The 144,179-nt window shown below is 40.0% G+C and overlaps 2 protein-coding genes across 2 annotated transcripts; one reads left to right on the top strand and one right to left on the bottom strand.

Annotated features, from left to right (window-relative positions):
• Window positions 1–55,697: 55,697 nt before the first annotated feature.
• On the bottom strand, window positions 55,698–68,638 carry PDCD10 (programmed cell death 10). The gene is made up of 8 exons (XM_084267285.1): window positions 68,526–68,638; window positions 61,989–62,204; window positions 61,301–61,354; window positions 59,870–59,987; window positions 59,189–59,315; window positions 58,746–58,824; window positions 58,338–58,420; window positions 55,698–56,746 (listed from the first exon to the last, which is right to left on the bottom strand). Exons 2-8 carry the CDS (start codon window positions 62,082–62,084, stop codon window positions 56,665–56,667), a joined length of 639 nt encoding a protein of 212 aa, XP_084123411.1. The 5' UTR covers window positions 62,085–62,204; window positions 68,526–68,638; the 3' UTR covers window positions 55,698–56,664.
• Window positions 68,639–68,851: 213 nt separating this feature from the next.
• LOC311194088 (neuroserpin) lies at window positions 68,852–117,598 on the top strand. Its single transcript, XM_084267105.1, has 9 exons — window positions 68,852–68,942; window positions 93,709–93,976; window positions 95,710–95,940; window positions 98,634–98,828; window positions 99,637–99,841; window positions 107,475–107,572; window positions 112,973–113,059; window positions 114,311–114,400; window positions 116,076–117,598. The coding sequence occupies exons 2-9, from the start codon at window positions 93,727–93,729 to the stop codon at window positions 116,150–116,152; spliced, it is 1,233 nt and encodes a 410-aa protein (XP_084123231.1). The 5' UTR covers window positions 68,852–68,942; window positions 93,709–93,726; the 3' UTR covers window positions 116,153–117,598.
• Window positions 117,599–144,179: the final 26,581 nt, after the last annotated feature.

Below are 144,179 nucleotides of genomic sequence, written 5' to 3'. Positions count from 1 at the left end.
ACCCATTTGCTGATTGCCATCATATGGTGCTGTAATAAAGTCCCAAAAATCCTGCCTTTTAGTAGTAAAATAAAGAAATGAAACTTGATTACTATTCCCTGGTTCCACAGTGCCAAATGCTACTAAGGGACTTGAACTGTTGCTGGATGAAGAGCAAGAAAAGCTGGGATGAGGGATGAGGGATGAGGAATGAGGATCCCTTCTGAAAAATATTCTAATACAAGTCCTTCTTTGAATTAATACTTAATTTTATTCAGAGACAGTGAAAAAATCTTAGAAGGACTGCTGTGAGAAGGAAAAGCAGCTAAAGATCAGTTAAATCTGATATAATAAAGAAAACACCGTAACAGACTTCCACTGTAATCTAATACTGGAGCTTATCATTTGTTCTCCTGTAAGAATAAGACACGTCTCCACTGAACAATCATTTTTAAATGAACTACCCAGGATACATCTGTGGGTCATGAAGCTCAAGGTCCATTTCTCCCATCCCAGCTGGAAGTACGGTCAAGAGTCAGAATCTGCCACTGCGGGCCCCTGTCCCATCCCTGTTGGTGTGTGGTTGATTTGCAGCAGATGAGTGACACAGAAAAGTAAAATACCTCATTAAATCACAAGTTAAAGACAACCAAAGGATTACAAGGAAGAAAATATGCCTTGGTCTTTATATGCTATGTAATCTGCATTTTCCTTAAGGACCTAGCACGAATGATCATTGATAGTAATTGGCTTGAAACAGAGGGTGGTTTTAACTTCTCCCACTGAAGACATGGCATTTAATTTCAAAACTTAGGCACAGGGCATATTGTAACTATATTCTGGTTTAGCTGTACTTATTACTTCCCCTGCAGGCATTTGGCAGACAGAAGACCTAAAATGGCCCATTTAAGTGACTACAGATATGCTCAAGACCAGTGGTTTACAACTGAAAATGTATTGGTTAAGAACTAAAATTTGACACTGGCGAACTCCATCACAAAAATAAAGGCAAGTTATCTCCAATCCCCTATTACCAGCCCTGCTAGATGTAGTAAATCACTTTTTCTGTGTTAAAACAAGTTCATGAGCAGCTTAAGGACCAGAAAACTAGAGCAGTAATTAACTTGAAGGCAAAATTAACATTCTCGAGGTGTAACACAAAAGCAGTGCCAGCTCTCAGGGCTTGGCAGCCCAGGGTTTACTGGTGCTGTGCAGCAGGGGAACTCTGCACATGCTTTGCTCCCAGCCTGCTGCATTCACAAGTCAAGCAAGTAGGGTTCTGTGTATGCACAGAGCAGGGGCTCTCCTCTTTGCTAGGGTTGAGGAAGAACTTACCAAAACCAATGGAAAAATTCCTATTAAATTACGAGAAGCAAGATGAGAGATTGATAACATGAATGCCTTCATGATTTCTAATAAGCCTTCAATTTTTACATTACAAAAAACAGCAGCAGAAGTACAAACCCAATAATATGTTACTTAACCAAGCACTTATTTCTGCCTCTTCTTCCTGAATCGTGCTAAGCCAGTCTCAAAGCAGCTGAGCCATAATACCTTTCTTCTACCGCTTCTGCAGCTACACGTTATGCAGAACTGTTAGGAGTAAGCTGGACTCCTCCTCTTCTGGGGCTGTTGCAAAATATGACAGTCCTCATGACTGTCAGAAAAATAGCTAGAAAAAAGGGCAAAAGTAATGTTTATTGATTGCTAAGTGATTAAGGCAATAAATATTTGATATACACAGAGAATGCTGCTTGTATTAAAACACCAGTTCAGGCTTTAAAACCCTTTATAATCAAAATTTCCCTGCTAAGAATCAAGTTTCAGGTTGCAGTAATGGCCAGGTTTGGCTTTAGAAGCCATTGACAAGATGGGAATGTTTGCTTGCTGAGTGCTCAACACCACAGCTCCTTAAGCTTTAGGAAACAGCATTCTGTGTAACAGAATTAAGAAACACTTCTGATGACTGGAAGTCTGAAGACGAGCCTGATGGCTTCAGAGCAGCTTAGCAGGTTTCCTGTCCTTTACAGATTATGTTCATGTGCACAGGCTGTGCTGGTGCTGACTTACAACTGCACTGAGCAAAGTCTTGAATCTGTCACGGATCACAAATTCATTGTAAAACAAACATTTAGGACATAGGGGAAACTGGAGAATAAACGCAAAAAATGATTCTGAAAGAGCTGTGGAGAATTTACCATCTGTTTTGTTTTCTATCCAGGTACTTCTGGGCTCTGAACAAGCTTTTGTGTCTTGGAAATTCACCAGTTTTATAGCCGTCTGAAAAAAATTCCTCGTTGCTATGGCAATACCATTCTTTCACGATGAATCCTTCTTGAAGGTAGAGGACATTGGCAAGATTAAATGTAAATCTCTTCTCTCTCTCTCTCTCTCTCTCTCTTTTTTTTCTTGGATGGTGTGACAGACAGAAGTGGCTGGAGCAGGGAGAATTCCTCACCCCCAAACCAAGCATTACTCCTAGCACCTTCATGTGAACAACACAAAGCAGCTGTGCAATAGGGTTGTTTGCCAGCCACAAAACACATCCATAATCCCCTGAAACTCGTGGCACCATGGCACTGACACTGCTTTGTGAATGAGTTGCAACGTTCTGAATGTTGCCTTTATGCCCGGAGGTTTGTTTTAATGAAAGGGAAATTTGAGAGAGATCAATAACGATATCCCTCTCCAAACAGCCCATTAGTGCGAGCTTTCATCGCCATAGGTAAGGAAATTAGTTGTCTGTGAAAACTGGCAGCATCCTAGTCAGGTTCACACAAAAGAAGATGCCTTCTCATCTGATGGCCCACCACAGCAGGTGGAAGCTACCTGCAGGTACAGGCAAAGTAATAAAGGCTGAAGAGTGTGTGAAAAGAATGTGATAGCAAACACACTTTTTTTTCTCTCCCCTCTTTCCTCCTCCTTTTTTTCTTTCCAGGCGCTCTGCCTGCATACCAACACACCTCCCACTAGAAGTACCCCAGATACAGCCCTCAACAGACAGACAGACATGGTAACACTTCATATGCAGCCCTCCCACCCCCCTGAGCCCTCCCATAAATACAATCCGATGGCTACTGAAGCCACTATCAACCCTGCTTGGATAAAGTGGGAAATAAAACTAAGCCACCCCTTCAGCATTAAGACCTAATCTATCCTGCTGCAACTCAGACACGTGCAGTGATTTACGACCAAATTCATCCCGCCCCTAAAATGCACTTAACATCACAAACAGGCTCAGGGGCTACTCAAAAAAATTAAAGCCCAGCTCAGCAAGAGCATGGCAAATCTCCCTGTTAACCTTATGGGCTTCTTCAAAGGGTAACACTGAATAAAATTAATTTCAAAACCAAAACATGAAAAAAAGCAATTTAAACATAGTGTACCAATGAGATCCTCTGGTTCTCCAATTAACTGATGCCAGGAGATGAAAACATCATCAAGTGTCTGACTGATTGCTTTTCAGTGTGGGCAGCATGCTAGACACATGGGTGATTTTTTTAAGTCACTTCTGTGCTTTAACTCCTGTCACTGGGAGCACTTGCATTTTGAAATCTTTGACTTACTGGCTACGTATTTGATTCTAATTTTTCCTTTTGAAGCCTGAATCAACTGCAGTTCCAGAGCATCTCTACTGATGTCACTAGCACTACAGCTAAACAGCTTCATGCCAGTCAATCAGCAGCTCGGTTTATTCCAGCCTGTATCCTCCTCTCCAAACTTTCATACTCACCTTACTCTATCCCTCTGATGTTGCCATTTCTACAACCTTTGCAGGGTAGGAATTCCATTTAGCGCTGTGGCCACCTACTGTCAGCGCCCCGCTCGTGCGGGTTGGCAGCCTGACAGGAGAGCTTTCTGCTGGTGACCGGCTGCAGGACGCTTGGCACCAGTCAGAGAGATGGTGTTTAATGCCACTTCCCTCTTCAAGTATGGGGAAAACAAATTGTAATAGCTGGTAATCACCCGGAAGGAATAGGCTGGTATCACAGACCTTTTCAGTCTATAAAGGAGGGGCCCTGGAAGGAAGCAGTGGGTCACAGCAGCAGCAAATATGCTGCAGAGTTGTTACTCTAAGTGCAAATCAGTGACTGTGCTTGCTACAATCCTATTGGAATGATCAAAAGTAATTAAAATGGACTCACAGCCTGCCTAAGTTTTGAGATGCAAATACTCCTGCTTTTGAAAACATGGATTTATCTTTTCCATACAGGTTGCACACATGTAAGAAGCATTACCAGAATCTGTAGAATTGCCTCTTGAAGTGCTTGTGTAATCTTTCAGTGTCGGTCTTACCTTCCCGGAACAAGACAGTTGAAAATACTCTTTAGGGAAGGTCAAGGAGAGAATGGAGCTACACCCAGTTTCTGACAAAGGACCAGAATTTGCCACCAGAAATCTCTTGCCATAGTAATGAATGTTTCATTCCCCCAGTATTTTTATCTAGGAACTTGCAGGTAAAGTTTGTACCCACAGCAGTGCTGGGTGTCAGGTCATACCCCTACCTTTGTCACACAGCAGATCAGGAGATACACACCATCAGTGTTTGCTCAGCATTGCAAAGCTTGGTTTAAATGCCTGTCCCTCTAAACCCCACTGCCCCACTTTGAGAACCAGAGTGGCACCAAGAACTGCAAAGAGCCTGACAGATCCAGCACAGCTGCAGTCAGAGGGATGGAGCCAGTCACCAAGCCAGGGACATGCAGTGACACTGAAAGCAGAGCTTTGCTGTTAAGCCCCTGCTGTTCTAGCATGGCTTATTGCACTTTTCCCCCTCCAAATGACTCAAACAAATTCAATTACTGAAAGCAGGAAAAAGACTTCTCTTCAAAGTACTGTGCTTGTCTGAGAAAATTAGACAAAGTTTTTCTGATGTTTTATTGTTCCATGTCTTAGCTTTTATGTAAGGAACTTGCCTACATCTTTTGGGAGCGTTGTCTCTGACCTGTAGCAGGACTTTGTGTACATCAGCCCCTTAAAGTAAATGTCTGCATCTGAACAGATGTCAGAACTAATCATGCAAGAATCCATGTAAGGGAAAGCTGCAGCTCATGTTCATGAGTTTTAAAATATCTGCTGGCTTAAGGTAATGTATTTCTTTACACACCCCACTCACCAACACAATAAAAACTGTTTCATGACCTAGAAGAGAGGGTTTCTTCCCCCCTGAGAGATAAATTCCAATATTGATTTGTATGCCTGACTCAAGCAGCACATATTATATACAGAAATGTTGTATCACTCTTACACACAGTGCCAAGCCCATACATCATTTTCATGATTGTGAAATGCTCTGTTGCGAGCAGAGTGGCAGGCTCTCCTGGGAAATATGAACTTGGATTTCCAGCTGCGTAATGCCTCCACCCAGGATTAAGTCAACTACAGGTACTAGTATATATTTGACTCAGAAGTAACATTTAAAGACTAAAAATTCTTTCACTGAGGCTTGGAAGCCCAAGTCAAACCTTCCTTCAGAAATGCACATTTCAGACACTGACTCAGAAGTACACTTCAAAAGGACCATCGACACCCACACACCCTTCTCCTCCATTCAAAGCACCACCACAGCATATTTATTTTCTTTTATGGGAATCTTATTTATCACTGGACAACCACTACACAAAGAAGTAGGATCCCTCTAATGTGTTAACCTAGAGTATAAACCTCAGTCACATTAAGAAGCTCAAGGCAGGGGTTTTAAAAGCATCTCGCTTCAGCTCTTTTGAGAATCCTGCACCAAACCCATAACTCCGTTTATCACCTGCGCTGTCCTAAAGGCATCATCTGAAAAAGGATAAAACCAGTGGGACTCTTCCCATTTACTTTAATGAGCTTTGGATCGGTGCCCAAACATGTTAAGTTTCAGAGATAAATACATATTTAATTCAGCAAAGTCTTCCAAAGTAGCTGCTGTTGAGATCAATAGCTGACTTGCCAGTCTTCTGGGAAGAGAGATGATACCTGTGCTCAAAAGCTGAAAGCTTAAGCCAGGGTAACCTGGATTTAGGCAGTGGTAATACCAAACACAATATAAAGTACTTAGTTTGCTTGTGTTAATAGCTGTCGCTAACTACTGTTGCAATGCTGCCTCGTGTGAGTAACCCTCGCTAATACATTAACTGCTCCCAAAAGCCATTTAAAGGATTAACGTGTACAACTGCCTGGAAAACAGCATCACACCTCCCCACCGCTTGGGTTTAAAGTAGGTTTGGCTTAAAAAATAAAGACTAAAACAAGGACATGGCTGAGCTTATTATGAAAAACAATTTGATTGATACACCAAGGCCCACGACAGGCGTGCGCTGGTTGTGCCCCGAAAGGCTGCTGTCCAGAACTGAGATCTGCCCTCAGTGAGAGCTTGGCAGAGGGAATAATGTTTTGGTTTAATGGGATGACAACACTTTAAGAAACAGTAGCTTCTTTCCCAGTTTTTGTTTGCCATGCAGCATCTTTAGAAACAGATACCGGAGCTCTGCATTTGAAAACAATAAATCACAGAGTTCGTGATGATCCCGTTCCATGTGGCCCCATGAGGAATCGCTCTGTCCTATGCCCCTTCCCCTTCCTTCCCATAGCAGAGGACATCAGGAGCAATCCTGTGATCCCCCTTATCCTGCACGGGGGCTGCGGTTCAGCCCAGCCTTCACCCAGGGCACTCTGCAAACACAAAGTAATTCCTCACTCTTATCACTGGCGGAACAGGAGTACACAGACAAAACAGCATCAGCCTAAAAGCAATCTACTCTAAACCAGAGAAATACCGTGACATTAAAAGCACGGGAAATATATGTTAGAGCATCTAGAAAGCTTTTAATCTGGATGAGTTTGAGATAAGGCTATTGTCGCTTATGGGAGTCATCACAAGCGCGTTTCACCTGAGTAATGTATTACCCGGCCTGCGCACGCTGTAGCTGCACCAACGATGTTATTTGTGGCCCTTTTACAAACATCCATTGTCACTCTGTGTTTTTTTATGTTCAGGCTTGCTCTGACTTTAAAAGAAGATGTCATAAGTAATGTCACAGAAACTTCTGAGATTGACCAAAAAAGCTTTGCTGTAGACAAAGGTGATGCTGGTTTGAAGTCCAATAGATTGCCATGTCCTAGGACTAAGTGCAGGTGTTGTGGGAGGGCAGGAATCTCCTTTGTTCAAGACTACAGAGATTTAATTTAATTTCAAGCCCCGAGGACAGAAATAATTAAGCTTAAGTCGCTGGCAGAGCAAAGCTGTTGCCCATTTGCACCTCAGACCTGCAGAGCTCTGATCTGGGGCAGATGTGCAACAATTGCTTTCCATTTCTGGGAGGCAAGAAAGGGCATCGCTACAGCAGATCAATTTGTAAAAATTGGCCTCGGCTTGAAACTCCTCAGGTTTGAAATTAAGTTTAACTGATAGGAAGAAGAAAACGTTTTGTGTGAGCATCAGGCAGTCAAAAGGGAAAGTTCCCTCTGCTCCTGCTGTGCTGGCAGATACATCTTTCTGTCACCATTCATAATAACCATCTCCCTGCCTTTTCACAACCCCTACTGTGGTCAGCCAATGCCTTAGTGCCTCCACCCTGCCGTTAAGACCCTCCTGTTGATCTTTGCCATACCAGTTACAAACCCACCCAACAAACCTCATCTGTAAAAGCTGCTTGTTTCGTTTCATTGTGCCATTTGATTATTTTAATTATCTAACTTAGAATTAAGAGTTTTTCAGAGCAAGGATAATTTTTCACTGCTTAGAAAGCATCAAGCATCTAGTATTGCGTGTAATTGAGGTCCTGAAGTCATTAAGGCAATGATACAGGAGAGCTGTAAAAAATTATCAGAGAAAACACAGAGAGAAGATATGAGATACATTTCTGGGAAAAAAAATAGAAATTAAAAATTTGAAGTTCTGTTCACCACGTTTTTGGCTTAATTACTTAACTTTCCTCAGCTTGCCTTACTTCACAAAGTTGTCCACTGATTCATGTTCGTGCCACTAGCTGCTACAATCACAGAACTTCAGATTGGTTTGGGTGGGAAAGAACCTCAGACCCCACCAGTGCCACCCCTGCCATTGGCAGGGACACCCCCTACCAGCCCAGGGTACCCAAAGTCCCATCCAGCCTGACCTTGAGCCCTGCCAGGGATTCAGGGGCAGCCACAGCTCCTCTGGGCAACCTGTGCCAGGGCCTCCCCCCTTCCCTGGAAGGGAATATAAATACCTAATATTTATATAAATATATAAATAAATACACAAATATAAATACCTAATATTTATATCCACCTTCTTTCAGTTTAAGCACATTCCCCTCATCCTGTCCCTCCCTGCCCTCAGCACCAGCCCTCTCCAGCTTTCCTGGAGCCCCTTTAAGTGACCCTGAATTAATGAACACACATTTGATATTACCCATTATCACGTTACTCTCCTAGCACGTTCCTGTATGAGGGGAGTTTATGTACTGTAAAATTTACCTGATTCAGAAAAAAGCCAAACTTTGACCTCATAAACAACGATGCACTTGAGATTTATTTCTTTAAAAGCAATATGTAAACCTGAATAGTCTTACTGAATCCAATGTGACTAACATCTCAAATCTTTGCTGGATCTGGTCTGAAAAATTACTCATGCAAATTCTTCCACAACAGGATATTTTGCAGATTGACTTTAAATTTGAGGATGAGCCAATATACTAACAGTATTCTGGTAAGATATGTAAATTGGTTTGAATAAAGTCCATTTTCTAGTGAGAAAATATTTTCCAGTAGAGATGATAAGACAAACACTCAGCCATATACTGCAGAGAGCAGTATTTCCTGAGCAGAAGCTGCATCTGAGGTGGGAAACCAGCTTGTTTTCTTCCTATATTCTGCCCTTGCTCCTTAATGAATAGCAAAGCTCCCAGTGGAGAAGGAATTAGGGCTTGAGTTTTTAGAAAAAGTACTTCTTAAAACATTTCTGTCAGCTTAGCAAGCACTTGAGTAGTCAATTACTTTCCCCAAATTTATCCAGAACAGGTACAAAGCTGGAAAATGTAGGAAATTAGGTAGTCTACAGAGATTTCTTGCCCTTCAGATTCAAAAAGGAGATTAGAGTAAAACAATCACAGAATCACAGAACATTAGGAGTTGGAAGGGACCTCAAAAGATCATCTAGTCCAACCCCCCTGCCAGAGCAGGATCACCCAGACTAAATCACACAGCAATGCATCCAGAGGGGTTTCAATGTCTTCAGAGAAGGAGACTCTCCAACCTCTCTGGGCAGCCTGTCCCAGTGCTCTGTCATCCTCACAGGAGAAAAAGTTCCTTCTTATATTCCCATGGAACTTCCTCTGCTTCAACTTGCACCCACTGCCCCTTGTCCTATTGCTGCCATCCCTGAGAAAATCCTGGCTCCATCCTCCTGACTCTCGCCCTTTACATATTTATAGACATTAATAAGGTCACCCACAACAATGTCACAGTACTGGAAGGGGGGTTTCAAAGAAACAAAATATTTTTAAAACCAGTTTTAGTCCAAGGGGAAGAGCCACCATGGTGAATGTTTTGACACCGTCAAATCTAATCAAGCATCCAACTCAGCTGCTAATTGTCATTTGCATATGGCTTCACAGATGCAAAGGGATGTCTGGCAGAAGCGTGAGATCACGTTTGGGGTCAGCACTTTAATCTGAATTAATGAATACCAAACCTTGGGGATAGTATAAATTTTGGGAGGAAATCTCTGCAAACATCAGATTCTTCTCTGGCCTCACACTCACATTTGTCTTTTTAGGGTTAGAACAGGAAACTCTTACAGGAAACCTTACATTTGGACAAGGGAAAGAACTGACAACTTCACTGGACCCAAAATATTTGGTGTAAATCAGATCTGGATTTGATCACTCTCAGTTTTAAAACGCTCTGAGAACATCCAAATTCCTAGAAACTTCAGCTGAACTCCAGACAGAAAAATTATTCCAAACTGACCCATAAAAAGCCCGTAAATAACCTCACTGTTTTCAGTTTGACAAAAGCCACGGTACAAGTGAGAGAGATGGGATCCTAGTTATGACCTAAGAGCTGTGTAAGGATGAAAAATCCCAAGTAAGGGCTGAAAACGTTGCCCACAAGAAGGGAGCACGCTGTGAAAATGAATGGCATGTAGCAAAGGCAGTCTCAGGGTGTATACAGCATTCTTTATACACACCTTCCTTTGCAAGAGGAGATTTGTTCTCCTTCCAGCTTCACTTGGTTCTTACTTCGTTTTGTCTTCCCCGCACACTCACTCACGGGGTTGCCTCATTTTCTGTTCGTGATCATTAACTCCATTTGGGAACAGGCTTTTCTCATCCCATACAGCTTTCAGGGCTAAAAACAGGAGTGAATTCTGCATCAAAATCAGTTATGCATTTGGTGGGGTACACTGTGAAAATCAGGCTGCCTGCCGAGGGAAAACCAGAGAGTGACTGAGCGCAAGCACTGTACCTCACAGGGAACAATGCTGAATATCCCACTTCCTGAGTGGCTGATGAGTGTAGCTTTTCGGCAATTTTTCTCCCAGTTAGGGAACCAAGGCTCACCCAGTCCTCAGGACCACACCATCCCCGTCTCTCCCTCGCACACTTTACACTCGCTGGCCAGGTCTGACCTGTCTGATGGAAGTGTGAAGATCCCCAAGAAATTAATTCCTACAACACAGGAAAACAGATGGACTGGGTAAGAGCCATCCCTCAGAGAGTGCCTGTAACAGAAGGGGGTGGACAGCCCTTCTTTGGGGATGCCCCTGTCCCTGGAAAGCCCTCAGCCCCAGCACAGTGTTGGGCGCTGAACTCCCACCCCACCAATCTCAAGGGAGAAATCCCCAGGGATGGGTCTTCACTGGTGCTCTGGCAATTGCTTATTATATTTTATTTCTTCTCCGCTTAAATCTCTGCATTGAAAATAAGCTATGGATCCTGAAAGGACCGAAGGGAGAGGCCTCCCTCCCTGTACGTGCTGCCAATACCAAACCCTCCCAGCAGCCAGCAGAACTTGGCTTTTTACTTTTCAGAGAGGCAGTTAATCCCTCACTCTGCTCAAGGAGACTAGGCTGGCTTTTTTTTTTTTTTCTCCTCCCCTTCCTTCTTCAAATCTCTATTTAATTTATTCTAACTTCTATCCTGCCATTAAGTACTCAAAAAAAACCCCATCAAATGATGCTCTATTGCAAGGGGAGCATTAGAACTGCTTGCTGAACGCCTGCGTGACTGAGCAGGTTTACCCTGCAGCCATTTATTTACATACATACAGCAGGCTGATCTTCAGGGACTCCTCCAGTCCCAGATTAAGGACAAAATTCTTTCTTCTTCACTTATATTCCTCCCACTAAAGTCAGATAATTCATAGCTAAGAATTAGATACTCACTGAGACAACAACACCTGAGAGTATCCAGCAGTGGAGGCTGGGAGTCTATACTACTTTCTTTGGGAAAGAAGCCTGAGGAATTAAGAATTCCACACTTGGGTATGTTGTTAACAAGATGATGAGCCTTAGCTCATCGTGGATGAGCTGCAGAGATTGCAGCATCCACTTAAGCTGAAAGTTCACTCGCCTTTAACAAGCTCTAAATCCAGCTCGGGAAGACTGTATTGTATTCCCAAGGGATTGTCAGCACTGGAGGGACCGTTAGTTAGAGACCATTAAAAAACAAAATCAAAGGCACAGGATACCTGTGGAGCCCTGCTTGTTACTGCTTAGGCAGGAAGCGGTACCCTTCACACAGGGTAGGAAGCTGAGCAGGAAAACATTCAAGGCAAGTTTCTGTCCAAACCATGGGATCTCACCTTACAGCTATAATTAAAGGTATTTAGCTCTTGGGAACGCTACGGGAGTTTATCTATTGATTTCACTAAGCTTAGGATGAAACTTGCAATGATTTAAAGGATTAGAATTTGAGAGATGTAAGCTGCATTGCTGGCTTCAGTTAATTAAAAGGTGCATTACAGTTAAAAAAAAAGTTAATTAATACGTTACCAAGGCTTAATACTTACCAGGAGTATTTCAGACACGGGAAAGCAATTTAAACAGGCGCTTAAACACAAACAGTTCTGACTAGGGATTGGGTTTAAAGTTTGCTGCAGAGCAAATCTGACACTAACTTACTGATGCCCTGATGCCAGAGGTGGCAAAGCACCGCTCTCAGCTTTAATGAGGGATGGTTAAAAGCCTCAAAGAACAAGACAGTTTACAGTGCCTCAGCCTGCAGCACGGCCAGGGCAGGAAAAACCTCAGCGGTCGTGGACAAACCTCAGTAATCACAGACAGAGCCCACAACACATTCAAACTGCTCAGCAGCACAAACTGGACCAACGTGACAGCGAGACACATCCACAATCCAGCTGTTTCCTTGACACACTGGTCACAGAGAAGCCCAGTCCACTTGGAAATAAAATAGGTTTACTAACAGCTGTGCTTATTTAGTTTGATAATGGGGATATTCACATGAGGTAATTACACTCCATTCAAGGTCTGTGTTTAAAACTGCTCTGCCCACACGTCTTTCCTGGATCTCTATCATTTATCTCTCATCTGGAGCAACATACACCAATATGAAAGTGAAGGACAGTCTTGTGGGTGACAAGGATGAGCTTCAGGTAGTTAAAGCTGAACTAGTGGGAAAGTTCTGAAATGCTGGAATAGCCGCCACGGGATGTGTTTTACACCTTGCCTTTCAAGGGAAGAGCGGAGAAGGGGAAGGAGAGATGGGGAGGGTGAGAGACACTGCTAATGAAATCCTTCCTGAGAAGTAACACCCCTCGGTCAGATGAGAACAGGCACCTGATTAAAAGAACTACAGCTCATCTGACAATTAACCCAGCTTCAAAGTGTTTAATTTGAAGATTGCGTGGCTGGCCTCGCTGAGTCAGCCCCAGAGTGTCTGACACAATCGGGTTCTTTCACCTCATTCCTTGCCAATAGCTCAGCTACCGACCTTTGCCATCCATCCCACTGAAGGCTGGTAGCATCTCACTGGAGAGCACCAAATACTGACCTTTGAGTAGTGGGTACGTGGGTCCACAAACCATCAGCAGATGAATCTCGTGATGTGCATGGCTATAGGTACCACACGTCCTTCATACCGTAGGCAGATTGTCAGCGCTCAGGTTCTGAGAGGAGGCTTTCTAAAGAGCAGGGAGAAACTGCAGAGCAAACTGCACAGCCATCAGAAAGCCTCATCAAGGATGCAAAGGCACTAATGAATGCACAAGTCAGCTTCTTTAATGAATCAAATTAAGCCGTTATGCAAACCTTGCCAAGAGCCAGCTTGACTCTGACCAGTCTCTGACCCAAGACAACTCCTAGACAGCAAGTGTCTGTGTTGGGTGGACAGGTACTGCTGACATTTCAGTGGGACTTTGCTTGTTTTGTAGGACCACGTAGAGCAGAACATGTGTCTGAAGGTGCTTGGTACAGAAGCAGAGTACAGAAGCAATTAGTTTTCTCCTGCCTCCTGTTTAGCACTGTGTTTACTTCCAAAACATTTCAGACTTTGTTCCCTTTCAGCAAAACTTCCTTTTTAGTGAGCAATTAAGCCACCACCAGGCACTTCCCCATTCAGGGAAATGAGGAGCCCTCTGATGCTGCTGGGTTTTGACTGCAGACTGAGGAGAAAACTATTTCTCAAGTTTGCTGAAGCAGCCCCTTGCCCAGCTTTCATTCCCTCATCTGTGGGTGTTTGGCAGTTGAATGAAGTTTATGGACCGAGGGAAGTCTCTCTTCCTATTAAACATCATACCTGGGCAGAGATCCTCTAGCAGACATCCTCTGGCACGATATCCAAGTACCGTTTTCCTCTCTTGCTCTTGGAAGTATTTTTTTTAAATCTCTCCATGAATTAAAATCTTTCTTCTTCAGTCAGATTCAGGAGTCAGTATCTCTGACTCATTTTTTCAATTAATCTGGAAAGCCTGATCCAGTGCCTGATGAAAGGAGGTCTGATATTTCCAATCAAATTCAGTGGGTTATGGAACATGCCCTCACAAAGGAAGAAGTTGTTGAGATAGGATTATATGTCTTACTACTAACTCGAAGGCTCAGATCAGCTGCTAAGCAATAAATCTTGGAGTTCTCTATTACCTTCATCTCATTTTAGCACAGATGGTAAAAGCTAGTGACCTTTATTTTTTGCCTTTCTGTGCTGAGAGCTGGAGTAATGAGAATATAATGAAGGTCTACTTATTTTCCAACAGGCTAGGAAGACTCAGATTTTTCAGAGCACCACTTCTCTCTCCGTTCCCTGAAGTATTTCTCAGGGAGAAGAACAAAGTCAGACTCCTTCGTGCCATCAATCTTCTCAAGGGCTCCAAGATTCAATGACCTAAATGCACCTTAAAAATCCAGGTTTACTGAGAAACCAAATTCAGTTGCAATTTTATAAGTTAATGTTTCTCACTTAATCTTCATAGTATCACTCTACCAAGCAGACAACATAGCTACAGGTGAAAAACATGCAAGACCTCTAAAGAGATGCTCAGAATGAAAAGATGATGATGTTCTGCTCCTTAAGACAAGATCAATTCTGTACTACCTTTTAGGGGAAATGAAAAGGTACCTTTGTTTTCTAAAACCACCTTCTGCAGGGGGTTGGAACTCTATGATCCTTGGGGTCCCTTCCAACTCAGACCTTTCTAGGATTCAGGTATAAAACCAAACCTCTGCCTGCTCGAAGTGTGGTGATTCCTAGATGAGATGAATGCAGCTAGTACTGGGAATCTGGGCCAGCCTCTGGGAGAGAGCTGGTAGCATTAATTACCACATTGTTTTGTGGAAACAAGCCTGTACTGAGAAAAATTCAGGTTCCACACCTGATTTGTCACTGGCATATTTAGATGCCGTTTGAAACAACGATATAAAGAGAGTCAGTTGTTGATCTTTGGGTGACTATCAAAAGCAGAAATGTCTGATATCAGTGAAGATGCCAGCTGAAGTAAAGCTGTACCTGCCCATGAGTTCCACTGCTCACGGACTCCCCCAACACTGCAAACTGAATGCAAGCATCTCCCTCAAGGTCAGGCTCACGGGAGGAATCTGTACGTATTGATCCAGGGAGCAGTCCCCCACCCTTTGCTTGCCAGTGTCTACATAGAGGTGTTGCCATGCTCTCACCTTCAATCTTCTCCTTAGATTCAAAACAGGGAGGTCCGTCCCGAGTCGATGAGCAGTTGGGAAGGAGTATTTTTTTTTTATATACAGACATTCTCTGTATTTAAGTTTATAGTTATGTGTGTGTACATGCATGCCAACAGGGCACGAAGCAAACCATTAGGGAGGAATGCAGAATAAAATCTTTATTGCCTGCCAGCTAAGCAGTAAGTGTTCTGGGGGCTACTTAAAGCTTAAGCAGCACTCTGCTTTTAGATAGGTACCTTTTAAAACATGCCTGAATAAAGAGGCTTGGAACTATAACCACCCCTCAGTAGGAAGGCTCATATTCTCCTATCCATTCTGGAAAGAAAAATTAACACACAACCCCAGAATATTTTGTGCTTAATTATGCATCTAAGGAGGGGGATTATCACAGAATCGTAGGGGTTGGAAGGGACCTCCAGAGATCATTGAGTCCAACCCCCCTGCCAAAGCAGGTTCCCTAGGACAGGTCTCACAGGGAGGCATCCAGATGGGTCTTGAATATCTCCAGAGAGATATTATGTCCGAATAGCTGTTTACCACTTCACTGGTTCATGTTGGTTTGGCATTTAAAAGTTTCTTTGTGAATTTTTCCCAGAAAAAAAAAAAAACCATGAAACACTCTTTGGCAAAAGTATAAAGAGAAAATCCAGAAGGCAGCATGTTCTCCGTCCTCACCCTGAGGTGTCTGTCCCCCTTGCCCCCATTCACCAATAACCACTGTTTCTACAATAGGATGAAGGGACGGGATACACAAATGTCCTGTCAAGTCTGTGCAGCTTCTGTTTTGGTGAACACGAGCAACACAATTAATTGTAGCAATTTCTGGTCAGATCCAAAGCCCTTGAAACCCAAGAGGAAGTTTCTTTATGCTTTTGAAGGTCTCCAGATCAGGTAGACATCTATTTGCAAATCACACATGAAACAATCCACTCGTCATGAAAATACAAGCTAGATGTTAAGCAAGTGAGCCAGAAATTCAACTTACATAATGAGGCTCCTAATCAATTTTTTAATGAAGTTTTAATTACATAAAAATTAGTAAGTGATCTAGAGGTTTATACATTACCATAAATGTCTCCAAAAAAGAACATGCTCTTGAAAATGCCTCAGATCACTGCAGGATTGGAAACTAGGACATGTTGATGTGATCCCAAAGCAATTCCCACTAAAAGCACTGTTTCTGAGGAATCTGCCTCTAACAAAAGACAGAATCCCTCATGAGGCCACTTGCTAGTGAAATATTTACAAGAACACCCAAAAGCCAGTTTCTTTTTCATGTGCTTGTAAAAAAATGTACCAAAAGCGGAACAACTTCATCTATTTATCTCTAGGCCCTTCTAAAACTCAGAGATAAAAAACACCCTCTGCCATCCCCTCCTAAAGCGGTTCTCCCCCAAGGCACCCGTTGAGATGGAAGGTGGGAGAAGGGGCTGGCACTTCTCTGTGTTGGTTACCAGGGTTGGAAAGCAGCAAAAAAATTGGCAATGCCTTGAAAAACCTCACAAAACAATGCTTATTTAGCTATTTTCCTATCAGGATATTAAAAATGACTATGTTAGACCCAGCTCAGGTCTGATTTCTAACAGCTTCATGGAGCGAAATCTAAGGGGAATGGCTCTGAAATTAGCCAGGATTTAAAGTGTACCCAAAATGTTTTTCATTTCTTATCAGTCTTATTTATTATTCAGTCTTTAACAAATACTCTATCCCAAAGAGAAATGACCCCACATGTATATAAAAAAAATTACCTTCAATTTTAATTCATTGTGACAATTCAGCTGGCAGGGCTAAGATTAAATTTGTGAATGTTATCTAAAAAGTATTTTAATACTCTAAGTGTCTCAAGACTGTTCAGAAAATTTAATGCAAGGACGCATTTTAGTCCAATTACATTTCACTCTGCTTGTATTTTGTACAGTCCCTGCTACAAAAGGCTGTTGAAGAATGAACTGCTTAAAAGCATACCAAAGAGATAAAGATTAATACATCATATTGTCAGCAGGACTAAATATTATCTTTCTTAATAGCGTCTAACAAACCACACATCATTATGGAGAAAATAGGGCCCCATAAATGCAGTAATAAAGCCACGTACACTATGGCAGCAGATGGGCACCACACTACACCGTTCCCTTTCCATTTCAAGGAGACGCTTTCTAGCACACAGACAAGATGTACTCAGCATCTAACATCTAGGAGATGCTGGAAAACTCTATTTGCTCTTCACACATCACATGAATCCATGTTCCTAACTGGAGGATGGGGAAAGCAAAGCAGGAAGAACTTGAGAAAACACATGAATTTACTTAAAATCTAAGTTGTTATGAACAAACAGATGGTTCAAATTGGAGAAAATTTCAATGTTTTATTTTCACATCAAAACTTGAAGTCTTCCATCATTCTCAAAAAAAAAAATGGCTCTTAAGTACCCCATGTTTTTTGGCTTTTTATCCCATTTTAGACATAATAGGTCAAAGCATACCACTGCATAAACCCACCTTTGATGAGTCAGTTACAATTAAAACTACTTTTTATCACCCATACTGAAATTAGGAGATTCCTCTTCAGGAAAAGGAGTTCCTTTTCTTTGTGTCTTCTTCCTCATCAGCCTTTTCTCTTGTACTTGTTTTTGGCAACATCCATCCTGCAAAAGGCAAGAAGATTTTCAATTTGCTGATTTTCTTCCCAAAAGCACAGAGCAAAGAGCTGCTTGAAGCTTGAATAATTTCTTGGGAGTCTTCAAATAAAATAGTCAGACTCTCCTATATATAAACACATCAGTTGTCATCCTTTTCCCAAAAGGAAAAGAGACAAAGAAAAAGCCAGCACGTATCTCCCTTGAGACATCTGCGGAGCTACAGTATTATTTCTGCCATGGCAGCTCTTGAAAGTGTTTGTTTTTAAAAGTCAGAATAACTACTGCACCACAGCTGCTTTTTATTTGTATTGCACATTTCTACCCAAGTACTGTCTAAAAAGAGAGAAAAGTTGTTCCTAAGATATCCCAGCCTTTCACAGAAAGCATCCTGGGTACCTTCCCCCAGGATGCAGCCAGCAGTTCTGGTCTAAAACTTCAGGTAGCTGAATACAGGCAGGAAGAACCTGAAACCTTCCCAAGGACCATGGCTGACTCCTTGAAATCCTGGCCCTGAAGGATTGGTAAGGCAAAATCTCCTGTTAATCCTTTTCTGTGCTGGGTGGGAGAGGGAAAGTTTTTCTTTAGCTGCCTGGTTGAACACTCAGTTAAAGAGCCGGTTAAAGGGCTGCCATGGACTTTGTTCAGTAGCTTAGACCTGAAGTTGAGGGAACTGGGGTTGCTTAGTCTGGAGAAGAGGCCTAATCGCTCTTTAGAACTACCTGAAAGGATGTTGTGGAGAGGCAGGTGAAAAGTGATAGGACAAAAGGAAACGGCTTTGAATTGCACCAAGGGAGGTTTAGGTTGGATCTTAGGAGTGACTTCTACACAGAGAGGGTTGTCAGGCATTGGAAGGGGCTGCCCAGGGAAGCGGTGGAGTCTCCATCCCTGGAGGGATATAAAAGACAGATGGATGCGGTGCTGAGGGACATGGGTTACTGGCGTTTGGCGGGTCAGGGTGATGGTTAGGCTTGAGGATCTAAAGTTTCCCTTCACACCCAGACAATTCTGTGATTCTATGATTCCATACTCTCACCTGTCAGAAGACACCGACTCACCTCAGTGGTAGCCATGAGGATGGATCCAGCTCCAGCAGGACCATTCCACCCCACCATCAGCTGCCTCCCCTGGGTACTGCAAGGCATCCACAGGAAACCAACTGCTCCTCCTAAAACACAAGTAGGGCCAAATGAGCAGTTCTACATAGAAGCAGTCACTCTTGCACAGGAGCTCCTTGTTCCAGCCGCTTCTTAACTATCAAACAGGATAAACCCACAAATAAATTTTACCCACAAGAAATACGTATTGCAGGCTGGTTGCTAGAAGCAGTCACTTCCCAGAGCAATGCAGAATGCAAGAGAGTTATGGCACAAAAAAATTTAACCTTTATTTCCTATTCATGAATACTGGGATCCAAAGTCAATCTCTGTGTAAACAGTTTTCTTTGTGGGAGTGAAGGTAACAGGTATAGAGATGCAGGGGAAAAAAATAACAGCCCTGTGGGCAGATTCCTTCAAGCACAGTAAATAAATCTGCAGCTTTTCAAATTGTTTTGGAGACAGGTGATGCAGATTCAAAGAATTCCCAGTAAAAACCAACAAAGAATGTGTTTTACATTCTCAAGACAGAAAATAGCTGACGATAGCAGTACAGGACCAAAACCTGCCATGATGTATCCCCTGTGCAGCCACACTGACTTCAGAGCAGTTCTGTGGGCTGTAAAGCTGTACGTATTACGATTCTATGCTGGTTGCCAGCCTGGGTTTAGACTATTTAAATTCCCCATCAGTATCAGTTATGGTCAAATCATTTCACATTAAAAAAATGAAATGGCTCCATAATGAGACTTAATGCTCTGTTGTTTGAAAAAACCATTCCAACATGCAATTAAAAACTCTGAGATCTCTAATTGAACTGGGTTATTTTATTTTTTTTTTTAGGAAGAGAAGATTAAAGATTGTTACATAATAAATCAAGGCCATTAATAACTCTCCTTTTCACTAAATTTCATTTTATTCGTTATAGAGAAATTGAGTCAAGCCAGCATACAGAAAACACTTGAAAGCACCTGTCCATGAAACATTCCTTCCACCATCTAGAAAGAAAAGCCTCCTAATAGCTTGCTGAAATCACTGTCAGTCATTAAAATCGCCTGCAGGCATCGTGTGCCTTCTAGAAGTCCTTCTTCAGGCACAACTGCATTGCTGCTTTAGTCACTGCCTATCTACAAGAGATATTCCCAGCTTTTATCAAGGAGCTTGTGTTTGTAAATAGGCATTACAAAACCTCACAGCTAATTTTCCCATTTTTGTGCTTAACTGCTTTATGAATCCCCATCTCTTTTGAGGAGAATTTGCATATCTGTACAGTTTTATTCTAACGAGCTAAATTCTGCCATCCTTCATCATGATAAAGAGAATCATCTTCCGGAGATTAATCACTGAATTTCAGTTGAACCATTCATTGACTGATGATCAAACTCAACAAACAAGGCGGCAGATGGTGGCCATATGAGATTTCTAGTGCCTTCTTTAATGAGCACAAAACACAGTCTCTACCTCATTTGCACATCCAGCCACTACATCAATGAGTTGTCTACACATGAGCAGCTGTCTGAACAGGAAAACTGTTGCCTAATTACAGGGCCAGATCCTCAGCTAACGTAAACTGGCCTTGCTCCTTCATCTCCTTCTCTCCATCAGCAGAGATGGAGAGTTTATATCACCTAATTATTGGGTTCATGACTTCTGGAGTGGGTCTGCAGGACCTTTTCCAGGGAGCCCCTGCACTGCACACACCAGCTTCCCGGCAGTGCAGGCAACAACTCAGCACCAGCTTGCTTAGGATACGAGCAGCAGGCTGAAGAATAGACCCTTAAAAGCTCAATAAGTTTATTATCCCTTTGACATATCAGTGACATGCACAGCATTGTAAGCTTCCCCTCATCTAAAATATTTAGCTCCTCGGAAGCACTGACACTGATACACATCCTAGCTGGCACATACAGGCAGTAGATCACTAATTTCTTGCTTACAGCCCTCCTGGGTGCTGTATGTGCTGAGACAACTGCATTCCTAGAAATGGACATAAATATCTGTATTTATTTTCCCATCAGAGTGACTGGGGAGTTGGTGAGAGGGAGCCAGAATAAGAATCATATCGAGAAAATGGCTTGACAAACACTCTCAGCACACTTCCTTCAGCGCAGCACTCGACATTATTTCTCGTCTACTGTGCTAGAGTTTAGAGTGGGCCATAATTACGGGTTTCCAACTGGCATGATGATTATTATATATTAGATGTTAGTCTGAAAAGACTGTCAAACCAATGAAATCTTCAGGTTTTGAGTAGCCTCCGGGGTAGGGCTCTGCAAGACTCGGCTTCACGAGCAGTTAGTGTTATTTATAGTCTAGAACTAAACAAGGCAGAAATTAAGGGAATGCTCCTCGCTGAAGGTAACGATGTGAGAGTGCTGGTGTGGGTCTGTGACAGCAGAGAGAAGCAACAGCCTTGAGAATGTATTGCAAGTGCAGAGGTAAACAGAGCGAGCATCACCGCAAGGCTGCTTTTGTCACCCTGGCACAGCAAAGTCATAAACAATCCCCCCCATCCCGGTCTGTACTCAATTATGGGTAATTTAGTAGCACTCAGGATATTATAGGCATAGGAAAATATAGTGTGTCACCTCTGGTTCTCAACACCACCACTCGGATGAGATGCTTTTTCACCTGATTTGGATTGGGGAGGCTTTGGAGGATTGAGGAGCAGCTCAAGGGAGGCATTCTCCATACTGCTGTTCCAAACATCCCTTCCACCACAGCTCCCTGGGCTCAACAACCCTCATTTTGAATGAGTTGGATGATACTGAGCTAAACTTCCAGCAAAACCCCCACAACTCTCACCAAACCTAACATCCACATGCTGTAAGAAAGTTCGCCTTAAAAAGGCTAACAGAGCTGCAGTCCTGTATGGGTGTAATTATTATTGCTGGGAAAAAGTAGGAAAAAAAGTGCTTTTATAAAGATCAGACAATTTAAATGTCGATAAAGTTTTCTAAGGTCCTAAGACCTTTTGTGTCCTGTGCATCACTAATGATTCCCATTCCCCACTGCTTAACCCCTGTCCTTGGATGGAAAGGGGTTTCACTTCAGGTTCTTCTCTGGGAACTAAACTGTAAGTAAGATCTAAGTGCAGTGCAGGGTTGTGGTGTGAACATGAAGCTCATATTATGTGGGTTACCTTTGCGAACACCTCAGAAACATCAAGTGCTGCCTGCAGACTTTGAACAAGTTTTCTGCCCGGATTGATTTCTTCAGTCTTTGATATGGGAGGAACAGATAAACAGGAGTGAAGCCTCTCTCACCACCCTTATTGGGCCAGCAATAAGGTACCATACCTTCTGAAGGGCTGGCAGTCCTGCCTTCCTCAAGCCGAGACACGAGCTTTGGCTTGGGTCTACTTTCAGTGCCTGTGCAATTGCCAATCCTATTTGCAAAAATTGAACTTGCAATCCTCAGTATCAAAAAGCATCTAAATTAAAGGCTGAAACGACTCACCTGCTACCTGTGCTGCTGCAAGCTGCTAAGGAACACGTGCCAGCTAAGCCAGTGATTTATTTAAATGGCTAAAAACATACTGATTCAAAAACGAAATCAATGTGGAGTACATCATCGAGAATCACTGAACTGTAGGAGTTGAAAGGGACCTCCAGAGATCATAGAGTCCAACCCCCCTGCCAAAGCAGGGTCCCTAGGACAGGTCGCACAGGTCAGTGTCCAAACAGGGCTTGAATATCTCCAGAGAAGGAGACTCCACACCCCCCTGGGCAACCAGTCCCAGGGCTCTGTCACCCTCACTGAAAAAGTTCTTCCCCAGATTGGTGTGGAACTCCCTGTGCTCCAACCTGAGGCCATTACCCCTTGTCCTGTTCCCACAGACCCCTGAAGAGAGGCTGACCATTTCCCCGTGTCCCACACTTCACATATTGATAAACATTAATAAGGTTACACACAGAACCACTTCTGAAGCCTTTGTAAAGGTTTTTGGTGTGCACACACACTGTACTTTCATGCATGATGTGCTGCCACAGAGGAAAACATTACTTTGCAGCCCGTGAGATGATGTGCAGCAACTGGCCCTCTGGTCCTGCTGCTGTAAATCACACTCATCCCTAACACACCTCAGGGCGGGCGGGGGGGGGGGGGGACACACGGGACGGGACGACCACAAAACAACATAAAAATCCCTACTGGTTATATCTGAAAAAAAAGTCTCCACGTACGTTTGTCCTTGACTATGGAAATGATCTGATTTGGCCACGTCTGGTAAGTAATAGAGCTTGGGCACCAGCCAGCACCGAGGACTGAGGTGACAGAGCTCAGGTGATAACGATGGCACATTCCCAGCTGATCTACGAGGCAATAAGCATTCTGCTATCTGTAAGGAGAGTACAGGGCAGCAAAACGCAGCACTGAGGGTACGGTGCTGATAGCCACCTCCCCTTCCCCTTCTTCAGCTCCCACAGAAAATTGCTTCAGGTTATTCAGGTGGAAGCCTGTAATTAGCCTCATAAAAGATGCACAAATAAACCAGCCACAAACAAATTAATCTAGTCACACCTTACTACTGGAGGGAAGTGTTTGATCAGCAGTGTCTTAAACATGATTATTGTTTCTAATAGGTTGAACTGAATTTTGAACTGAGCTGCCATGAAAATGCTGTCAGCAGCGACTGACACAAGTACTACTTCTCTATCAACACTGCAGCCAGCTTGCAGCAGGACCAGCCTTGTGGGATATATGTTCTTATCTGCAGACTTATCAATGATATTACTAATATCATGGCTAGAGTGACTCAGATAGACATATAATCAGATGGGTTATGATACCCATCTGATACTGTGTTCAGCTTTGGAGCCCTCAACACAACAAGGACATGGACCTGTTTGAGTGTGTCTACATGTTGTCTACATCTACAGTTGGAAAGAAACCCAACTTATTGAAAGGATACCACAGAAAAACAAAGCAAACTCTAATTGATGCCTTAGTTGCTTATGTGAGGACACAGATGAGTTGTTCTCAAGCAGAAGTCACAGAGGACGTTGGCCTTGTATTGCACCATGAAGCCCAGGAAGACCGACAGGCTCAGTACCCCAAGGAGTCCAGAAAATGGGCTGATAATGATTCATTTCATCTTGTGGGCAGTCACCTGTATTTTGACTGTATCTACACCAGTTTCCTAATGTCCTGCTACGGTCAATGGCACTTGAGAGCAGTTCCTCACACCCACGTAAGCAAGCTAAGCACATAGTCATCCTATGCTGGCTGAAGACAAAACCTACAATTGGTGGAGACAAAAGCAACTCCAAAAAAAAAAAAAAAAAAAAAATCACAAAACACCCCCTCCCCCACCCAACTAGATACATTTTCAGATGACTGAATTTGGGTGAGGTGAAATTCTGACCCAAGTGTGAATTGAAAGCAATGTAATAATGAATATTATCCTCAGTTCATTGCAAATTTATGGATTTGGAGGTTCAAAGGGAGTTTTAGCTGCTTATGAGCCACGATTGCTGTGCAAGCATGTGCAAACAGCATGTTCCCACCTTGCAGCTGGGGATTACTACATAAAACCCTTAAGTGCTAGAAACCCTGCAAAACAGAGAGGGGCAGCACGCACCCTTGGTACTAACAGGGTGCCTCCAGCATCCTTTTAGCCATAACCAGGTATTCTCCTTGCTGAATTTACATCCTGAAAGGCACAGAAGGACATTCGGTTTGAAAGTTTCCAAGGAGACAAAGACACAAAGGCATCTCACAGCGACCAACCAACTGCTGCCTAAGCCATCTCTCCAGATAAAGCAGCACCTTTATTCTCTGAAATTCAGAGTTTACCAATGACATGTTTGCAAGTTCTCTCTCAGTGTTTTTCATAGTAAAGGCATAAAAATTTAGGAGAAAAGTGGTTTTTATCATTTCAGTTCTGTGAGGATCTGAAACAATTTTAAAGTATGTTTTCTCCTCTGCCATAAAGCAGAGAGAACAAAGCCTCAGCAGGTCAATATCATGGCAACCCTGAGAGAAGCCTGAGCATGGACAGACCCATGGCATGAAGCAGGATTTGTTGTGCAGAGCTGATGCTGGAGTTTGTAGGAGGCATAGTGAGGCATTTCTTATCTGCACCGTAGTTTTTAAAGCAATATCCAGTGATGTGCAGCCAGACCTACATCTTCTTCCTGCACCCAGTTGCCAACCACTCAGCGTGTTACTAAGCTTTGAGAAAAATTAGACTTTGAGAGACACTGATCTTTAGAAAAAATGAAGCAAACAATGCTTTTCAACAATACATCTTCTGCTTTTTCACATACATGTGCAGTACCTGTTCTAACAAGTAATCATTTTGAGCCTCTTTATTACTAGGATCTAAGAGATGTCAACTGCTCTGTCCTTTCCAACACTAAGTTTATGAAACCAAGCTCCTAATAATTTTAAAAAATAAACAAACCAAACCAAAACCATAGCTTTGTATAGGCAAAGCAGAAAGATGCTGCAGTATTTTCAGAGTCAACAAAGCATTATTCCTAAAAATCCTTATTAGGAATAAAGCAAAACCAAATATGGCATCTGCAAAGAAAGTAGATGACAAGAATTACTAATTCACATACTACAGTGACTAAGTCAACTCCTGTTACAGATTTTTCCCTAGAAAGACATAGAAAAGGCACACTGACAGCATCCATCCCCCAGTTTAGGGGCAGAGGAAGCAGGCAATAACTAAATTACATGTTGAAGGCCATGAAATAAGACAGTAAGAGAACAGCGTGAACCGAGATATGATAGAGGATGTGAATTTTACCCAGATCGCAGAATCTTTCCAGGAGATCCCTGTCTTTTTTATACTGGGGAGCCCAGAACTGGACACCAGGGGCCTGACCAGGGCAGAGCAGAGGGGGAGGATCACCTCCTTTAACCTGCTGGCCATACTCATTTTAACACACCCCAGGATCCCATTGGCCACCTTGGCCACCAGGGCACACCGCTGGCTCATGGCTGTTTGCGTAGTTCCGTGCTTTGAGGGAAACCCCTCTCATGTTCAGGAAGCCCTACACATGCTCAGCAATACTGACATCCCAGGAATACAGCTGACCTACTGCTCTAATGCAGAAGCATCTATTATATGTGCAGTAAAGCTAACATACCAGGACACAGGATGCTCAGGATGCGTTATATGGATTGCTCGCAGTCTGGGATTGTGGGATAACATCAGCTTGATTTGCAGGTTAAAATGCTAACCAGTGGTGTAGTGATCTGAATCTGCTACATAAGCAGCAGCACTGAGAGGTACATGTGGCCTCTATTTCCTTTGGGGAGAATATAGGCACCCCTCTAACCCAGCACTTTCTCACTCACTGCTCACAGGGCTTCAGAGATACCTACACTCCATGGAGTAGGAAAGCACTGAGGGAAAAGTCAGGTTGCTGCTATGCCCCCTCTTTGATCAACACTCATCCATGCTTGAACATGTTCACATCGTATGCAGTGATTTATTTTACACCCACATCTCCCCAACTGATCCCAACTATCACACTAAAACCCGATAAATTATGGTCTGTACGTTGCCACTCACTACCACGTGTTTTTCCTAGGCTGATAGTCATTCATTTGCAGCCTGGCTTCTACAGATTAAAATAGCTTCTCAAAAGATGCAGTTCAGGGAAATATTGGTACTACATCTCATTTTAAATGTAATATAATTCACACAGCGATAATTTGTATTGACAGTAATTTCATGTAAGATGTATTTGCCATTACAGCTGGAATGCTTTTTACCTATCAGTGCTCCAGCTACGTATATTTCATGGCAGGAGTCTATTTCAAAGGTGTTGCACACATTTGTTTTATGTAAGTGACATTCAGGAAGGCTTCATCTTCAAGTTTTATTTATATGAAATAAGGAATTCCCTTCCTATATTATCCCTGCTGGAAATACTTGACCTCAGCTTCAGGACAGACATTTAAAATATTGACTGTTCTTAAAATCCAGTGTTACCCTAACTTATACTTTCACAAGCACCCCCACTGCACTTCCTTTTTCCTTATTATAACCATCGAAATAAGGCTGTGGTTTTGCAATGCTACTGTTTCAAAGTCGAAATGGGAAACAGGAATTACAGACTCACTCCACATTAGGTCCCTTCCAACTCCTTGAAAGCTCATCTAGTCCAACCCCCCCTGCCAGAGCATGATCACCCAGACTAAATCACACAGGAACGTATCCAGGGGTCTTTGAATGTCTCCAGAAAAGGAGACTCCACAGCCTCTGTGGCAGCCTGTCCCAGGGCTCCATCACCCTCACAGTGAAAAAGTTCCTCCTTATATTGACATGGAACTTCCTCTGCTCCAGCTTGCACCCGCTGCCCCTTGTCCTGTCGCTGCCATCCCTGAGAAGAGCCTGGCTCCATCCTCCTGACTCTCACCCTTTACATATTTGCAGACATTCATAAGGTCACCCCTCAGTCTCCTCTTCTCCAAACTATAAAGGCCCAGCTCCCTCAGCCTGTCCTCCTAGGGAAGGTGTTCCACTTCATCTTGGTGGCCCTGTGCTGGGCTCTTTCAAGGAGTTCTTTGTCCTTCTTATACACGAAAGACCTTACAGACCTAATGTGGGCTGAGAACCTTTGTATTTAGACAAGTCCTGATGTAGTCTTAAGAGAAGCCACTTTTCCAGGAACCGCCTATTATTATTGCTACTATTTATTAGGGTTTCCCACTTCTCTGCAGTAACCTCCTCATTAGACAGAGCCAAGAGTTTAATTCACACTAACCTCTGCGTCAGCAGCCTGGATCATGGGGAAAGGTGTCAGGGTGTAAGTTTGACCTCTGTGACAAGACTGAGATCAAGGCAGCAAGAATGAAATGTTTCAGAGTTTGCCATTATATAAAGATGTTTCTGCCTGTGAGATACCAGAAATACAGAGTCTAAATCAAATGTACCAGTTCAGAGCAGTTCTTACAGCTACACTGCATTCACCCCACTTTCAGCGAGTTTGTGGCAGACTTAAGTGGGTCCTTTTGTCCAATCCCCAGAATAAACCAGCTATACACCATGTCTGGAACCAAATCTAGTGACTTCCTAATGCATCACCAGAAAAGTTAAGCAACAGCACGGTCTAGTGAGCAAGCATCATGCTGGGAACCACGGGACTGATTCCTTGGCCAGCCCAGTGGCTGAATTTGTGCATTGTTTTTATGAAGCTCGCTCTCTTTCCACTGCCCCCCTTTGCTCTGCAGCACCATGAGCTCTCTGCATATGGATTTTCTGCTAGCATTCACTGGTATAGATGATGTGTTTTATTATAGAGCTAGTAAATGAAATTGGATGTGTCAGAGCTGGCCCCTTCTGAACATGTCAGTTTGGTCAGCAAGTCAGAAAGAGTTTAGTGTGCATTCAGGCTAAAAATTAACAGCACTGTACACTGGCCAGCTCTTTGTGAAGCTGCTATTTTCACCTGGAGCACCTATACCAAGGTCCAAGACAAAAGTCTCCTTAGCTCACGTGGTGCTCTGCAACATACCCAAGTGTTTGAGAACATTACAAACCTGTTTAATTGTTATTGCCCTTTTATCACACCAACATCTGAATACGCCCTGCCAGGAGAGAAACTAGCTGGGATGATCTTTACTGACACAGCTCCTGATTCAGTACCTTGATCTCACAGTGACAAAAGTGTTAACCAGTTAACAACAAATCTTTCTAACTGATGAGTACTCCAACTAAACCTCCCAATTTGGTTTTCAAGAGTCCCATACTACACAGGGCACGTTACAGGGACTGCTAGAAAGCTGCACTAAAAGGCAGCAAAGCTGTTGGGGTCAGATCCCTGTGTGATTTGATACAGCCTCTCTCATTTAGCTGACTGGAAATAATTGAGTAAGAAAAGCGGGATTTCTACCATATGTTGCAGAGTCCCCAAAGCAGGGATTCCATGTCATGGATTATGTGTACATCTAGGGTTTTAGATGAGCAATGAAATCAAACTCTGTTTTTCCAATGGCATTATGGCATCAGCATCTTAACAAGGCAGTGGAAAGCAAGACACTGTTGCTTTAACATTTTGCATTTAGGTAAATCTACAAGAAAAGCCGATACCTTGAAAGGCTGAAGGGGGAAGGATGGGCTTTCCTGCACCTTTACAGTCCCACTTGTGCTCCCTGTTAAAAGCCTCATCTCACTCACATCCCCATGACAACCAGTAAATGGTTTGATTTTCTGCCCACCGTCAGTCAGCAAGAAGATAGTGGTAGATCCTGTGTCTGAGCTGATTACCTAGGGGAAAGCAGAAACGGTGATGAAATAGAAAGTCTTCCTATACACATCTTCATTACAATGATCTCATACATACACGATCTGAACTTAGAAAAATACTGAAGTCTGAAATGCAAATCACAGAGCAGTTGGCATTGATTTTAATCCCCCTCCTTCCCCTGCTCAATTCATTACAAAGATTTCTGATCCCAGGCTTTTAAAGATCCCAGAAAGACAGCAAACTCACTCCTAGGGAGGCATCAGCAGGGGTGAGTCAGGCCATCGACACAGAGACAGACACAAGCCAATTACAGGTTGGGAAACACATCCAACAGAGGCTGCTCAGTGGTTAGGCAGATCTTCCCTATTTCTAACGGATAAATGACACCTGGAGTAATAAATCACCAGCCCCTGGAACGTGAAACTTAAGGAGATGGAGTGGATGGCAGCCATACTTTCAAATTCAGCAGTAAGTTCAGATTTACAAGTCAGAAGTTCCACTTAAAATCCACCATGATTGTTTCCTCTCTGCCTTTTGGCCAGAGGACACGAACTCATTGAAAGACAACAAATTCCGACTGTCATTTGCTCCATCAGGGAGTCATGTCTGATTGCTGCTTCAGTCCAAAGTCAGGAAACCATCTCCCAGCGCATCAGAAAGGGTCATTTCTATTACAGCCTGACTTTTATAAAACAAACCCATCAGGCAGCTGATACTTACGAGACATCGTAGCCAGTCCTCTGTATGTCAGCTCATGACTGAGCCATGTGTGTGCTGCCTACTCACCGTTGTGTCATTCCACCAGTAAGACACACACCACACTGCCCATTACAAAAATAGCTCAGGAAGCTTTTTCCTTGGAGGCAAATGCGTAACACCTTCCAAGTTCCTCTCACAAGTGTTTCTCACTACTTCACAGATCTAAAAAAACCCAAACAAACCAACCCCCCCCCCCCCCCAAAAAGAAACCAAACCAAAATCCCAAACTTTAAAAGTTTTATTTCTTTGTAACATAGTTCAAACCTAAGAAAAACGCCCTCGGTTCTGTAGTCAACGTGTACAGCTGAACCGGAGAAGATTTATATCATAAGATGATGTCTGAATTTAACACTTAAGGACACAAATAAAATACTAACCTGTTGTAGCAGCAACTCAAAGCTGTCAGATATATTTTCCTGTAAACACACAAAATTTCATTGAAGTGAGGGAGTATGAGGCCACCCTTTAGAAGGTCTTATTTAATTAGCTAAACCTCTTGGAAAAGAAATATGCTTCCTACTTACTAAATTACACAGACAGCTTCCGCACTTGAAAACATCCCAAGAGCAGCACAAACTAATCTCCAACTATAAGCCACCTTCCCTAACACAAACGTTGGTATTTTCTTAGGTACTTTGAGCTCTCCACCGATTACCAAGAGGGGATGGGTTGCTCAGAAAGGAACAGGAAAAAGATGACTAAGAAATTGTGCATGTTCTCCAAAATAAGTTTAAAAAAATACATTAAAGGGAGAAAGACCACAGGAGTAATCAGGACTCACCAAGGATCACTAGCTTTAGAAAGTTTCATACATACCTGCATATATATATTTATATCAAGAATCACAGAACTGTAGGGGTTGGAAAGGACCTCCAGAGATCAGTGGGTCCAACCCCCCTGCCAAAGCAGGCTCCCTAGGACAGGTTGCACAGAGTGGCATCCAGACTGGTCTGGAATATCTCCAGAAATGGAGACTCCACACCCCCACTAGCAGCCTGTCCCAGGGCTCCCTCACCCTCACCAGGAAGAAGTTCTTCCCCTGATTGGTACAGAGCTTTCTGTGCTCCAACTTGAGGCCATCACCCCTTCTCCTTTCCCCACAGGCTACTGAGCTGGCCATTTCCCCCTGTGTCCCACACTTCAGATATTGATAAACATTGATCAGATCCCCTCTCAGGCTTCTTTTCTCAAGGCTGAACAGCCCCAGCTCACTCAGCCTTTCCTCACAGTTGAGATACTCCAGTCCTTTAATCACCTTCATAGCCCTGTGCTGGACTGTCTTCAGGAGATCCCTGTCTTTTTTATACCAGGGAGCCCAGAACTGCAAACAGTACTCCAGATGGAGCCTGACCAGGGCAGAGTAGAGAGGGAAATACATATATAGTGCTTTGAGAGCAATCAACAGATTCAGGAGCACCAAACAGTTCAATCACACAAAAATTAAAATACAAAAGTGTTTAAAAATCTTAGAAAAAGAAATGTAAAAAAATGCAAGACATACTACAGAGAGGAGCACCTTGTCAGAGTTAAATAAAACAAGAAATCGTTCTGTAAGTACATTAGGAGCAAGAGCAAAACCAGAGGAAAATCATTGGTTCATTAGAGAGAAAGATTTTGGTCATGTCAAGAAAACCAAAGTGCTCAATGCATTATTTAATTAGTCTTATTAAAGATGTAAAGCATATCTCATCGCCTTTCACTCAACATAAAGAAAGCAGCAGTTAATTTCATATAACCTGGCTTTAGGCAGACATTCTCCTACCTAGTCGCTGAGAGGAAGCTACTATAGGATAGAGGTGGAGCAGGTGGGGAGCTGTTGGGGTTTACAACCGAAGCGGGAGGGCACACCAGGTCACTGCGTGCCAGCAAGCGGGCAGAGGTCTGTCTCCCTTCGGTGACTTCATTTACTGTCTGAATGATGGAAAGGTTCTGGTGACACGGGTCTGTCTGGGAAGTGCTACTTGCCAGTGGACACAGAATTAGAAATCAAGGTAATTTTAGCTGTTATCCTCTTACAAATCCCAGCAATTAACAGTATATTTAAGTGTCCGCAAGATTTGTGATACATTCGGACTTAGAGTCACACAATCACAGACTGTGTTTGGTTGGCAGGGACCTTTAGAGGCCATTTAGTCCAGCCCTCCTGCAGTGAGCAGGGACACCTTTAACTAAATCAGATCACTCAGAGCCTCATCAAGCCTGACCTTGAGTGTTTCCAGGGATGGGGCCTCCACTATGTCTCTGGACAACCTGTTCCAGTGATCCACCACCCTCATAGTAAAGAATTATCTAAACCTGCCCTGCTTTAAAACCAATCACCCCTCGTCCTAGCACTCCATGCCCTTACAAACAGTCCCTCCCCAGCTTTCCTGCAGGTCCCTTCAGGTACTGGAATGGGCTCTGAGGTCTCCCCAGAGCTTTCTCTTCTCCAGGCTGAACCACAACTCTCTCAACCTGTCTCTGTAGAAGAGGTGCTCCAGCCCTCCAATCATCCTCATGGCCTTCTCTGGACACGCTCCAGGAGGTCCACATCCTTCTCATGCCTTGGAGACAGTACTGCAGGTAGGGTCTCACCAGAGCAGAGCTTCTCTCAGGCTGCTGGCCACATTTCTTTTGATGTAAGGAGGCATAGGTAAGGGAATATTTTGGCATAGAGGGGACTGGGGAAAGCCATCTCATAGTACTTGAAGCCTGCTGCACCATGAGAAGGGAATCATCCGCATTCTGTGACCATGGGAGGACAGGCAAGCATCAGGGACCTCAAATTGCAGGAAAGGAAAATCTAGTTAGACATGAGAAAAACCTTTTCAAAAGCTTTTTTTTTTTTTTAGCAGAACATAGGTCTAGGATAAATTGAGGAATTAATGGAAGTTTCATTACCAGAAGTTTTTAATATGTTGGAACAAATTAATGGCACAGGGCTCCCTCCTGGTACCCCGCTTCTCCTCTGTGGCCAGTGTCTGGCAGGCAGAGGCTTATGATCAATCATCCAAGGTGATTTAAACAGGGATAAAGAGAGAGAAGTTCATGTCTAGTGATAAAGAAATGCAAAAGAAAGGGAAAGAAAGAGAAATTAATTTAAAAAAAAAGATTAAAACTGACACCAAGAAACGTGAGCTCTGTTGCTGACTGTGCCAAGATTATCAGATGAAAGATACTCAAGACCCAGCCAGCGTGGTTCTAACCCAGTACAAGAGGAAGTCAGAAGGGTGGGGAACTTGCTTTCGGACAAGGCAGTTCTGGTTACACCTCCAGGCAACGTTGAGAAACTAAAGTTTCATTATTGTTCTTGCAAGATTTGATTATCAGAGCAGGAAAAAATAATAAAAATCAAGATTTACTTGACCTAGCAAGCATTTCATATCAAAGTCAGAAGACTGGTTACTGCTGTGAAGGCTTATCTCTTCAAGGTTACCCGTGGCAAGCATGGGAGCAGATCAGGATACGGTCCCTTAGGATTGTGAAGGCAGCATTGGATTTTGCATTAAATTCTACACCTTGCTTCCTAGCTTTTGCAAAGAGCAGCTTTCTGGATACGAGGTTATAAGATGTTCCCCCTCCTCCCTTTTAATTAATTTCTAATAGGTATTTTTATTAGTACATTTACTGATAATTGCAAACAACTTTCAGTACGCAGCTGCAAAGTTAAATCTCATTTTTTAAGGCAGGCATCCTAAAAAGCCAGTGGCAAACTCTGTAGATGTACTTACTGGAAAACAGACACTGTTCAGTTCAAGAAAAATCAGCATTTAAAAATCAAATGTGTGGGAGGTATTTGGAAGCTGCTTTGGCAGGGGGGTTGGACTCAGTGATCTCTTGGGGTCCCTTCTAACCCCTACAATTCTGTGATGACTACATAGCAGAGGGGAAATAAAACACGGGGAAGGGAATATCACAGGGCCAAACACCACCAGTATAAGACAAGAAACATTTACAGCCCAGAAAGCATATGTTTCACAAGTACCTGCCCTATATGTACTTGTAGTCTTCACATCCAATCACAGCTCCAGAAACTAAAAAGAGAAAAAAGCTTCACTAATAAAAAACACAAGCCACACAGCAAGAAATTAGGTTTAAATAGGTTTAAATCTAGACACTAACTGCCCTAAATATCTGAGGGAAATAAATTTGTAGTCTAGATCACATCCACTTATAGATGTGAGACAAATATACTCTGTGGAAGAGGCTGATTCATTTAAATAGAATACCAGACTTGTATTTTAAGCTTTTCTGAGATGACTCTGTTCTCCTTCACATGGGTGTTATTTTATTATGTCTTTTCTTGAAGAAATTTTCATGTCAGGAAAAAAAAAAAAAAAAAAGAACTATAAATGCAACATTTCATGTCAAATCCATGATGCTCACTGTAGCCAGAATTGGTTGTGGTATTGAAGCATCTACTCCTAAACCACCATGCAGCAACATCTTATCTTGCTCCTCCGAGCCTCTCGAGCAGGCATGTGAAATGCTGTGTGCAGAAACAAGAGAGATGGATAAGTGGTAAACAGCAAGCCAAAAGGTTTCTAACAACAAATAACCATCATTTTTTCCCCCCACACCAAATTCCATTAAAGGATTTTTCAAATCAGGCTTCATTTCACAAGGGAATACTCCAGTTAGAAGGCTTGTATGATTTGAGCAGTGGGCGCTTTTATTCGACCAGGGCAAGATGATTTCCCATGACTGTTGGGTGCAGCAACATTGTAGAATCCTGAAGGAAAAAGTACCCTTTTCTCCCATTCACAGATATCAACTTCTCTGTTACTCCTGTTTTAAGCTAATACACCATAAGAGGGCCAAAGCAGCACACTAGTAAAGCAGATGGAGATCCACCACTCAGCCCAGCACTGGCACAGTGCTGCTGCCTTGGTATCACCTTCTCAGCAGCATTTGGGATCACAAATTGCTGCCTGTGCCTTGGGTATTTAATTTTTTTTTAGTGTTACTTCAGATTAAATTCATTATCCAAATTCAGTCATACCTCTAACTTCTGAATACCACTACCAAAAAAGGCTCTAGGGATGGTTTTGTCCCCAAAATAATGATGTCTTAGGGGAATTAGTCATCCTTTCCTTTGGCTTCTGATTTTGTGGCTGATTTTGAGCTTTCCATTTTAACAGCTAAACTGAAAACATAGATACCTTCAACAATGTTCCTCTTGCTAAACAATGCTTTATTAACAGCAAAATTAATTTTATACTTAATAGTCCAAAGCCCTTTTAAATCTTAAATGGGAAACACAGTCCACTGCCCAGGGAACTTCTGCTGGTGCCACGATAAATGGATACGCATGTAATATAGCATTAGGGCAGTAAAGGAAGAATGCTTAGTCAATTATAAAGGAAAGAGGACTCGTATTGCCAAAATACGAGAGTCATAACTGAAAATCAGGCAGCTAGTCTCAGCTTTTCCTATAACTTCTCCAGCCACTGCATGGAGATGCAGTAGCCTATCCTTTGACAGCCCCTTTATCCCAACACAAAGTCCTTATCTACTCCAACACTGACCTAGCCCACACATGCATTCCTACAAGAACTCACAGAAGGTTCCTATTACCTCTTCCAGCTCCAAGCCTGCACCAGTTTTTCTGTTATTGCATGATGCACCTATGCCAAGCTACAGACAAACAGCTCTCCATTACATGCTGGGGAGTGACATTTTGATTCAGCTTCCTGAGGCAGGGAAAAGACTCCCAAATACCAATCTCTCCTTTCGAGCCTGATCCAAATACAAACTAGGCTTGATGATAGATTTCAAGCACACCAAAAGCTATTTAGGCAAAACAATTCAGCCTACAATCTACCAGCATAAGCTCCAATGATTCTAAAAGCTGTTTTAGCACTGAGTGGTGGCTGACAAAAAAACCTGTAAAGGGATAATTGCTAAGCATACAATGAGATGGCACTAGCGTCCCCATTAATGAAACAACAAAGAAACTTCTTGTAAACAGAGTTTTAAATAACCTGAACTTCTCTTAAAGCTCTAGGAGACATATTTAAGAAACTTCTGTTTCTTCAACCTGAACACACTGTGTCCAGAGGGGGAGGATTCTGAATTGTGCTTTCAGACCAGTGGGCACAGATAGATGTCTTGGACAGCAAACTAGATCACTGTCTGCTTTTCTTTGTTTCCCTTTTTTAAATCAGATTGCAGCAGTGCTATAAACATTCATTTGTGCCAAACAAAGCGATGGGGGGGGAAAGAGTCACGATAGCCCGTATCAGAACACGATGTGCAATGAGGTTTGCATCTCAAGTGGTAGATAAAAGATGCTGTTTGGGCTGAGCTCTAGGAAAAAAACGTTATCAGAGGCGTTCCCCTGTACAGCAACCGTGGCTCTTCATTGAGATGCAGGTAGCGCTTCGATACCAAAGACTGCAGTGCATCATTAAAGTACTGTGAAGACAAACAACACTCATGCTGCATACCAAGTGGTGCTACGTTTAGCCGGATCATTTCGGTACGAACGCACCCAGGTCCGTCACTTGTGTAAAACGTGCTGGCAGAAATGGATCTGCACTAATTACATTGCATGCATATTTCACAATTAACCTCAGGGATACGGAAAGGTGGCAATAAAGAGGAATTTTATAACCAAGTTCATTTGCAATTGGCAGCCACGTGGCGACTAGCATTCCTCGCATTAGGAGTGGTAGTTCTATTACAGTTGTTTCACTGAAGCAAAGGACACTTGAAGATGTTGTATCTCTTTGAAACACCAAACCTTCATCAGAAAACTAAACCCCTTTCAAAAACGAAAGGTTGGAGGGCTTCAACTAGCATGCCAGTTCTACTGAAACTCAGGAGAAGCAGACTACCCCCATTTCTCTTCGGGGACTGCCACAAAACATACCAATTAGACTCCATCATGATGAGAATTTCCTATCCAAAGTAAAGGGCTGTTTCTTTTCATCTGTTTGAACTTTCTGAAGTGTCTTCCAAGGACACACTTTCACACTTGTTAGGGGTGTTTTTGTAAGGGAAATGCAGAAAGGTCAGTTTGCCTTTTTCCTTTACCTGCTTCAAGACCAAACCGCGCAGTACACAGCTAGCAGCCTCCTCGCTGCCTCTGACCCTTCTATAAGCTTCCTGCTCCCTTTCCAGTAACATCAGTTCATTATTAAGTGAGATAAGGAAGCATCTCTGAGCTTCATTAAAATAGAGAGAAGAATGGGGTTTCAGGCCTCTGGGAACAAGCCAGTAATCTTCTAGATGCGCAGCTGATGCCAGACACCCCAGATCCTCAACACCTGAGAACATAATGGTGAAATCACCAATTATCCCCAGTTTTTGCTTCAGAATTGGATCCGGAAATGAATAGCTCGCACTGCAGAAGGTCTGCCTTGCTTATTATTTTCCTCATTTACCACTAAACACATTTTGGTTTGCTTTATAAAGAGCTGTCAACCACTATTTTCCATTACTATTTGTTTTGTATCAATAGCCAGGGCCCTGCTGTACTATTATTCACGGCATGAATACACAATATATATCCAGCAATATCCTGCTCCAGCACATTATGTTGTGTGGCTTTCACATTCCTTTACAGAAGATTTTATGTTTGTTGCAGAGAGGTGTGTGACTTGGGATACACCCAGCTGTGAGACGAGGGTGCTGGGAACACCCTGACACAGAACACCTCTCGGTGATCCCCGTTGGCCCTTTTAGTCACCTATTCTTAAGGCTGTCTAGTCAAAAACTTGTCTTGTGTACCACGTGTTCAAAGGGTGGGGAAGAAGCAAGCAACCAGGTGATTTATCCAGGGTAGATAAAGGGTAAGGTTGGCAATCAGTCCTGTTTCCGATCTCAAGATCATGTCTCAGGTGATGATTCACACTCATTTTCTTTTCCACAGTTCATGCCTTTCCCATCTGATGTGCCTGCATCAAAATGTATTTCTTTTATAATCAGGTAAACGAGATAAAACAAAGCCATTACATCTAAAACCTCTTCCTTGTTGCATGCAGAAAGAAATTGGAGTTATCACAGAAAAGGTGAAGCATCAGCATAGCAGACCTACACTTTGCAAGGGTCTCCAAAGACCTGGAGACATTATACATGAGCTCTGCAGCCAATAAGGCCAGTTAGAAGCGATACAATAAAAGCCTCCTGATGTGAGAGACCAGCAGCTTAGACAGGAATATCATGGTCCATTGTGCACATAAATGAGCAGGCAATTTCTAAACCAATATTTACTTGGTATGTTGTACAGGCCTTTTTTAATAAGTCTGTGGCAGCAGCTGCTACAGATCACAGGAAATTGCCTGTTCTGCAGGGATGGTGGGGTGTCTGTGCTTTGCAGCATTCCCCAAACATCAGCTGTAAGGTATCGATAACTAAATGCAGATGAGCATTTTCCCTACATCCCTTTCTGCCATCCAGAAGAGGTAGAGATTTTACTTAACGAACTATCCCATTTCTCAAAAGATGAATGGATGACATCCTTGATGTATTATCTTAAAATCTAAACATTTATTAGATTTAGATTTATTAGATTGATTCAAGAGTAGTAATCATATATAATGGTTTTTCTTTTAATGCCATCTTCAATTACCTGAAATTTCACCACACTTATTTACCAAACAGAATCTTTTCTTTTTGCAAGCTGATTTGTCTTTTGAAATCCCAGCCACCATTTAACTGATGCAATAATTCACTCTGATGGGTAATAAAAGAAATATTGGTACAATACACAATCATAGCCAACATAATAAATCACAGTAAATTAGTATATATAGAAAGAATTAATATGAAAATGCTTAACATAACAGTTCAGATGACTTGAGAGGAAAGGAAGAGCACAAACTCCTTGGGCAATACTGAAACACCCTCAGCCTCTCTCCACACCAGCACTAATAACACTGCTTGCACTTGAAATAAAGACATTTAATGAAGAAATATATGGAACTACAAAAAAATAAAAATCAAGCAATTGATCCATATAGAACTAAGCATGTAATTAAGAAAAATATTAAAAACTTCACCTGTAGGCTGATACCAGGACTGCTCAAGAAGTTCCTGACATTGCAATGAACTGCATCTAGCTTGAGGAAGTCCCAGAGATGCTGGATGCTGCACAGTCCCTTAAGCTCATGCTTCAATCAAAGACTGCCAGTGTGCTGAAGGGTGTTTGCAAAGATTGCCAGTGTTCCTAGCACGTGTGAGATAGGACTCTATGGAGAGCAAGGACATGATCATTACAACATGCTGGATAAACTGTATTTAATCCTGCAAGGTATTTGGTGGCATCAACCCTTTATGGGCTCAAAGCTGTAGGAGATCCACTGTTTTACCCAGGGCCAGGAGAGGAACCCACTGTGGTGAAACACACTGCACTGCTGCATCATACAGATGGCTTATACTGTTCAGATCCACACAGAAAAAGATAATACTGGCAGCCAACCTGAACCACTGCTTCTAAACCACTGCTGTCTCTTGCTAAACACAGTTCTGAAGGGCTTTCTCGTAAGTGACCTCAATTTTGTCCATGCTATTAGCCCAGCAACTCCTCACTCAGCAAAGCCAAACCAGTACCTAATGTTTACAATGCCCACTAATTATTCTTCCACAAACACACGGTTATGCCACAGTATGATGACAATGGGATTAAAATGCCTAAGTACCTGAGAAATCCCCACGTTATTTGTTCTAGTTAAAACCCATCTGCATTTGTAATTCTTCCTCAGCAGCCTGTATGGACAGACAAATGAGGAAGCTTAAAAGCCCGGCTGTTGCTCGAGGACTCGAATCTGCAAGGTTGTAAGTGGCATTTATAAGAAGTTGTGTTTCATGAGCTTGGTAATTTGCAGTTTGTTACAAAGACATAAACTCGTTTCTGACTAAATTGTGTTGTAAGTCACGCTCCTCAGAGAATGGCTGACTAAAAGGTGATGTTAAAGTAATTTCCATAACATCAAACTATGTGACAAATTAAAAACTTCATAGAGGAGAAAACTGGGGAAAAGGAGCAGGCTGAGATGGAACAAATTTCTTTATAGCAGAAAGGGAAAACCCAAGTATGTCTCAGAAAACCACTATGCTAAATCTGTTTTTAAGACCACAGCATTTGATTTTCAGCTGCGACAGTGACTGTTTTCACTCTCAGCAATAATTTTTCAGCAACCTCCAGGTACTCGGCAAAACCTTCTCCAAAGAGTGGACCCCTGGCAGGTGCACACCAACACAGCCGCCTTGGTTTGGGAGTTTCATTGCACAGGGATCTGGACCCCAGAGTTGTTTTATATTAATAAGATGGAAACAATTCTCACATCCTAAGGAAAGGATTGAATTTGCACATACTCTGGCAATAACAACTGCTCGCTGCAGCAACATGATGTCCTGAGGGGAAAGATCATCTTGCAGCCTTCACTTAAGAAGGGCTAGATGACCATTTGAACAAAGAAACTAGAGCAGTGGAGAGAATAACTCAAACCTGCCAAAGAAAGACCTAGCTTAGAGGAGGTGGGGGGAACAGAAAAGGTTTTGTCAACCTTGAAATCTCAAACCAGGACATTTATCAAGGTAGCTGCACCAACCGCAGCATGGAGATCCTGTCTTATTAACAATCCCTGCCTGGCAGGTCTTTACTTTTTAGTATCACTGCTGTGGCTGTTCTCCTTAATGAGACAGAAGGGGATTATTCTTATGAGAGACTGAAAGACCTAAGTGTGTACAGCTTGGGTATGTGACAAATAAGGGGGTGACAAAGTGTGAGAGTCATTGAAGGCAGCCAACGTAAATAGAAACAAACCCTCTGTTTAGTGCAGTACAATGATTATGAATGTGAGGAACAGTATGCAGCAAGGACGAGGGTAATTTATCCTGAATATTAGAAAAAGCTGTAAGAGTGAGACTGAATTCATGTTCTGTGCTGTCAAGGGAATGGACTAAATGACACGAGTGGAGTTTTTTTTTCCTCCTGTAATTTCCATCATCTTATGATTCAGCGATGTATTTCCTTCCTACCTCTGCATTTCACTCAGGTCATGCACAGGTACAGTACTAGAACAAACAGCCTTAACCAGTGGGTTGAAACCTCTGATGCTGTGAGCAATAGGTTATCAAGTCAGAAATTTCATGATCTCTCACTTAAATGCACTAACGTCAGCTGGATGTTTCACAGAATCACTAAACGCTTTGGGTTGGAAGGGACCTCAAAGTTCACCTAGTTCCAACCCTCTGCCATGGGCAGGGACACCTTCACTAGACCAGGTTGCCCAAAGCCCCATCCAACCCGTCCTTGAACACCTCCAGGGATGGGGCTTGCTGTTTCCTTGTTGTTCAGTATTTTGCATTTTCTTCCTACAGTTCCCACTGTACAAAAAATATCTGCTATAAGGATAAGTGCACACCTAAATCATTCGAGGCTAATTTATACATGCCCTCATGCCAGTACTGTACTTCCACCTGACTCTCCTTTTCCCCACCTTGTATTGCCCTAAAATACATACAACTGCCGTCACAACCTCCCTCAGTCTAGCAAGGCTTCCCAAAAACCCCAGGCTTGCAAAAACCCCAGACACTTCTGCAAAACATTATGAGGAGAATGAGGAGCCTGGCTTCCTGTTTACTCAATGAGATTCTCTTCATTTTAAGACTAAAGGCTATCATAGAATTTTCATCAAAATATATTTATGACATTATGTTTCAAGTGTCCAAACATTAGTATCTCCAAATGTTAGAATGGCTTCATGCTGATTGTAAGCTTGATATTGAAGCTCATACATAGCAGTGCTCCTGAACAAGCGCTCCAGTTCAATCCGTACCAAGAAGAGTTATGCTGGAATTCAGGTTACAGAAAGCAAATCATTTTCCTTGGAAAAAAAAAAAACAAACCAACAGCCCTAGAAAAGCCACCAAAAAACAAAACAATGTGTTCATAAATTAAATATCCCTCTAGCAAAATGGATTATAGAGGAACTTCTATGAATTGGTTACTGGTTATTGCTATTACCAACTGGTAGAAGTGTGTCTGCTCTAATCATAGAATCACAGAATCATAGGGGTTGGAAGGGACCTCGAGAGCTCATCGGGCCAACCCCCTGTCAAAGCAGGGTCCCTGGGACAGGTCACACAGGTGGGTGTCTAGATGGGTCTTGAATACCTCCAGAGGGGGAGACTGCACACCCCTCTGAGCAGCCTGTACCAGGGCTCCCTCAATGGGAAGAAGTTCTTCCCCAGATTGGCGTGGAACTCCCTGTGCTCCAACTTGAGGCCATCGCCTCTTATCCTGTCTCCACAGACAATCTCTCCTCAGTTGAGACCTTTCACCCTGGAGACTCTAAAAGGGCAAGAAAATAACTACAGAATGTCTTCTGTTGCTTACAAATCTGAAATTGTATTTACTGAGGAGTTAAGCCATCCTTATTGGGAGATGTCTCCATGCCACTAGTTCTAAAAGATCCCCAGATATCTTGTTATCATATTTAAGAGAACCCATCTGTAGCTTTTAGTTATCAGTCATTTTTGTCAGCCTTGCCTTTAAATACATAGAGTGAGTTCTGAAGTTGACCCCAAAGTGTTCAGACTCAGAAAACCAGTCCTGATCTCACCATAAATACTGAAAGGCTGAAATAATGCTGCTCTAAGAACAGGATTTGGGAAAGAAAAAATAAACTAACAAAGAAAGAAGCACACATACATTTTGAACTTGAGGTACAACTGACAGTTCTGGAGACTTCCTGAACATTCAGGGATGAAGTCTGTATGGCACCACTTCCTATAATCTACAGCTGTAACAAGAGTGAATTTCATACATTTTGTTTAGCTCAGAAGAAGGTAATTCCAATATTTTTCAATTATCTCAGGAATCTACAGTGTTATTTCCTTATCTGTGGGACAGTCACTCTGCTCAAGCTCCGAAAGGTGTAAATGAATTCCAGCTCTAATGAGAGGGGGGTGGTTTTCTGAGCTCTGGGCACCTGAGACCACAAACTTATTTGAGATGATCTATTGAATAGCTGTCGGATGGTAACGATTTTTGGTTGCAGGGCTCAACCTGAGCTGGTGAAATTGGCTGGAAGCTTCTGTATCTTATTAATCTCCCGAGCAATTATCCTACAGCAGACATTTTAACTTGACTAGGAAGAAGTATGTCCTTACTTTGGGTAGGGGTTAACGGGAGGGTGGTGGACAGTGAAGTTAGAGGAATATGATCCTTTCTCTTCATGACAAATTCCCACCTAAACCAGTAAAAGCTGATTTTTTTTACTTTTATGTTAAAACAAAATATGACAAATAAAGTGAAATTCAGCTTCATAAAACCTGTGTAGAAAAGAAAATCACAACTAATTCTTGTATCAATTCCATTAATATTTACTTATTGCTGTTTCTGCTAGACTATATTTTACACTATCATCATAGTCTAGACTGCAAATGATGTATTTGAATAACTTATTTCACTCATGAGAATGAGGATCTCTGCTTTATGAAATGTAAATACACCCTGATTTTCTGAAGTGCTAAGCAATCCACACTGAATGCTTTGCCAGCAGAATAGTAAGAGCAGAGACAGAACAACCCACGTTGTGCCTTGGTGGCTGAAATATGAATTCAAAAGGAAATAAAAAATATTTTTTCTCACCATGATCTATAAAACATCTTCAAGGCTGATGATAAGTTTTCTTTTTAATTTAAACTTTAAAAACCTGATAAATTAATGCCTAAAAATTAATTTTCTAAATGTAGCATATGTCTAAAAAGGCTGAAACCTCCTTTTGCAAGTGCTGAGTAACTTTATTTTTAAATAACGTTCCCTCCATGTAGACACTTCTCTTTTGCTAGTTAAGTACAAACTTTGAAGCTAGCTGCAAAAATGGATCAATCAGTCCAAAGTGGTACTTTTGATATCAAAAGAATTTTGTGGTTTAAGAAGCTCACTTTGCTTTACAGGAGAATGGGGCTTCAGTACATCTATTCAATGTATCATCACATGCTCCAGGTCCCAACCCCTTTCCAAGCAATTTACAGTGCACAGAATAACAGAGGGAATTGCCTTTGTCTTGCACCCATCATACACACACACACACACAGTGAGTTTACACTACCCATGTGCTTGAGCATTTATGCCAACAGGACCACCAGCGTTGTCTCTAGCTGGCTGCAGCCAAATTAATCCATTAAAAAGTAAGAAGAGCCCAAACATCCTCTTGCCATACACACACACTCCAGAAATTTTAAAGAAGAAACAACTATAGTATTCAAGGCAGGGGAGAAGTTAATTCCTGGCCCCATGCAGTGACCTGCAAAAGCATGTGATGGGTACAGTGCAAATATTTGTGTAGAAAGCAGTCACTTAATAGCCTTTAACCCTCTGCCCTTATGTATAGATAAGCCTCAGGTATTTATAGACTTTAATTTCCTGTCCCCAGAAACTCTCCTGCTCAGTTACACAACATCTTCCAAGAACTCAAATTCCACTTAAGGCCATTTAGGTTCTTTTTCCTCATCAAGTGCTTGGAGGAACATACAACTTCTTCCTCAGATAAGCAGGAACCCCCACTTTTAGTGGCTAACAGCTGTAGACATCATGCATTCATAATAATTCAATCATGCAACCATATCAGCTTTTAGCCTAGGCAATTATTTTTTATCTATCTCAAATATTTAAGTAGAGATTCATAATCTCTCTTCTGACCTTGATTAGATTTTGAGCAAGCCAAACCCTTAATCTCTCTTCACAAAGACACTGATCAGTTCCCCTGATCTTCTTAACTGCACTACACTGGTGCCCTTTCCCTTCCAGGCAATCTCTCCAAACACAGGTACCCAGAACCATACATGTACTTTTCCAAGTCATCTTGCCATTGTCCATTACAATTTTAGAATACTTCCCTGACTCAACCTATTAGATATGCTTCATCTACTCCATGTCAGGAGAACAATCAATGCTTTTCTCATGGCTCTCATGCTGGTGATCATTATCACCAAAACACCCCTAAGATATTCTGCATGTCACCAATCTGCCTAGACTCATTGCGATATGAGAAGAAACCCAAACCAAACCCCAAACCACCTTTTATCCAGCAAAGGACTCTCAAAGGTGTCATCTTCAGATCCACAGGTAGCCAGGCTGCTTCAAAGTGGTACCTGTAGTAAGAGAAAAAATGGCCACTGTTAGAACAGCCATTGTCAAGGGGCCTTGATTTCCCAAGATATGCACCACTGTCTCATTTTTTATTTCCAATAAACACAGCATTTAAGCCTTAATTGGACAAAACCAAAGAACTTGGTATACTATAAGTATATATGTAGCCACAAAGACAGTATGTACCAAAACATCTTCAGAACTGTGTCCCTAAGTCTCACCTACAAGGGTGCTTAAAAAGATTTTCTTGTACCCCTTTCGACACCACCATCTCCTCACTTTCCTCTTTTGCCATTTCATATTTCTTTGGTCAACTTGTCTCAATGACAAAATGAAATTTTTAAATTAAATTGTAGAGCAGAGTTGCTGCCACCTCCTGTGAACAGCCTCTGAAATGTAAGATCAGATATGCTGTTCTTACATGCCCTGCCCTCCATGGTTTCCCCCCTGTAACACTAACCAGGGGTTAAGAAGAGGTAGAGTGTATGACTGCACTACATCTTGAACTCAAAGGTCAGCCTGCTCCCCACCACCACCACCTTACATCAAGGAATTTAAATTTATATTTATTAAATGTGATACTGCAGGTTTTATTACTTCCACATGATTTCCCTGTGACAGTCTGTCCTAACAGTCTTTGTCACTGAAATCAAACACCAGGACGCCTTCCCCTTGCAGAGGCAGGTTGGTCTGTACAGAAGTGACATAATTCAGCACTTGGGAGAAAAGTTTCTACTTCCATTATGACAGGGATCTTCAGCAAAACTCTTTGCTTTCCTACTCTGTGTCATGCTGTTCTGAACTCCAAGCTCTTCTACCTCTAATTTGTCTCGTTTCCCTGCACAAAATGAAGCGTAACCAATCCCAGCTCTGAACCAACAACGTTCTGTATTGCAATACATTTAGTAGTGCTGTATTTCTCCAATATGTTTTAAATAGAGATGACCTAGGACTACTTTTTCATGAAGATTAAGATGTCCTACTGGACTCTTAAAATACAAATGATGCTAAGGAAGACATTTTGTTCAAGCTCTCAAATGTTTAGAAGAAAGATGAAGCTTAGAAATTCTAGTTTATGACAAAAATACAACTTATTTAAGTGTATAGAGAGGATGGGTAAGACACCTTTTTTGGTTCTCATTGTTCTCTTAGGCAGAAGGGAGTTAGCACATCTGCAATAAAGCAGCTAGCCAGCATGTCCTCTGGGGGAGTGCATGTTCAGGCACTTACTGATGTCACTTCTTGAAGCCAGGAGAAGAAGGGCATGTGGGAAACAGCAACAGGGGGCTGCAAGATGTCCAAGTAATGTCACAGCCCACAGAGAAGCACTGAGCTGCAGGGAACTGCAGAGCAGTTCCACCTGGCACCTTCACAGGTACTGCAGGACAAGCCTTTTAAGGTACCTTTGCATCTTCCTGCACTGAGAAGAAAACATGGAGTAGACATTTTAAGGAGATAGCAAAGATTTTCACTTTCCACACAGCCATTTTCTACAAGTTATGACTATTCTGCCCCAGTATTCGCTTCTCGGATTCTCTTCTGGTAATATAATCCATGCAGAAAATTATCTGAGCTCTTTAGCTGAAAGATACAGACTTATTTATTGTACCTCAATTCTAAAATATTTAGAGGATGCCATGGAGCTTTTGAATGTTCCTGTACTGTAAGTGATTTGCCACTGCTCCCATTAAAGTGTTTCTCACCCTAAAGACTCTAAAATGTGACAGACTCATTGGCTTGCAAATCTTTCCTTTATGCCTGGGAAATTTTATTATTATTACAGTAATGTAGCCAAGATCAGGGCCCCATTATGTGTACTCCTTAAATAATGAACAGGGAGCAGAGAAATTAAGCACGTTGATGGAGGTCAGACAAAGGTTAGGGATCGGCTAACTGTCTGAGACAAGGCCACCCTTGTTCTCTGCCCGTCTGTGCTGTGATCTCAAGACCACGTTGAAAACTAGAAACAAAACAACTGACCCACTGCTTTGAAGAAAGAAGGACCACTGCTGCCAGCTGTACAGCAGCCACCTTTCAAGGAGGAGATGAACCCAGTATAGACTGGTTATGCATGGCCCCACATCCCTGTTCTCCCTGGCTCTGTCCCAGCTATTGCTTTATCATGCCAGAACAGGTATGAACTCAAGCTGCCCACTGGATCAACGGGATGCTGGCTGGGAATTCACAGCAGACAGTTCTAGCTGTCACATGCAACTTAAGACCTGACTTAATTCCTTATCATGGGAAATAAACCCTGAGGTGCCACAGATTTGCTGCCAGCGCCAAGAACATCTGATTTTTGTCATCCAGAAGAGTTAGGAATGAGGACTAGGTGCTCACTGGTCGGTTAAGAGATAATAAAGGGGTTTATACATTTTTTAAATTGCCATACTGATGGCAACTGTGAACTGGGTATTGAAACTGTAGCACAAAAGAGGGATTTTTCACAACAATCAAACAGGCCTTCCAAAAACCCTGATCCATTGGAAAAGGAAACTGAATCCTCTCTGTACCTGCAAATGATACTGGGACATTGTTTTCCTCTTCAGCTTTGAGTTACCTCTTGAGGTATGTCCTTCACATTGGGGAAAAGTTGATATACTTTGAATATACAGTTATTTAGTTTGTGCAAACAAAGCTATGGTTAATTAACCAACACTATGTTTAAGCTAGGATGCAACTATGAGGCTGTGGAGAAGCAATAGCAGGAATTACAGTCATGCTGAAGCTCGTGCAGGTTTCCCTACACCAGCTCCTTCCAACAGAAACAGGCTTCCAACTCTGCCACATCAGGAAACCTTTCCACACTGACAGAGGTGGCTCTCAGGGATCATCTTCCAGTGTCACGCTTTTTTGTTGTGAAGAAAATTTCAATACTTATTTTAAGATTTAATTATGGAATTTCAAACATGGTCTTTTGAGTTTAAGTTCCACTCCTGATAGTGTGAATTCTTTCATCCAGCTGAGATCTTTCACTGAGACCCACCAGCCTTTTGCTGCAGAGACTGGAAGACAGACTGTGTGCTTGCTTTCCAAACTCAAATAGCTCAGGGATGAAATTAATACAGAATTATCTTTGGTTTCTGTTGCTAATTCAGCTACAAAAGTCTGAGCTATGCAGCAGCTTTTACAATTCCTTTGCTTCACGGGAAGGAGAGATATTTCAGCAAAGCAGCAAGTCTTGCACTTGATCCTAAACATAACCACTACAACATGTGCTCACTCCCACATCCAACTATGCTAACACGTTACCATTTACTATGGATGTGCTGCATAGACTACAGCAGTAAAATATAATCACAGAATTGTGGAATTGTTTAAACTGGAAAAAGCCTTCAAGATAATCAAGTCCAACTGTTAAACCAGCACTGCCAGGGCCACCACTAAATCACGTCCCCAGGCACCACATCTACATGTCCATTAAACACCTCCAGGGATGGGAGCTCCTCCACTTCCCAGATCAGCCTCTTCCAGTGGTTGACAACTCCCTCAGTTCTTCTCCTGGTGCAACTTGTGGCCATCTCCTCTCATCCTATCACTTGTTACTTGGAAGAAGAGACCGATCCCCACCTCAGTACACTACCCCTCTCAGGCAGTTGTAGGAAGCAATAAGGTCTCCCCAGTCCTCTTCTCCAAACTACATTATGCCAGCTCCCTCGGCCACCCCTCACAAGACCTGTGCTCTCCAGACCCTTCACCAGCTTTGCTGCCCTTTTTGGACACGCTCCAGCAGCTCAATGTCTGTCTTGTATGAGGGGCCCAAACGGGAACAGTTAGGAGAGAAGCAACATCATTGCAACAGCCAGTAAGCATATGCAGTTTATAGAACCAGAAATCTTTTCCACTGTGGTGAGTAGCCACACATTCATTAATTTAAATGGAAAGATATTTAGACTTTATTTAAAGGTACAACTAACTTGAAGTAGTAATCTTCTGACCCTCTCACAAAAACCCACAAGACCAACATTTGTTGCTTTGGATAATTTTCAGAGGTCAAGAAAACAAGTGTAAAGGCCAAGTTTCTCATTCATTTCTACCACAATGCCCTCCTCCAAATAGGTTTTTGGAAATATAGAAGTGATGGGTTTTGCCTGCAAGGCACACAGGTAACAGAAGGTACAGGTTTCAAATTAGCTTTGAACGAGTCAGGAAACCCACAAAGCTGACAGCTCCTAAAATTTAGTTCCAGGTAGTTGAATCAGAGAGAAAGAATCTAGAGGTGAACAGAAGTGTCAGTTTGCAGCTGGACCATTTCCCTAGTAAAATCCATTTACTTCAGGCATTTTTGATGATGAACTTTTTCTCTTGTTCCTCAAGTTAGGCTTAAAGGACAGTGACTAATAGCTTGGAGAACTGCACTAGGAGCTTGCAGGCTGAGCACACAAAACAAAGCCCACTGACTGCTGCTATGAAAATAAATGGCAGTGTGTAGGTGTACCTCGTACAAACGAACACCATCCATTTCAAGCAGCCTCAAAGGCTACAGAACAGGCAGCTGGAAACAAATAGAAGTCAGCGCTGAAAGTCATGCCCCTCAGCTAAGGCTGTTGCCTTGCACAGAGCTGCTACTGACAGAGCAGGGACCCAAGCACGCTCTCTAGACCACCAGCCCTCAGCCCTAGACCCAGAGACCACAGGAGCTGGCTCTAAACCCAAAGGAACTGGATATAAACTAAAACCAGGTGACATTTCTCTCCCTCAGAAATAAAGAATGATTTTTTTGAATCAAACCATTAAGCATACAGGAAGGTTTGTGCCTGATCCTTCTTATGCATTAGAACTGCAATATGTATTTATTTTTAATATCTATATATATAAAAAAGGTGGAGGAAGATGTGGTAGCTGCTCACAGATTGTTTCAAAAATTGAGTAAATGAAGCAACATCAGCTCAGATTGCCAGGGAGACTGTTGGTTTCCTCGCCCAGTAACGACAGCATGTGAGCACCAAGCATGTCCCACAGGGCTCAGCCTCCTTGCAGATGAAGCACTGGTACAAGGTTACACATCAACACTTGACACCTCAGTAAATGAGAATTGGCCAAGTGGCAGGTTTGATCTCTAATTATTCCAGCGCATCAGCCTTGCTGCTTAATTTGTGTCTAACAGACATGATTACAACAGGGTTTTTTTGCACCTCAGCTGTATTTTTCTTATGCATTGCCCTGCTAATGCAAGTTGCTCATCTATATTGGCAGCAAATTACAGATGCATTATTGTACGTTCATGAGAAAAAGCCCCAGATAGAAAGAGGTCAACAGGCTGAGCTTCACTCACTTTGGCATCGTCAGCAGTTATTAATGCTTGTATCTCATGATAAAAGGTGTCTTGTGCTGAAAAAACCCAAACACAACACACTTAACTTTTACATCTTGGTAACAGACAGTCATTTTCTCTTTGAAAAGAGCAGCTGCATCGTCATTCAGGTATTTCTGACCAAAAATACTGACTTGCACAAGCTTTCCTCTTACATGCTTGCTTCCAGTTTTGATGTTTAGAACTATGTAAAACAACTACAAGTAAAACTCAGCTCAGATCATGTTTCCTTTGCCACTAAGATTTGCAGTTCTCATTGAAGAGAGACAGGATGCCCATTCCCTTACCTGCAGCAACCAAGGCTCCACGTGAGGCTTCAGAGGAATTTGTTAAATTTGAATTTGCCAGAAGTCCAACCACTATGGACTTACTAAAAACCAGTGGCTGGGTTAACTGATCACAGCTTATCTACAGCCATAGAGCCAAACACATGGGAGTTTTATTTAGACACAGGTATTGTGGAGACTGTTCAGATTCAGAGGAGGCTTACAGCTAGGACTGAGTTTTGCTGCTTAACCTTCACAGGGAGTATTCATTACCCTTCCTGCATTACATCCTTGATAGGAACTGCCGATCTCCCACTCCAAACCACTTAAGAAAATTCTGTTTGCCACTCATTAAGCAGATGTAGAAAGCCACACAAAATTATTAATACCACAGAGCTATGCAAACAGCAGTGAAAAATGGTTACTGCATTTTCCTTGATAAGCGAGGCAAAATCCTTCCAATTAACATTTTAATTAGAAAATTCACTTACCATGAAAGTGTCCTGCATTTTCTTAAAGGTTATAATTCAGCCTGCTTTCAAATTCCTCCACAGGTTTTTTCACTGTGGCTCCATCAGAGATTAGATACCCAGCAGCAAAAAGGGAGTTTAAGTGAATTGTACTTGTAGCTCATACTTGATTCTCTCTTCTAAAACTTCAGGCACTAGGGCGTCTAATTCACCCCTCACTTGTCCTTGGAGACTGACACAGCTTTGGGGGGGGGAAAAAAAAAAAGAAAAGCAATTACCTACTGTGAAAAGTCTAGTGGCTTGAGTTATGAAATAATAAGGTGTCCAAGACACATCTAATTTAGATACAGCGCTTTAAACTTTTTAGCTTGGTTAAATACTAGAAAATATTCTCCAAAATCACGATAGCCATCAAGTCACTAGACTTCCAGCTAGGACTAGTCACTAGACTTCAAGTCACTAGACTTGATGGCTATCGTGATTTTGGAGAATATTTTGACTTGACTGCAATACTGATTGCAAATTGACAAACATTTACACATCAAGAATCAGCAGTTGGCAGTGTGTTTTGCTTACCTTGTCACCAATAATGGAATTGCAGCACTAACCCACGTTTCCTTCTTGAATACACTCAGTGAGGAGCACACTTCAGGGTGAGTTCACCATCAGCAACGCTCAGCCTTTGCTTCCCCAGCTCTTGGTGCTCACAAGTGTCACTGTGCCCAACCATCCCTACAAAGCCACCATGCTTCCCTCCACAGCCACCTTTAGTTACTGCTTAGAAGATAAAGTACCTGTGACATTTTCACACCAAGAAATAAATTAAAAAGGAAAAGCAACAGCAAAGTTTAAGCAAAGACAAACTTTTAACTTGGATTTTCTGACTAAACTGATCTTTACCCAACACCACACATTTTCTGGCACAAGTCCCAAATCACAAACACTCCCTGCATACGCTGCCAATGCAAATCTTACCCATCTTACCCCAGATTCACCTGTGATGAGCAGCGCTGCAAGGTGGCAGAAAAGGGGAAGAGATGAAGCTCTTTATCCTGTAATTGTATATTCTGATACTGGACAGGGATCGTTATCACAGCTCAAGCTTTTTACGAGTGCAACGCAGGCACAAACAATTCTTGCACCTCAGCTGGTGCCAAGCTGCACTCCTCATCTTTACAACTGGTATTAAAAAAAGTGATGTGCTTGCACAGATCTTGCAAAAATAGTTGTGAAGACAACAGGCAATATATGCTCAATTAGAGAAGAGAATCACACGTGATGACTGAGGCATCGATCTTGGTGTAAATATCTAGTGAAGAGCTATTGTCCTCCACACTGTGAGAGTCCTGGGCATGACAACGTGCCTACAAATCCTGCAACACACATTTTCTCCTTGGTCTCTAACAGAATCAGGATAGGGGTGAAGGACCAGGACAAGGTGCAAAATAGGAAGCTCTAGAGATGCTTGTGCCACCCAGCAGGACAATAGCTACATGCTGTACCTAACTGGAAGCATTTTCCCTCCTCTCAGAAATCAAGCACTATGTCCATAAAATCATACCAAGCTTAGAGGCAGGAGAGAGGGACAGAGAAGCTAAGAAGGAACATCACCTCGGCAGAAATCCCTAGATGAGACAAACACTCCTCCTCCTGCTGTCAATGAATTTTTTCGCAAAATTCAAGTTTGTGTTACAAGCATGAGGAAAACAGTTATTTCAGACTCAAAGGAGAAAATTTAGCATTGCTTAATGCCCTAATTGGTATAAAGAGGACCAAAACTTTGGGATTGTGCATCTTTACAAAGTGAAACCCAAGAAGATATACAATTTATCCCAACTTTTAAATGAAAAGGGGTGGGGTGGGGGGGAGGAACCACTGGTTGTGGACAAGGTTAGTGAATTCTTCATCATAAATTAAATTCATGCAGCGTATTAAACTTGAACATTTGAAGGCTGCACTTTTTTCCTTTCAGACTGTTTTAAAACGACATCAAACAAGAGGAATGAGGACAAAGAAACTGGCTTTAAAAATGGAACTTGACAGATTTATGACCAACATTATATGGTACTTTAAGTTATGCAGTAGGAAGCTAGATGATGACTTTGGTGACCCAAGAAAATCTTTCCAGTCCTAATTTTTAGGACTAAATTTGCTGCTAGGAAGTGGTTCTATCCCTGAAGCACATTTCCTACTAGTCTCTCTTGAAAGCAACACCCGCCCAGAAGAGGAGGAAAAACAGAACAGTGGAACGAAAAACACCCAGGTGATTACAGAAAGACAGAGGAGTTCCAACAGCTCAGGAGCAGAAACTGCTGCAGTACCTTTCTCAGAAGCAAATCCTGTGGGAAAGTGAGCCAGACTGAGCACAGCAAAGCAACATTGTCAAGCAGCACAGCTAGGGCCTACTCCAAAGTGATAATCACTGCTGTGCCAACATGGTGCTTTGTATCCCCCACATGAAGTTACATTTATTTTATCTCCCCTTCATAACAGAGTAATCTAAAACCTAGATTTGTAGCAAGCTTGTCTAGAAAACCTTCTTTGTTCCCCACCCAATTCAGGGAGGCATCCAGAGCATCTCTTTAAAACAAAAGAGATCAGCCAACACCAGCAGAATAAACTCAAGCATGCCTTCACTTGACAGGGATCCAAAAAGAACATTAAGGAGGAACACTTCAGTGGTAAGCTAGATAGGATGATATGAAAAGATAACACTTAATCAAGACTGATGCTATCTCATCTTACTGTCTGGATAAATAGACTTTCAGACACCAGAACACCGTGAAACTTCATACTTAACATTTTATGTCAACTCAAGATAAAGCTTCTATTGAGCTGGGCACCTGGCACATCTTGCAGACTTTTAAACAAAAACTTTTATCAGTATTAAAACAAGAAGCTTCTAAACAGAAATAAATTGATCTAAGCTCTTCATTTCTTTATAGGCTGAGAACAAGAGAAACGAGTGATTAAGACATTTCTTTGCTTCGTTAACAAATATACAAAGTTTTATTTTCTTTATTAATTGGTTTTCTGTATGTTGACATTATCATATCTGTTATAACCCACATTCACAGCAGAAGTTTTCTAATAGCATTTTGCAACACTGGCTGCTGTATTTGAAATCCTTAAGAGAAACTTATCTTCAGCTACTCGGGTAACTTGAATAATAAAGTGCAAAACCACAATAAAATTTTAACAGACACATGCCCCAGCTCATACAGACTCATTTTCCACTAAGACCACTAGATATGGATTCACTGCACACAACAGAAGAGTGCAACCTGAAGACATCAGCTCAAGTTTTCCCATTACCAGACATTAATTACAATAAATAATGTTTTCATTATTTTTAAGGGTAATGAAATTGCAACCAGGTTACAAATAAAACAAAACATATTGGCCAGACTACCTGAAGCTCAGCCCTAGACTCAGTAAGTACCTTTTACAAAATAAAGGTTTTTGGAAGATCTAATGAAGAGGAACAGTTCATTTCTGGACAGCCTCTTTGATTTTACCTTCAAGGAAGTAATCAGCAGGATATAATAGTATTATTATATTATTTTACTACACCTGCAGATATAAGCAAGGTATCATTCAACTAATGATTGTCAACAATACCTACTGACCCTCCCAATGCAAGAAGATAGAGAAAAATAAAATCTCAGAACTTCATTGGAATTAAATCCAGCTCACATATCATAACCCACACCTCCACACCCCTCCTTACAGCCACTGCTGTAGTCTCCTCAGTACTAAATACTCCTTTCAAGACAACTCAAGTTTATCAGAAACTGTGGGCACCTTCCCCTTTCCTCTACCTAATTAGCTTTTATTAAGCCTTTTGGTGCTACAACTGAAGCTAATATCATCCACAAGGAAGACTACTCAATTTTTTACTTACAGAATACAAAGATGCAAATTAAACTTAGTCAGACTGCCTCCTGCTAACATTGCTGCTCCTCTGCTGTCTTCCAAGAAACAACATTTTAACATGCCAACTGTTAGTACTTAACGAAAAGTTTTGACTATAAACTGTATATGCATCCCTGTATATGCTTCCCTGTCATGTTACTAAGCTCAACTTGCTACTAAACACAAAACATCCCTGTTGAAACAGCAAAGAACCCAAAGAGCAAGCTTGAATGACCATGTCCTGTTTATAGCTTTAGGTAACCAAGGAATTCACAACACACATGCCCAAGAACTCCTTTATCCATAATACCCTTGATTGTTCCATTTCACCCATCAGGGCTTTCAGCAGAGAAGCATTTCCACACACAAATACACAGCAGAACGCCCAGTGATGTTTTGAAGGGCTGCAGCTAACCTTTTCCCCTTGTAGATCATTGAAGCAGACAACCAAGCTGACAGACCCAGCTGTTGTACTCTAGATAAAGGCACTTGCCCCAGACAAGCAATACAGCACCAGGACAGGTTGCAAGAATAATCTGGATGTACCTTTTCTTCATCATTTATATCTAAACAAGGAATAGCTCTATAACAAAACAAGTGATCTGAAGTGATCCTCCTACAACAGCTGCTGCAGCTTCATCAACTGTTTCACATAAATATGTTGAAACCTTTCAGAGGTTTATTTTATAAATATTCTATTTCAAAATAAGTTTTAGGTGCACTTCAAAGGGGCATGCAAGATACTCATTACAACCTGTGAAATATTACCATGAAATCACAATGATAAAACATCTGAGCCTGTCCATCAGCAGTTCTTAAGCACCTACAGAGACAAGTTTGTCAATCAAGGTTTCCTGTGATTTCAATCCCTGATTAAAAAAAAAAAAAAAAAAAAACAGAAGGTTGCCTTATGGCATGCATAGTATCAGCATCACTGGTGCTACCTGGAGGAGTTCCTTCTCTCCTCCCTCCCGAAAGGGTACCAGTATACACCTCAGTTATATTTTAAATTCACCCTTTGCAGCATATTTAGCTGCATATATTTAAACTAATCCTCTGCTCAAAACCTTGAAATAGTCTAAGAGCAAAACTATTCCAAGAGCAAAACCCTGTTAATTCACCACCAACAGATTAAGAAGCAAGACTTAGTTTTTATCAAAACCAAACTCACATCTCACTTCTGGGGTTCCTCCCTATTTTGTCAAAAAACATTATAATAGAATTATTCTGGTCTAGTATTAGATCACAGCCCAAACCTCAGTTTTAAGCAACACACCTCATTTTATACTGATTTGAACTGCCAGTAGCTTTCAGCACCCAAATAATTTTAATTTTTCCATTTAATTAATGTTCCAGAGTTCCTAGAAAGATGAGTTATTCATTTCTGTTCACATAGAAAAAGACAGTCTAACAGATGTAAACTATTTATTGAATATTTGCCACCAATATTGTTAAATACATAATCTTGCAGTTTTTCTCCGCTTTCAAGTTAAAATGTCAGAAACAGAACATCAAATATTTACAATTCTTTAAAGGAATGTTACATAATGACACATTAAGGCGTATATTCTTTTGGCTTATAATTCTGAAAAGAATGATAATAGCAAAAAGTGATGCAAAATCTTCCATCGTGAGATTATGATTAAGCTACAATGTTTTACAAAAATATGGTGTAAGATGGCAATAATCCCATTCAAAATCCTGCATTAGGCCCCTCAAGAGGGGCTGATAATTTATACAGTCAAAACTTTAAAATTTACATAGAAAGGTGCCCTATCCAACCTTTCAAAAGACAGCTCTCAACATATACAGTTTTCAGGCCACAGTTTTGAAGGTCTGGAGTATCAAGTTGGTTTGATGAATTAGTCGGTTGGCACTTATGAACACGTTTATTGCCCTGTTAAAAGAAAGAGATTGCTTCAGATATTTTTAGAAACATGGCAGTCAATAAATACAGCATTAAATTTAGGCAACTAAATATACTGACACTGATGCTCTGCAAACTGGAAGCACATCGATGCTTTACTGTACCATGATGTACCTGAAGCTTACTGCTGATAAAGTCTTATTTACATAGCTAATCCTAGAAAGAGTCTATTTATTGGCAGAAACTTCAAGACTTTGGCTCTCAATCATCAGTGACACCTCCATCACTTAGTTAAGAAAAAGAGTGGAGCAGATGATTGTTAAATGCCAGGATTTGGGTTTTTTCCCCCCAAAGCTCAACACTTAATCCCTAATAACTTCAGAATTTGCAACTATTTCCTCAAGAACTACTAAGCACGCATGAACATGGAAGCAACATACTGTTTTAGTTGTCTTTTTCTTAAGAGTTGTGGAGTTGCTGAGATTTTTCAGCTCAGTAATGATGTCTGTGGGCAGAGCTATTCTGTTTAGTGCCGTTACTTTCCGGAGTATCTTATTCAAATTACTTCTGACTCCACAGAGGTATGAAACACAAGCCTCACCTGGGATTTCTTGCTATATTGATATTACTTAACACAATTAAAGCTTGTGCCCACAATACACAGCACAGCATTCACTTCAGAGTGCTAAACAGAGCTGGTCTCTTTCAGCATGGTTGGGAGACATGCACAACACATCCTACCCTTTCCTCATTTTTTCAAATGGTTTTCTAATCAACTGAGACTGTATAAGCCTAGTGAAAGTTATCTATATATCTGTGCAGTAATCATAAAACTACCAAGGTCTAAATTTCTCATTTGGGTATTATAACCAAGTTTAGCCCCAACTTCAATAAGAGGGGGAAAAAAAAAAGAATGCTGTCATAGGAGTAGGTAGAATTCACAAGTGATCTCAAGACTTCTCTCCTTTAGTAATGCACCAGCCCCTGGGTGCTCTTATGTCTCTGCAAAGCTCAACAAGACTAGACATGAAAGTTAATTCTCATCTTTAAAAGAGTATCACATGGAACACTTTGGCATTGTGAAAATCTGAGGATACACTCATCTGAAACAATCACTACAGCAAAGTGTCCATGATGAAGACCAGAAAAAAAGCCTCAGTTTGAAGGATAAAATTTCAAATAATACAAGATTAATCACCTGAGTAACTCCAAATACTGCAAAGTACTTATAAGGAGCTATAAAGAAAGGACAATAAAAATGGAAATCAAAGAAAACACTGCACAGAGGCTTAGCATTTGCAAGGGATATTTCAAATAGGTAGATGACTCTTCTCAATACAGCATTCATAAACTTTTGTCACTGAAAAGAGGCCATGAAATGTAGCTTCACGTATTCAAATTAAAAACTAACACTGCACATGGGTATTGTATGGTGGTGCATTTAAATAGACTTCCCTTTCCTCAAAGGCATTACAAAAGGAATAAGAGTATTTTAAAGCAGTCACAATGGCTGCTTAGGAAGTCCTGGAGAAGGCTGCTTATACCCAAACACTTGTCTTAATTTCCCATAAGTCAACAAGACCTCTAATTACATAAAATGTTAGTACACAAACATACTTACTTCCCATCTTTAAAATAGGTTTTCAGAGTATCACTGAAACTTTTGGAGTATTTTACAAACTCTTTCTTTTGATGCTCAAGTGCCTAAGAAGGAAAAACACCAATGGCAGAGTCTTAGTTCGCATATTGTTTGGTACTGTCAGAATCTTAACATTAACTAAGAAGACTGGCTAATAGTACATAGGTATAAAAGTTTTGGGGGTTTTGTTGGGGTTTCTCCCCCACACTCAGAAGACACACAGAGAAATCACTCTCCTCCTTTCAAACTGCTGAGATATACCATACATCAATCTTGCTGTTAAAGTATCATGTCATTGACCAGTTAAACTGTCCTATTCATCCTCTGATCAAAAGGATGTGCTTCCTTTTATACTACTAAAAACATTGTGTAGAGAGTTATTGTACATACCCGCCGGTTCTGGTATTGGTATTTCTTGAAGACATTATTTACTGTGTCAAGAAGTTCCTTTATTGCACTTGCGATGTCCCTGTTTGGCAATAAAAAGACAGTTGTAATACCCTTCAATGTTGGAATTGAATCCCGTTCTAGTCATTAAATACCTTAAAACAGTCTCTACAGAGCAAGCATCAGCCAGGATGCAGCAAGACCAAATGCTATGAGCTCAAATTCAGAATGTAATGAGCTTAAATTCAGAATCTGCAAGTTAAAGTTTGGCCTAGTAACATGGGGCGCTTGTTAAAAACCCTCAACTCTGCTTATTTATAAGAATCAGAGTCCTTTCCAAAAGGAACAGCAGTGCTAGCATCTCCTATAGTATTCGAAAGTTCAGATTTAAATAAAAAATTGACTCCTGAGTCTGGAAAAAGTCCCCAACATAATACAGTACTTACTTGATTGTCTGAAGAAACCTCACTCTGTCATTGATCTCATCAGGAATCTTACTAAGAATCTGTTTAAGTGCTCGTGCCTTTTCATTAAGATCTTGGAATTCTGGTTCTGGTCTTTCAATCATATACTCTGAAGAAAAACATATTAAAAAATTCCATTATTTTAAACTCTATTCTCAAGTGACAGCTAAAAGGCAGCAGTATAGCCATGTTACATTTGAAGGCAAACTGCACAAAAACAGCCGTGACAGGGAGACTACAGTTTATACACTCTACACCAATAGAAACAGAGTGCAACAATATAATCTTTATTATTGCAAGTTGGAAAAAGAACTCATCTTTATTTAAGTGAGACACCACACCATGAAATGCAATATTAAAGTAACTTAAAGCCTACTGTATGCTCCCATCCTCTGACAGCACACCTACTGCTTTTAATTCGAAGCAGAGAGGAAGGTGTCATGCTCCATATATGCTTTTATCTGGTCCTTAACACTGCAAAAGGGGAGTTGTGCACCCACATATTTAGCTTCTACAAAAGAGGTATTCAGAAATCAAATATTTTCCTACCATAATGAAAAAACCTATTAAACAAATAACCTCTCCTCGAAATAGGCAGAGAAATTCTTGTTCCTATTTAACAGTGAAATTAAAAGATACACTTGTTTAAGATAAGACACATACCTTCTACATCATCAGCTGCCATACGCAGAAGAGACTCTGTGAAGTTCACATCCACACTTTTTTTCTCCAGAATTTTCATAATGATGTCCTGTGTGAGACCTGGATTTTCTTTTTCAGCCTGTAAGGCAAAGAAAATTTTTGTTCTTAAATATGCAAGACCTGAATACTGCAAGCACAACAGGAGATTTTTCACATAGCTTCCTTCATAGGCAGCAGGACTTTGCTAGAAACTTTAGAAGTCTAATGACTTAACAAGCAGATTACACTGGAAGCCATTCTTCTAACACAATATCCATTTTTCTTGGATTATGTCAAAGATTTTGTATAAATAACTTGTCCAATAAGCCTTTCCACTAATTTCAATTTGAATAATAGAATACAGAATTTTGAGATACTCCATTTCCATAAACACTGAGCTTTGAGAGAAAATCATGGTATCCATCAGGATTTAATTCACTCAAACACAGGTGCTACTCACAGGTGCCTTTTACAAATCCTATCATATGCTCAAACATCATTGGGGAATTGCTTTTTCAGAAAGAAAAAAAACATACTTGACTGATGACACGGTCTAGCTTAGCTTTACTTAGCTAACACTGGAGGTGTTCACACTACCTGGGCTGCTATCAAACAATAATATGCTGTATTGAATAAGCATGAGGGTGTGGGGTTTTTTTAGCTAGCACTACCATTTCCACCAGTATCTCCATTTTTACATTATTTGTGTTCAACTTTGCTCCTTACCACCAGTCACAAAAACATTTCACTTGTAAAGGCTCTAATCGAGACTGAGGACTGTCTAGGTACACTTACAATTTAGTGTAGCAACAGAGAAGAGTTTCTTACATCTTAACACTGAGCTATGTAAGTGTCATGTCTACAAAGGCTTTCAAAAGCTATCACTACAACACAGCAGTATAAAGGAATATCTGTATTTTCTTTCTTTAGGAATATAAAAAACTTGGAAGTATCGTTTTTTTTCCCCATTTACTGCTAGAAGCTAATAAAAAAATAAAAAGCATTTAGCTTCTCATCCATATAATAATCCCATTGCCATTCATTTTGTAAACCATTTTCAATGTCTGATAAATGCCTGGTTCTCATGAGTATTCTACATAATCTCGCTGTATTTAGACTAAGTTTATACCTTCACCAATTCTTCATTCAAGCTTTTGTGCTACATGGACAAGGCAAGATTCTGTTGTTTAAAATCACTCAGCATGCTTGTATCATTCAGCTTTCCAATCAGAAGATTTGCTGACATTTAAAACTTACAGTCCAGGCAACTGCTTACTTTATTTTTTGACTACTAGATAAAGGATATAATCTTCAAACATGAAGACACAAGGAAATGAGACAGGCAGCTTCTTAGTTTCATAGCGTATGTTTTACCTTTCAAACAAGCATTCTTCGGCATAAGCTACTTCTTACCTTAATAAAAGCTGCTCTCAGTGTCTGAGCTGCAGATAGGTTTACTCTTTCTAGCTGCAATAAAAGTTTAGAATTATTAACAATTATCACATTATCAGAACAAGCCAAGAACTCATGCCTTGCCTTATACAGCATAACAAAAACGGGAAAATTGACAGAAGCATTCCAATTACTGGTCTCATTTGAGGGAGAGATACTATCAAGTTTGATTCCAAGAGGGAAGAGTGACTTCCTTCCCCCCAGATGAAAACATTGAAGCCAAACATCTCACTGGACATATTTTGTGTTTATCCAGCCTACAGCAGAAGTCTGACAGGAAGCTTTTGCAAACTTATTGACCATCTCCGATACAGAAAAACAAATATCCTATTAGATTACAGCCATTAGCAGTAAAATCAAAACCTATCAAGCTGTTCACAGGTTCATACTTTAACTGTATGTTGCTTCCTGCCACAGAACACAGGACCCAGCAATTTTGTGAAAATCCTCTATAACAGGTAAAAAAAAAAAAGCATCAGGGCCAAGTCTACAGCAATGTTTGACATGGATGAAATTGTATTTGTGGAAAGAAGTGGAAAAGATTGTGTTAGACACAAAGCCTTCCCAATCAAGATGAACAACCCGTTACACCGACCACCTTTCCCAGTGTAAAGGGGCTTATTATATTCTAAAGCTAAACATAGCTTACCTCATTAAAGACAGGGTACATAACAGCATAGAGAGGCATGGAAACCATAGAAGTGGTCTCTGCTTCATTCTTCATCTCTTCCATTGTCATCCTCATTCAAAGACCCACTTCTCAAGGAAAACACTATAGAAGCAAAAAACTCCTCATTCACTGGAATGTTTCTTCTTTTTCCTCGTTGTGCAAGAATTGTTGGAAGAAGTTGAAAAATATATTGTCCTTTGGTCATGCAAGAAAAACAAAAAGCACACACAATTAGGAATACTTATGACTGGCAGGTTCTAAAAATGAAAAGGCATAGAACAATGTTAGCTCGTTACTGTCTAGAATCTAAAGAATTACTTATGAGATGACTTGAGTAAATAAGGAATGACTACCTCATATATCTTTAAAACCCTGAGAGAAATCTATTAAGTGTCCTACCAAGAAAAATTTTACTTCAAGGTCTTAAATGGAATTAGTTTTCCTGAAAGAAGTTATTTTATTTAATTATAAAAGTCTTGCCACTACCCTTAAGCAGCAACATAAAATTCCTGAGAACTCACATATACAAAAAGCTTGAAGAGCATTACATGCTGTAAATCCAAAACCCAGAGGTGCATTATGAAAATTAACATTAAGACTCCCTATAAATACTCCATATTTTAGCATATCCATCAAGCTGTGATTCTGCTGGAGATCAGTGCCTACTTTCTACCCATCTGAATTCCTATTACGGCATCTTTGTTTTTATGTAAGCCAAAAAGCCAAAGTCCCAAGTCATGTTTCCGCTCAGGGTGTGTCAACAGTTGTGTTAACTCAATGGAAAAATTATCCTTCCAGTAACTGAACTTAGGTTTTGGAAGTTCTCCACCCAGTCCAGCTCATCATGTCCAACATGGAACGACTGTTGCTCAGACCCAGAAATTATGTGCAAAAGAAACAAGGTCACCCCACAGTTCTTCAGAAGTCTTTGTTAGACTGCTATAGTTTCTTTTAAAATATTTTATATAACATAATTGAGTTTAAAGACCTAGAGTCCAAGTTAGGACTAAAGATACAAGGAAAGAGATTAACAGGTTTAATATTTAAATTTGTTTGGCATCGTTAATTCATTAGAAGAGGGTGGTTTTTTTTTCCTAACATGCTTCAGACATGAAGCATTTGTATGTTAGGTGCTGATTCTATTGATACTTTAGCAAGAAATGAAAAAAAGTGCAGTATTTCAGAAACAGCAGAAGCTACTACAGTAATCAATATGACTTCCCAGCAGTTTGAACAGGTTAAAAAAATGCCAAGAAATTTTCTTCGAGTTCTATTCATTACACTCTGCACTGGCTAAAAACCTTAAACATAAAAACAGATACTCTTTTTTGCTCAGGGCAGGTATAGAGCAGTTTAGCTACAATTACACCAGTGAAATTTGTTATTGATTACAGTGAGCACAGGGAGGAACTTGGATGACTACAAATATCATGCGTGTCTCATTTGAGCGTGTGGTTAGGTAGCCTGAATATACCCAAAACTGCAAAAGCAAGTCAAGAGCTACACACACACACACTACAGACACAGCAAAACAAGATCTGTAGAAGAATTAAACTTGAATATAGTAACAAGCAACAGCTTTTATACAAGTCTTCAGACACAGACTAGTTATTGCAAAATGCCATCTTTGCTTCTCTTACTGTTCCAACCCTTCAATGTGACATACACATAAACATGCAGATGCCTATAGCCACAGGACATGATTCCTGAGGCTTTAAGAAAGGGTCTGTACAGATACGTCCAGGTGAATGGAACTGCAAAAAACAGGATTCTCACATTTTCATCACCTACTCATAGGTATCTTAACAGCTGTGAAGAATACAAGTGAATATCATTCCTCAAAAAGTTGAGTATCTTTAAAGACCTTGTTTCAGAGTTACATAAACTCGTGCAAGGTCTACTCACACGAGGAGGAATGGAACTTGTCTGAACAAGTTTTCACTCAACTGTAAGTACAAGCTGTCCCATTCATTACACACACATTACTCCCTACACCAAAGACTCGGGCAGAGCAGATGGACAACTGCTAGTTTTATTGTTTGCTTCTAGAAGTTCAGTAAAAATATATACTCATGCAAGACACAAGATACTATGCTAACAAGCACCACTGAAGACACCATTCACAAAGTAATTTACTGCAAGTTTTTTATCTAGAGTACGGTAACAGAATAAACTCTTAAAACAGTTATATCAGGTCATTGAACATTCTTCTAGTCTACTCAAAAGATTTTTGATCGTAGGAAGAAGGGCAAAAAGAGGACAAAACAAACATTACATATAATTACTTTGTTTTTATGGATTAGCAGTATCCACAAAGAACAGGAAATACTAACTGAAATGATGGATTTTTATGATGATGAAAACCTATTACACTGTGGACTACCATGAAGAACTCATTTTCTCCTGAAAAGACATAAACTGTTGTCACTAATCCACAGTACAGTTAAGCCCCCCATCTAAAAACAATCACACACCATCTATTACCTCCTTACAGTCACTGACACTCTTCAAACAAAACATAAACCCTTTGATTTATGTTAAAACAAAGGATGGAAGTGTTGCAATTGAAGACAAGAGATAGATTTAAATATACATGCACACAATAACATAAAATGCTTTTTTGGCCAACGTATGAAAAGCAATATATTCAATGTATCACACTGGATGCTCGTTATTCCAGAAATCTTCCAATTCTGAAGAAGATACATTAGGTAGCATCACGCTAGTATTAGACTGCCAACATCGCCAGCTAGAGATCAACTTCTCACAACTTTCAGATGTAATTCAGACACACTGCAGTCTTTGCCAGTGTTGAAGAGAAATAAAAACCTTCACCAAAACCCCAACATTTATTTGCTGATAGTTTATTGTGGCCACACTAAGCCACATACAAGTATCTTTGAGGTGATCCCAATCCCGATTACAGATCAAATCCATGTGAAAACTGCTCTATTATTTAGATTATTAGATTATTAGAAAGTCCACTAACCTTCAAAACAGCCAGACTAAAGCCAAAATTTAATGCACATTAGCAAGCAGCAACTAGGAACTTTCAGTATTTCTTTCTGTTACATGATCAAAAGCAGCCATCTGCACAGCTGCCAAGCTTTAAGGCCACACTGCCTTCTAAAAGCTTCACTTTAGCTCACTACAGTCTTGAGTGTCTTATTTGAGATCAGTCTACCCTAGTTTCACCTGCCAATTGTTCTTCTGCATTCTCAAAAAAAATGGGAGTAAGATTCCATAAGCAGGGGATCTATCAGAACAACATAACATACACGCATTGCTCAAAATCCTTGCAAATTGCTGTATAATGAAAAAAGTGTTATTTAGGTGGCAAGCTTGTTACTCTGAGGGGAGAGACAAGGAGAAGGTAGTAGGATATACTGCCAGGAATAGACAGACTGCCAAATATTAGTCTACATGCCAGTCTGATATTTTTTGTTGCAGTGATGCCAGAGATTCAAATCTGTACATGTGTCATTAGAAGTCATGTGTCATGCTACATCATCAGATGAAATCAACCCTCAGAGAATGTACAAATTGACATAGGGAATTTCAAGAGCATCTGAATTTGAATGCTATGCTAAAATGCCAGCTAATATAATCCCACTGCTCAGTCTTAAACCACTGAAAACATCAAGCTGTAGTTCAAGAGACACACTAACATGGAATATATACTTGAACTGCCACTGCGGATTTTACATTCCAACCTTTAAGTTCCAGCACTAATATATTATCCCAGATATTCCGCAAACACCAAGCAAGCCAGCACATTTTAGACAAGGAACATACTTGGAAGGGTTCTCTTGATTGACCTATTCCCCATATCCATCCAATGACACTTTACATAATTCAACTCAACCTTATCAGCAAAAAAACAGACCTCAAGAGAAACTTTCTACAAGCCAAAAAGGGTAAATAGCAAAAATCCACACTCCCCAAAACCATACAACTACTGTTGTCAGTATCTAATGTAGTAATTGGCTCTTTCTAATCTGTGACATTTACTGACACACTTTTGGTCATGCACTAAAATCAAATGTCAGAACTACAGAGCTACTTAAGAACAGAGAGTGCAGCACTCTTCTCCAAACACCCATCTGCTCTCTGGTTAACACAGAAGCAAGCAAGGCATCCAAAAAGAAAGGTGTTTGCTTAACACTATCTTTTGAAACAGTGTTTAAAGAAAAGGGCAAAGTCTTAGGTTTAGAACTCCTTAAAAGATGTTTTTAAACAACAAAAACGTGAAGTAGCCATTGGCAGGATTTCAACCTTCAGTTATGTCATCAGCAGGTCTGCCTATGTGCTCATGTATGTCTTCCCTTCTCCATGCCCCATCTACCTTAGATCTGGAAAATTTTAAGCATCTAGACATTACTTTAAAAAAAAAAAATTAAAAAAATAGCAAAGTGCCAAAGAGGAACAAGGTCTGAGACAGTGATCTACCAGAAAAATTATCTGGAAGGCTAGCAAAGTTACAATTCTATGTTTGGAATGGAAAATTAACTCTATCCTAGTTGAAACTGGGACAAACATGCATAGGAAGAGGGAGTTTTGGTAATCTACTAATTACAGTTGCAAATTTTACAGAAGAAAAAAAAAAAAGCTTTGCAGAGAACACTTTTAACTATCTGCATACCTCACACATAGCTTGTTAGCTACATTTCTCTTGTTACTGGTCCCTTAGAAATAAAAAAATCCCACACTCCTTTTCCTTACCAGATGGCAATTTACCTGCCAGCACTGTATTTCAACTGCAATTTTTTTCCCAGTGTATAATTTAAAGATTATGTGGCATAAAGCCTTAGAACTTCACATACAGGACTACTTCTCTTCCTTTTAAAGCCAAGGTGATTTCATGACAGTATGGTTGAATTCTGGAACATGTATACAGATCAGCTGTTGTGATAACAATCCCTACATGTTAAAGCCAATAAAGATTAAGTAGAAACTTACAGTATTCTACTACACTGAGTCCATTTTCTACTAATTCTTACACCCAGCAGTTTCACTGACAAGAGTTAATAAAAAGAGTATCACCAGAAAACAACACTGACGCCTTAGAAGTATCTTTAAATGCCTCTCTCTAGAATAGAGATAGGCAGTTTTCAAACATCTCCACACACATAATAGCCATTTACAGTTGAGTTCTCCCTGACAAAGCATAACTGCTTATGCATTTTATTACCCTAAGAGCAAGTCGTATGACTAATTGAGAAATCACACGAGCTTGCAATAAACCCAAGGTATCTATTTTTAGACTCATATCAACTTAAAAAACAAAATCCAAGCCTACTCCCAAGTCGGGCTTATATTTAGTTCACATTCTTTTGCAGTGCTGAACGTCAAATGGAAGGGGTTTAGTCTGCCTTAGTCTGTCAGGTTTTATCTCTGCCTACCCCAGGAGTAACTACAGCCCCCTGGACTGTGCCCCGATTTTACCTGAGTAACAGCATTACACATACTGCAGTGTAACTGAAACGATACATCCCCGCTTCTCATCCCAGTTCTTACAGGGAAGTAAAGCTATTACTCTACCAAACATTAACGAGTCAGGCAGAGCTTCACTTTCCAACGAGAAAATAAATACCAGAGAGCAATTACTCCCTCTGGTCACAGGAGCAGCGCAAAGCTGGCCCGAGGTTCCAGCCATCTACCTGCGCCCCGGTCCGTGTGAGCTACAGGAAAGGAACCAACCGAACTCACCAGTTAAGTGAGCAGCTTAATGGGCCACCTAAGGACCGGACGCCTCCCAGACCGTCCGGGGCCTAAGAGGAACACAGCCCGGGACCTGCTTGCCCTGCCCAGCACTTTAGTTTCCGCAGGGGAGCGGGGCGGCCCCGGAACCGCCCAGGTCGATGGAAGGAGACGAGATGCCTTTTCCTCCGCCCCACCTGAGGCGGCACTGACCGCGGCCACCTGACAGCGCTCCGCTCCGACGGCGGGACGGGCTGAAAATACACATCCGGGCCTACGCTCCTCGGGCATCACCCCCGGGGCTCGCCAGGCGGCGCGTCCCGGGCCGAGAAGCCTCCAAGCGGGCAGCTCCCCCCCGCCCCGAGGGTGGGCCCCAAGCCAGCCGTGGCGCCGGGGACCGGCGGGCTGCGGGGAAGGGCAGGGAGAAGGACAAGCCTTCGGCCCGCTGCACCCCCGCCTCGGGGTGAAACAGGTCACTCGCCCGCCCAGGCCGAACCGTCTCCCCGGCAGGGAGGGGAAGGGACACCCTCCGCCTTCCCCGCACGGCGAGGCTCGAGGCCGCGCTCACCTGCGGCGGGAGGTACCGGTAGCCCCCGCCGCTCCTCCACCCGTTCCGTCCCGCTCTCGCCCCCCCGCAACCCCTCAACCAGGCCCCGATGCTAGAAAGAGTTTTACGCGTCCAACGAGACGCAGCCCCGAAGGGCGAGCCAGGCCCTACGCTAACACACTAACGGGCCCCCCTCCCTCCAGGCACACTCGCTCCTCCGCGGGCTCACACCGAAGAGGGAAGGACGCCGGCAAAGCACAGCACCTCACCTCCCCCCGACCCACGGAGCCCTCGGAGCTCTCGGGTGGGCTTCGTCGCCGCACCGGAAGCGCCTTACGAGAAGGAAGAGTCCGCCGCTGTTACCACACACCAGGCGTTGTCCGGAACTACCCGGCAGCCGCGCGGGCCGCTGGAACTTGTAGTCCGCCCGCAACGACCACGAGCCCCACAATGCTACGGGGCGCAGAACCTCGAGATGAGGGCGGGGACAGGCGGGGGAAGAGGTGGAAGGAGCGTCCAATCGGAGCGCGGGATCGGTGGGGCGGGCGGAGCCTCGGCGGGGCGGGGCGCTGAGACTACCCAGGCGTTGGCGGCGGGGGAAGCACACCCGCGGCGGAGTGCGGAGCGGTGGGTGTGCTGGTGGCTAGTCGTGTATCGGCGGCAGTAGCGGCAGCCGCGCCGGCCGGGTGAGTGAGTGCGCGCGCTCGTCCTTGTGCAGCGCTCGGGCCGTGCGTGCCGGGCGGCGGCGCCGGCGTTTTTCCGAGGCGGGAGCGGAGCTTTCCGCCGCTCCGTTTCGGCGCCCGTGTCCGGGCGGCGGTAGCGGCTGCGAGGAGGGGCGCCTGTCCGCGCGGGGGCCGCCGGCACGAGCGCCGGCACGCCCCGGGCTCGCGCCGCGCGGGAAGACGCCCTCGCGGCGTTCCGTTAGTGCCTGAGGAGAGGGAGGGGGGGACGCTGGCTGCGCCCGGCGCTGCGGGGAGAAGGGGGCCGTTTGGGGATGGACTCGCTTCCTCCGGCCATAGGACAACTTCAGAAGCGGGGGTGGACGTGACATGCGAAACCTGGAGGCGCTTTCTTCAGGTGTGCGGTCACCTTTTGTGTCTCTATCTGCCGGCAGCGGCGGGGAGGAAACCGCTCCCTCCTCCCAGGAGCTGAGGTGCCCTCAGCCTCTCCGCCCCGCTCCGGCGTCGTCCGCGCTTCAGCGCCAGGACTTTGTTTTTCAAGTTGCGCCGCGGTAAGTGTGGCAGCGATGGTTCCTGACAGCCTGCCTGTGCCGAAGGAGGTGACGTGCGGGTCCGTGAGGCGTTTCTGGCCGCTGCTCAGCCCGAGCTGCGGTGCTGAAGCCTTTTCTTGAGGGCTGCGTGTCTGTCACACGCGTTCCGTTAGGTGCCCGGCGCTCCGCAGCCTCTGTGCGTGCGGGGCGTTTTGCCTGCCGGCTATTAAGGAACTTCAAGTAAACTTGCATGTTGTTTGTCGAGGCAAGGGCGTTACTACAGAGTTTTAAGGTTTCAAGGTTTGAATGATGTTTAACATTAGCTATTGCTGAAGTAGCACCTCAGTTTTGGGCTTGTATCTGCGTTTCTGGTGCTTCGATAGGGAAATAGTAAGATACATGGGTTCCAATGGGAACGTGTGAATTGATAGGTGAATTATTAAACTTGTCAAGCACGGGCTGTAACTTCTTGCAGCAGTGAATTGGCAAAGCAGAAAGATTGTGTGTCTGTGGAAACAGGCAGATCATGTTGGTGTGTGTACATATATCCTATAACTTTCATGTAAATGATCAAGAATAGTGGGTAAAAGAGAGAGAAAAAAAAAGCACCTGCATTGTTATGCTTTATTGTGTGTACTGAATTTTCTTCTCCCTGCACCACCTCATTTTGTTTTAATCAGTTGTATGTGTGATCACTCCTGTATCTATCAAATAGTCCACGCATCTTGGTGTTAAAGGGCTACTTAGAACTTGTATAGGGTGTATGAATTGTGTTATCGTTCATCACCTCCTTTTCCTCCTTCCCCAATTCTTGTCTCATCATTTTTGATGTGATCAGTAGACTTCAGGCTAATGGAAAATGATGTCATTCTGCATAGGTGAGAGGTGTTTAGCAAAATATCATAGCATTGATCAAGCCAAATACATGTCTGTGGTAGTCTATCATTTCATTCAAAACGTTTTAAAGTAAAGCTGCAGTCCTACTGGTGCTGACAGTTAAAAGAGACTACGCTATTGTCTTCCTTCAGTTTTGTGTACTTTTCCAAATTCTGTCTGTGTGCTTGGGTTTTTTAGCACTGAAATCTCAGACCAGTGTCATATTTTCCTATTTTCATGCCTATTACGTTTTTCAGAATTGTTGTGGCTTAGTTGGTTATGACAAGGAATAATTGTGAGGTAGGGAAGGAGATGGGTTGTTGGATTTTTCTTTAGGGTGTGGGTTGTCTGCAGAATTACACAGGGCAATTTAAGAGGTAATACAAGGCTTGTGGCAATGTTAAGTTTGCTGTTAAATGCAGTAATGAGTTCCAAAATTTATGTTTACAGGACTGTCCATCCTATGTATCCATATTCTCTAGTCAAGTTTGAGATAAAGTAAATTTTAAAACCCAAACTCTGTTTCCCCATCTATTATTTTCAGTGAGCTATTTGTTCACCCATATGTAAAAGTATTCACAAAGTTGCCACATGTATACTTTAATATTCATTGTTGAAACTACTCTCTATTCCCTGCCTTTCGCCTACGGAACACCTTGACTACAGTGCTGCTGGCTCAAATTGGTGCCAAAACTGGCCTGGGTTTAATGCACCTCTGAATTGTTAACTGACTCACTTCATGTGGGAGTGTGCTGGTGTGGTGTGCTTCTGTGCTCCTTCTGTAGACTTGTTGCTTCTTCATGTGGAAGAGTGTGTATATATTCATGTGTACTTCAGCAGAGTTCTAGGAACATGTCTCTGTGAACTCTACATGATTGTAATAACTTTTTTGCAATTTGTTCTGTAGATCTGTCACCTGTTTACTTGTAGCATAATTCAATGTCTTATTGTATTATAAAATGTAGCAGTGGAGAGGAGTTAGTGCCAGTAGGTTCTTCCTATAAAGATCTCACTACTCTTGGTTCTTTAAAGTTATATTCAACTGATGTATTTATTGTTTTTTCTCAATTTCAAATTTATTGTTTGGCTGCTCATCATCCTTTTTGATGCAGCTGAATACGTTTTACCATAATTTCTGATAATCCATGTTCTGTGTAGGCAATATGCTATTCTGTGTCTCTAAAACATAATCAGACTGAATTGAACTCATGTGTGTCTGTCCTACATTTGGTCTTTAGTCTGTCCTCATCTTCATTATGTTGTGTGTTCAAAATAATGTTTCAAATTAGTGTATAAGCATGGCTTTAAGATTAATGCCTCGTTTTCTTTATGTACCCTTGCATATCTCTGACGTAGTATCTCTGGGTACACATCAGTGTAATGGGCGGATGGGAAAGACATCTATATAGTCATCTGTGATTAGTGATAACTTTGTATTTTTCCTCAAATATGTGAAAGACCACAGTAGTTAAATTTGGATTTTTCTTTTGGGGTTAATTTGTGTCTTTTAAGTCTTGTGAACTGGATGATAAAAGCTTAGTGGAACTTGGGGTGGTAATAATGTAGTATGCATTCCTGCAGGAGGAAAGGGAATTCTCTCTGAATCTCAAATTATTAACTTGACAGAACAACGTATTTTCTTTAAATTTCTTTATAAAATTGTGCTGGAGATAATGAAACTGTCTACTTCAAAACAAACAAGCATGAATACAACACATAATGAGTAAAGTTTTGGGGTTATTTTCCCTCTGTACTTTGTATTTAATGCTGTATGAAATTACAGGAATGTAGGTAAACTGCATCAAAAACATTAGGATTTTATTTTTTTGTTACTACTGTGAATAGGTTAGTACGTCATTAGAAAGGGGGTTTATGTTAGAAAAGGTCTGTAATAGCATAGTACTGTAAGAATTCATGTAGGATGAAAGCCTGTATGAAAGCTCTTCAGTTTCCTGACATCACTGAAAGAATGCTATGTCACCTTTTTCACTTTCTCTCCCCAAAACTCTCTTAATAAGTAAGGCTACACTACACCGCATTATTTTAACACTAATAGCATCCATTTCTTTTTCTTTGGAGTCTCGCACATGTTCTGCTTCTTGTTTATCCCTCACCCTGGCCAAAATCGAAGGTACACGTTGGAACTGGTCTGGTGGCTCCTCATTTAAAGGCAGAGTCCCTCCTTGTACTGTGGTCACCACCTGGCTGCCTTCAGCTGTGCAGCAGTAGTGTTCTTTTCTGCCTGTTTGTGTTTTGGGTAGTTCTGAATAGCATCGTCTGGTGGCCTTAATAAAGCATATATGATGGAAAATTATTCTTAGGTGGTGTGATTAAAATATCAACTGTAAGGTTATGTTCTGCTTTGTTTAATATACTTCAAAGCTAATGATTATGAAAACTGCAGACTGTGGCTAATGTGATAAAAGCTGCGTGTGGTATCCGCTTCCTTTTCGGTCTTTTAGAGTCATTGCAAAGCAGCAGTAGCTATGAGATGGGAAAAGAGAAAATTTTCTTGTTGATACAAGCTAATGAGTTAAATATGTGTCTGGCTTTTAGGTTAATAAGATTTGACCTCCTGTGATGTAAAGGATTTTTGGTTTAGTTGAGCATTTAAATGTTATGATAATTCTTGAGAAATATTTTTTCAGACCCTGAGAGGATTCTTTCTGGATGAATCAATAATGAGAATACGCTTTCTAGAAGAAGAAAGTTAAAACATTGTGGCTCTATGCAGTTTTAAATGAATAGCTAGCCTGTTAATTGGAAGATAGCTTTCTGCTTCTTTATGTACTTCAGCCCCACAGTCTTTCACCATTACCATTGCATCTAAACAAGTAATTGCTTAATTATATAAACTTTGTCATCTGCTGTGTATGTCCGACAAGTCTAAACTTGTGATGACGTGATGGAGCTAATGGACATTTGGCTGCTTCTAGAAAGGTAATTCTGTCGGAGATGAAACCGAAACTGTACCTTGTATACAGTAGGATTTCTTAAATATACAAAACTTTTTAGCTAGGAATGATCTCTCCAAACCTCAGAAGAACTTCAGTTCTTCCGCTCATCTGTTTTCATCTTATTTTTGTTGTCTGTGTTTCTGTATGCACAGTGTGTTTAGGGGACTTCCTCATCTAAGAAAAGAGAACTACCATCATTTCCCTTCTAACTTTTTTGAACAAGTTATTTAAGGCATTGTTTTGCTTTTGGAATTCTGACTGAATTTCAACAATTTTGCTCAGATACCGCAGGGAAGCAAGCACTTTCATTACCTTTGCAATAAGATAACACTTGCTCACTAGTTGCATTTTGCATCTGGTCCTTTTTAAGCCGTGATGCCATTCCAGCCCTTGATTTTGCTGTAGAAGTTTGGAGTAAGCTGGATAACTTGGACATCTACTTTTCAACACAATTTTTATAACTGACCTTGTCATGTAAAGGTAATGTTAGGAGCATGGATACTTTGCCAAAGACAGCCTGTCTGAACTCCTCACCATCACTTAGCCACTGGAGAGTGCCTCCTTCCTTGACAGTGTAGTGAAAGACTGTTTTGCAGTAACTGTTTCTTTGAAGTAACTGCCCCAGTTTTCCCCATACATCTCAGTTATATAAGTTGTATTTAGAAAGAAAATAGGTTTAAAGATTTAAGCCATCTTTTTAATTGGTACACTAAAACTGGCCTTTTCGAATGCTTTCCTTTCCACATTTAAATTAAAGCAGTTCTTAGAGCATTTAATGATTGTGTATTTCACATAGCAATTGGAGTTCACTGAAGCAACTTATGTTTTCTTTCTTGGATAGATTTTTTTTTTTTTTGCTTTTCAAAAGAAGGATTTGCTTTAGTTTCGAAACTATTTAGAGCTATTAATCAAAACCAAAGACAACACAAACTGCTTACTGTAATATCAGGTCTTCAACTTGAGATGCTGTTGATGTAAAGGAAAGATGCCTAGGTCCCTACCCAAATTGCTTTTACATACCAAAGTGTATGTAAAGCCTGTAGGTGAACAATAACCTTTTCATCTGCAAAGAGAAATATGAGAAGTGGGAGGAAGAAGAGAGGAAAGCTAAGTTATTTTTACTGTAAATATGTCAGTTTATTGACTTGTTAATTTCAGAGTTTTTTAAAAAAAAAACAGTAGGAGGAAACAGTACTGTCTGCCAAAAACAAAGTAATTAGTGGGAGTTGAAAGATGTCTAATGATTCTTAGAAGTTCTAAAGAGGAATAAACTAGTCTCTTATTAAACTAGATATAGACTTCTAAATCACTGTAGTAATTCTATTTTGTTTTTAAAAGCATGTACACTTACATATGGTGCATAAAATCCTCTTTTTTTAAAGTAACATCGTTTATTCATAGTAATGTTCCAAGCAGCAGGTGTTTCTGTTGGGTTTTGTTTGTTTAAAAAAAAAACAAACAACAAAGTAAAGAACCAAAGCTGACTCCACACTTCTAAAATAAGGGCTCAGATAATATTTGATGAAGTGGATGTTTGAGTTTATGATGGCAGAATTGACTTAGGTTATTGCTTAATGTGCCTGCTGTACCTCCATAGTCTAATGTGAAAAATAAGATCCTGATTCTCTTGCCTGTACTCTGACAACTACTTTTGCCTGCAAAACTCTGACAAGTACTAGCTTTGGCTTTCTTTAGAAGGTTGGTTGGGTGGTTTTTAAGCCAGAGACAAAAGAATGGCTGATGAATATCTTCTACATCTCCCCAGACCCTCATCTGACAAACTCAAGCTGGTCAGGTGTGTAAAGAGCATCAGGGAAATCAGCAAGTCATGAGGTAACATTCTTAATAGAAGGATGAAGCCTGATAAACTAAGTAGCCTGTATCAATGTTTGTGGTGCTTTGTAGCTGCAACTGTTCTTGTTCTTCCTGGGGACGGGTCTGAAGTTCCATGCATACCTGAATACAGCTCCGCAATTCATTGTCACCTGTGTGATCACTGCATGCAACAACAACACTTATTCTGAATTTCCTATAGGGACAGTACCTTTGATTAGTCCTCCCCAGCATCTCTGAGGCATAGGAAATGTCATGGTAGCACAAAAACCCATGTGGATTTTAAAGCTTTTGGAGTCTGCACTTGCACGGAAGGTACTTGGTATCATCCTAGCTGGCAGTTTCCATCTGGTTTTCCTATCATGCATGTGTTGAAGTACTAAAGAAACCAGGATATTAGGATCTATGAGGAGACACCAAAAAACCCCAAATATCAGAAAAACAAGTGAGCAGAAATCTCTAATTATGAGAGATACGGTGCAGCAGGGCAAGGAGAGAAGATACCCATGAAAGTGAGTAAGAAACAAATTGGCTGTAAAATTTGTCTTGAGGGGATGCTTGAAAAATTACCAGTGGCATTTTTTACATAAATGTGAGGGAGGAAAATGTACCTACAATATCAAAACCCAGTACACTTGTGAATTTGTCATAGCTGATAGCAGGTCTTCCTATACAAAGAAATAGCAAAATACTCTTTAGGTATTTTGTGACAACCTTTTACTTGGTCACAATGAAAACAAATTCTTGAAGTAATGGAAGCATGTTTCTCCCCAAGAAAGCCAGGATACTGTATGTGATAGAAGAGGAGAGCAATAGAAATTCAAATCCATATATAAGAGTTGTTACAAGGAGCTAGGTCTGACATGGTATCATCTTTACCTGTAGTGAAAGCCCTGAAGAGGCAGACATAGGATAATATGTGTTCCAACTGTTCAGCATTTCAGGATTGGTAGAGACGAGTTGAATTGATACTCACCGTCCTTTCCTAATCCTTATCTATGTAACTATCCTATTGCTGAGGTATTACTTAATTCCTTAAGAATTGTGCAGCTTTAGAAGAATCCCCAGAAATATTGCTGAAGCACCAATAGATCAAGGACAAAACTAATTTTTATTATTTTTCTTTCAGATGCTCTAAGATTGTCCTGGGAGCTCAGAGACGGTAGAAGGTTAGGCTAGTTTTAAAGGAAGAAGGGAAAAAAGCTTGCTTCTTTTTAGATCCATTGGTAGTGGACAGGTCATTTAATCTTAACCTGTGTTTCTCTAACATAAAATAAGACCAGACCCTTCCTACTCATAAAATTCAGTAATGAGTATGAGGCACCTGGCTGTTCGTTAAAAGGTAAAGGTCCATTTGAATGTGATTAATACTTTTAACAACCTTAATGTTTTGTATATCAGCCATGTAAGCAAATAGGTGGTCATACAATTCATCAACTAGGCAGTCTTTACTGTCCTAGAGCAGCTTGGTATAGATTTTTAGAGATATTAGATCATTCATATTACTTACTCTAAGGATAAATGGCAACATTTATCATAGACTTCCCATTTTTATCTAGTAAATCTTTCAGTACAATGATTGAATAACACTTTGAAAGCTAACAATTGCAAATCCTAGATATTGTTTGAATTGTAGTAGTATTTTGCACTACATTGATCAAAGTAACAAACACCATCGACAGACTTACCAAACACGTAAATGTTACGTAGGTTCAATGAAGCTCTTGAAATACAGAATTCATTTTGAAAATACTTGAGATTATAACATTCACATATAGAAAAATTGAGCATTGTCTTGAATTTGTATTGTTTTGAAACAGGAACTCTTGTGTATACAACAGGAAACAACATATTACATGAAATTTCCATGTCTTTTTCATGCTTAAATGGAGAACATCTGAAGGCAGTTAATTCAAGAAAACAGCAATTTGGAGCAACTCTACAGACCTCACTTGAGGCAACGTGCTTTTGCTAGTTCACTTTAAATATGGATTATGGAGACTACTGAAGATGTTTTCTTATTTAAATTACAACTAGTATTATTATCTTACATTTTACCTGCTTGACTAGAGAAATACAATTTTTCTGACTGTCTTCTGGCTTATACAAAATATAGTTAATTAAGACATGCTATCCTTTCTCCCCAGAGTCAAAGTATAATGTTCAGCTGGTCGACTTGCATGAATAAACCATCACTGTGAATCATTAATTTAGACGACAAGCTATGGTAATTGATGTCTTTATGCAAGCTATGGAAATGCTTAGGGAAATCACTTCTTTTTCTTGTTGGTACATTTTAAAAAATTGTTTTAGAATATTTCTAGGCCTGCATAGTGTTGTGTTGTAGCTTCTGAAACAGATTCACCTGAGATTAGCTGTTTCTATGGGAAAGTGATCTTTTGCTTGTTTTTGAGTAAAAATCAGGGTTTTTTTCTCTGAAAATCTATTAAAATTGTAGGACTTGACCTTGGGTTTATCTTGTGTGCATATACTGGATGAGCCACTGTTTTGGTTTTTGAAGTTTCTAGTAAAAAGGAGCAACATAGTGATATTGGTAGTACCCTTCATGTGGTAAAAATGGCCTTTAAAAATCATGACATAATTAAACCCAGCAATGTAAATGGGGATTGTAAACTACTGCATATGTTGGTATTTGGACCTTCCTGTATTCTATGTTTTAAGTTGGTACTTGATGCGTTAATAGCATGGTTCTGTATCAAACTGAGCATATCAAGGGATGAGGATACGTATATTTTGTTGGAAGGCTTAAGCTGAAGGTAATTGAATTAATAAAATTTGCTTATATGTTTAATTATACCATCATATCATGTCGAGGTGGCAAGAAAAGTTATCGATTTTGTTTCCTTTGGAGGAATCTACTTTCACCCATGATTGAAATACTAGGGTTTGCTAGTCCACAGTGATACTTACCAATTGATTATTATTTTGTCCTTCTTCAAAGCAAGAAAGCTGCAGCTAGGTCAGTGTTTGAATGGTACCGGACAGCTTGGTGGTATTTCTGTAGCAGTTCAAAAGCAGAATATCAATAACCTGTAACAAAGACATCAGGCTGCTGAGGTCAAAAAACCAAGTGGCAATTTTTTTGTATTACTCTACAGATCAAGGTACCTCATATTTGAAAATAAAATGTCTAGTCCATCTCTAAATTTCCCCTGTATCAACAGCCATGTGCTTTCTGTTCCATAGAGGTATCTTGTTAAATACTGCTTCTGTGTTCTGTAACTGGAATGTGAAGTGGACCATTTCTGCATATAGTCTTTAAGACGTAGCAATTCTGAAAACAGGCAGGCAATGAGGGTTGAACCCAAAGGATCATTCCAACCCAAACCATTCTGTGATTGTATACAGGTCTTTTGTGTTCAGTGGGGTTGTCTATGTCTGGAGGTTGGTTTTGGTTTGTGCAGTTTTTACTGTGGAATGCTTACCTTTCATTTAGACACCAGAGTAAAAACTTGTTATACTACATGGTTGGCTGGTCCTGTTTGTTCTCAGATTAGCTCTGGTGTGCTACACTCCCAGAAATCCAGCCCTGCATTTTGACATTATATATGGGAACAAAAAGAGAGTTGGTACACAGTAAACTGGCATTTAAGTGAAATTCAAATGGGCTTTGCCATCAGTTTCATATGGTAGGAGAGGTATCATATTGCTGATGGCCTCAGTTACTAAAAAATGATGATTTCAACTTTTATCAAGTGAGAGAAGCCATGTTTATTAATGCTTCCTGTGGACATACAGTGATTTGGCCACGGGACATTAAATGCATGATTGGGCTGGGTAATTTATTTTCTTCTCCTATGGATTGAAAGGCTGAACACACAGAATTTTTATAATATTTGTTCAAGCAAAGGGAAGAAAATGTTTTCAGGCTAAGATGTATAGTGAACAAAACTTTGTTCTTAATGGGGTTTATGTGCCAGCTGTAAAACTCATAAACTAGTGACTACTGTGTTTCTTCTACACCTGACACAGGACAGAGGTGATTAGACAATCTCCAGAGGTCCCTTCCAACTCCTATCATTCTGTGAGTTGAACTTGCCTACTTTCTTGGCTGAAGAATTCCAAAATCATTAAACCAAAAGAGATTTTTGAGGGTTTTCTCTTAACAGTTGCTTCATTTTGCATAGAACATAGACTGGGAGCAGGTCTATACACCTTTTTGCTTTCTTCTTTTTTATTTTTTTCCCCTTCCATCTATAACAGATATCAAAAATAGGGGCTGGAATAAAACATCCCCAAACTGGCAAAACTTGAATTTTTAAATCCACACCTGATTTAAAGAATTCATAGCTGGACTGGAATCACAGCCCAGGTTGGGAGAAAATGACTTAGACATGGAAAACACTTCTGGTTTTTGAAAGGCCCAGCTTTTATTGCACAGTAACCAGCTTGACTTTTTTGACCATTCATTAGAAATACCATAAAATAAATAACACTGAGATATCCACAGTTTGGTCAGGACATTGCAGGGAAAAAATCCTAGCATGCATTCCTGGATAAAATAATCTCAGTGATTGATTGTTAGAGGGAGTGGTGAGATGCTGATTTCAAATACCAAGTGAATATGGTTGCAGTTCCCTTCTTGAAACAATTCAGCAGAAAGACAGTGGTGAGATCTCTGAAAATCTAAACAACCTGAGGACTTTGAGGTACTTAGTGCTCTAGTTTTGTAGCATCATGGTTGGACTCTTTCTATATGAACAGGTTAAACTCGTAGAACCTTTAAAGCAAATACAAGGAAATGTTTGTTTAATAAGGCTGCAGTAAATTTTTTTATTTTTTTTCCCTAGTGTGGACTCACTGAGTTGGAGTGTAGGCAGCATTTGAGGTTAGGGATCAGCTGTGGTCATTCAGGCTTGTAATTACAGCTGTGGTAAGTGTTTTCAGGTCTTGCTCTACTGAGAATTTTCTTAATCCATTACTTTACTAGGCCTTTCATTGTCCCTCCTAGTACATCGTAACAATTCCTGAAATCCTGTGAATCATGGGAAAACAAATGTTAGGCTATTCACTTCTGGCTAGATGGAGATACAAATTTAAGACTTAGCTAGGCAAGTGCATGGTCATGCTTGACATCATTATTATATTTAGTAGCTGCAGTAAGCATGCAAATATTACAACTGTATATGCACTGAAGACTGATTTGTTTAAAAAGTGGCTTTTCATCTTAGCATTGGGGGGAAAAAAAAAGGTGTAGTGAACTTTTATTCTGGTACTATTAATAGGTTCATTCAGTTCAGACTTTGGGAGATAGAAAAGACATGTCCTGTTTAAGGTTCAGTGTTTGCTGCAACTGGCTTCCCTATATTTTTATGAACACCAGCATGAAGCTGATGCCTCAGCTTGTTTGCTCATTAAGCCATGATGAAATCCATGCTGTTGAATGTCAAACAGGATTGGACACTTGATAGAGTTGAGCTGCTTTCACCTGTACCTGGGCAGGTTACTACTAAACCAACAGATCTCTGAGCATTGCTCTTCACTCAGAGGGTCTTTATCTTCCATCTTGGATGAGTTTGAACAAAGAAGAAATTACCTTAAAAATAATTTCAGGTGGATAATTTCATACTGTAAGTAATGTTACCCCTTGAAATTCTACTGCTCTGCCTGCTTTTCTCCTGCTAAGAGGTGAGCTAGCCATGATTTTAAATGGTGTTTCATGTATCACAGTGACAAGCTCTGTGTGATGATGAGATAGAGGTGACTAAGGTACACAGTCTAGCTTCTGCAAGGTGTACAAGTTGATATCTCTGTTCTCCTTCAAGGATTAACAGATTCTTTGTGGAATTAAAGATAAGCTTTTTGTCCATTTACACACTGAGGTGTATTTGATCCAACAAAATAACTGTTCTGTGATGAACTAAAAAATTGTGCCCACTTTGTCCAACAATTTGCGTGCTGTTGCACCACACCATTCTGGTTGCTTGTTGGTTAATGATTTTGCTGCTGAGACATCTAGTATATCTTCTCTCCTGTGGCTGTGTTAATGGAACTGGTACAAACTGGGTCTAAGAATTCTTTGCTTTGAGGTACCTTACCTATTTAACAACTTAATTTAGATATAACCATGAGAGAACCTGTGGAAGGCCTGAAAATTGGGATCTTATATACAGGCACAAGAATTCAGGTTAGCCTATTTAGTTCTCAGAGCCACGCTAATAAAAAAAAGATTAACCTAATTTTTAATAAGAACGTGTGTATTACCCACCAATGTAAATCACTAGACGCGCATGAATCATAGCATATAATAAAAAAAGTGGGAGTAGTATTATAGTCTCTCTAACAAAAGGTAAAATTAATATTAAACTTGCCATTGGAAATCCTAGATGAAACATCTAGGACCTGCTGGAAAACAGGTATTCTATTTTTGGGAGGGGGAGACAATGAGATTTCAACCCTCATTTTTCATTCTGGGTGTTGGAAATGAGCTGATTACTTTCTGTAAGGTATTGGAGCTTTCAAGTTACCAAACACATTTTAAATTTTTTTTTTTTAAAAAAAATCCTGCCAAAACCAAACCCAAAACCCCAAAACTAACTAAAAAACCACTGTAAAACATACCATGAATGTATTTATATAGCTAGAGAAAGAATGTATAGATGTAAGCCAGTGAACAACAGAAGTGGACTGTCTCCTCAGCACTTCATGATTGCGCTTGTTCATGTGAATTGCTTTAGCATTTAGAGTCAGATCTAAGATGATACAAACTTCTCTGTGTGGGAGAATAAGCAAGATTAAGACAAATTCAGCTCCCTGCATGTGGTGTTTAAATGGCTCATCATCGAGAGGATACTTGGAACAGCATCAGTTCTCATAAACACAAACCAATGAGGCTTGAACAGTGATCCACAGAAGTGCGCTTCAAGGCCAGATTCCACCTTCCAGGCGCAGCTTGAACACTGGACTCTAAACTGAGCTGTTTCGTCCATGGTGAGCCAAGAGGGATGTATCAGCAGCTCCAAGGCCAGGATAAACAAAACTATTAGAACAAAAATATGAATATTCTCTTTTTTTTCTCCTTTTCTGAAGTAAAATAAGCCTTGTATTTTACCTTTAATTGCCTAAGCTGTATTTCTTTGGTTGTTAAATATATTCTGTTGTGGATATGATACCTGCACAGCATGGATTGGTTTTTTTCCTCTCTGTCTTTTTTGTTCTGTTTCCAACTTTCTCATTTTTCCCTTGAAACTACTGCTGTTCCAAATATTCTCTCTGAACAATTTCCGTAATGCATGCAGGGCGCTGAATTTGCTTCTTGTCTTCATATCCTGCCAGCACACCCAGTTCGAACAGTATGAGGCTACTACTGTTTCTTTTTTGTTTTTCTTTTTTTTTTTCTTAAGCTGTTATGTTCATGGATGCTTATGAAGAAACAAAAGAGAGGAAGGACTTGAAGGATGATGTGGAGAAAAAAGCAAGGATTTTAGTGGGAATTCTGTCTCCTATACCATATTAGCTATTTGTTTGTTTTTTTTTCCTGTTGACATACAATGAGTTGATAGGTTGCCCGTACTGGTGTCTGTAACCAAGTCATGTCTGTAATCAGGCAGATGCCCTGGTTGCTTTCCTTTTTTCTTTTTTTTTTTCCATTTTTGCAGAGCTGGGCTCAGGTGAAAGCAATATAAAATTGGAGTTATGGAGTTCAAGAAATCATGGATATGAGAGAGATGAGTGAAAATATTCAAAAACATATGAAAACTACTAGCAGAGCAGATAGCAATGATGCTGAAGCCCAAGGGGCAAGGATTGGAATTGGCCTTAGGGCAAGAGGAAGAAGTTTAATTTTCTTCTCTACGTCTTTCTATGCCTCTCACTCCTTTGGGAAGATCAGTGTTCATCACCCTTCACTTAAAAAAGAAATTCTTATCATATGTCTTGTTAAGGGTTTTCTATTTTATGGAATAGAGAGGAAAATCCTGCTACTAGCTGAATTTTGCATCCAGATTGTTCTGTAGCTTTTCGGGGGGAGGGGGGGGGGGGGGGGGGGGGAGAAGTCTCATAACAGCTGTTATGCTGTTATCTTAGAGAAATATTTGAACTGGTGAAGCTTACACAGTAGCGCTAAATTTTTATCTGAGTTACTGGGTTTGATGAAATACACTTTTTCATCGCCTCCCATCTTACTGGTTCAGAAGTAAACATCCTCTGACTGACTTTTCTTTCTCATCCTTTTGTCTCTGAAGTTTTTATGCAAAACCAACTTTACAGGCTGTTTTCATTTTGATTTTTGTATCAACTGTGCCTCTGTTGTTCAGGCTCAACATGCTTGCCAAAATAGCTCTTTCAACTGGTTTCAAGAGCCGCCTTTTAAAGGTCTTGTCCAGCCTCAGCTGCTGTGCCAGGACAGCTCTATTAACTGTATGGTAATGGCCTGGCCACCTCTGCCAGCACAGTCCCCTGGCTGGCTCCGGAGCAGCTGCCAGCACGGAAGGTGCCAGCGCTGCCGGGATGGCTGGGGGAGCTCGGCTGGCATGCGGCTGCGCTCCAAAGTCGGCTTGGGCCAGCATTTCCTACAGCTCTGTTGCTGGCTGTCAGGACAGTCTGTCTGATATATGCAGTTGCTTCTAAGAGTAATTGTAGCTGGCTGGAAGCTCACCAGTGGCTGTGGCTGCTGGGGTCTTGTATCTTCTGTACAGAAATGGACTCTGAAGCTGAGAAGCATTAGAGAAACCGTGTCTGTGCAATGTAAATAGCAATCCTTGTAATGATGAATTGCCATTTGTAATCAATCAGGGTGTAACAGCTACTTTTAATACTAGGGTTAATTGATTATTATTTTTTTTCCCTAAAACCATCTGTATACTATACTATAAGAAACTAATTCTGATCCAAGTAGTGTTAACATAAGTGAATAATAACTCTCTTGGAAATAGTGACAGTACCTAAACACTGTCGATTGCAAATCTGAAGCCAGTGTTATTTTGTAAGAAAGCAGGCTGGTTTGTATGTCACACTTGCATTCAGGTTATGAAGTGATAGATTCCTTTTCTGAAATTGTGATACATTTTAATTAACTTTCCTCATCTTGTTGACATAGCTGTATCCATTGCCTGACTTACTTTTTCTCTGATGTCCTTATGAAGGAAGCTGAACAAGGTATTGAAGAATTACATGGTATTGAAGGTTTAACTTTGTTTCAAACTTCTGAAACAGTTTCACATCTAACATAGACCTTGTCTGTGTAGTTATTTGGGGGATGATTTAAAGGACTGCCATGCTTCCTTGGATTTTGTTAGACACTTAAAAATTTTCCTGAGTTGGTTGATAAGCTTTTAAAATGCATTCAGGAAGTCTCCAAAGAGACACAGTTTTAAGGTATTTTTGATGCAATATTGCCTATTCTTGTGAATTACTTAATAGTGAAGGGCTCCTGTTTTGCTTGTGTTTATCCCTAATTAGCTGTGTTCTTCCATCCTCACAACTTTTGAAGGCTTAAAGTCAGTTGAGACAGCTTGTATAATGTCAGGCGAAGTATATAGTCTAATGTAATAGATCTGAAGTGACCTTATGCGTAACTATGGAGTTGCATGAAAAATTGTATGGCACTTGAAACATTGTATTCTGAACTCACTTGCTGTAAATGCTTTCACAAAATGTATTATTAATATTTTTTTAGTTCTGCTGAAACTGTAATATCATAATGCATTACAGCAGTGTCTGTGACATAAGTGACAGCTTTCATCGCTTATAAAACTATGCTCCAGTACATGCAGTAAAGTCGCCTTTAGACTTAAACTGCAGTGATTGCATCTGGCAGTTGCATATGGTGAAACTTAGCTACTGCCCTTTTAATTAAATTATAGTCGGGAGCTTGCTTCTGGGAGCTTGCTGATCAACTACATTTCACAGGAAAATAACAGAAATGCGACTTATTGAAAGTAAAGAAATCTGCAGTACGCTGAGGAGCAGGCAAGAAGGTGTTCTTGTATCTAAAATAACTGATTGCAGTGTGCCATCTCTGCTGCTTCTGATAGAAAATAACTACCAGAGAATAAGATCACACCCTTCCTCTCCCTTCCGTTCCCAAACCACTACAAGGAAATCTGAGAAAGCAAAAATAATGCTACTAACTCATCTGGGGTATCTTCCCGAAATGGTTGCACTGTGAGCGGATTACTATATTGGCCTTCTCATTCAAGAGGAAAAAAACCCATAAAAATAAAAAATCCCAAAATAGAACTTATCAAAATAGGTTCTTGAGAGCCTCTAAGACCAGCTTCAACTCCCGTGTCAAGACATTGTCTTTCTTTCCATAGTGGAGTCATTCTTAAGAGGAGGTTCCGGCTGCTGGGCCCTTAGGTCTTAGGTAAGGCAACTTTGAGGCAGTTATATGGACCTTTCTATCTATGTCTTGCTCTGTTCTTGTAGGAATCACAGCCATTTTACTTCTGAATAGGAAGGCAAAAGGAGATCCAATGTCATGTTTCAATCTTTATCCTTGAAGCTCTTCCCCAGTCAGGTTCTGACTTTCTCAGAAGTGTTATGTGCATACACCAAATTCTGAGTCTTTAGAATCCCCAAATTTTCTAATACTTCAAATTTTCTCCTTCAAAGTGCTTGTTTTTATTTGGTGTTTTTTATTTGTAGCTTTTGTTTTGTGGGGCACATTGTAGCTGTCACAAATAAAAGCTCTCTGCCAAGGAATGTCTAAAAGTGTTTTGTATGTTTTTTTTTTCTTCTAGACAGAAGAAACAAATAGGGAAAAATGTATGTGGGTCCATACAGTTGCAGGCCTTATAGTATTAGTTTTTGAAGTAAGACCACCTTTTCTTAATTGTCTAGACATGGATTTAGATGTTTGCCTTAGGCTATTCAAATTTAAGTATTTTGGACGTGGCTTCACTGCATCTCTTTTTATTTTTTAATTGGAGCTGAGGGATTATGCTTGAGGAAGCTCAATTAAGACAACTTTGGCTTGCATAATTGCCTCAGCAGGTTAGTGACTCAGTGCCAAGCTCCATGAAAGTTTAAAAACATTTGGGATTTAATGGTAGAAATTGTCAATATGAATGTTTTCAGTGTAACATTTTCCTTTCAGGTTTTCTAGAGGCTGCTGGTGTTATGGGATTATTTGAAAAATAGAAATAAAGAATCCTGAGGGGAAAGCCTTGTTGTGTGTTGGAGAGCAAGGTTTTAGTGTGGTCCAAATGCTTCATATAGAATGACTGTTCTCTGTCTCAGTCACTAGGTACTAGAGGTTTAAATACCCCAGTCTCTGATATATTGTTGTTGTGCTGCTTTCTGATGAAATTAACCTCAAGGTTTCCTGCTCCAGAAGGCAGTGACTCCATAATTGACAGATGGTGATAAAATCCCATAACTTTATTACTAATGTTTGGTCAGATTGAAATATGGATGTCATTGCATGCCTTTGAAACAGATTCAAACAAATTTAATGATTTTAGATGTGTCTGTAGAATCTCTGTTTGACAAGGTCATATGTTTGCATAAGCTAAGGATAAACATTTTTTAGGGATTTTCATTAATTTATTTATTTCCCCAACACAGAAATGTGAATGCTTACCCTCACAAGGAGGAGTTGATTTTCTGGCTAAATGTCATGTGTGTCATAGTTAGCATTTATGTGCCTGCTGGTATCAAGGCATGTATAATTTCACCACTTCCAATAACTAAAATACTTTTAAGATACCTTTATGTACTGCTTGCACTGTCCACAGTAGCCATAAGTTAAAGCATTTTATGAGCATCTAGTTATTTTCCCATTTCCTTGGGTATATTCTTCTGGCTGTAAGCAATAATACTTCATGAACTGCATAGCAGTTCCTCTGAGAAACTGTGCTTTCATTTGCCTCCTATCAGCTTCAGGCAGGCTCTGCTGTATCTCAACTCCATGTGTAAGCATGCCCTAGTGGATTGTGTAAGTAGAGCCTTATAGCACTTGGTAGGATGTAGATTTCCCATTTAGATGCTTGATTATGGTGGTTAGCCGTTGCACTGCTGTCCCCTGTATACCTGCCTGCTTTCACTTGTTACGTAAAATAAATTATTTTTCAGGTTAAGTGAACTCAGGTTATAGCCTTCTTTCACAGAGCACTGTCATTCCCTGTGCTGCAGGGTGAGTGGCTGAATGCTTGGGAGGAAAAGGATGATGAGCACAGTAAGCAACTGATGAGAAGAAGCAACATGTCCCTTCTGTGGGGTTTTCTAGAGGTAAAACCACAGTGCTCCAGGTGGGAGAATACTTCTTGCTGCAGTAATGCTAGCTGGAGATGTCCCATCTTTAAACAAAAAACTGGAAGGTTGGATTCCTGGACAAAGCAGACAGGATTGAAAAAATTACTCACCCGGTTTTGCAGTACAGACTGATGGAGTGGGTTTGTAAAAAATCTTGAGATTTGTGGTAGCAGCCACGTTCCCCAGTTGTTGCAGGGTAGCGTGCCCAAGGCAAGCCTAAACCTGTTCAAGAGCTCTTCCTTAGGCTGTGTACCTACCTCCTTTGTACATCCTTCAGGGTAGCCATGACAACCAGGACCTGGTCCTGCTGAACAGCTAATGATCTTGTTAACTGCTCACTGCATCTCCACTGCTCAACTGGTGTTCTCTGGTTTCTTTTTGAATGGAGATTTTTGTTGATTTTATAAATTATTATTGCTAGTTGTGCAGTCCCTCCCTCTTTGATATTATATTGTTTGATAAGATTGCCAACAAGAAATCATCTAGAGTAAAGGGGCCTGTGGCAATTGTCATGTTTACTAACTGGCAAAGCAGTAGTGTCTGAATTTCACCAAACTTGTCTATCCTTTCATAATTAATCTGTCACAAACATACAGTTCTGGTTGCGTTTGAGGGGGAAGAAGGAGGCACACAGCTCCTACCTAGGTAGATAGACAGTGGGTTGTTTATTTTATCCTCTGACTAGCAGGGCTTGCTCCCTAAGTAAATTCATCTCTTGCTTTATAAAATTGTTCTGCCAGATTTCTGTCTGTTCCTGCAGATGCTTTTCTTCACAGGAGAGAGTGTAATCAGTCCTGTTAGCACACTTGCTTTTCTTTTATACACTGATCAGAAGGAATCAGCATTTTTTCTCGTTTGTGCTTCCCACACCTTTGGTGTTTAGCTTGCATGTAGCCAAGAGTAATCTTTAAGGCAACTAATCTTAGTTTAGTCACTGAGTACTGAGGAACTAAGGCAATATATCACAGTTCTATTTTGTAGGTTTTTTGAGCCATAAATGAGTTGCTTTATAAAACCTTCAATATGGAAAGGTGTAAAAGACAAGGAAGTTATAACCCCTTTTTTCAACCTGTCTGGCATGCAGAAGGTACTAGAATTCAACCTTAATTGAATTTTTGGCACCTTCCTACACAGAGTCCAATTCTTACTGTTTCAGAATTCATGGTACTTCATGTCTGTGAACTGTGAGTTTGTTGATATGGTATCTCTTAAAATATCTTGGCTTATAGAGGTTGCTTGCCCCTTTTGCATTTTTCTGAAAGCATATGTAACAAACTGAATAGTTCAGAGTTTGTGGGTGTGAGGGGGCGATGTTGTTCTACTTCCTCTTAGTCATTCCAGCCTTATGCTTGGGGAAAGGCAAGAGCTATAGTTAGTTAATCTAGGCTATGAATATTTTTCTTCTAACATTATTAAACTTGTGTTCCTTCTGCCCATATACAGGAATCTGTGCTGGCCACAGGGCAAATGAACAGGAATGCTGCCTTTAGACTGATCTGGTTGTGACCTGATGTGGAAATGTGGTGGGCTGAATTTTAGGACTGATAAAACCTTTACAGAAGGTGTCTGAAATATTATATACAAAAGTTGCCCACAAATTAAGCTAGTCATGACTTTAATGCAAGTAACTGCTGAATGGCATATATATGGGATATCTTTTTTGTGATTTTAAATACTAGGTGAGGGAAGTAACAGAAATAAGAAGAATCAGAGAGAGAGGAGTGGAGTGCCTTCATTTATGATGGCTCCAAGAAACTTAAACCCCATATGGAACAGTGTCCAAAAGGGAAAGAAGCCCCCCAAAAAACAGGCATGTCTTTATATCCAGAGCAGAAACACCAGAAGAATCACGTAGGAATGTCAGATTGAGTGGAGTTGATGTTCAAGTAACCAATATGTGTATTAGGTAAACCCTTTATTTGAAATTTGTGGTAAAAGTTTCCAAATAACACCTGCACAGGTACAACTGTGCAATAATGTCTTATCTGGAGGTACAGGTGTTTCACTGCTTCTGAAGTGATACTGCATTGTCGAGTGTTCTGTTGCCTTTTTCCCTGAGAACTGTTGCAAGCAAGAACAAAAGTAATATTCTGACAAACCCATGTAGCTAGCAATGATTTGCAATGCAATTGTTTTCCAAGAAGCTGTTACAAGGAAAGTGTTTATCTATTTGCACTGATTCTTTGATTGCCTGGTAGGAGAGAGTGGTGTTCATGCATCAGTTAAAATAAAACAAAACTTAGATTCTGTCTGAGACTGGCCCTCAAATGAGAAATTTATATCTTAGATTTTAACATCTGTGTGATTGGGGAATGAAAATAATGTTTCCAGCTTTTTTCCGTTCATATAGGTAGACAATAAAAGCAAAATGAATGCAGTAACATTTGAAACTGGTTCTAGATTTTTTTAAATAGTGTTCAAGGTGGACTTTGTCTCCTTTTTAGCTGATGCAGTATTACTTAACCAGATTTCATTGATGCAGAACAGCAATGACAGACTGTACAGCTGATGACTCTGAGGAAGAGTCTGCAAAGACTTGACTAAAAAGTATGATGATACTCATGGGAATTGTTTTAACTTGGACACACATTGCATAATTTTCAGCTTCATTTCCTTCACTTAAAGTAGGTTTGTGAGTAGGATACAGTCAATTTAAAAAAATGCTTCCTGTACTGCTGCAGAAACAAAACAGAGCCCCCTCAACTAATAATGAAGAGAGATGCTGAGAACATGCTGCACCATAAGTACTCAGCTGTTTGTTGGTTAAAGACCTGCTGCATGAAGAGGCATGAGGAAGCATAAAACCAAAAGTAATATAGGCAAAAGTAGAACAGAATCAGAGAAGCAGAACCTTTTATGACTAGACTGATAATTTAGAGTTGGATTTGCAGTTGACAATAGCAGTGGATGTACTCCTGTACCCAAAGTGCAAGAAGAATTGAACTGAGGAATTTACCCCAGATATCTCAGATTTGACCCATAAGATTTGACCATCGTCGCATTGGCTGACAAGGATGAATCTGATGTTTGTTCTGTTTTACAGCCTTCTCCTCACTGACCATCTCTCGTAGACTGTTGCTTTAAAGCATCTTCTCCTCTTACATTTTACTCTTACCTATCTGTTGTGAGAAAGTTATATTGTCAAAACTACCTTGAGAGCTCTGCCAACCAAAGAGCTTGTGGCATCCTCTGTCTATACCTGGATACTCATTCCTGCATCCCTGGCTCCCTTTCTTTTCCCTGGATCTGTGTATGAGGAACTGCAGCATGAATTCTATTGGAAAACCTCTCTAGGCTGAAAGTGATGGGGAAGCAGGGGGCAATATAAATTGTTGGGCTTGAATTAATTTCTACTGGGATATTTAATTCTGCTCAGTTTAATTTCTTCCATTACCATCAATGGGATTAAGCACATGATTAAAAACTAAGTTTAAGTTTGAGACTTTGCCTTGCAAGAGCATTTCAGTATAAATCTTATTTGCCCTGTCTCTGTACTTACTCTTTTTTCTGCTTAATATTTCTAATTACTTGATTCTCTCACATAAGGAGCTTATCAGGAGTCGTCACAAAGAAACATTACTTTGATTTGTGTGTTGTGGGGTTTGTGGTGGTTTTAGCATTTTCTAATACCCAATATTTTACTAGCAAATGGTCTAACCTACATATTAAACACTTCATTGAGATGTATAAATTTCCCTACCCCTCAATTATTTACGACTGTCTGGCAATAGCACATATGCCAGATCAGTGATGGAGTGCTGAATAGCTGCCTGTGCAGCTAAAAGGCTTTGGAAGTTTTCTCTTTATTTCAAACTGAAGATTTTCTTACTTCTGTTATAAACTTGTCAGGTCTCTAAGTGAACTCAAATGGTTCTTGACACGGATCGGGGAGGGCTGGAACATAGCTGTCTCTAGCTTTGTCCACACTGAGCCACACAACTTGTTTGTTTAAATGAACATCTGAGATTCCTCAAATTTGCAGGCCAGTTTAAAAGCCATGATCATGCTTTGGGTTCATCCTCAACAAAAGGAAGATGAGCTTCTGCTTATCTATTTTCCTGAGTACACTTTTGACAGTGCTATAGACTTCCTGTCTGATATAGGTATATAAGCCTTTCTCACCTTGAATGGCTTTTAGGATGAGACACTAATACCTGGGCTCAGTCTATAATAGCAATGTGCTGAAAGAAGTTTTAGATTATGTAACATTAGGGGACATGCATGCTCTGGGTTTTTTTAAATAAAAAAAATCTAGAATGCTCAGAATCACAAAGAGAACAAAGAAATTACCTATTTTCTATAACAGAAACCTTAATATACATAAGTCAGTAATTAATAAATGGACAGGCTAAAAACCAAACAATAATTGCTACTAAGAAAAGCAGTTTGATATTGATAATGTTTTGGACGATAAGAAGATTGTCTCAGCCTTCATTAAATAAATAGTGATGGCCCTGGCTCAGATTGAAGTGTTTTCCACTGGGCAACAGTGAAGTGCTGGATAGTTTTGCAAGTGTACTGAAATATCTAGTCATCAAGTAATAAGCACAATATGAAGCTAGTGCTTTAGGCTTATATGATATTCTGCGCCATTCTTAAATAGAATAAGAGCCTTTGGTGGAGATTTTTGATATCTTGCTAAGGATCAGATAGTCCAGGGAGATGAAGTGATGCCAGCATAGGGGAAGGCTTATGAAATATGCCTCTTCTCTCAGTTTTTAATATATATATCTGGAAGCAATCATGAGAAAGAGGATGTGAGGCAGGAGAGAAACAAGCCTGTAGCTACTGAGTTGCACTCAGAGCCTGTCCTTTTCCCCTGAAGCATGTATAATTGCTGCACGGGTTCATCTATTTAAATTTCTCAGTGAAAAATATAACTGAAAAGCTGATCTGCATTAGAGGATAGGAAGAATCTTAACTAGTGACTGCATAGGTTCCTGCCCAGGCACACATATGTGCCCTTGTTTTTTATATTTTCTGAGTTATAAAATGTGAGTAGTAGTGCTTAAATTATATATATATCTGTGTTGTGTAAGTTAATTCAATAATGTTGTGTAGTCCTTTGACGATGAAATGCATAATATAAATATTGTGTAAAGCTTACTAAGGGTCTGTGTCAGGTATATAGAAACCCATGGTAACTGCAGACAGCAGAGAGCTGGGAAGTATAAGGCAGAGGCACTTGGGCTGGCTGCACGCAAATCGATTTGAGCTGAGCAACAGCATAGTGCGTGTACACATTTGTCCCAGGTTGACAAGCCCTGCAGACTGTCAGGACAACTTCTGGACTGAAGTTAGCCTTGTCTAACTTACTACTTCAGAAATCTTTGCTTTGTTATGTGTTAGAGAGTACTGTAAGTGGCAAAAGTATTGAATGTTGGTGGTGTATTTCCGACCCGAGACAGTAGTGAGTCGGATGCCAAGGTAGTATGTAATTTAAAGGAGAAAAATGGAAGGATGAAGATGTGTGCACTGCTCCAGGAGCTGGAATTCTAATCATATCACTAGTTGTGTGGTGAGCCAAACTGGGATAGTGAGAACTGTTGCTTACTGAAGCATTGTAGCAAAGCTTGGGGGGTGGATTAGCCAAAAGCATCAGCGTTAACCCTATTTTCTATTTGGTTTACTCTCATTTCCCCTGTTGGACCTTATATGTAATAAATTTATCCTCTGTAGGTCTCAGAGCAGGTGTTGCCTCTTATCTAGCATAACTACAGAACTTTTCACCTTTATTTACTAACAAAAGGGATTTCATTTGGTAACTAACACATGATTTATTTTTCTTTCAAAGAATTTTTGGCTGCTTGCCATGTGTTGTACAGCTGAGCAGCATCATGGTACATTTTGTTCCTCACCAGTGTCAGCAAGCTCTCTTAGGCTGCTTGAAATAATTTTACCAGCTTGGGGCTTAGAACAACTTAGATGAATAAGTTGCATCTTCTTGGAAGGTCAAGCAAAAGAAATACAGATTTGTAGGTCTCCTTGGTGAAAAAGTGCAGAAATACATATTAATTCCAGATCAGTATTGCTTAACAATGACAGCAGCAAAATTTAAATGTATTGCTATGTCTTTGAGGTCTTTTTGTCTAGAAACTGCATTTTGTTAATCTATTGGTGAAAGATTTGAAAAGCATGAGGTCACATAATGAAGTAAGCTTTTTTTTTAAAGAGGTACTATTTTCAGTTTGAAGAGTTATTATTAGTTTCTCTTCCAAATAACTGAATTGTGCATTGAACTCCAAAACTGAATTTTTTTCCATACAGGTTTAAGACTTAAGAGTTTATTTTTTTTCTCTCAAGATGAATGTCCTATTACTTAAACAAGGCTAACTGATTTTCTCAAAAATTTTCTTGCAGATCTTAGAATCTCAAGACATGTATTTCCTCGGACTGTTGTCTTTGCTTGTTTTGCAAAGCAAAGCCTTCAAGACAAATTTTCCTGATGAAACCATTGCAGAGCTGTCTGTGAATGTTTACAATCAGCTGCGAGCTGCAAGAGAAGATGAGAATATTCTTTTCTCCCCTCTGAGCATTGCAATAGCCATGGGAATGGTAGAGCTTGGAGCCCATGGAACCACTTTGAAAGAAATCCGACATTCCTTGGGTTTTGACAGCTTAAAAAATGGTAAAGCCTTTTAGTCATGTTTTACTGCAGGGCTTTTTGTCTTAAAGAAACAGATGGCAATGCCTGAAAACAATGGTTGTGGCCTGGTCATGTCCATGGGTTAATAAGCAGTAGGGTTCATCATCTTGTTTGATGGCTGGAGCGTGCTGAAGCATGCTGTGGTAGATTCTGCATAAGCTGTAAGATGCTAACATAGAATCCTGGCTTGGGCACCTGAATGTTAAGCAATTGCAGTTATCTGTTGATCTGTTGGTTGTCCATCTGTAAAATAAGCTTGTCTTTGCTTCTAGAGTTATAAGGACTTTTTTAGGAGCATCCTTTCAGGGATTGTATTGAAGCCTGAGAACAAAACAGTAGTTTTAGCACTATTACTTATATGAAAGTATAAACATCTTAGAAATTTAACTGGAAATGTCTCTTTGACACAACTTGCTTAGTTCTTGTAGAACCTTTAGGTTCTTTACCCTGATTCTCTCTATATTGCATAATGTCACATGCAGATATACAAGCTAATTTAGGCAATATAATATTGGCTGGTTTACCACAATATGCCACATGTTCCCTCAGCCTTTCTGAGAAACAGGATTAATTTCTTTAGCAGGGAACACCCACTTCCACACTGACCTGTTTGTGGTATAGGATGGGCAAAGCCATGCACCTGGCTGTAGCAATGTGGAATGCAAACATGCCCTGTTAGTGCAAACAACTGTAATATGTCTGCAAATGCAAGGGAATAAGCAAAAAAAAAAAAAAAGCAATCTCTCTGAATAATTGTTTTGAAACCTGAATGAAATTTCTTCCTCTTCTTCCACAATGTACTGGACTTTAAGTCTACAATGAAAGTATCTTGGGGAAATCAAGATATGTTCAACAGCACCGCTGCACAGATGGTGCCCCTGGGGAGTCTATAGCACATATTTAGTTATACAGTTCAGTTCTAAAACATTGGTAAATTATCCCTTATCTATAATTTAAGAAGATATGCAGTTGATTTGAGCTGGGTCTTTCACTGTTCTTGTACATGAATGGTATTCAGTGAAAGTACTGAAATTATTTCTGCTTGCAATATATCATTTTTTTAGATGTTTAAATTTTGATTGTTGTGGGTTTGTTGTTGGGTTTTTTTTTTCTCGTAATTATTAGAAATTTCAGCTTTAGGTAAACAGTGCAACAGTAAGAGCATCCTGTCTTAAAGCAGACTACATCAATCCTATTCAGGATTCCTCATTGCCCATTGTGATTCTGTACTACCCTGTGCAGGATCCTGGGAAGTTCCAGAGCTGTGTTTTTGCAGAGTGGAGTCTGTGGGACAGTCCTTAGCTTCAAAATTTGAAGTTCATTTCTTCTTAGACAACTGGGTCTTAGTTTGTAATGCAAATTCTGTTAAGGAACCATACTGGCAAGACATAAAAGTGTGTCTTATAAGAATTGAATTACTTTTTTTGGTGTTGAAGGGACTACCATTGACACCATTGATAGCTTTGTCTGTGATAGAATCCAAATGTCTCATTAATTACACTAATTATAGGTAGTTGAAAATATAAGCTCTAAATAATAGGTTCTGCCTTGCAGATTGTTCTTTCAGATCTTAAAGTGTGTGGGTTTAGAAACAAGTTTATTAAAAAAAACCCAACTTTTTCATTTGGAATAAAATGTCTGTGAATTTCCAGCAGAAAATACATGGAATGACCTCATTTTTCTGAAACACTGAATCGTTTTGTTTTTTTCCTCAGGTGAAGAGTTTACCTTCTTGAAGGACCTTTCTGATATGGCAACCACTGAAGAAAGTCATTATGTTCTGAATATTGCTAATTCTCTCTATGTGCAGAATGGATTTCATATCAGTGACAAATTCCTGCAGTTGGTGAAAAAATACTTTAAAGCTGAGGTTGAGAATATAGATTTCAGCCAAAGTGCAGCTGTAGCTACCCACATCAATAAGTGGGTGGAGAATCATACAAATAGTAAGTCCATGTGATTCTTGTATATGTTTCCTGCAGTAAGTGGTTGTATTTTCAGAGTTATACAGTGTTGTTGAATTGTTGCCTTGGCTTTTATCTGTTCCATTTGAGAATGAAGTATCTCATCCCATAAAAAGAATTCTAGTATCAGGTCTCTGTGAAATCTTTTTTTTTTTTTCTTTTTTTTCCCTCTCCTGCACAGGGGTGATCTGTTTTACATAATGTGAGCCATTGCTAACCATATGGTAGAATCTGTCTGAATGGATTTTAGCCTGGTTTATTATTATGAAGTACCTGTAACATTTATTGAAGAAGAATATTTTAATAATGGGCATTTCAGTAGTATATTAATGATGACTTCAATATTAAATAAAAAACCCAGTACTATTGTATGCAACTTTTCTGCAGGTAGCAAAGGGATTATTGGCCTATGTATTGCATGTGTGGACTATCACTAGTTCTCTGAAGAACTCATAGCTACAAGGTACTGAGGAAATAGAATACTAAGGAATGCAAAAGATAATTTTGAACCACAAAATTAGACCCTGTAGTTTAATCTTTCCAATGTGAGGAAACTAGATAGCATGTTGAGAGAGTAGTTGATTTTAGGCAGACTGTTAAGAGTTTCACAACAAAAATCTGCAGCATGGGAGTAAGCACAAAATTACCACTGCAAATATGCATATTGAGATCTGCATTATGTAGTGCTTGCTTCACTTGTGGAATCCCAAATACGTGCAAAGTCTCAATATATGGGAGTGAAGTTAGTCCCCCCTTACACACATCAAAGCATAATCTCATTCTAGTTCATCTGGCACTCTTTGGAGGTTGATGTTTTAAGAGTAATTCAACAGGGGCCTGGTTCTAAAATCAGTCATTCTAAATTTGAAGGTATTGGAATCTCCTGTAAAGAATTAACACATCAGCATGTAGTCTGAGCTTTTAAGAATCCCTAAGACTTTATGGAAATGCATGGCACCAAAGTGGAAAATAGCCTCGTATATTGCTTTTATTCCATTTTGCAAGTGGTCTGTTTTTTCCAAGGTAAAATGGCAGCTATTATATTCATAATGAATTCTGCCCTTTATCTTAAGCTACAGAAATAGAGGGAATGTAAGTGATGCAGTGTTTTCAGAGAAACATGGTGTCTGTCTGAAGGAAAAGTAAAATTCTTTCTTTTAGAATGAACAAGTTCTTCTCCTTCATACCTGCCTCATCTGCTGACTGAGCTCATAACCGTTGCCCTGGAAGGAGCTGTGCAGAGTGAACAAAGGCAGCTCTGGGTCTCTTAGCATTAGGTTGTGATAGTAACAGTCTCTCAGTGTAGTCTCTGACCACTCGATCTCATTCTTGCCTGCCTGCCAGCTCAGACGGAAGAGGCTCATTTTCTCATTAGGACCAGGGTACAAGACAGGCAGGTTTCCAATTCCAGCATGTTAAGCATGATGGGAGTCTCAGAACAGAAAAAGTAACTGTCAAAGGTTTCTCTGGCCAGAAAAATTCTTTATGTACATTAGCGTATTAACAAGATGTGGCTGAAAAATGTACGGGAGCATGACGTACCAAAAAGAAATGGAAAAAGTGGAAGTGTATTCCTTCTTAATTGTTCCTTCCTTCTTTGTTGTACTTTGGTTTATTTTCTAACTGTGGACAGTAAGTATAGCAGTATGGGTCACATCTCATTTCTAAGAATGTTTGAGATAAAATGAAAGTTAAACAGCAACCTAGAAGAAATACTGTCCGTAGATGTAAAAATTTCATGCCAGTTAGTTGGTGTCGTATGCTCCAGAAAGCAGAATTAATCTGTATTTTAAACCATGGATTAAAAAGTAGTAATCAGACTGATGAATGTCTTTATTTTAACACACCTTGCATTGCAGTGTCAGTTAAAAATAAAGTGAAAGAGCAAGCTATACAAAGGAAGCTATAATTCATCAAGAATAGGGACAAATCTGGTCAGTGCAACGAATTTAACAAATTCAAAATTATTTTACTGAAAAGCAAGCCATTTAAGAAGAGCTAAAGCAGGTAACAGACTGTTTTCTGATGTAAATGACGTATTGAGGAGTAGGAGCAAAGCAGCTGCCACGCTCAGCTGACATACCTCCCATGAATAGAGCAGATGCTAGATGTTTTTTTCTCTTTTGCTTTCAAGAGATGTCAGTGGAACAAATGGTAGGAATTTATGGGCTTTATTAATGATTAGTCTGTACTTTGAAGTCAGTTGGACATTACTTGATTGGAAATTGAATGGTTTCTTCAAAATTGGAGTGGAGTTCCAGTGGGTATACTTACATGCCTTAAATTGGTCATCCATTTAAATGTTTCTTTGGATTGGAGCCAAAGTTTGTCAAAGTTCTGACCTTAAGAGGATAAAGGATAGTGCTGAACTGATGATAGCACCAGTGAAAACATTCCTTACATGACCCCTTTTCTACCTGGTTTCATTGTGGTGTATATTTAAGTAGTGATCAAGAAACAGTTGACTAACATGTGCTCAATGGCAGGGTTTCCACACCTACACTGTGATTTAGGTTTACAAAACACTGGCAGTTTAATTTGAGATTAAATTGAACATAGGAATTGGAAATTACATGTTAGCACAGCTTTCTATTTTCTGGCATTTTTCAAACTGTCTTAAGTTTTGAGTTAATGCTCAATTTGACATGCAGACTGACAGTTGGCTTTCTTCTTAGATATGATCAAAGATTTCGTGTCTTCAAGAGATTTTGGTGCTCTAACTCATTTGGCTCTCATCAACGCAATCTACTTTAAAGGCAACTGGAAATCACAATTCAGACCTGAAAATACAAGAACTTTTTCTTTTACTAAAGACGATGAAAGTGAAGTGCAGATTCCAATGATGTATCAGCAGGGAGAGTTTTACTATGGTGAGTTGGAGCTTTAGCAATTTAAGGCTAATAATTCATCCTTTAATAGGTTTGTTGCACTATAATACTCACTTGTATTGTCTGTTCTTTCACCTAGAATTTTAAATGTGTTTGCCCAATGAAGGGACTCCGATTTTCATGTGTCTCATTATAACAAGATAGCAACACTTATAATGACCTCTTTCTTGATTACCTTTTTAACTATGTATTTAGTGCCACATGGTGCATTTCAGAATGCTTATCTGTTATATCTTACTTCTTTATGATTATTGACCTAGTCTTCTCGATAAAATATTTTGAGCTATGCTAAATATTACAATTAATAGTGTTTGCTCATTACTATTGTATCCTCAGAAAAATAAAATAGGGGTTCTTTGAACAGCAGAAATACTGATTTGTTCTAGCTTGAGCTTAAACCCCATGTGGTTTATACAGTGTCTAGCATTGGCTATTTCATTCAGTCTCATGACTGACAACTTCTCTTTCCTGAATAAAAACCTCTTTGCTCATTTCCATGAAAACATTTCCAGCCCTAACAAGTTTTAGACTTCTTGCTGTCTAACCAGTGGAAGTTAGGTAATCAGATCTGCATAATCTTGCTTTCTTTAAGAAAGCAGATGTAAGCCTCAAATCCTACAATGTGGAAACTAGTATCAATTTTATACGGAATGGAATAAACAAGGTCATTTTTATGTCCTGTATCTAGTAAGTATTGCCTAGTATTAACCTATTTTTCCCCTTTCTCCAGTAAAAATAAAATACTTCTAACAGTCTGTTTTGTTTTGTGGTTTTTTTTTTTCTTTTGTAGGCGAGTTCAGTGATGGCTCCAATGAAGCAGGTGGTATCTATCAAGTTCTGGAAATACCATATGAGGGAGATGAGATTAGTATGATGATTGTTCTTTCCAGACAGGAAGTTCCACTGGTCACATTGGAACCACTGGTCAAAGCCTCATTGATTAACGAATGGGCTAATTCTGTAAAGAAGCAAAAAGTGGAAGTGTATTTACCAAGGTGAGGATATGCTCCCATGTCAATGGAAAGATTGCTTTCAAATTGATTAGAGTAGCAAAGTAGGTAAAAATCAAACATCTTGATTGAGTGTGCAATTACATAGCACCAGCACGACGGTTGCTTTGACAAGAAATCCCAGGGGGTATGTACTGCAGAAGGAGGTTGTTTGAGTAGCAGATGAGCAGCATTTGCATCCCTTTCATATGGAAGCTCTAGCAAGGAGAATTTCATGATCAGGAATACATAGCCTCAGAATGATGTTGAGAGCATTGCAGAACTCATTACAGATAAAGTTCCATTTAGACAGGAGCCATAGAAATATTGCAAGTCTGAATTAACAAGAGCTAAAATGTTTCATTTAGGTCCTAATTAGATTTCTATGTGCTGCCAATTTAAAGAGTTCTAATGGTGTGTGTCTGTGTAGATAGAAATGGTTGAGTGTTAAGAGGTAATTCCAGTCAATTTGTGTCTTTTGTCTTTTTCTTTTCTTGGTGCAATAAGTGCTGGTTTCTTTTTCCTTAGAGGAGAGATAAAATAACAAGACCTTACAGCAGAAGGGATGAAATTTCTCTCAGTTCATTTGTAGACATAAGTTGTGTCCTCAGTGGTGTATTTGCTCATATATACCATGTAGTTATCTTTCCTTGAATTCTATTTCATCTGCCTTCAAATATTTTTCATGCTTTGCCCTCCAGACTTGTTTGCTACTAAATGTCTCTAATAATGTACAGTTGGATCATGATGTCCTTTAAGTGAATCATAATGATTTCATTTAAGTGTTTATATAACAATATGGCACAAATTTGATGTGGATCACTTCTTATTCTGCTTTTGTGGCACTGTGCAGTGGATACATGACAGCAGAAAAGAATAAACTATAGTGAATCCTTTAAAACATTAAAACAGTTCTATGTTTTCAGGTGACACAAAGATTTGAGTTTGTTGTATTTCAAGTGTAAAGAGCAGGGCCAGAATCCCTGCATTTCATCAGCTTTCTTTCCAAGGCAAAGATCACTTTGAAGAAGCTAACTGCAGCTGAGCACAGTAAAACAAGGCTAGCCAGGATAAATTAGGTCGAGATGGACTGGTGTTGTCAGCATACTTTGATTCCAACTTGAGATGGAATTCCACTTCTCTTTAATGTTGTTACGCTTGGAGTCAGAACGGTGAGGGAACAGCAGTATTTTGGGGCTGTTTTTCTCTGTCCCATGGTAAGAGTTCCTTTCTTTTCTAAGTACTGTTTCCTTTGAAGAAGCAGGGAGAGCAGCAAAGAGCTGCATTGCAGGTTTTATAGAAACTGAAGCTACTGTACACTATTCCTGTGATGATTTTAGTTTGTTTTTCTCTGGGAGCTTCAGGTCAGTGGAATGGTGTTTCTCCTGGGCAATTTCTCCTGCAGGCTTGGGCAAACCTTACCTAGATTTAGTTAATGAGATGTAAAACATGAGGATTTTTCCATAGCTTAAGCTTTCCTTTTAGAGCTGGAGCATTTCACAGCCTGTGCATCAGGTGCTGAAGCTGAACATCTTTGCTCGAAGAATTTGTAGGGGGTGAGATCCAGAAGAGAAGTCTCCCCCCCACTGATTGTATAGGGAGTCTTGTGAGAACTAGCCTCCAAATTTAAGCTTAGGTATGTAAAGGTCAGTGTGTGACTAACTGGAAAAAAATATTAATTATGTTTATGGCCTGAATTAAGTTTATAGAGGTAGTTCTGGGATTTGTTTGCTTTTAACAAAAGCAGAATCCAGGATTCTCTGTAGCCAAGTTCTCAGAGATGAGTCTGAGGCTTAGATTTTGTGTGGTCCTATGATGTCCTTACTTACTCCATCCTCAGGCCTGTCACTCTCAACTGAGAATCTGGAAGAACTTGGTAAACATTTGTGAGTTAAAGCTATACAAAGACAAAACAGATACAACCAGGTGCTGATAACCTTTAGTATTTTCAGATTTTAAGATAACTATCATGAGCTTAAAACTGTAGTTTCCTTAGAAAAATTCCAAAGATTAATTGCCTGCTTCCAAGGTGTTGGATTTCCATTAGGGATTCTGAGGTGATCTGCAGGATTTTATCAATGCTCTAAATAAACACTTCATAAATATTTTATGCTCTGACTCAGAAAGGCATGTTATGAAATGTGGCCTGCAGGCCCTGTCCACTGAGAAATTGAAAGCAGCAGTGGAAAAAAATTAAATTTTTATATCCTGAAAGATGCTATCTAATTGTAAAATGAACATTTTTTAAACTTACACATTTGTAATAGGACCTGAATGACTAGCCAAAGCAGAGTTAATCACAACTTTCCAATTTCTGACTGCATTATCTGTATGCAAATGAAATTGTGTATTATTCCTCTTAATCGCAAAGGAGAGATTTGTACAGAATTGTTAAATTATACTTTCTCATTTTCATCTTCAAATCATTGTTTCCAGTTAAACCCAGACTAAAGTGATCAACATTTTAATCCACTTTTTACATAGGAGTGAAACAGACCATGAATCTAATTTACAAAGCTGTCTCTAACATAAATTATTTGAGGAGCAGAGGAGGAACGAGTACCTAATAACAGTGCTACAGCCTGCAGATCTCCTCTTAAGGATTGTTTCAGTATGCCTAGCTCTGTAGAATGCCCCTCTTGCTTTTTTTGTACATCTGAAAATGCATTAGATGCATTGAAATAAGTGGGGATTTTAGCTGGAGGTTGTTTTACTCTCACACACCCCTCCCTCCCACCCCATCACCCCAAAAAATAAACCCAGATATTCTCTTTTTTTAACATGCTCTCTTGAGTCCCCTTTTCATGAGGAACGGGCCAGTGCTGATTGTTTCTGAGATACAGTCATGGAAGAGGCATAAAACTGTCACACTGAAATACACACTTAGCCAACTTCTGCAGCCCATATTTTGCCCTGGATAGAAGGACCTTGCCAGAGAAGGAACCATAACCTCCCTTGCTTCACCTGGTGTGAGCAGCCCAGGGGAGAGGTGTGTTTGGTTTTGCTGTTAGTGGGATTTTTGTTTCTTGCTTGCTTACTTTCAGGCTATTAAATCGTGCAGGTCAGTTCCAGCACCTCAGGAAAACGTAGTTGAAATTCCAACCAAAATGCTGGAATTAGTATCAGCAGCCAGCTTTGTGTTGTAGGCTGCTTGCTAGGTTAAAATAATGATTCAGGTGCTGAGGGCCTGTCCTCCAAGCAAAACTGGGTTTGATTTCAGGATTAGGGAGCCATTCCTTTATTCACCTTTTGTTCTGCAGAATATAATACATTTAAACCAATCTGATAACCTGGAATTTCTTGCTTTTGCTCGTTCAGTACTTTTAGTAATTTTTGAAATTATAGCCTTTGGGATGAGTCATACTTGACTGTAGTGAAGTTCAGTTGTATAACTAGAAAGTGTACCCTAATCCTTTTTGATTCTGTGGATGCTGGCTGGCTAAGGACTTAACAAAAATTCATCGTTGTGGAAGAGTTGCACAGAATCATACAAGGTGAAGCCATTTTTACTTCTTTTGAAAGTCTGTAAAATGGCAGAAAGATGGCCTGATAGGTTAAGTTTAAATAAATGCTCTATCTAAAACCTAAAGGTTCAGGTTTCTAACTAAGGAGGATATTGATGACATAAATGCATCATTTTAAGGCTTGGGTATGTTTTAAATTTACCTAAAATACTGTCATTGTGTGCCAAATTTTCCAAAGAACTCTTTATGGTGGCTCAATCTAATCCTAATTCTAAAGCATCTCATTCTGCTCTTCATTTCATATAGGAGAGATCCAAAAATGGTGGAAGAGTTTTTATTCTGCTATTTGGCCTGCATTTTGGATGTAGGAGGAAGTAGAGAGACTTTACAAATGAACATTGTAAAGATAGATAAATAAAGAGCTAAGTCCTATCTTCACTTTTTGACTTTGACGAACAGCTGAGAGGCAGAATCACTATTCCTTATCAATAAATTTTGTCTCAGTGCTTCCTAAGGAGGTCTGCAGAAGCATATATCCATCAACATGTGTGTTGGTGAACCTTCTAGAACTGCTTAAGCACAGAAAAAAAAAGTCTCTTGACTCAAAACACCTCATCTTCTCTTCAGTGTCCGAGCTTTCTCAGACTTTCCTTTGTGTTTTTTAATGCTCCCAGTTGCAACTGTTCAGTGACTTCTGATACTGAAGTATTGAAATCAATTTCCAATAGTATTTTTAGCTTTGGAAGCACCTAAAAGGCTATGGAAAAAAAAATATGGCCATCTGTTTTATTATATATGACAAACACTCCAAATAACCATGTGTCAGGGATAGTATCATGTAGCTTGGCATTTCCAAAGCCTGGAGTTTGAGCAAGTGCCTGGCTTGGGAAATGAGATTGAATGTTGCTTCTGTGTGCTAGGTTGTCAGCTTTGATTTGGAATACCTATATTACTGTCTATAGGCACACAAAGAAATCCAAATGTGACTGGAGGATAACTCATGCCAAATGTTTATGTTGGTTTGAATAGCCTGAAATTATATTTGAAATTGTAAAGAAGCCCTATTATTTTTCAAAAGAGGCTAATTTTGATGTCAGCTAAAATATTTGAAATATCATTAATAATAGCTTATCTGTAACTCTGGCTGCTCTTCAGAGCATGTGAGAAAGGAGGGGAGGTGCTATTGTGAGTAGTGGTTTAGAGTGGGTTTTTACCAGATGACAAAACTGAAAGGGGAAAAGGGAAATCATTAGTTTTATTTTCATAAAAGGCTAGATTGGTATTTATTCAGCTGATGTGATATTTTAGGTCTACTTTATTTGTCATAAAAAGCAGGAACTCTCTCTTACAGATAATGTCAAGACCCTCAGTCATCCACCTGTACAGCATTTGCCTTTCCAGAGGTTTCAGTCAGGGGTATAGCCTCTATGCAGTAATTGACTGCTGCTATTGTTCGGTTCTTCAGCAAAATAACCAACCAACATGTTTGCATTTTCTTTTTTCAGATGCATATTCAGCATTTGTATTTGGGTTTGGTTTGTTTCATTCCAAACACATCATCTTCTGTGATTAGTATTTAAAAGCATCCTTTGTCATGCCTGCTTTCTACTCATCCCTTAGCAGATAAGCATGCTTTCTGTCTAGTGGTCCAGAGACTTAAACCCACCTAATTTCCATATATGTCTTCTACAGATTCTCTGCAGTTGGAAAAACTACTTTTTTACAATTATTTTTCATATTTGTCACCTCAAATTTTGCTTTTCGTGCAAACTTTTCTTGTTAGTATCCTATCCTCGTATTCTTTGCTAACTTGATGTTGCTACTTAGTGGCAAAATCATTGTGAGTGCTTGATAAAGGTTAATACTCATTGTGATGAAATAAAACACCAGAGTGAAAACTGCACCATTCTGAAAGTCTTACAAACATGCAGAAAAGGCAAAATAATGTTAAAATGCATTTTATAAGGTAGGTATAATTGGATGTGTTTTTCAGGACGTTATAAGGTAGTTTTAATGTAGATATAGGATAGTTTTAATGTAGAAAGAAGCATTTCTGGATTTCTTCAATGTACAGAGACAGAAGGTGCATACTTTTAACTCTAGTTCACTCTAGCATCAGGAATCAAGTCTTAATTAAACTTTACTGAAGTCTCTGAAATAGATCTGGGCTTACAAGTGCGTAGTGAGAGTAGAACTAGTCTAATTTTGGAGCCAATAAGCCAGTGGGACGTTTGAACTAAAGAGCAGCTTGAAGATTTGTTTCTTAGCTTAAAGTGAAAATTGCACAGAAGGTCTTGTGAGCTCCCTGCCTGTAGTTTTTTGACCAGCATGAGTGGCCACAGCTTTCTGAGACTGAAAGCAGAAAGCAAATAGGACACACTTCTGTTTTCTGCAATTCTATTGACTCTTTTCAGGTCATCTCACCTGTGTACCTACATCTCATTCATTAACATAATGCCTTTTTTTTTCCCTTTATGATGCTGCCACACTGACAGATGCAGAATATGACTTCAAAATCTTTGTTGAAAGATTCTGCTTCATTTGTGAACCACTAAAACCACAAAATGAGAAGAATCAGTTCTTGTGGTTTAATTCCAGGCATATCTTGGAATTCATCTGGACTTCTGGTGCCACCAGTGATTTATTGATTCTGAACTATCTCCAAGTCATACTTTAACTTGAATAAAATTCTACTGTGGGTAGTGACTGATACCAATTCCTTCGTAGATTTTTGGCTGCTAATGGTATCCTTACATTCATTATGAATGTAGATTGTGTATGGATTTACCTTTCTGTGTAAATGTGAGGAAGATCCACTTGACTCTTCTCCAGTTGTCTTCTGATATCCAGAATATTCCTTTTCAAGCTGCCAAGGCTTGCATGTGCCGGGGTATCATACATCACATCTCTCTATCAGCTGTTCTCTGCTCAGAGTTCTGGCCTGTACTTTCTACTGAAAAGAACGTGTTCCTTCAGGTAGCTGAGGAAGTTTAGTCCTGAGAAAAATTATTACAAGAAACTGCACAAAAGCACATGTTGCATTATTTTTTTCTAGTACCACTAAGATCTTCACTAAGGACTGCAGTGTAATTGCAGAATTGTTTCTGACTGAGTGGCTTGCTGGAGAAACTGTAACACCACCTTATGGACTACATATATTTTGTGTTGTAGAGTTATAACCAGTCACTGTCAGCATAATTTAAATCACTAATAATTTGTTTGGTTATTCTACAGAAAACCCATTATTTACCCATAGAAACATTTCTAATTAGTCTCTTGTAGAATTCTGGTATTTTCTGGTTGGGGCTGCAATTCTTATTGTTCTGACATTTTTCTTTGTTTTTGTAGCTGTTTAGTCTGTTTCTGACCATACAAGTCTGGGGGTTTTTTTGTCTTACTGTCACCAGGCATGACACTTTTAATGTTTGAAAAAGAGTCCTTGTAAATGGAACAAGCTTTTGCCCAAAATATTGCCCTTGGGATTAATCTCAACTTATCCTTCCAGCATAGTAACATGGCTCAGAACATGGCTTTGCAAGCTAACCCTGAAATCCTGCCAGGTTGTACTCACCTGTGCGTTTATGCTAACAACTATTTGTTTTCCCTGTTCTTTACTCACAATCAAAACCCAATTAAAATTTTGCCACGAGAGTAATTAGAAGCTGAGTCAGAAATGCTTTATATTCATGTTCATATCCACTGGTCTTTGCTTATACTGTATAAATAAAAATGGAATAACTTTTTTACTTTACTGCTTCTTCTTTGCTAACAGCTGTCTATAGAGCTTGTGCTGTCCTTTGCCTTATTGGATATTCTGTTCTAGTACGTGTACAATTAAATTCAGGTTTTACAGTAAACCATTTTTATAAAAAGCAAGCATTTACATTAGCTGCTGCATCATTTCGCACTGAGGTTTTATGGTCAGGGACTACATTCCATTAGCTTACTTTTGATTGCTTCTGCATTAGAAAAAGAAATTCACATGTGAAAGTCAACTGATTTGTTTGTAAGCTTTTTTTGTAGAAGGTGTCACTATGCTACATTCCCAGTGCCCAATCTCCTTTACATTATTTACCTCAGTGCTTCCTTCAATTGTCATTACCTAGAAATTTTAACCTTCTAATAACAGTAAGTACTTGTTTCTGGCCTCTGTAATTTTCTATTACATTCTCCAGGTTCACAGTAGAACAGGAAATTGATCTGAAAGATGTCTGGAGAGGTCTTGGAATTACAGAGCTGTTCAGCAGTAGTGCTGACCTCACTGCAATGTCTGGTAAGAGGTTGTTCTTGTTGTCTCTCAGAGTATATGAGGAAGTACTAAAAGCACCTAACAACAGCTAAGCTCGTCAGAGTCGTTTTATGGGGAAAAAATACCACAAACAACTTTTTTGATCCTTCAGGATTTTTGCATAATGCAAGAGTGTGCTCGCTGTTGGGGCAGTTGGCACAGGGTGTGTGTGTGGGGTGGGTGATTTTTGACCGGAGAAAGTTTACTCTGAATATTTCAGAAATGGATCTCATTAGAAACGTAGAGAAAGTAATACTATGCAAGAGGCTTAGCCACATTAGAGCAGTACATGGCTTCAGTGCCTTGATGGCAAGTGGATTTGCGCAACATGAGGCTATTTGTTCACAGCATTAAGAGCATTAAGCTGTTGCTTATCCGCAGATACCTGCTGTATAGAAGCAACAAGGAAAGATGGAGTTGAGATAAAAGCAATTTAGTCACATATGCTGCTTGAGTATTTCAATACCTTGTCAACACTTCAGTTTCAGAAGTTGAAATACCCAATACTTTTAGAAATTCAGGTGGAAATGAGATATTTGTGCTTTTATAACCTCCTAAAAGGTATTGAAGTGGCACAAAAGGTACTTGAGTCATCTATGCCTGTTTCATTTTTGCATAACAAAAGTAGCCACAAAGCATGGTCTGTCTAGACCTGAATTTTGGCAAACACAGTTGCTCTCTGTCTAGAAGCATGTGCCAGTGGGAGATTGTTGTCATTGTTCTTATAATTTATGGTTATATACCACTCCCTGTATGTGTTTCTGCTCTGTGGGTTACTGCTTAATCAGCCAGATAGATCTTTAGCTGATGGGAAATACTTGTTCTTGTTTGTCTGCCTCTGGCAGCAGTCACACCTGTGTGGCTTGTTCACAATAGTGGCAATAAGTGTGAACCTTCCTCTAAGATTTACAGCAGAAATGCTTGTGATTTTCATATCCTTTTCACACTTGCTGAGTTTGAAATACTATTTATGGTCTATCATGTAGCTTATTTCACTGTATTGCCACTTACGCTTTTCCAGTGAAATTGTGGGAAAAGTTGGAGTTACCTAATGTGAAAAGAATTTGAATTTTTTTTTTTTAAATCCTTCTTTTAAAAAATCATTTTTCTGAAGAAAAGCACCTTCAATTTCTCTGCCACCCCAAAGCAAAAAAAGCTTTCCAGTAACTTCTCATTTATATATAGAAAAGTAGTAAGGAGAATGAATGGCAAAGGCGGTGCATTTCATGTAAAACTCACCTATACAACAGGGACTACTGAAGCCAAGAGGTTAACAGAGAGGTTGGGATTTTCGTTTGAGTTTTAATCCCTATGATTTACCAATTCAAAGTTTTATATTTTTGGCAATTTTACTGTATAAAATAGTAATTCCATGTTTTGCATGGCTGAATTGACTACTCTGCCAGCTGATCAGCTTGTTCATTAAATAATGTAAAGCAGTCTGTAGAAGAATTTACGAGTTTTACTGTAACATTCTGCTTTTCATGGAAAAGAGTGTGTGTCACCAGGTGATGAAAGGTCACTAATAAATTAAGACTAGGAAAATGCTTTTGAAGTAACGTCTTTAATGAAAACCCTGCTACTGATGGTAAGGAGATTTAATTTAAGGTAATTGAAATACAGAATATATTTCCTATTTATACTTTTCACAATGTAAAATGAGGAGGAAGGGGAAAAAATAGAAAACCATTGAAAGCTTGCTTTTGCAGATACCTGGATAGTATATAAGGCAGCAGGGAAGCTGAAGCCTCATATTTACATGCATCTCTGTCAACCCTCTGGAAAACTTGGCGCTTCATGAAACCTTAAATACAGATATTTGAACAAAATGTTTGTCTGGACACTTTTAATTTAGAAAGATACAAATCATAAAAGAAAATCTGAGGAGATTTTTCAGAAATTCTGCTGGGTTTAAAAATACTCTTCTCCCCCCTCCTGTTGCTCTTGCCTTTGGATGATTGTCAAGGAAAGCCTTCTGCGATTTCAACAACAGCCCTAATCCTGTAATCAGATCCAGGCACAGATTGTTGAGTTCAGTGAACTTCCATGTGGGCTTAGTGGATATAAATCAAATTGCAGGATTACAGAGTTATTTTTCAATATTTGGAATTTTTTGCTTTTTGCACTCAATCTGAAAAATGGAAATAGATGAGTCAGATTTACCTTCTGGGATGTGTAGATTGTGAGCAACCAAATAGGAAGTAGTAATCTGCATGCACATTTTAAATGTTATTCTCTTGCAGAACTTGTGTTCTTTGTCAGTTAACACAGGTGAGTAGGAGGACATTCCTGTTTGGCTGTCTAGTTGCATGTATTCTGACGCTCAGCAAAAGACTTTGTCATGTTTTACTTGCATCTCTGATCCCATCAGCTGTTCAAAATGAATAATTTTGAAACTTCTGGTATTGGGGGTTTTAGAATTCACACAGCACATAAACCTGCTACTTGACTATTTTGACATCAGTTATGACTTACCTTTGAAATATTTTCAATACGAAAATTCTCCTTCTCTTTCAAATGATTGTATTTCTTATTGTTGTACACTGTGCTTTAAATGGCAACCGCTTTTGTTTAACCTCAAGGTGACCTGCATTTTAGCAAGCAGTAATCTTAATGACTTACTTTCACAATATAGTTAAAAGGGCAACAGTCCAGTAAATAGTTCTTTGAAGTCTTGACTGAGGGTAGATATAATGTCTCTGGGACAACCTAATCTACAAAACAAACCTGCATGCTTTTTTTAAAATGAGACTTGCAGAGCAACCAGTTGGTAGCTATGAGTAGGAGTTTGCAAGCATATGGAGTGTAATGACAAATGAAATGTGATGCTAACAGAGTCATGTACATTAGAAGTAAGTCTCAGATTACTCCTACACATCAATGGGTATCTGGGCTAGGGTCCTGCAGAAAGCTTCAACTTTGATACCAAATCTCCATGGGGTTTTTCTGAGATGCTAAGAAACAAATCATGCTGGTTCTTCCTCTAAAAATCCAGATTCAAAGAACCTACAAGAGAAAAATGACATGATAGTAGATACTCAGGTAAGCCCAACCTTATCCACAGTGAAAGCCGTAAGGGAAAGCAGTATAATAATTACAAGACGTGCATGATACTGAAGCATTGCAATTAGTGACTTGACAATCATAAAATAGAGCAAAGAGAAGAATGCCTGAACACTTGATGGCAACATTATGCTTCCATATGAAAAAAAGAGTCAATCAATTCAGGGAGAGGAGGATGTGATAGTGGCAATACAAAAAGGAGTCTAGAGAAAGCAAATTGGGATGTGGAATTGCTCTTTTCACCATCTAAGGACAAAGATATCCAATTAAATGAAAGCCAACAAATTGAAGCCAAATAGAGAGTACTTCTCTTCTGGAACACTTAACCACAGAGATCTTTGCTGGGCATTCCTGGGGGTGATGAGGTGAGTAGGACTGGAGAGGAAAAAAAAATCCAATCTTCAGAGCAATGTCAACTTTCTCTACCAAGTTGAATAAAGGCATTCTATATATTCTGTGTGTTAGAAACTTGGTTTAGGGTCTAAAGGCACATTCTGAGTTGATGTTTTTCTTTAAGTTGTGCTGTAGTTTTCATCTGTAATGCTTCTTATAGCTTGTTCTGAAGCAACTGACACAGGGTACTCAGAGAAGCTCTGGATGTCCCCTCCCTGGCAGTCTTCAAGACCAGGTTGGATGGGACTTTGGGCAACCTGGGCTAGTGGAAGATGCTAACCGGCCTGTTTACAAAGGCAGCACACATGCAATGAGACACACACAACAGGAATTACTGGCATGCATAATATGTCAGCCTTTGTGCCTTAGGTACCTGTCCATTATCACCTATGTAAATGTTCTTCCACATCAAGTGTGTTCCAAAACATCTTTTTGAAAGCCTGAGTCTTAATAGGTCCATAATGGCATGGAAGCTTTAGGAGATGACTATTAGACACTTGACTGTGGTATTTAGTTAGCTTGTGATTTATTTTTTTGCAGGTAATGCTTGAGGCTTAAAGGTGATATTAGTGTTGGAATGATACCCTACTTCGCTTTTCAGGTGGCCTTTCTGTTAACAGTTAAGGAGAGGGAAGCTGTAGTGTCCAAGATGCTGCCTGTCTGGTGTTTTAAACTTACATGCTAGGAACTTTATCCGAGTTTTCGAGATCACATCACTGAAGGCTGGGAACAAAAGCCTGGAACTAGTGCAATAGAAATCAAGTATATATTTTATTACAGACAGTCCCAAAGGGAATGATTTGACGCTTTTGTTGGTGACACTTAAGCAGCTGAATTGCGAGGCTTACCTCAGTTCTCAGTGTATGTAGCAGTTAAGAGAGACGCTGGGGAGACAAATTGCTGTCTCTTGTGGTTTGGGCTTCCATTGGTACTGGAATGAGTGGCTCTTGTTGTGAGACCCAAAATTAATGGACAACAATCAGTTGAATAGTCCCAAACTTTCCCTCCTTAGTCAGCCTTCAGCTGGAGTTTTGGTGTTGAACATTTTGTGAAGGATCAGAAACGCAAAGTGGTATAACGCTCTCACAGGGGAGGTTAGATTAGATTTTCATGGTTGTGTATCTCCCTGTTGAGAAAGCTTTTATTCCTTTCTTAATTGCCGGTTGTGCTCTGTTGTTAATGTGGATTTTCTGCAGGTACAATAAATGTATATCTAATCCTTGTTAGGTTTCTGATGAAACTTAGTCAAACAGATTAAACGGTGTTAGATGTCTTGTTTCCTGCAAGATGCTGACTGTTCTGATAGGTCTGATCATTTAGCCCCTGAAGAAAACTAATGAAACATCCACTGTCTTAAGCAGGAGTAGGCTTAGACCAAAATTAAAATACAGACAAAATATGGAAAACAAACAAGACTAAAACCTAGTTACATGGTGGGTTTTGCAGTAAATGTTTGCCTTTAGCTTCTTTTAAATAGAATGACAAGAAGAAAGGAAATACCGAATTTTCCCAGAGGAAGTCGGTATGGCACCTAATGCAGAAATAAAATTCTTTAAGTGTTTCCCATACAATATCATAATCCATCTTGCTGGTGGTTGCATTTAGAACCTTGTGTTCAAGGATTGTATTTTACTCTGTCCGGGATACTGGTACTCTAGCCCGTGCCAAGCTATTTTAATATCCATAGTGTAGGAGGGCATTGTGAATTTAAGTGAGGTAAATTGTTCTATTGAAGGTATTGGCACAATGTATTTTAATGCAACTCCTATGCACAAAGATCTTGTTCTTCCCTCCTTGGTACAGAAGGTGGATAAGAGTGTTTGGGGTTTCAGCAGTGTTTAATTTGTTGATTTCTTTTTTTTTCCTCTCTCTTCAATACTTCAATCTTACTGTTGAGCCACTTGAGGTATATCTTCTTTTCCTCTCCAGATAACAAAGAACTTTACCTTTCAAAGGCATTTCACAAGGCATTTCTAGAAGTTAATGAGGAAGGATCAGAAGCTGCTGCTGCCTCAGGTACCTGACTGAAAAGCAGAACTAAATCAAATGACTGGTTATTCTGTGTTAATTAATTTTTTAAAAGTGACTTGCTTTACAGCCAGCAAAGCTAAATACCATGTAATTTGAAGACAGCATAGCAAGTATACTGTGTTTCTACCATGTTTCAGAAGAGAATTCTGGAAATGAAAATTGTTAACATTTTTAACATGGTGTGTTTCACAAAGAATTTTTATTATCCTGTGGAAAACCTCTTCTTCCTTCTTTTCCTTCTGATTGTCAAGAGGATACAGACTGCAATTCATATTTTCTTTATGGAACTTAAGCATTTGTAATTTTTGATCTGGTAATTGAGATTGTCAGAGGTGTTTGATACAGAATAATTAGAAGGAGCTGAGAGCTGTTGCAGTTGCATTTTAACAAGCTTGTATACAGAGATGTAAGATGGGAGGAGCTAAGTACAAAACCACATCTGGTGTCCCTTAATTCTAGGAGGCCAAGGTGGTTGGTTTACTTGCTTATCACATGGTTTCCCTGAAAATAAATTAAGTTAGTTGCCATTATGTATCATTAGGTGATTTCTAATTGCCTATGCCTGTACCAAGGCAAGGAAGAATTACTTCCTTAGTGGTAAATATCAGCAACTGGGTTGAATTGTAAAATAAATATGGACAGAAATTGCTGGCGTGCATGAGTCTTTACATTTTCACTGCACAGTTAATAAAAGTAAATGAATCACTGGGAGAAATTCATGCTTCTCCAAGAAAAATAACAAAGGACCAAATTCTGCCTGATTCCCAGTTAATTTTACTTTCAACCTCTGCATTATTTAAAGACTCCAGCTAAAAGCTACAAGATCTGCCCATTTAGTTGTTGCATATTCCACAGTTATTAAGGGTTACCTTTTACTATCAACTGCAGGATTGGAGCTGTTTAAAACAGGTCAGCAGTGCTGTCTAACGTAATGCATTTTCTTTCTACAAGTGAGCGGGTGTCATAACTCCTCTTAAGATTCTGGATCTTAAGATTTATAAGCTGCTCCCTCAGCCCTGGAAATTGTGCCACTCTCCATTGTTAATCATTCTCAAAGCATAAATAGGCATGCAATTACTCTGTCATTTTCAGTTAGAATTTTCATGCTATTTCTTGGTGAAGCTTAGTGCTGAGAGTGTGGGACTTCATTCTGCCCATGAGCTTCACAAGTATTTACCATGAAGAGGAGAATGTGCAGTGATGTTTAACAAGTTGCCTATGTCCTTTTTCCTTTAGGAATGATTGCCATTAGCAGAATGGCAGTGCTGTATCCTCAAGTTATAGTTGATCATCCCTTTTTCTTTTTGGTCAGAAACAGAAGAACAGGTGAGAGCATTGCAGACTCTTCCACATCTTTGACAGTATATCATTAAGTATACAGAAGCAAATTGCATATTTGGTCAACCTACTAGCCTTGTATTATGAATTTTCCTTAAAATACCGTAATGTTTTTTGAAGACAGACACAAAATGTGATGTAATCCTGAAAAATATTCTCAATTGAATGATTAAAAACCCTAGGGAAGAAAAAAAAAATCACCAGTTTTCTTCAGAGAACATAGTGTTACTACCCTGAATATCCATTATCATTGTATTCTGGAAAATCTTGGCTGTACTATGACCAGTGAGATACATTCCCGGTACCAAATGATTTGCATAATGGACAGATATTACAGCTATGAATAATCCTGTTGTGCGTTTGAAGTGTTCTGTGGCAGGCAGGGGATGAGAACAGCACTCTAGCAAAATGGGGAATGATTAAGTAGTTCCTTAGTTTCATAATTGTTATCTGTCTTAATGACGTGGATGTGAATGAGTGACAAAAACATATGGGGTCTGTATATTGTGGTGTCTTGTGTGTTCTCAGGTAAACTGTTGGATTCAGTTTGAAAGTTGGTTGGTTTTTCTTTATTTGAGGTCCCTATCATAGGTATCACTTTATTAAACCATTTAGTACTGACAATCTAACTAGGTAGGGTCACTTGTGTGCAAGGCATGATACCAAGTATTGGTGGCAAGGGGAATTGAGAAAAACTGAGTATCCTTGCTGTTGTAGATAGATAATTTGGCAAAAATGGGCCTGGAGGATGGTATCTGCCTTTTTCCTTACTCAATATACAAAAATATCCCCAAAAAGAGTAGAGCTTGGTAGCCTTCAGGCAGTTCTTAGTGTTACACAGGCTTTTTGTTGCATGTAGAAAGAGGAATTGCCAACAACTATAGTTAAAGCCTGAAAGTTTGCTATTAATCTAGAATCTAAGATTAGAAGTCTGTTATGGTTACCCTTATTCTCAAGACTACCCTAAGTGCTCCTGATAGATTACTGTGCTTAAACAGGCTAGATTAAAATGTATAAAATAGGAAAGATGTAAATGGTGATTAAATAGCATAGGGGAGCAGTAATCATATAGAGAATTCCTTGTGGGTTGTATGCTGTACTGTGTAAATCTGTGAACTCAAAATATCTGTGTATTAATAACCCTTAACTGATGAATGTTGTGGTTTCTGGGGCTCACTTCTGTGAGGAACATTGTCCCACAGCTCAGGCATTTGAGGGTCAGAAGTAACCATGAGGGTTACTCTGAGGTGTACATGCTTCAGTTAAGATTAGCTGCCAACCTTGGAGCCCTGCAGCCTAGAAACCAGTGCTGTCATAACCACTGACATCAGTGGCAGTACTTCATGGGCCTTCATCAGAACCATTGAGGTGAAAGTGCGCCTTTGTGTTGATTTCTGGTGAGCTTTCAGGTAACCCTTGAGAATAAGCTGAAGGGCACTGAAATGCAGAGGGTTTCACTACTCTTGTATCAGTTCTGAATACAAAGAAATCCTCTTCTCTAGAGCTGTTGATTCCTTGCGTTTCAAGGCTACCAAATTCTCTGAGATATTCCTATGAAAATCATGCACTGCATGCTCTACAACTTAGTCATCTTATAACCTCACCTTTTCATTTTGGTTCTGACAACTCTCCTTCCCTTCCTCCCTTTCCACTTTTTCCACAGGTACCGTGTTATTCATGGGAAGGGTAATGCACCCTGAAGCAATGAATACAAGTGGCCATGACTTTGAAGAGCTTTAACTGCCACCAGCTACCAAAAAGAGGAGATAAGCACATAAAGTTTGAAATTAATATATTTAAGGTTTGCTGTGTTTTCCCCCAAGGTATTGTTTAAAATGCTTTCAGATCTAACTGTGTGCAAGCCAGTTTCCAGAGGAAAGCTTACAGTATTAAAGTAATGGTTCTGTTTCTGTCATTGTGATTGCTGTGTCCTTAAAATAAAATTGTGTACATGTCAACAACTGTTTCTTGTTCAAGTGAATTGTAAAGAAAAAAAACCTGCAAGTCCATTACTCGTAATTTTTTTTACAGTCCAAAGACTGCCTTGATCAATGAGACAGGAATGTGTGCAGTTCAGAACAATGCAAATGGCAAACCTTGATGATAATTTAGAGTTGAAGAGCTACATCTGGAAAATGTGATCTCTTTCTTTTCCTGTAAAAGCAGTAAACAGGCTGCGTTACGCTGTCTCATCGAACTTAATGGAACAAATTAAGCCTAGTTGATTTTATTCTATACGGTAACTGTGGTAGACTTTGTGTGAACCCTCCCACGTGTGAATCTGAAATGTGGCTTTTATGAATGCTCCTGCATGTGACTGCAATTCATCTTCCGTAGCTGTGGATGCCAATAAAATCTGATCGCATGAATATTTGAGACTAGTCAGTGTAGAATAGCTATGTATGTGACTGAAGTAACATAGTAGAATAGTAATGTCATTTGTGTGGACATATTTTCCTCCCTCGAAGTAGATATTCTAATTTAACCTAAACTTTGCAGTATCTCACTTCAAGGATCTAAAAGGATTTTTCTCGAAGAAAAAGAAAAAAACAAAAGACCCCAAAAATGCAACAAACAAAAAAATTCAACAAAACCTTAATTTTAAGAGTCTAAAAATGCTCTATTCATAAATAAATAATGGAATAACATAATCCTTTTTATTCCCTGTCTTTTTATTGAGAATAAACTGTCAGAGTGGGGAATGACACATACCACAAGTAAATATTAGCAGGGGAATTAGTTGCTGTTTCCATTTGCAAGAGGAGGAGAAGTACCAATTGTCACGAGAGAGGCATGTAATTATTTCCTCCCTCGTTGTGCAAAATATAAAAAGAACAGAAGTTATTAAAAAATGTGATGGAGAATAGGAGAAAAGAAGGGAGGAGCTCCTTTGAAACAGATCATAAATACAAACTTTTGGATAATAAATGGGTTTCTTTTCAGTCTGTGTGAGTTGTCTTTTGAATTCTACAGGAACAAATGGTATTGGCTGAACTTTAGTTATAGGTTTCTCTGGCATACATTCACTTCAAAACAGCATTGATCAAAAAGTTATTCATGCAAGGAAAGCTTCCAAAATTTGACACATTGTACACTTTTATTATACTGTTGGTGCAAATCATGCAGGTCCAACTGCATAGTGATGGATGTTCTCTGTGGAGGCTGGTTGTGCTCCCTCAGAGAAAGGACATTGAACACATTCCTAGCCCTGCCTCCTTGAATTGTTTAGTTCTGTTGTACAGAAGACAAATGGGGCTCCTCAGTGTATTGCTGTTGTTTATTACCCATAGTGTATTACAGTCTGGACTTGGTGAGACAGTTTTTCTGTGCAAATTTTGACAAAAAAAAAACCCCAATTCTAGTTCTGTATAGCTAAAAGTGTTATGTTTGGGAGAGGGGAAAAAAAAATTAAAAAAAAGAGTTCTCTAAGAAGGAGTAAGAGCTAATTTTACCAAGATTTAGCACTAGTCTCACTGAGGGTAAAACCAGCTCCTTTGTCAAGGAGTTACACAAGGGCTGGTTTTTCATATCTAAATAAGCATTGCCTAATGTCTGCTAAGGACCTCTTGTAGATTTAGCCTTATGGCAGCCTGATTTTTAAGATACTACATTTTTTTCAGGCTATTTTTGAGGCTTTTAGTCTGATACGGAAAAGCATGAGAAAGCAGATGACAACCCTTAATCATGTTTATTTTCAGACTATGGAGAAGTTTTCCTCACCAATTTTGTGTTTTCTTTGCATTAGTTCTTCACAGCATAGACACTTCTTACCAAGGGAAGGACTGAAGATAGATTTGAACTAAAGCTATGCAATTGTGGAAGGACAGCTGCCAGTCAGAAGTATTTATAGAGGATATCAGGCAAGTGCACAGACTTCCCTAGCAGTTAGACTGACTGTAGGTATAAGTGGCATGATGCAGAATTCCATATTCCAAATGTGATTCAGAGAATTGTCTAAGTGGCTGTAGAGAGAAACCAGCAGAAACAGAAATGCAAAAGCTGGTTATTTCACTTGATACTCTCCTAGTCCTTACAGATGCAAAACAGACATTTCATGTTTCCTAAAAACTGAGAATTATCTGTTTTTCAACAGCCTGAATTGATTACCAAGTTATGTAAAGATGATAGTTGTAGATCACACTGAAAATAGCTCTCAAACAATATTGGTTTTCAGCAGTGATATCCTAACTATTGCTACCAAATTATTGAGGTATATGAATACTATTCCTTTGTGGGTTTTAATCTAGATTTTGTATAATGTTCTCTTTAAAGATGCTTTTGCTTTTTCAAGAAAAAACTAGCAAAATAATTTTGTCCTAGTTTGGTTGTTGGTTTGGGGTTGTTTTGTAAGGGGAATTTGTCAGTAGTGGCTCATATGTGAGTTTAGGTGTGTAGTCTTTTAAAAAATTAAAAATTGTATTTTGTGTTGGAGGCTATATGAGAAAATAAATTACTGAAACTTCTATAGTTGTGCTGTGTTAGTGACCCATGATGTGACACTGCTGAGATCTGCAATTCAGATGGGAGTTTCAAGCTTGAGATGGAGTTGCCTAATGCCATCATCTTCTGTCTCTCTTGCATATGTGTACTGGAGTCCAGGTGGAAATGCTTGTCAGAGCAGCACTGGGAAAGTACTTTCCCTACAAATGCTTTTAGTAGTGGTGCTACCACTGGTTTATTTAACTAATACGATCCCACTTGTACATGACCTCGAGCATCAAACTGTTTTTCTAGATTAGGATTACATTCAAACAAAAAATTGTCATGTTGCATAAATTGAAATGTTTTTGTTGCAGTTCCAAGCACTAACTTTCAGCTGTGCATCCACAAGCCTTGCTGATAGCAAAATAAACTTGTATCAGTTTCTATGAATAAAGTACAGGATATTCCTCAAACATGCAAGATCTTAGTGTTATACCAGGAACAAAAAACATTTAGTCAAAGCTTTTGTGGCTGATTTTTATTTTCTCAATGATGGACAAAAGAAGAAACCACAAGATGTCACTCTATCCTAAGAAGCAAAGAAGTACTTTCCCATCGACAGTAATCCTACCGGAGTGTTGGAACGCTGAATATCCTGAATGGGACTTGAGTATGTGTTGGTCTTGGTAAAATCAATGAGAGTTGCTTGAATTTGAGAGCATAATTAGACCCAGGTGCTTGAGATTAATTGACAGTGGGGTGAAACAGACACACCCAAAAAACTGCTTTGTCTTGCAAACTTTTCTCTGCCTCCTGATAACATATTGCTGGATCAAGCTCACTGCACATAGGGGAATTTTTGTGCAGTTCATAGCCAGCATAATTGCATTGTCTACTCAGTGTGGGGTGAAATAGAAGAAAAACTTGGTCCTTTCAACCCCTCTCCATGAACAGCAGGAGAGCTGTCTGATGGTCACTTCGGTGTCAGTGCTGCAATAGGAGATGGATATGCTGGCCCTGTCATTCTTTTATTCTCTTTTGCTTACTTCTTATTTCCCCTCTCCCTTGCTACCATACATACAGTCACAAAAATTCCTGTGTGAGCAGATTCCCAGGTGTTCTTCCTTTGTACACTGAGATTACACCACTGTCACGTGTTTTGTCTTTCTAAGGAGGTGGCAATATTATTCCTATGAGGATTTTCTAAAATATAAAACAAGGCAGGGTCCAAAAGTGGTGTTTACAGGTGATTCTTGTGTTGCTTCTACACCCTTTATTAGGCAATCTTTGCTTTTGTCCCTGGAGTGGAAAATACATGCATTAAAAACAGATGGATGATTTCCCTTCAAAACCCAGTGCTGGAGAGTCAGAAAACAGTACCTGAGGTACTCGGATAATACCAGTGAGTTGACCTTGTGAGCTACTCTGCATGTACTGACACGGTTGATGAGAAATTGCAGAGTCATTTAGCTTGTAAACCTGTCTCCAGTCCCCAAGGATTTTGGATCAAGCTGCTGTAGTTACAGGGGTCCAGACAGAACAAAGACTGCCTGCTTACTGGGGACCTTTGTAATTGGTTCAGTAGCTTGTCTTTGGTTTCTAGATGGTCCTGGTTAAGGGCTGTAAAACAAAGTTACACTTGAAAAATCATTTGCAACACACAAATGTAGTTGCTACTGTAAAACTCATTCACAACACTACATACCTGTTACTCCAATCTACCAGGGCTTTTTTATTTTTATAAAGGACTGCTCTTATAGCAACATCCACATGAATGCTTTTCATTTCACGTTGCTAATTAGAAGCCTGAGTCATGGACTGATTGCTCTAGGCATTAGACAAACTCAGTAAAAAGACAGACAGAAATCATGTAATAAAATGCAGTTTAAATTGGAGTTTATGGACAATAGCACAGTGCTGTAGTCAAGGCTGTAAGGCTAATGAAGCATATCGGACATATTCACAGTCACCCTGGCAGGCAGGTAAATGCAGAAAGGTGGGGAGATAAATGCCTTATTCAAACAATAGGTGAGCCTCACACCACTTGCTATTTTAGAATTTGTTCGGACTTTTTCAACACCTCTTATAAATACAGCCTCCAAACTGTTAATGACCTGGAAGTTGGGCAGCTAAGTGTTCTTAGATAGGGGCAACTCCAACCCAAGCACAGCGAAGCTCAAAACTTTGGCAGCTGTTCCTAAAAAGCATAGGATGCAAAAGTCTTTGCTGCACTCCCCACTTTGAACCCATCAAATAGTCTGCAAGGGTTTTTTGCTAATGATGTATTTGCAACATTGTATTCTGGAAACTAATCTGCCAGATAGTGGTAGTAAAATTCTAGGTCTACTAGGATCTGGCTGAAGAAAAACATTAGAATTGTTCCTGCAGCCATGGACTTCAGCCCGTTGCCTGAGTTTTTCTCTTCAGCCATACTGAATCAGGATATGAATGATGTTTCAGATATGTTTTACTGATAACAAGTTGTTTTACTATCTAGCTCTCATAAACATACATCTTCTCTTTCCTATGGAAGAATCATCTTTTGGACAAACTGAAGGAACGTTTCCTACAGAAAATGATTATATATTTGTGTAGAAGTGCTTTTAAGGAAGGGAGAAAAAAACCCAGAGGAAACCTGGGTTGCATCTGAATCATGTCTTCTGTGCTTTTATTGAGGGATTTGAATTGGCCATGGAAAAGTCCTGGGTTTTCTTTAAGAACAATTTGTTTAGTGGGCTTTAGTCATTCCTTTGAGTATTCTAATGCTACAAAGGAGTTTAGACCAAATCATAGTTTAACAAATAAGTGTAAATAAAGTAAAAACATTAAAGAGTAGTGTTTTTAAAACCAAGCAACTTGCAGTGCTGGAATGTTTGCAGGCAGTAACTGTACAGTAGCATCGCCTGAACAGAATGAAATACATCAAAACATGCTAAAAACGTGCTAAAAAATACACAAGATATCCAGAAATCCATCTTGCCCTGAGACAAGGGCACGTCTGATCTGGACAATGTCAAATCTCACCAGTCACCAACAGTCCATTTGAGGTTTTTGTCATTGTCAATACACTTTGCCAATGGCATATTGCTAATGGTAAGAGCCAGAAAGCTGCCATAGTTTGGCACAGGAATTAATACTTAATATCTCAAATTTATTACAAGAGAAATATTGGACTTCAAACTCGTCAGGTCTCTTGAGAAGTGTTCTCTTAGGGACAGGATGCAGCTTTGGAATTACCAGTGTGAAGTGACAGTCTGATTTTTTCCAGGATCAGGAGCATATAAAACTCTCCCACCAGGTCTGAAACAAGGATGTGTCTTTATCAGTTAATTAAAGCCCTCAATGAAATGCACGGAGAGGAGATAGAGTCCAGTTCTTGCTGCTGTCTTTTACATGTGTGTCTCCCTTGATTTTTCCTCTGCAGAATTTTTTCATTGGTCTAAAAAAAAGCAAATTTTAGACAATGTGCTACAGTTTGAGTTCACTTCAGATTTTTTGACCATAAATTATTTGCAAATTGTCACAATATTTCACAGCTATTCTAAACTGCTGCACTTTCATAGATGCAAGTTGAACAGACTAACCTTGAATACTTCTAATTAATTTATTTTCCAGTGTTGTTCCAAGTTTAATATGTCTGCATCTATAGAACAAAGTGTTCTGAGGAGGTCATCTCTTAATTACTGACCTTTTGAATCATGACACACGTGGGACAGAGAGCTTGGAACACCTTGCTTTGTATTGTGTGCTTTGAAAAGCCGAGGATGTTACCAGTTTTTCCTCTTCACTATGATGATTACAAGGTAGGGGAAAGCCATCCTAAGGGAGAAAGTGCAGTTACCCCCAAGCCGGAATTATGGAATGTCTAGTTCCATTACCTTAAGTGTTTAAATCAAGCAAATGATCATGTAGTGTCCAAAACATCCATAGCAAAGAACATCATTAGAATAAAGCTACACTTAGCTGGAGTCCTCTGAAGCCTGTTCCAAACCCCTTTGTAGCCTATAGAAGAAAGGTTGCCATTAGTTTTGGACCATGAGCAGATTTCTCTCAGGCTACGTCCTGAAGCATGATTGCAAAGAGCTGGGTGGGAACTGACATAACCTGTCAACTTCTGTTATTATTAAGAACTCAATTTTTTGCCCAATCTGCAAAAAAATTACTTCAGACCACTCACCTGAAAATACAAAATGGACTTCTGGTCATGGTGTTCCTCCAAACAACAACAACAAAAAAGACTGTAAGCATGAAATATGGTGAGTTTCTGAAGTTGTATTTTGTGTGTGTACACATGTGCTCCATTAAATGTGGGCATACTATGAGAATCACAAATAATGTTGCTGGTTTACTTTATAATAGGTAAACAAAACCTAGCCTGAGCATCTTTGCATGAAACCATAAGATAATTCAGTGCAAAATAATCAAATCACTTTGTACCTCTTGGTTTAGAGGCAGAAGGAGGACTCCTTGGTGCAGGATGGCTGTAGTGGAATAAAAGGGAAATTTGCTTCTCACCCTTTCTCAATAACTGCTTTGGAAGCCTAGCTTGGCTGGGCTCCTGTCTTTAGGTCCCTGAAGTTAAATGAGATGAATTCAGGCCTCTTGAGACTGTTGGCAGCATATTTGTCTGCCTAAAACTGTTGCACAGAGAATTCACAAGGTAAATATAAGTAGATAGATGAAGGCAGAGGATTCTAGGGAAATAACACAATGGGCAGTGGAAAGCTCACCAGCCACCTTCAACACGGAGGGCCCCAGACAGAAGCCACGACTTGCACTGAGGGAGCTGGCAGAACTCATTCCCTTATATGCTGCCTCTCTATTACTTTGCATGTATTTTCTAGATACAGCAACCTGTTAGTAGATTTATTGACAGTAGTATTTTTACGACAAGTTAATTCAGGTTCTCTTAGCCTTGATAACACCTGCTTAAAATATGCTTCCTTCTATGAACGACAAGAGTAGAGAGATTATGTTTTGATAGTTCCATGACAAGTGACTTCCAAAAAGCAACATGGAAGGCTATTTTTCAGAAGGGCTATTAACCATCTGGCAGCCCATTTTCCACCCTTCATTGTGAGCACAATAATCTGAACAACATTCAAGAAAAAGGCAGATCGAAGGCTTTACTGTTTCCCCAGGAAATGCATCCTGATGACTCTTCACTTCGAGGTTTTCAAGTGGAAATCATGTTTTACACTGGTATGTCCTGGAGTGCTGTAAAGCCCTGCTTATTTTTCAGTGTTCCTGTACAAAGCCTTTTATTTTAAATGAAGCTTGGGGACTATTAAATTTGCAGGTGTTTGCATTCAGCACACATATATTGAAGACACAATCTCCTAATAATCTAAGGGGGATCTATGACAGTGTTGTCTTTTCTTGTGTCATACCAGTTAGCATGTGTGCTGCTGGTGGCTTAAACTGTTCTAACACTCTAAGCCTGTACAGGCACAGCAGTTAGCACTCTGTTTTCCCCAGCACAGTTGGTAGAGGATTATGAAATCACAGTCTTTACTCCTGCCCTCAATCTCAGGACTTACCTAAAACCTCACAGGTTAAAAGTTTCACATGGGGCCAGGTTATTGTGCAGGAAAATGCTGGTTTATTTGTGTGTCAGCTAAGATCTGAGATCCAAAGATAGATGGTGAGGCTGGTACTCCTTTTGGCTCCCCCTCAGTTCCTGTGTCTGTGATCATCAAAGAGAGGATACAGTCTAGTGGTGTCCATGCCTAAATTTCCTTCCCATGGAGGGGAAGATGCAGAGGGACGGTGGTTTGAATCATATGATTTTGTTCCAGTATGTAGCTGGAGCACTGCCAGGGCACACACCAGACTTGGAACTGGTCTCTGGTCCACCCATTTGACTGCAGCCCAAGCAACTCATTCCACAGAAAAATAATATTGCTTGAACAGAGAAAGTGACCCTCATGCCAAGTGACCAACAAGTACAGTTGATCTGATGCCCTTCAGGTTAGGAAAGGAAGAATCCTGGTAGTTTGGCACCAGGTTAACATCCCTGCCCTTTTAAACTCTAGTGGTGCCTTTCTAAGGCTGGTGATGGGAACAATATGATGCTGTAAATTGCTGATAATAAAACAAGATGGAAACTAATGTGGAGCTACCCACTGCATCCCAAGCTACTGTCCAAATCACCAACTCGCCTTGTTGGGCCAAAGTGTCAATGGATTTATGCAGTAGGAAGATCTAGGGAACAATCAAAGCACTTAAAAACAAGCCAACAAATATGAAGCATTTTGGAGCAGCAGCTGATGTTCCCTCAGAGATGTAACACATGATTTTGATAATCATAAAAATATATTTAATTTTGTTTATTTAAACCAGTCTGTGTTTTGCTGTGAACATTAATCATCTGGTGTCACACAATAGCACACTAAATGTCACACATTGAATCACATCTCCTGTGACACCATTATGAATATTCTGGATGTACTCCACAGCTGTGGAAAGAAGTACTTCATGCCTTGCTAGCTGTAGAGCAAACACACTCTTGCAGCTTCATTTTGTATTCAGTAGCTCTACAAAACAGCAAAGGCAGCATGCGAAATGAGGAGGAATACTACTGGAGCTCAGCTGCTGATCTTTCACAATTCAACTGCAAAAACTGTGAGGTCTGAAAGAAGACATTAAAATACAAGTATCAGCAGAAGTTAGTAAACTACCTTAATCAAGAGAATTAGACCTGGTCACTTCAGTTTTTAATAAGTTTTGTTTGCTTGAAGAAGCAGCAACAGCACCTAATGTTTCCTGCTGAAAACAGGGCCCCCTTCTTCCCCCAGGCTGAGTCAAGGAGAAAAGCATATTTGTATTTCCCAGCTGCTGGAGTACAGCATGGAGCTGGCAGAGCAAGACAAAGTGGAGCAGCTGAAAGATGGGGTTAGCTCATGTTTGAGTTGCCTGGAAGGTCTGCGACTGGAGAATACAGTGATGTAAAGTAGTTTAACAGCACTTCATAACCCTCCTGTAGGCCTGCAGAGGACTTGGCCTCTTTGAAGTCCCAAGATCAGGATGGATCTGAATAGTTTAGGTTGCAATATTCTTTTTTTTTTTTTTCTTGAAGAAAAGCTGCTGTTTCTATCACCTCTGTTAAAGAAAAAAAAAGGTAGGGGAGCCAGGGGTGCGGGGTGGGAATGAACTTATGAAAAGATATAGATTTGTCTTCAGAGGGGATTTTGGATGAAAACAGCTAAAGCAGAGAGAGGCGCTGGATGAAGTCATTCCATCTCAAGCCAGTGGATTGCCTTTAAAGGACCCTGATTGAAACTGCTCTGTTGGCAGGAAAGACTGATGCATATTGATGGTGCTCTCCCCTTATCAGTGATTACAAACACATGCTCTGGGCAGTCCTGCCAACAGATTCAGTGTCATACAGTATCAGAACTTGGGTGTAGAGTAAGAGGAAGGTGCATCATCCAGCCTGATTTAAAATAGATATTTATATCTGTGCCTTGTGAATGCAAAACGCTTGTTACTCTGAAATCCCCGTTTGGGGAGACTAACACTCCCACCTGCTGAGCAGCAGGTACAGATACTTAGCTGAGAGACAAAGCAATGGAAAATCAGTCCCAAGGATGCTTAACTACGCCCAGCACTGCTAAAAGGAGACCAGTGTATAGCCCTTAGGACACATATACTATGATGCAGCAAATGCAGTCTCTGACTTTGACCAGAAAAGCATTTTCATTACATTTAATTTCTTTTGGCAGGACATGCCAGTTTCTAGATTCAAATGCAGAAATTGTGGACAGTTACAGTGCGTCTGTCTCCTTCTGATAAAAGAAGCACTGGAGAGAAACAAGGTTGTTTCTCCTTTCTTGTTACACAAGACTGCCTTTTTTTTTCCAAACTGAAAGCAAGTGGGAGCAAATTATTTCGATTTCCTGACAGAAGCTGCATGAACAAAACACCTTTAATAAAAATAGATGGTTCTGCTCATAATGCTTCTCTCTTCTTTTTCCCCATGATCATAGGAGTCCCTGCTTTCTGTTTTCAGCTAGAGAACATCTTTATTATCGTTGCAAACAGTGAATAACAAGGCATTCATTTGAACTACTTTTTTTTTGGCAATAAGACTCAGGGAAAGAATAGGGATAAAAAAATCAGAGATGTCAGGAACAAGTTCTGCCTGTAAACAGACATTCATAGTTCTCAGTTCCCTATTTGGTTGCAGTGAGGGCAGGTGTCTCTGAATTTTAAACAACCAAATTATGTTTGTCATTCAGCTGCTTTTCTGTTGCTTGCTTTCCTGCTCTTTCACTCCTTCCTTAGCATATGGAGAGCTGGGTAGTTTGTACCATCCTGGTCCAGCAATGAAGTAACACCAACCAGAAATGTAGTTCAGTAAAACATACTCTATCTTGAAACAAAAGTAAGAATGGAGACAACTTAGAAAGAGACTAAAAAAGCACATTTATACTGAAATTAAATGGTCTCCCATGAAATTTTCCTCTGAATAGTTACATTCTTTTCCCCTGCCTGTCTGCATGTGTGTGTAAACATGCACATGTGTACACACACAAATATATATATGCATGCATAATTATGCATGTAAATATGCATGTAAACCCCTTGCTGTGCAGGTGAAGTTTGGTGTACTCTGCGTGCAGGCACACAACTAAAGGTATTTCAGTGTGTGACTGAAACAGATGTAGGTGTGAGGCAGGAACTTGCTGAGGAGAAAGGGAGGAAGAGGTGCAAAGTACTTCAGACAACAGAATGTCTGCCCAGTATAAAAAATGTTGAGAACTGCTGGTATTGATAATGGCAGGCTGAGTGAGTCAAACGCATTACGAGTAGTTTTCCCATTCCAAACTCAGAGATTATTCCTATTTATCTTAAATATCTAACATATGACAACACTGTACAGCCAGTTGAAAAAAGAAGTGCTCTAGTGACTCCTAAATATTCCCATATTTGAAAAATCTGACTCTCAGGAACACAGGGTTTTGATGGATGAAGTGAAATGATTTGTTCAATATAATTCAGGTAATCAATGCTCAACAACAACAAAAAAAAGGAAGCATAACTCTTTAGCTGTTGGCAACAGTTACATAAATAAATATGCAATTTATGGAAATATGGTGGCATCTGCAATGATGAAAGTTAGACAGGAGAATAACCTGCTTCAGATGACACAGTGTAAGAGGAAGTTTTCAAGACTGCAACAGGAAATTGTTTATCAAAATTAATTCAGAGTGATTTTCATACCATTAAAATTACCTGATGAAACTGATGTTCAATAAATTAGGAAGCACTTAATGGATGTTGTATTCCATCAGGAATTATTAACAATTAGCATATGAAAAGACGAAACATGAGATTCATAATAAAGATGTTGATGAAGGCAAATGAGACTGCCCTCTCTGGGTGACTTCATCAGATGGCTGATCTGGTTTGTTTTGGCAGCTTTGGATAAGATGGTTCAAATTTTGAGAATTAGACAGAAATGGCATTTGGACAAGTTAAGACTGACAGAAAGCTCATTAAAATGGATGGCAGTTTGCCTATCAATTTCAGTGAGCTCTAAACCATGACCTCTGTTAAAGAATGCTCGGCTCAATCTCTTGTGAGAAATCTGGCAGGTATCTGGCAGATCACTTTTTATGTTCTTTCTGTGTGCACATACAAGTTTGATTCTGCTCCAGTGGAATTCAATGGCATTACTTTTAAGGGCTAAAAGGTTAAGCATGAGCTTATGTGTATCTCTGGATTAGGGATGCAATACTTTCATTCAATATAAAAAGCCCTGTTTTAAGGTGAAAAGGGAAATATAGCTCATCTTGGTGAGACATAAAATGGGAGAAATTATGGTTCCACATCAATCAACATGAGCGCTGCATGTCACCAACTTCACTCGGAATGCAATTTTGGTTTTCATACATCTCCAGGTAACTTCCCAAGTGCAAGAGACAGCAAGTTATGTCCTTTTTTTAGAAAAAAAAAGAAACTTTTGAGAAAAAAAATCTCAAAACATTACTTGTATGTGATCTTTCTTTATTGTCAGAAAAAATCTACTTCATTCAGAAATTGTTGACCTACTTTTAACTGGAAAAGTCAGATTTGCTACTGAAATAATTCTCTCCTAAACCTAATAAAATTACTATTCTTCATTCCATAAACATCTCTTTTTATGGCTTGATCCAAAGACCATAAAATCAATGGAAAAACTTAATCTTCAGTGCCAGATACTGCTATTATGACTTGCAAGCCCATTGTTTTTCCAGAAGAGAGGACTGAGTTTCAGCACTTGTTACTTAGTTACAGCCCATCCAACCCTCTTGGAACCCATGGGTTTATAACACCTTAGAAAACCAGGCATATATAGTTTTCACTTCAATAATTTATGCACCTTGTTGTTGCTTCCTTTTTGTCTGGTAACCCCGATGAAACATTTCACTAACTCTGTTCTTCTATCCAAGGCTTTCTTCTGCTGCACTTGGCTGTTCCCTGTGAATGCTCTCCAAGTCCTACCAGTGGGAATCAGACCGTTTACTGGAATCCTGAATGGGCAGGACAAAAGGAAATTTGTTGCCTAGTAACACAGAAAAATAACCAGTTAGTTTATGCGAGTGTGCCGGCTTATCTGCTGAAGCACAGATGAGCATATATGCATTTAATATTGTGTTCCTTTTCTAGTGCTTCCTACGAGTATCCATGCAGATTATACTAATTAAATGGTCAAAGAAATTCTCTGTCTCTCTTAAGTGATTCATCCAGCACAAATGCCTTGGATTCCTGGATATAGTCAAACCAGGTAAGATCAATATAGAAATTCACTTTCTGCTATTGCTTTAATGTCATTATATTTTCAGTTCTGATTTTACTGGTGGCACCAACCTAATGGTCTGATATCACCAACAAGTATCGAGCTAACACTATGTAAAGTAAGAATTTTACAGAAAGAACACAAAGTACACCAGCAAACTGATTTATAGAAGCTGCTGAGTCCCAGAACCCAAATTCTAATGGAGAAGTGTCAGTTAAGTATCCTTTAACATTGATTGACATAATGTCAGATCAGAAAAACTCAGCCATGTAGATGCATGGACTTGAAAGACAGATTGTTCATCCAGTCTGATTGTAACACAGTCAGTCTCTGTGAATCCTGTGTGAATGCTGATCCTATTCACATTAACAGAATTTTTGCTGTTGACTCTCACAGCGCCAGGATTTCATGGTCTGAGCATTTCAGCTACTTCTGTATAAAAGAGGGAAGGATAATATTGTTTCCTTTCTCCTATTCTTTGTCTATCTACCCTGTTCAATTAGACTATGAACTCTCTGGAGCAAACTCTATTTTACTGGCTTTCTGTGGTACTCTGAACAATAGGGCCTCTTGTGGCCTACAGCAGTCATAATAATTTGAATTGTCAGATAGTCTATCTAACAAATGAATATTTGGAACCACAGAATAGCCTTGCATAGGAGCTGAAATTTTCCAATAAACTTCATGCTCCTGGACTTTACTGACACAGTGAAGTTTGCCAGCAGAATTTCTAAGAGAATGTTTTAGAGACTTCAGTCACTGCTGGGGAAAGCACATGCTTTTATATACAGAAAGTTTTATAATGATCAGCTTTCACAATAAGCAAGAAAAAGAGAAAAGAGAAATCTGAAGGAAAGGGAGAGGAGGGAATATTTTTTCTGTGAAAACATTGAAAGGTAGAAAGGCTGAGCCATAGAGATTTGTGACTATATGGTATATCCACTTGAATATCCTTGGGCAGAAGGCTTTACTGTGTACTTTTTCCACATTGATCTTAATCTATTTATCCCATCTTCTTTCAGTATGGAGTCTAGGAGCACAAGTGAAGAAGGAACTGTGCCTGTAATGTGGGAGATGTCGATCAATAGAGCATGACTGACTGCTCTCTTGTAACCTGGTACAACACAGCACTGAAACTTGGTTCCCATAACTACTCCTGGTGTTTAAAAGCCAGTACTGGGCTGCTGCAATTCTGTCAATGGCACACTGACAGTGTCTAGGCTTTGTCTAAATCAACCAAATCAAGCACATTTTGAAGTGAAGAGCTAAACTAGACATTCTCAAAACCTATAGCCTTAATGTTTTAAGAAAAACATAATACAAAATAGGCACAAAACTGACCTGTCAGTTCCCATCGAGAGAAGAGTGTCTTGTTTTCCTTCTCAGATGCAGACTTCAAGAAGGAAGCCTGGAAGATTGTTTAGAAAATGGCTGAGCATGTTCAACTGAGGCAAGGACATTCAGCAGAGAGGAGAGATGCTCATGAAGAACTTTGATGAATGCTACATAAAATATGAGACTCTTTATGCATCAATTTTCTCTTCATTTGAAGTTCTTGGATTACTTAATAAAGCATTTAATAATGAAGCAGGGGATCTTTTAAGCAAAGACAGAACAAACTTTGGATGGGAAAAACATGAAAACAATTCAGAAAAACGAAGTTGCTGGAGTGAGCAAACCAGAGATTCATCTGGATGATCACATATCTTGCTACAGGTATCACCAACCTATCTTTAGCCACCTTCTGGAAAGACAGTTTATTGATACCAGCTCGATCACCACAGGAATTTGTTTGATGTGCTTAAGAGATTGGTAACAATACCTCCTAATGTGTCTGCGTTGCGAGGTGACAGTGTTTCCTTGGAGACAGTGAATCCATACAGCCCCAGCCAGGATCCTTGCAGGTTACCTCTCTCCAGAAGATGTAGAACTACCTCTCTATGCAGGGGCAAAGATGGGAAGATAAACTTTGACTGTAGACAAATAGCCTTATGCAAGATGTGAGGATTTTATGCAACAACAAGACATGTCTGAAAGGTAGGAGGGTGAAAGAAGAGAAGTAACTGTAGTCATTGCACAGCTGGCTTGACATGCTTTGACAACAAAGATAGTGTTACAGGATTAGGTATCCTTTTTAAAATGTACCAACCTGTATTACTGCTTGTTGTGGAGTGAAAACAGGAAGAAAAATGTGGGTTTTCTTGGTGTCATTGGCTGATTACTGAAAAACAGAATGGTATTGCAACAAAAAATAAGTAACTTGTAAAAATGTGTGAAAGGCACATTGGTTGAGATGTGGATTTTGTATTGTTGCACGTTAGACCCATGAAGAGCTGCATGAAATGTTAGTTAGTATGCTAGGAATATATAATTATGGTGATAAGACCTAACGATGTTAATTATGTCTTTTGGGGGGCAATTTTATGATGCATAAAGCAAGATAATTGATGATACAGCTAACAGCAAGGATGCTTTGTAACCATAACTTACAGGTGTGTTTGTCACTAAATTATGCTAAAAGAACTGCTTCAAAATGTTGCATAATGTCTCATAAAATTCCTATAAAAATAACTGAATGGTAATAGAGCATGGAAACACAACGTCCAAGCCCTCTGCTATTCTAAGTCCATAGACTTCTCATAATAAATATTTGCATACAAGCAGCACCTGCTCGGTAGCAGTAAATTATGTGTGTTTTGAAGAAAGCACAGCCTGAATTCTGAGTTTCCTGTCTTTTAAATACCTATACAAATTGTGTTTGTAAGTTCACTCTGCAGTTCATTTCTGCTGATCAGCCTTGGCATGTGCAATTGGCAGAGACAACATAAATAACTGGGTGTTTATATCATGTAAGCAAACAGCTATTTACGCAAGTGGTTTGGACAGATCCATAACCAGCTCTCTTAGAGCCTACGCAAAATCAGCAGCTCTGACCTAGATAGAAGAACTCTGCTTTGGGAGGGTTTAATCACTCTTTGATTAGTTCATTTGGTTGCAGGCTTTTGTTCATTTTGTTTTGTTTTCTTAAGCATGATCTTAACATTCATCGGATTTGGTTCCTTTAGAATGGTCTATGTTTGTCACTTCCATAGCAGCAGGACTGGAGGAGCTGGGAGCACTTTGCTGTTAAATAGCAACCTGACCAGACTTCCACTGAAGTCAACAGCACGGGAGCTCAAGGGCCTTTCCATCGCGTATGTGCTCTGGTTTGGTGGGATGTGAAGCTGTAGCAAGGACATGGGAATTCTGACTCTGAGTATGGGTATGAGGTAGCATAAATCACCCCACTACTTGTTCCCAAATATGTTATCAAGGGCATACCATGTTTGTGGGGAAAGTGATGCCATGGTTCAGTGAAAGCTGAGCCTACTTGGGGATACTGATTCATGAAAAGTAGCTGGGAAGAAGACTACCAAAAAAGTTAGACTAGACCCCAAAGCCCACTCTAAATGCTGGGACAAAAGCCTTTCAAATCCCAGCTGCAGGAATTTGCTTATAGCCTTCTTTATCTTTATTCCTCTTCCACTGAGCTTTCCATTTGCTGTTCTCTATGAGGCAAAGTTGAACCTGTTCTGCAGAGTCTAAGATGTTTTTTATCAAGGCTGCCAGTTATATCAGGACAAAGGAGCCTTTTGACTGACAGTCATGGCCAAGTATCTAAAATAAGATACAGGAGGAATGTTTTCACTCAGAAAATCTTTTTGCTCGTGTAGTTTCAGAAGTAGTTCAGCTTTAGCAATTTCATGGGCTTTTAATATATTCTGCCCTTAAAGTCAGCTGGGCTCAAATCTACTTGCACCCCAGGTGGAAAATTCACCGCATTTTGTTGCCTATGAAAATTTTGCCAAGATGTCAGTGGGAGGAGAAACAGACACATTTCACAGACACACGACTGGCACTGACATCTTGATAACATGTCACTTTTAACAGTGAACTCTGTAAGAGTGTATGATTTTCTAAGATATGGCCTGATACCTCATAAATCATGTTTTAAAAAATGCAGTAATTGTTCTGTACTCATTCCCTCCAGTTTACAAAATCCTTTAGCCACCTAATTCTCCACTGGGACTTCCTCTGAGGAAAAAGCATAAAATACATCGAGTTAGTAATGAGTACTTACACTTACCCTGGCAGTCCATGCTACCTCTATTCAACTCACATGCAGATTTTGAGGTGCTAGCAAATAATTGCTTTGTACAATTTCTTATGGTTGGCTTCTTTAATTATTTAGATGAAATGCCTTTTATATATTTCAATGATGCTACAGGAACAGAAAGATTTCCCTGAGGGGTTTTTTTTCTGATTAATCAGAAGTCCTGCAATTTCAAAGCACCCTTCAGGCACTTAAAGTGGAATTGAACTTCAGGTACCTTGGACTTGTACCCACAGCCCGTGGGGTCCTTGTGTAGATGGTCTGGACTGTGGTTGACTCCAGCTGAAAATAATCAGCATCCATGGTGTGTTGAGGAAGTGGTTATCTAGACATATCCACTTGTCTCCACTGACTGTAGAGTGAGCCAAGAAAATCTGTAGAATGAGCCTGGCTTTGCAGTCTGACAAGTCCAGCTAGGTGGGAGAAATTTTAACCAGATGGAGGTTTTTAGATGTTTAATGGTGACTTGAGTATTAGGAAATTTTGACCATGGATTTGACAGCAGTGGCAAAGCTGTAGCCATGATATGAATTACTGGACTGAGGGCCAGCCTCAGAAATTAGAAGTTGGTCACACATGAGATTTTTTCCCCCTTACCACTCTAAGTTTACTTTTCCACCCTTTTATAGGATTCTTAAATTATAGGCAAGTATCTCTGCATAAAAGGCATCATAAGATACATGCCCCCCCCCGCCCATGCACCCCAAGAAGAGAGAGAATGGAGCTATTGCCACAGAGGGTTTCCATTAGTGAAATTAATTCCTCTCTCATAAGAATTTAGGTCTATGATTTATGAAAACCACCAATTTCTCACTGCAGGCAAAGTGAGAGGAAATGACTCAGCCTGGACAGACATCATGAATCTAATTTCCCCCCCCTCTAATGCTTGACATAATCTAGTGTGCTGCTCCCAGAGGTGTCATTGGAGATTCATATCCAGCCGAAGGGCCTCGCAATCAAGGCAGAAAATTTTGTTACTTTCATGTATTGTGTGATCTGTAATTGTTTGGAATTGCATCCTGCCTCATTCATTGCCATTTCTTTTGCATCAATTTTGCAGCAAAATAGTAAGGAAAACAACACCAGGGAGAGAAAAGCAATGTTGCACTTGCTCTTTCAAAAGAACCTTCTGTGACATAATGTTAGGGTCCAGCTGGTGCTTATTAAACTCAGGCAGATTTGAGATGAAAAATACTTCCTTCTGTCACCCTTTCCAATCGAAATCTCACTACCCACCCAATTGGAGAAGTTTTATCTATCACATATTGATTCTGGAACTTTATGTTTTATTTTCTATCACCAATAAAGGATTTTGTGAGTGATCTTCTGCCAAAAGATCAGAATAGATATCAAATGTTTCAGCTAATGGTCCTGTATTTCAAGGGACCTCCTCTCTGCAGAGGAGGTAGTATCTAGCTGAGAGGAAGGTTTTGAAAAATCCTGCAGTTATAAATAGTCATTTGAATATATCCTAGAAAATCACTTCCAAAACTGAGAATAACAGATCTTTTCCTTAAATATCAAAGAATTTCTACATATTTCTCTGGTGTGACCTCATTTAACATACAAGGAATTAGAAGCAAAACAAATAGAAATGTTAATCAAGAGTTCCCAACACTTGTATCACTTTTATTTTCCTTATTTTTTTATAATGACCAAATGTAAATCCTCAATTCACAGGGTTACTGTGTACGTGAATGCTGATCTGTACCAACACACACACATGAAAATGATCTGTTCACCTCAAGACGACCTCTAAAAATGCCTAAGTAAATAGCTGTTATTTCCAGAGATGCTGAGCTTGCTCAGCTGCCTTTAAGTCACCAACGGTTTATTGTGGCTGGTTTAATCCTATGTAAAAAAAACCCATAAAGCGTGAAGGGAGAGTAGTTCCCTCTGTCAGTGCTGGTTTGTGCAGTCTGTACACACTTCCAGGCAGAAGCTAGGCAAGATGTAATGTTGGGTTTTGATGATGTTTAAAGAAGGCAACACAATCTCAGTAAGGTCAACAGAATGCGTCTCTTCATGATTATTTGCCAATAACCTGTAATCGTGAGGTTTAACTGATGTTTGATTTAGTGTGTCTGTTATACTCAATGTGAAACTTTCATTACCATCCTCACTAGAGCATTTTAAATCTGCATTTTTATTCTCCATTTCAGCTCCTGACTGTAATTGTTTTAATGATGCTTACTGACAGCTGATAGTTTCTGGCAAGCTCTCACTGAGCTTGTAGAGTAAAAGTCAAATTATAGGGCTGTATGCACACACGAAGTTAAAGTTATTTTTTTGAAGTATTCCATGCTAAATTTCAAAATTGCAGCTGTCAGTCTGCAAATTATTCAATCTCTCTGAAGCACAATTGGAGAAACTACATCATTTGGGGTATATAAAATGTACTTTTGAAAGTGTTCTTAGACAAGAACTAGCAAAGAATAAGAGTCCATCAAAGTTCAACTCTCTTCTGGAACCTTGATATTGTACTAGCACATGCTCAAGGGATTAAAATAAATATGCAGTTGAAGTATCTTTTCATACAGTTTGGATCCATCAAAGCAGGACTATACAGGATAGAAGGGGACATTGAACATGTTCAGATCTTTATTTTCTCCAAGACTGAATTTTCCTAACAAACTGACAGTAAGTCCCTCTTTCTGATGTTTGGACATATCTGTGAAAGCCTTGTTTGCATGAGTACTTAAAGGACTAGAGGGGATTGCTCTAACTATGGTTTGACCTCAAGATCATGTGTCTCTTGTCAGGTGTGAAGCCCTACCCTCACTACTCTGTATTTTCTGTCATAAAATAGTTTATATTTCTCTAAATCCATTAGTTGTTTAACATCTCCTCTCTAGTTCCTCAGGTCTGACTAAAAGGAGACAGAACTTCTGTAAATCCTATTCATCCTGCTGCTCCATCCTAACGGATACACACACTATTCCAGTGGTTTTATCACGAAACAGAGGATTCATCAGGCAGAACTGTGATACTGGATTACCTTCCCCAGTAAGTGTTTGTTTTACCAATCTGATTACAAGTTTATAGAAGAGAGAGACTGACAAGGAGTAACTAAGGCTGAAAACTCTATCAGCTTTGCAGCTGATTATGTTTTGCCTCCTTGTATCTCCCAAAGCTAGATCAGATTATTATACATAAGATTATATGATGTGGTGTCAGAGACAAGGGATTAGAAACAGTGGCCCAGGAAGCCTCTCAGCATATGCACAGAACTGGAACCATGGGCAAGAACAAATCCTGAACAGGCAGTGTACATTTTCTATACAATGTTGTAACCTGGAGTGCTATGAAAGGTAACAATACAGCTATTCTGAAAGAGAGTCTCTCTCCCCAATATTTGAGCCAATTCATAGAAGTAAACCAGAAGGGGCTGTGGTAAACTCCCCCCTAAACTGTGAATCCCATCTTCTGAGTGTGCATGTAGCTCGAATCTAAAGGGAGGTGGGTGAGTCAGAGGTGCATGCTCCATCTCTCCTCCCCCCTCAACTCCACCATCATAGTTTCCACTGGCTGAAATGCTGGAATTTTGAGCAAATAACTGAGAGGTTCCCCCACTATAAGTGTTCATGGTACTGTGTCTGTTGGGCACAACACAAATCACACCTACATGTGCTACAGGCGAAGTTAGAGACTCTCTCCTGAGATACTGATGCCCTGGAAATTACAGAATATGTTTTGGTGGAAAAGCAAAATAGGCAGAAACCTCATAATCTCAACTGCAGGGGCAGATTGTCTGTATTTAGATTTAGTGCCTCTGTTGCATTCAGGGTATGTTGTATGTAAGCTTGTCCAGAAATGTATTCACATGCAAAAACGTACGCATGCCTTTCTCTCTTCACTCCCATGAATCATTTTGTTATTCACAGATGGTATTAAGGCAGAAGGCATTGTAAACATGTATGAATAGTATTTCTACTGTAATAGGGCCAGACATATGAGAAAATGTAATACCAGAAACGGAAAAAACATAACTGATTTGTATATATTTCTTTTGCTTTTTTGAAGCTTCCTTCTGATCCCTTCAAGTATCTTGGCTGGTGTGACATAGAAAACCATGATGTTCGAGGAAATCAGCTTCATTGTCCCCGAGTGAGAGAAGGTAAAGAACAAAGAGACATATTCACATTTAAGCCTTGAGATTAAACCATGAAGTTTGCCATGCTTTGAAAAGGGGAAGGATGTCATCCCTTATGGTATGTTTGCTTTTTTTAATCACTAGGAAAATACCCTCTGTAAATTTGAAAACATAATCCAGAACTGGCATTTTAAAATTTTTAGTATTAATGTGGTGTTGATTACTTCTCTCAAAAGTTCATTAACTTTTAACTATTGCTCAGAATTCAATAGCCAAACAAGAAGAGGAGAGTGAAATCCAGTCCTACAAACAGTGGCACATTTCTTGTAAGACTGAGTTGGCCCAGTTACAATCTATAGACACACTCAAGAATGAGGAATGAAAGGTGGGCTCTAAAATCCAGTGTTTTCATATTCAGGACTAAATAGCAGAAAAAGTCCACTCTATCCTTGCTTTAGTTAGGAGTTGGAAGATGTGAATAGTTTTAAGCATTTTAGTAAACTCACTGACTTTGTCTTCAGTGTGCATCGTTCCTAATACAAATGAGGTTTTGAGGATGCCTATATATCCCGGCTGCAGTTGCTGTCAGTGGACCTGAAGTTTCAAACATATCCCTCCCTCAGGACAATTACAGGATAAGTAAATAACCATTATATAAACTCATGTGAAGGAATGTATAGAAACAATATTTTAGACCTCAGATGCTTATGCTCAACCTTTTAGAAAAAGCTTTTGTTCTGAGCTACAGAAGAAATGCCACTTACTATGTACCAAATCATCACAACCTTAGATTGCTTGCTGAATTATGAGCCCAGGAATGGTAGAAAAATCTTCACATTAATTTACTTTTTAGAAGCCTGGGAACCTACACACCTATAGTATTATATACACTTCTTCATTCAAGCTATCTTCCCAGCCATATATATAATCTTTCAGCAAGTAACTAACTGCCACTTCCATATCACATCCACTATTGTAAATCTTTTTTTTCTGAACAGGGCCTTCAGAAGAAGAGCTATTTTTCAGGGGAGAAGAACATGCTTTGAAAAAAAGGAAACAAGTTACTGACATGGAGAAGTGGCAAAAGAAACTGCAAGAGAACTGGGAAAACTGTGCTGTAAAACTTTCTCGTTAACTCTTTGTACTGTAGTAGTAAATAAGCCAAATAATAAGGTGCCAGCTGCAGTTAGGAGTTTCAAAGCTCAGGTTGACACCATGACATCATAAGCCAGAAGGGTTTTACAAGCTGGAAGAAACACTGGAATATATTGTAATTTGGGTTCTGACCCTGTGCAAAGAGGAAACTCCTGTGTTGGGACAGGGCTTCATTTGAGCCAGGGCATGTAAGAACTAGTGACATTCTTTGCCTCCTTAGTGCCTTATGGTAAATGAATGGTTAGAGAATAGAGTAGTTTAATTTCAGCTCTCTCACTCTCTCCTCATATCAGCCTGAGCAGTTCTTTTGGCTGGAGGTACTACATTAGTGTGGTTCTGATCAGCAGTAAGTTATAATCTCCTTAAGATCAGATAGTAACTGCATCTAACACTACGATCCAGTGCCCTGGGTCATGCTTCTCCCTATGCACGAACACGAGTATTGCTATCCAGCTGCTGCACAACACTTTCCAGATGAATTTAGAGGCCAAACCAATAAGCCAACATCACTTAGTCCTGCTTTCTCCACCCAGAGCACACACACGAGCATGCCCACTCTGAGAGGAAGGAGAGGATGGACACTAAGATTATATGCTTTAGGAATGGTTTCCTCTTTACTTTCAAGGAATTATACAGTGCATCACTATGATTCTAAGGTGAATTTGGCAGTTGACACTACATATTCAGAAAAATAATAAAACAGCTATATCTTTTAACTAATACTGATTTTGAAAATATTTAATTATGTAGTTATTAGAAAGCAAGAAAAAGTGATTTTTTTTTTTCCCCTTCCTAGGAGTTGAACCTTTCATTTCAGGACCTGGGTGATCTTTATCAGGTGGAAAATTTCAAAAGAATTCTCCAAAGATTAATTCGGGTGGAAAAACTTTGGTTGGTGGACAATTCTTTGACAGACCTAAGTGCCATAAGGTTGCCAAGGTAGACAAAATGTCCCGTTTCTATTTTTATACAATATCATAGAAATAAAAGCAAATATTTACCTATGTAATAGCTGGAGCAGGCTCTTGAGAGGTGCCAAAATATCTTCTTTTGGGGGGTCTATTATATTGTGTATCCATCTGTATATTGTTCTTCTGAGTTCATGTCATCCCAAGTTGAAAATATTCAGCCAGGAGGTCTGATGCTGTCCCCTTTATTCTTCATGGATAATTCATGAGTCTCATCAAGTTCAGTGGTATCTGTGCTGAAAGGGAAAGTTGTTGAACACTGAAGGAATGTGTATGGAGGTTTTGAAAGATGGCCCAAGCAGAGGTGATTGGTGTGACCATTGCAACTGTAGTTTTACAGCACAACTACTGCTATATGTGCCTAGGTATAATATTGTGAACAATAATGAGGTGTCTATTGTACATTAAAAAGAAAGGTGAGAGTATAAAGTGTAGGGAATGGATCTTGAAGTCTCTGGTTAGGCAGAAATAATACCAGTGTAAAACCAGTGTGAAAATGGATCCCAAGGAATCAAAATCAAACTCTAAGATGCCATGATCTTGGCTAGGTGAAGAGGCAGCTCTGTATTGGCCTACAAGTGTATACTATGACAGATGTGCTCAGCTATGTCATGTGCTTTGTACTTTACAGATGCAGAGAACTAAATGTCAATAAAAACCACTTTACATCCTTCAAACAGCTGCCAAAGATACCCCAGATTCAGCACTTATCACTTGCTGAAAATAACATCGAGACACTAAGTGGAATATCAGACTTCAGACATACTCCACTTGAATCCCTTATACTCAAAAGGAACCCCTGTGAATTTCAAGGAGGATACAGACAACTGTAAGTCTTATCATCTCATCACCAGCAAAAGGTGAACAATGCACAGGATCTCAAATGCAACAAGCTCTCCAGAGCAATCTTTTTGATCTTCCCATAGTCTCAACTATCATAAATGCTCCAGGAACATGAGCCGGTATCTGAGAATAGCCACTAAATGGTCAGAAACTGCCTAGGAGGCTTTCTGATCACATGACTGGCAGTTCTTGAACTGAACTGAGTCCATGGATCAAGTTTAGAGACAGCTAGTAGGGCAGATAAATTAAATTCCCTTTTATTAATAGAAACTACCTATTACTCAAACTCTCTCCAGTCCCTTGTGTATTCTGAAAGGAGTCTAAATTGTGTTACATGCCAGAGATGGAGTCAGAAGGATGTGTTGAAAGATGGGAGCTAAAACAAGAGAAAACTAAGTTACCTTCTTTTGATTTTTCTGGATTCTCTGCTCTCACTGTGACAGCACCGTGAAAGTTGCAGTGCCTTGAACACCTCACTCAGAGTAGGTGTATGTTGCAGTCAGTACAATGTAGTGTAGATTTACACAGAGCTGCCTCAGACACTGGAAATGAAAATTTGAATCTGGGATGAGATAGAGAATTGAGGAAAAGGTAGTTTATTCTTTCTCAGGCATGTTTTGCTCATGCTCACCCCAATATTCCATTTTTCCCCAGTTGCTTTGGCTCCAAAACCCTGTTTCCAGGAAAAAAATTGCACACAGGTCAGAAAGGGGAATGAATTCTGTTCTTTCTGAACCCTTCAGAAACCTGCATGGTTTCCCCACTACAAGCACAGAGTCATGTCAGCCAACTACAGAAAGCATTGTTGATAGTTTTGAGATAAACCCTACAGCATGTGTCTAAGAAGTCATCTCTTCCTGTGAGTGGAAGAAAAAAAGAGAAGTTTAAAAGAAAAGCATTGAATGAAAACCTTTCTGAGTTTCCTGTAGGCTTTTTCCATCAGTCTAGTAGACATCCCTTTGACAGTGTGATGGTGATGCTTGTGCTTTGTAAGGGTAAATAAGCAGATATCAAAGTGAAAGTTTAAAAGTAAATTTTAAATAATGGATTTCACATTTCATTTACATATCAAAAGGCTCAAGAGAAGAAAAGCTGAAAAGCACTTTATAACAATTACTAATTACGTTTCTGTTCCAAATCCTACCAGTTCTTAAGGCAATTAAATATTGATAACTGGTATTACTTTCACTGCCAGTGTTGGAAGACAGAATGAATCATTTTCAAGCATAGATAAAGCCCTGAGTTACCTGCTGAGATTAAGCACTGGAGTCTGTGCTCACCTGAAAAAGCAGAGGAACAAACACCACAGTATGTGGGTTAACACCCTGTGTGATGCTCATGGGGGGTACCACTCCCTCAAACTCTTCTGAAGAAGAAAACAGTAGTCTTCATGGCTGAGGTTTGAAACACTGATGTGCTTTTTAAAGGGGATGGTATATCAAGAGGCTAACATGTCAGTTTGACATCATGCACACAAAACAGGGACATTTCAAAGTTTTGCAGAGACCTGTTTCTCTGTTAAAGAAGGACAGAAGGTGAGTTGAAGTTCTTGCAATCTGAATCTTTGCTTTTCAGCAGTCTAGGAAATGCAGTCTAGGCTCACACTGTGCCCCCCCTTTTGTGTTAGACAACTGGTTTGGTTCTAATCTATCAAAATGTACATACTTGTTTTACTGATTCTGAGGATATAAAACGTGTACAACAGAACCTGACAAATTTTAATTAGATCTCTTATCTGCAACAAAAGACAAATTAGGATTTCCAACACTACAAATATATTTTGGGTATGTTTGAATCCACTATATGTTTTTTATTCATGGTTATTTTGTTCTCAACTTCTCCCAAGGGTATTTCGCTCAATTCGTTTTTTTTTTTTCTTTTGTCTCTCTTTAAGTGTATTCTCCAGTTTGCCAAATCTGAAAATGCTGGATGGTATTCCAAAACTGCCAGAGGACTGTTCACCCCCAGATATCAGGCTTTTTTTCAAAATGTGTACTATACTCTAGCACTGTATTTTTTAAGGACTGGAACTGAGCTAGAAGCACCTCACTTAAAAGATACCATAAATTCTGTGTATGGAAGTTGCTTTTTTTTTCTGATCAAAGAGATATTGAAGCAGAAATATAATTTTTTTGGAATGTGTCTGTGATACCACAGGCTTCAAGTAAGTATGGATAAATGCCATGTAAATAAGACATAATGTGTATGCTGAGTTTGATGTATTAAAAACATTGGGTGATTTTCCTGTCTAGAAATTCTGTTTAGACAACAACTCTCAATTATTGACTCCCACTGCATTTACTTAAAACATATCCAAGTTCTGACCACACTGGGAAATGGTACAGGGATTGACAGCAAATAAAAGGAAAAAAACCCACCCACCAAACAACCTGAACAAAAGAATGACCTATGCAGTTTCCTTCTTTATGTCCCACCAACATCCTAGTACTCTTTAATGTGTTTTTGTAAATAGGAAAGGCAGAGCTATCCCAATCATTTTGACCCTTTGAAACAAAAAAAAAATAACACAAAAAGTCCTTGCTGGGGGGTCTGGTATGGCTAGAGAGCACTGGGGAGCTAAATCATGAAAAAGGAAAGAAGTCTTTTGACTTGTTGCTGGTGGTGTTTGGGAACATCTTGTTGCTTAATAATGGTTCCTCAAACCAAAGCTGCAAGGAAGGTAAAGATGTGTGGAAGCTGAAAAGGGATTTGTAAGGGCTCCCCAGGATATCAGAATGCAGTTAGCTTTTAGAAGTATCTGTCCTTCTCTTTGACTCCATTGCTGTTCAATTTTAGCTTTTTTTTCCCGGCAGCTCATGCTGGCACACAAATAGCTGTGCCACTAATGGTTCAGGAAAAGAATGACAGAGTCCTAGAAAATGGAGACAATTAACAGAATTGCCTAATTCCAGAGACAGTCAATAAATTCTCTGCTGTGTATTGGCTGCAGGCACGCTTTGGTACGGTTACATGGGGAGGAGTAATGACTGCTGAGCCCTGTACAGCTCTGCAGCGCAATAACTTATCTGCTGAAGGGTCGTGGCAGCTCTGTGCAATGTCTGTGTTGGACCTGGGCAAGGGAAATGACCAGCTTGAAAAGTTCCCAGGCTCTCCCTTAAGACTGTCCTTACCTCTCCCACAGCCTGACAGTCAAAACAGTTGATCAAAATATTCCATGAACTAGTTTGCAAGATTTTTAATGTATACCAGTGTCTAGCTCAAAGTATTTTCTACAGCTGTGAGAGGAAGAAGACAATGGACCACTGCAAAGAGGTATCAGGTTGAGGGAAATATTGAAATTGAAAGAAACATGGCAGTTCCTTCCTGGTATTTATATGCTCACAGGGTTT

Source organism: Gallinula chloropus, assembly GCF_964237585.1.
Source record: "Gallinula chloropus genome assembly, chromosome: 8".
NCBI classification, from domain to species: domain Eukaryota; kingdom Metazoa; phylum Chordata; class Aves; order Gruiformes; family Rallidae; genus Gallinula; species Gallinula chloropus.
This window is presented reverse-complemented; position numbering and strand designations above follow the sequence as displayed.

Excerpts from the sequence above, each read along its gene's own strand:
- PDCD10 (XM_084267285.1), bottom strand. The coding sequence starts at position 62,084 with ATGAGGATGACAATGGAAGAGATGAAGAATGAAGCAGAGACCACTTCT. Across the intron at positions 58,421-58,745 it reads ACCAATACCAGAACCGGCGG|GCACTTGAGCATCAAAAGAA; the intron begins GTATGTACAATA and ends TTTCCTTCTTAG. Across the intron at positions 56,747-58,337 it reads ACCTATTTTAAAGATGGGAA|GGCAATAAACGTGTTCATAA; the intron begins GTAAGTATGTTT and ends TTCTTTTAACAG.
- LOC311194088 (XM_084267105.1), top strand. The coding sequence starts at position 93,727 with ATGTATTTCCTCGGACTGTTGTCTTTGCTTGTTTTGCAAAGCAAAGCC. Across the intron at positions 107,573-112,972 it reads TGACCTCACTGCAATGTCTG|ATAACAAAGAACTTTACCTT; the intron begins GTAAGAGGTTGT and ends TTTCCTCTCCAG. Across the intron at positions 114,401-116,075 it reads GGTCAGAAACAGAAGAACAG|GTACCGTGTTATTCATGGGA; the intron begins GTGAGAGCATTG and ends CTTTTTCCACAG.